Below are 144,179 nucleotides of genomic sequence, written 5' to 3'. Positions count from 1 at the left end.
CTGAAAGTTTGGACCAAAATAAAACTATATTGAGATGATGGCCTGGGAAAATTTAATTTAAAATGAAAATATGAAGCTGGGAGTAGTGGCACATGCCTATAGTCCCAGCTGCTCGGGAGGCTAAGTTGGGAAGAATGCTTGAGCCCAGGAGTGTGAGACTAGCCTGGGCGACTAAAGCAAGACCCTGTATCTACTTTTTAAAAGGGGAGGAAGAAGAAAATCTTTTTTAACGTTAAGAAAAACCAAAGTGAACAAATAATGCTAGTTTACTATTGACCTGAGATATAAAATCATTTATGTGTTTACAGCGTATGCTGAATATTGATTTAATGAAAAATTGTGGTTAAAATATATTTAGAGGCAGGACTTCCAACTATGGTGGAGTTAAGAGATTAGAAAATTCTGTTGGCAAAAAGCAAATATAAAACTAGACAAAATTGTGAAAACAACAATTACTTAAGGGCCCCGGAAATTAACCAGAGGCAAACAACATTTAAAGAAGCATTTATTCATGAAAACTGCTTGCACTTACTTTGGGGAAGAACAGTGTGAGTTTGCCACCTTTTTGTCTGGGGCTACTCCCATCGCCTTCAGCTCAGTTGGTGAGAAAGATAGTTTTTCCAGAGAAGAGCTGGCTGTGGAAACCAGTAGCTTCACAGCCAGAAGGAAATGACTTGGTTGGGAGCAGAGAGCAAAAATCCACAGACAGTATCATTGTCAGTATAAGTAGAAAACCCGTAAGGAAACAAACAGGAAAAACTCCTAACTCTGCTAGACTAAAGTGTGGTCTGGTTAGGGTGAGTGGCAACCAGCCAGAAATATGTAGGGAGGTACTTAAAATGAGAGCGCTATGAAGGGACGAGACAAACTCTCTGTATCTCCCTGGCTAACGGGGAAACCATGCGCCCACTCAGAGGAGATTCAAATCAGTCTCTTAGAAGTAAAAGTTGAAATATACTTGAAAATGTCTGGCTTTTGGATGTACTCTCCAACTTATGCACAGTTGGGTATCCTCACAGAGGGTGGAAAGCTTATGAAATTGAGACATTTAAACACAACCTTTGACCAACCATTGGCTGACCACTAAACTATGCACAGACAGGTGTGACCCCTGAGAAGCCAGGATGTTAAAAAACTAATGTAAAGATTTAAAAAAAACTGGGCAGAGACATCAGCATCTGCATGTTGTAGGGGAGAGAGGTTCCTCAGGTTAAGCCTAGGCAAGTTACTAAAACAACCACAACTTTCACAAGAAAGTGAAATCCAGAGTAGCTGTAATATATTATTTAAATTATCTCTGGTTTCCAACACAAAAGCCTGAGACATACAAAGAAACAAGAAATGTGACCCATAGTCCTGATAAAAATCAGTCAACAGAAATTGACTGTCATGTTGAACTTAGTAGCAAAAACTTCAAAGCTGCTATTATAAATATGTTCAAAGAATTAAGTGAAATCACATTTAAAAAATTAAATGAGTCATGTGCAGTGGCTCACACCTGTAATCCCAGTGCTTTGGGAGGCTGAGGCAGGAGGACTGCTTGAGCCCAGGAGTTTGAGACCAGCCTGGGCAACATCTCTACAATAAACATATAAATATTAATAAATGAAAATATGCTGACAATGACACACAAATAGGAAATCTCAACAAATATCCAGAATCTAGAAAAAGGAACAAAATGGAAATTCCAGAATCAAAATACAATAACCAATATGAAACAGTCACTAGGTGGTCTTAGAGATCAATGCCTATAACACATCATAGTCAAACTGCTTAAAGGCAGAGATAAAGAGAAAATCTTAAAAGCAGCACGAGAAAATGACTTATCATATATAGGGAAAAGACAAAGGGTTTTGGCTGACTTCTCATCATAAACAATGGGGAACCAAAGGCAATGAAATGACATTCAAAAAGCTAACAAACTGTCAGCAGACATTCTACATCAAGCAAAAATAGCCTTTATAAAGGAATTCAAAATAAAGACATTCCTAGATAAGTCTCTTAATTTCTTTTAAAAACATAGGTTTCATAAAACAAAACTTATAATACTGTATTATTGGTTTACAGCAGACAGAGATATAACATATATGGCAATAATTACAAAGAAGGAGGGAGGCAATGAATCTACATTGGGGCAAATTTTTATGAGAATCCTGTCAGTATTAACCTGACATATATGATGTTAGGATGCACATTATAATCCTGGCCGCTGAGAAAATAACTGAAAACATAGAGTCAAAAAGTCAACAAATGAATCAAAATAGTACATTAAAAAATATTTGTTTAGCACAAAAGGAGGCAGAAAAGAAGACATGAGACAGAAAAAAAATGGAAAATAACAGACATGTCAATAATTACACTAAATGTGAATGGACTTCAAAGGCAAAGATTGTTGGACTGGATTTTTTTTAAAAAAAAGCATGATCCAATACATTTTCTGTAAGAGACACACTTTAGATTTAAAGACAGAAATAGGTTCAAAGCATAAAGATGAGCAAAGATATATCATGCAAATAGTAGCCAGAAAGCCAGAGTAACTATACAAATATCAGCAAGGTAGACTTCAAAACAAAAAAATAGTAGGAATAAAGGGGGTGTTTCATGATAATAAAAGGATTAATACATCAGGAATATATAACAATATAAATATTTTCATATTCAACAACAGAGCTCCAAAATACAGGAATCAAAAAGGCCAAAAAATACCCTTCTCAATAATTCATGGGTCTATAAGGAAATATAATGGAAATTAGGGGAAAATTAAAACTAAATGATATCAAAAGAACACAAATACTGAAAATAAATGAGCTAAGCATTTATTTATGACACTAGAATAACCTTGATATCAAAACCAAACAGGATAAATGTAAGGATAGCAGAACAATAAAATGTGATAAAGAAGAAAAAGTACAGGTCAATCACACTTATGATTATGGATGCAAAAATCACAAATGAAATATGAATAAATCAACCCAAGTAATAGATAATCATAATCAAGATGTGATTATTCAAGAATACAATATTCCCTCAATGTGAGAGCACTTATTAATGCAATTTGGTACATTAACTGATTGAAGGAGAAACATTACATGATTATCTTGATAGATATTTATAAAAATCTAATATTCAACAGCTTTTCATGATTTAAAAAACTATCTAGTTTATTAAAACTAGAAATTGAAGAACATTCTCTTAATCTGAGAAAGGATATCTACAAAAAGCCTACAGCAAACACCATGTGTAATGGAGGAAATGTTGAGATTTTCTTCTAAAATCAGAAACAAATCGAGGGTACTTACTCTCCCCATTTCTATTCAACATTATACTGGAATGCCTAGGTACCAAATAAGACAACAAAAAAGTGGAACATATATGAGGATTAGAGATGAAGAAACAAAAGTTCCATTATTTTATTAACATGATTGTCTACAGAGAAAACCCTAATGAAACTATAGGAATATTAAGTAATTTGATCAGTCATCATCTCTAACATCCATCCACATAGTGCTCAGTATCCCTTCTAAGTAAATACATAAAGACTATAGATTTAAATATATATAAAGACTGTAGATTTAAATGTATTTAAAGAATATAGATTTTAAGAGACAACACTCTATTACCCTGTGCAGAGTGCCCGTAAGTGTTTGTCCAGCCCAGAAGTTAATATACTGTCTGATCCCTTTACATAAACATTACATCTGATAACATGTTGGATGCTGGAGGATACAACTGTTTCAATATGTCCTGCAGCCTAAACTGATGCTCATCAACTCTCCCCTCTACCACCCATTCTTAACTTTGGCAAGCACTTTTGCTAGTCTAGTTAGTATACCTGGTGGGCCTAGATCCTCATCCTTGAGGGGACTGGGTCCCTAGTTGCCATGTATTTGTCAAGTTGTGGTCCCTGTATTTGCTCATTTACCTTTTTTTATTTTTATTTTTAGAGACAAGGTCTCACTCTGTCACCCAGGCTTCAGTGTTCAGTGTCACCTAGGTGCAGTCACAGCTCACTGCAGCTTCAACCTCCTGAGCTCAAGTGATCCACCTGCCTCAGCCTCCTGAGTAGCTGGGACTACAGGCACAGGCCACCATGCCCAGATAGTTCATTTACAATTAGAACTAAGCATGGGAGTACCAAGAAATGATTCAATGGATTGTCTGAGCATCAAACATATTTTTCCCTTCTCTCATATGTATCCAGAGCCCCACTTTGCTGTAATGATCAGCGTCAATTATTCTTTTCAGTATGATAACTGCTGTTTATGAGTGCTGATATACTGGCATGAGAAACCTAAAGTGACCAGGTAGCTGCCATAACTAAATTTAGTGAGACAGTGCCTTTTGGTAGAAGCATCTGCCTCTGGAAACCAGGGAATTCAGACCTACAGAGGCTAACACTGTGGAATAGGAAGTACCAGTTTCCCAAGTGAGTCATTGGAAGTGATGATAAATATGGCCACTCCTACTTCCGTGCCTTGGTCTCAAATCCATGTATTCTACATTCTGGGGATATGGTACCATGTTATGGGTATTGGTTTAAGACATACCCAACGTCCTGAAAGATAGTGCCCCAGATAGTGGCATTTCCAAGCCAGTATTTCAATGTGCCTTCAGGAGACTGCCTCACTTCTTTATTAGGCTGGCTGGCAGCTTCTGGATAATGCAGAATGTGACAGGAAAAGTGCTCCCTGCATCACCTTCTTTGCTGAAAAAGGTTCTTGGTCCCAGATGGTATTATGTGGGTTCCCTTGCCAGCAGTTTAGAAACTATGAGCCACTAGCTAGCAATACTGGTTGAGGCACTGGAGGAGAGAAAGGCAAATGTATGCCACGGATTGATTGACATGTCAATCCCAGTTAGGAAGTGTTACCTTTTTCAGGCTAAAGGAGTTAGATGTAAAAAAAAAAAAAAAAAAAAAAAAAAAAATCTTGCCCCTAGGTGGCTGGTTGAACTTCTCAAGGGGTGGTGCCATATTGAGAGCTCAGCACTGGACCCTGCCACTGTCTGGTCAATACTGAGAAATAGTAATGGCCACACCAATCTCAGTGAACTAAAGCCAGTGCACTTGGGTGCACATATATTAATAGACACCAACTCTGCCACCATAGCTACTCCATTAATTAGCAAGCATGGAGATTGCCAAGGACCAAGGCTGGCTAACACCTACTGAATGAATCATCTTGCCCACTTGGTTGTTTAATTCTACTTCTGCAATAGATGCTATCTGGTGGGCATTAATATCTAATACAAAGATTCTCATAGGTCCATGCATAAGACTTTTCTCAATATCTCCTTATTTCAGTGTAGAACTTTAAATTGACAACTTTCTTCTGTCAGTACCTTACCGATAACCTCTGGCTTGTCTTAGGTTGGATTTCATAGCAGCAGAGCCCAAGATAAAGATTTTTCAGTGAAAGTGATTTATTGGCTTTTATTCTAAGTGATATGGTAGCTGGTCGTGAGTTTTGAGAAGGAAGGGCAATGAAATAACTTAGATTTTGAAAAAATTATTTTGCCTGCTGGTGTTGAAAAATGGAAGAGGGTCATGGGTGGACACAGAGAGACAAATTGGAAGCTCTTGCAGTAATCTAAGTGAAAGATAATTGTGGCTAGAACTAGGTGGCAGTGGTGGAGAAAGTAAGATATGGTTGGCTTCTGGATATATTTTGGAAATGTAACTGATAGAATTTTCTTATAGCATAGGAACTAGGCTGTAGTACATAAGAGAAAGAGAGGCTTACAGGAGGACACCACAGTTTTTGGCAAATCATTACAAAAAGTGGAAGTGCCATTACTAACACGGGGAAGCCTTGGGGCGTGGTAGATATTTTGCCGGAAGGAATAAGAAGTTCAGTTTTTGACATGTTAAATTTGAGATCCCCATTAAACATCTAGTTAGAGATATTGGAATAGGCAAGTAGGTATATAAGTCTCTACCATAGGTGAGAGGTTTAGGCTGGAGACATAACTTTGAAAGTCATTAGCAAGCATATGTTTGGTATTTAAAGCTGTGAGACCCAGTGAGATCATCAAGGATGTGAGTGTAGATAGAGGGGAAAAAAGGGCCAAAGTCTGATCCCTAGAGCACTGTAATAGTAAGAGGTCAGGAATAAATCAGGAAAGAAAAAGAAGGAAACAGGAAGAAAACCAACAGAGTATGGAGTCTTGGAAGCCAAAAAAAAGAAAGCTTATGAAGAAGTAGGGAGTGATGACTTCCATCAAATCCTATTGTTAGATCAAGGAAGTGAGGCCTGAGACTTGACTATTGTATCTAATTAGGTAAAGGTTATTGGTGAGCTTGACAAAAGCAGCTTTAGTACATTTGTTAGGCAAAGGTCTTATGAGAATGGATTTAAGAGAGAATGAGAGGAAAGGATTTGGAAAAAGCAAGTATAAACAACACTTTGTAGAAATTTTATCTAAAGAAAAAAGAGTTGAATATTAGCTGAAGGATCTGTGGTCACAAAAGGGTTAATTTGTTTTTAAATAAATGACAGCTTCTTAATATGCTAATGCAAACGTTCTAGTAAACAGGAAAAAAAATGGTGCTATAGGAGACAGAATATTTGCTCAAGTGTTGTCCTTGAATAAGTTAATGGGAATGGGATCTAGTTGATAGGTATGAGGTTGACTTTGCAAGGATCATTACATCCTCTTGATGAATTCACCTTTTTATCAATATGAAATAATCTAACAACTTTCCTTGTTGTGAAGTCTACTTTATGAGGATAATATAGCCACTCACTCCAGTTTTTTTTAAATTAATATTATGGTGGCATATCATTTTCTTTCCTTTTTATGTTTAACCTCTAAATGTCATTATGTTTAAAGTAGTGTTCCTGTAGACAGTATAAAGTTAGATCTTGTGTTTTTTTTCAGTCTGACAGATCTCTGCCTTTTCATTGAAATGTGTAGACAATTTACATTTAATGTGACTTTCAATCTAGTTGAATTTAAATCTACCATTTTGCTATTTTTTCCAATTATCTTATCTGTTCTTTGTTTCTCCCTTTCCCTTTTTGGATTGAATTGTTTTTTGAAAATATTCCATTTGTAGGCTTATTAACTATATTTCATTAGTTTGTTTTGCATAATTTCTTTAAGCTTTCAAATATATATCATTATCTTATCAAAGTTTACCTTCAAATATTGTATTATTTCACATACGACTCTTACCAAAGTATGTTTTATTTTCTCTCCCATCCATTATGCAACTGTTATCATACATTTTACTTCCACATATGAATGAACCTTTTACTATATTGTTATTGTTTTTACTTTAGACATCATTTTTAAGACTTTTTTAACTTAGAAAAAAACCCTCATATTTGTTTATATACTTATCATTTTTTTTTGTTTTCAATTCCTTTGTGTAGGTTCAAATTTCCATCTGGTGTTATTTTTCTTCTACCCCAAGAATTTTCTTGAATATTCCTTATAGCATAGTTCTGCTAGCAATAAATTATCCGTTTTTGCTTGTCTCAAAATTTTTTGTTTTGCTTTAATTTTTTAAACCACTTTTTTGAGATATAATTGATATACAATAAACTGCACAAATTTAAAGTGTATAATTTAACAAAATTTGATGTGTGTGTACACCTATGAAACCATTACCACAATCAAAATAATGAATATATCCATAACTCCCCAAAGTTCCTTCATTTCTCTTTGTAATCCCTCTTTCCACTTCTCCATGTTACCACTTCCTTGGGCAAGAACTGATCTACTAATCTATGATCACAGATTAGTTTGCACTTCCTAGAATTTTATGTAAATAGAATCATATCGTGTGCACTCATTTTTGTCTGGCCTTTTTTTTTTTTTTTGAGACCGAGTCTTGCTCTTTTACCCAGGCTGTACAGTGGCACCATCTTGGCTCATTGCAATCTCCACCTCCTAGACTTAAGGGATCCTCCTGCCTCAGCCCCCTAAGTACCTGGGATTACAGGCACCAGCCACCACACCTGGCTAATTTTTGTATTTTTTTGTAGAGATGGGGTTTCACCATGTTGCCCAAGCTGGTCTTGAACTCCTCAGCTTAAGTGATCCACTCACCTTGGCCTTCTGAAGTGTTAGGATGACAGATGAGCCACCATGCCCAGCTGTCTGGCTTCTTTCACTTAGAATAATTACTTTGAGTTTCATTCATTTTGCAGCATCAATATATCATATGACATAATTTGTATGTTTATTCATCTATTAATGGACATATAGGTCATTTCCAGGTTTTAGCTATTACAAACAAAAGTTCTGTGAACCTTTGTGTGCATGCTTTTATTTAGAAATATGCTTTAATTTCTCTTGGTTTTTGCCTAAGTTTTGAAAGATATTTTTGACCAGTGTAGAATTCTAGAATTGAGAGCATTTTTCTTTCAGTATCTTTGTGATATCATCTGGTTTGTAAGTCTGAGGCAAGTCTGCTGTAATTCTTATTTTTATTCCTTTATATATAAAGCATCTTTTTTCCTCTGGCTGATTTAAATTTTTTTTATCTTTTTCATTAAATTTCAGCAATTTGATTATGATGTGCCTTGTGTGGTTTTTCTTCATGTTTTGGATTTATTGAGCACTTTGGATCTGTAGGTTTACCATTTTTATCACATTTGGAAATTTTTTGACTATTCTTCAAATATTTTTTCTGTCTCCCCTAACCCTCCTCTCCGAGATTTCAATTATATACATATAAGACTGCTTGATACTGTTACAAAGGTCACTGATTCTCTGCTTAGTTTTTTTTCATTTATTTTCTTTGTGTATTCAATGTGGGTGGTTTCTAATGCCATGTCTTCAAGTCCACTTATTTTTTTCTGCAGCATTTAATCTGCCATTAATGCCATCCAGTGTATTTTCATTTCAGATACTGTATTATTTTTATTTCTACAAAGTTAATGTGGGACTTTTTAATCTCTCTTTTCTCTCATCATGTTCATGCTCTTCTTTTGTTTTTGAGGATATGGAGCATATTTATAATAGCTGTTTTTATTTCATTGTTTCCTAATTCTATTATCTATGTAATTTCTGAGTCGTTTCTATTGTATCTTTTTTCTCGGTTATAGGTCATGTTTTCCAGCTCCTTCGTATTCCCGCTATGTTTTTTTATTAGATACTAGACATTGTGAATTTTACATTATTGGATGTCAGATTTAATGTATTGCTTTTAATATCTTTGAGATTTGTTCTGAGACGTGTTGAGTGACTTGGAATTAGTTTGATCCTTTCAAAGCTTTAATTTAGGGCTAATTTAGTCTACTACTAAGGCAATACACTTCTGAGGACATTACCAAATGTTTCACATATTAGGAGACCTTTCTTCTCTGGCTGGTGCAAACACAAATTTTTCTAAATGCTGTGTGAGTCCCAGGGATTGTCCCATCTCTTCTTTTCCTGTGTTTTCTTTCCCAAACTTCGGCTGGTTTTCACATACAAATGTCTAAATTAGTGCTGAGTCCAAGACTTAAGGGACTTTTCTACAGATTCCCAGAGCTCTTTCTCTTTGCATCTCCAAATTTCAGTGTATGTTTCCTCAACCCAGCAAGACTGCTAGGCTCATTTGGTATTCTCCTCCTGGTACTGTGGCCTGGAAACTCCTCTGTACTGTAAGCGCAGACAACTGTAGGCTTCATCGTATTTAAATGTTTCCCTTCTTTCAGAGATCACTGTCCTGTGCTTCCTGTTATCAAATGCCTGCCTGAAACCTTTTAAAATATATTTTGTCTCATTTTCTAGTTGTTTACGGTAAAAGCTTAAGTCCAGTCCCATTAACCCATCATCTTGAATTAACCTAAGTAAGGAGGTAAATGAGGAAAACAGAGGCACAGGGCATTGGCAACAACGTGAAGGAAACTTGTCCTATCTCTAATCTAACCCATGGTCAGAAGCCTAAAGGTGAGTCCTTGATCTTTTCTGGGAGGACAGTTCATCCATAGTAATAGAAAAGAAAGTGAAATATATGAATACAGATGCAGATAGGTGGGTACACGTGGAGGTGGCAGTTTGTAGAATTTTTCTTCTGGCTTATATTCTTTCAGTGAAATAAGATGCAAAATCTTTGGCTTAGAGTAGAAATAGGAAAAGAAGTGTAGGAGGTTTGAGGGTAGAAAAAGTGCGACATAGTCATCTAGGAGAGTGGGAGGGCAAGTGGAATCAATGAATACATCATGGTTAATAAGGGTCTTCTTAAAACTAGTGATCATTTTGCACCCACTGAGGTACGGAAAAAACAAACCAAAAACTAGTGATCATGAATTTGAAGTGAGAACATTTGTTTTTCTCCAGGCACGTTTATTTGTGCAGTACAAGTGTAGCATAGTTTAGAACTTGAATTTAGCCAGGCTTGCAATTTTAAGGCTTTTATTTAAATAAGGCAAAAATATGAGTCCCGTATCCTTCTTTGTCATATGGGGATGAAGGCCACCCATGGCTTATCCTGTGGAATGTACTTACTTGAACTCACTGTTAACTATTGATTAAAGGCCCCAGGTAATATGTGAAGTTGCATATTAAGCTGTAGGTTTTTTTTGTCCAGTAGAGATGCAAATAATTTTTGCCTAGTGGAACACATGGTTTATGGCCCTATTGGATTTTAACCAGTTTTATATCTAACCTAGCAATTTTTATCCTAGCACTGCCTGTATATACCTAATTACTTAAATGTTCTTTGAACCAGTTATAACTTCTTACTAATTGCCTCATTAATTAATGAGTTGAATAAAATATTTAATCTACGCTTATTAATATTTGCATCAGAGTCAGGTTTAACTTTATTCAAATTATACTTTAACAGAAAGCAGCACAACAAAATGAGAGAGGGGCAAGAGAGCTGAGGTTGTAAGCAAGGGCAGAAATGTAATGATTGGCCATAGAATTAACCTGAGTAAGGAGGTAAATGAGGAGAAGAGAGGCACAGGGCATTAGCAACAATGTGGAGGAACCTTGTCCTATCTCTAATCTAACCCAAAGATTTTGCATCTTATTTCACTGAAAAAATATAAGCACTAAGAAGAAAACTTCTACAAAGCCACCACCATAGGTAGCCACCTATCTGCATGTGTACCCATATATTTTATTTTTTCTTCTATTACTGTAGGGAGATATTGGTTAAAGGGTACAAACTTTCAGTTATAAAATGAGTAAGTTTGGGAGATCTAGTGTACAGCATGATGATTACAGTTAACAATCCTGAATTTATACTTGAAATTTGCTTAAATGCTCTCGTAGCAAAACAAAACAAAAAAGAGTAATGAGGTGAAGTGATAGGTGTGTTAACTAACTGGATTTTGCAATAATCATTTCACAAAATACATGCATAACAAATTATCACATTGTATATCTTAAAATCATACAATTTTGTTTGTCAATTATACCTTTAAAAACTGGACATTTTAAAACGTAGGGCACAAGGGTCAGTAAAAAGTGATGAAAACTATAAATTATAGATTTTGGTGTCTTAGAGGATTCTTGGTGTCCAGGTGCTACAGAAAGTAAAAGAGCAAAATAGATAGTGATAATTGGAAGTGGATAATATCGCAGATTAAAGTTATTGCTCAGCACTTTGGGAGGCCAAGGTAGGCGGATCACCTGAGGTCAGGAGTTTGAGATCAGCCTGGCCAACATGGCAAAAACCCGTCTCTCCTAAAAATACAAAAATTAGCCAGGCGTGGTGGCATGCACCTGTAATCCCAGCTACTGGGGTGGCTGAGGCAGAAGAATCTCTTGAACCCAGGAGGCGGAGGTTGCAGTGAGCTGATATTGTGCCACTGCACTCCAGCCTGGCCAATAGAGTATGACTCTGTTCAGTAAGACTCTGTCTCAAAAAAAAAAGTTATTGCTAAAAATGAGAACGATGGTATGACCTTTGGAGCAAATGAGGTCAAGGAACTGAGGAGTCACTGTGTTGGGAGGATTAATTATATTGACATAATCAAGAATCATAACAGGAAAAAAATGGGGAATGAGACAATGAGTCAGGAGATAAAATTTTCAAGGAATGATGGAATGTAACCAGTGGGTTGATAGGTGACTGTCACAAGGAACAGTAGCAGGTAGTACAATATAATGACATAATATCACATGTGGATACTTTTAAAGAGGAAGGAGAGGGAATGGTCTAGAAGCAGCAAAGAAGAACAAGGAGGACACTAACCAGTTGACTAGAGGAATGTGGACGAGAAAGAAGCCACAATTTGAGAAAGCTGCAAGGGCAGCTGTATCCTCAGGGGAGAGTCAACTTTCAGGGAGAGAAAGAAGAGAAAGGAAACATTCAGAAGAGAAGCCAAGCATAAAGAAATTTTGCTGCTGATGAATAAAGAGTTCCTACAGGCACATTGAAGTTGTTTCAGGAAGTGAGGAAGTGGGAAATAGAATCAGAAAAAGGGGTGGGTAGGGTCCTATGGGTATTAGAATCTGGGAGATGAGGGGTGATATGATTTGCCTGTGTTCCCAACCAAATCTCATCTTGAATTCCCACGTGTTGTGGGAGGGACCCGGTGGGAGATAATTGAATCATGAGGGCAACTCTTTCCCATGCTATTCTTATGATAGTGAAGAATAAGTCTCATGAGATCTGATGGTTTTAAAATGAGGAGTTCCCCTGCACAAACTCTCTCTCTCTTTGCCTGCTGCCATCCATGTAAGACATGATTGCGAGGTTTCCTCAGCCACGTGGAACTGTAAGTCCAATTAAACCTCTTTGTTTTGTAAATTGCCCAGTCTGGGGTATGTCTTTATCAGCAGTGTGAAAACGGACTAACATAAAGGATAAACAAGGAAACCTGGGATTTTTGAGGGAAAATCCACAAACAATGCTAAAAGAAAGGATAAAAATAGTCTTGATGGTTGTGATGGTTAGTTTTAGGTACCAACTTAACAGGATCAAGGGATACCCAGATAGCTAATTGATCTGGTTTGACTGTGTCCCCACCCAAACCTCATATTGAATTTTAGCTCCCATAATTCCCATGTGTCATGAGAGAGACCCAGTGGGAGGTAATTGAATCATGGGGGCAGGTCTTTCCCATGCTGTTCTCGTGGTAGTGAATAAGTCTCACAAGATCTGATGGTTTTATAAATAAGAGTTCCCTTGCACAAGCTCTCTCATTGCCTGCCTCCATGTAAGACGTGCCTTTGCTTCTCCTTGCCTTCTGCCATGATTGTGAGGCCACCCCAGCCGTGTGGTACTGTGAGTCAGTTAAATCTCTTTTCTTTATAAATTACCCATCTCAGATATGCCTTTATTAGCAGCATGAGAACAGACTAATAAGCTAATAAAGCATATTTCTGGGGGTGTCTGTGAAGGTATTTCTGGAAGAGATTGGCATTTGAATCAATGGACTGAGTAAGGAAGATCCACCCTCACCCAATGTGGGCAAGCACCATCCAATTGGCTGAGGGCCTGGATAGAACAAAAAAGGCAAAGGAGAAGTGAATTGACTCTCTTCTGGAGCAGGGACACTCTTCTTCTCCTGTCCTTGGACATCAGAACTCCAGGTTCTCCAGCCTTCAGACTTCAGGATTTGCACCTGTGACCCTTTGGGTCTCAGGCCTTCAGACTTGGACTGCGCTATGCCACCAGCTTCCCTAGTTCTCCAGCTTGCAGACACATCATGGGATTTCTCAGCCTCAGTAATTACAGCAGCCAATTCCCATAATAAATCTCCTTTTGTCTACATATCTAGTTATCTCTCCCTATATATATTTCTATTGGTCTGTTTCTTTTTGAAATAATACAATGAATAATACAATGGTAGTGGTGAGGTGAGAATGGGGAAATGTTCCTAGAAACACCCAGAACTTTAGGGGTCTCCATTGACCCTCTGCTAGAGGCTAAGAGGAAAGCAAACCAAAAGGCCACTCAAGTACCTAACAAGGGACTCACTCTGGGTGAAAACATGATTTTTGGAGCACATGTGTACTGTTAGGAAATAGTCAGTGGTAACCTAAAAGGAAGAAATGCAAAATTAATATAAGTAGAGAGTTTATTTGGGCCAGGCTCAAGGATTGCAACCTGAAAGCACAGGTTCAAGTTGCCTTCAACGTAATCTCTGATTAGCAGCAGTTACAAGTGGATCGTTGAAGGGAAAGAAGAAGCAGTTCCTGAGTCGTTTACCAAGAATTTATATTAAAATAACATAAGCAATTGATTAGCTTCACACTGTTAAGGTATAGGGTGTGAGTTACAGTGTCTGGTGCAGGATTATGAGGTTAATTTAGAGCCACTTGTGGCAATAGCAAGCAGTTTCAAGAGATGAATACAGAGCTCAAAGGGCACAGGGACAGGAGTAGGACACGATTGCTGTCTCATTTGAATGACTCTCTGGGCCTGATCATTTAAAAGGACTTGCGTTCCTCAGATAAGAGTTCCTTCCTTTTCTCATTAGAAATAATGAAGATAGGAAATACAGTGGTCTATTATCAAGGGTTTGCATAACAGCCTAAGGAGTTTTAGGCTTTGTATGTCAGCTTGGGAATCCATGGGAGGTTATTGAGAGGGGTATTAGAAAGGGGAAAGTTGAGTTTTAGGACTATTGGTTTAGCAATGGAGGGAGTTGAAGTTGGAGGCTGTCAGATCAAGTGGCTGCAGTAATCTAAGAATGAAGCAATAAAGAGAGTTGATCTACAGACATTTTGAGAGGAGAATCTGTTGGACATTGATGCAGTTAGATGCCACAGATTAAGAAGAAAAGAACGTCAATGATGGCTCTGAGGTTTCAATTCGGGGTGACTAGGAGAATAGTGATAACATGCATAGGTAACAATAGACTATCCAAGTGCTTCCAAGTGTTTTGCCAACATTTGGAGATATGGGACAAGCTTTAATCAGGAATAGAAACCATGCTGTACTTGGGTAGATTTTAAAGGGAGGTAAGAACATTTAATCTGATTTAACCTTCCCAGAACTGCATGCACTGAAAGCACTCTTTCAGCTTCTAATATTTTTCTTTTCTGTTCCATAGGGTTGGGTGAAATGTCAACCTTCTGTTCTATTCTTGTGTTTTTGTTTGACATGCCAGGGAACATTTGGTGCCTGCAGAATCTAAAGTATTTGCAGGGGTTGGAAAATGATCACAAATTAGATTCAAATGGGGACAAATGGCTACTCAGCATGGAGAGGCACTCCTAAGTCACATGACTCCCCAGTTGCCTTTTCTGTCCTTGGTCTCAACTTGGCGGGTTGCCTGGGTTCAGGAGGGGTTTCCAGGCAGCCATTTTTATTTTCACCTCAATAGCACACTAGTCAATTTAAAAAAAAAGAAAGAGAGGTTGGGAGGATTATGAGAGAGACCACACTTAAGGGAAATGGCACTGGGGAAAATGAGGAATTAGCAAAAAGGAGAATTGTGTGAATTGGGCATAATTAAATAAAGTATTAAATTTTACTACAAGACCTTGAGAAATGAGTTTACTTCTCCATAACACAGGCTTCTTTTCTGGTTTCCTGTTTTGATCTCCTCTCAACCATTAACGCCTACACTGTGTTGGTGGCCCTGATGAAGAAATGTGCTTCTTCATTTAGACCCGGGATGGCTGATGGTTTTCTGATTGATTGGTAGCAAAACCTGGAAAGCTAGTTTGAGAGATTTAAAGCCCAGGCCAAATGCAGCAGGTGAGGATGTTGAAGTTGATGGGTGACATGTGCTGTAGGTATGGGAAGATGCAGCAGAGCCTCGACTGCCATGCTTTTGCCAATGTTGCTGTAAACAATTCTCTAAGCTGAGCACCCCTCTCCTTTCCAATTCTTCCAAATACCTTCATAACTCACGTCTTGTTATCCCATCCCTTTCCTTCCTTCAGAAGCCTTCTTGATGATTCCAGGTGATGGGTTCATGGAGGAATACTGTGTGTTAAATAGATTCTCAACAGACTTCTCAATCTCCAAAACATCTGAATGCCCTGAGGATTGAGAGGATGTTATCCTCCTACCAGGGGGGTGGCACAATTTTGATCTGGCTGCTTGAGCTCTGACCATTTGTCTTCAGTGTTGGGGCAACAGTGGACAGTGGGAAAGGAGAAGTGGCCAACAACTGGGATGTTCAGTCTCCAGAAAGTAACCTAGCCATAAGACTGGCACCAGTGGGAGAGGGCCAGTGGTGCAAGTCCCATTGTCCCCAAGGACTCTGTGACCTCAACTCTTTCCATGCTAGAATTGATACCACAGTTGTTCAAGGTGGTAAGCTGATGGTGAGATCCACCAGGGTGCAGGCCGGCCTTTAGCCAGCAGCCATGATAAGGGGTCACAGTCCAGCTCTAGGGAGGAGGGAGGCCCAGCACCGTTGGCTGGAAGGCTTAGCTTAGTTCTAGTTCCAGCAGGTAGAGGAATGAAACCCAAAATCTGAAAGTCAGGAGGCAGAAGGAAAGGTTACAGCTCTCTGAGAATGGGGCTGCCCGGGGTAGAATTGTGGGAAACAAAATTAATTCCAGCTTCCCCACCAGCCAATGAGAACTGAGCTCCTAATATAGCCCTGGGCCTGGTCAGAATTAGTGAAGTGCTACTGAAAGCTGAGCCTCCAAGTTAGAGTAGTTTTTTTCTATGGAGCTGAGGAAGGCAGGCCAATAGCTAGGTCTCATCTCCTCTTCTGAGGTCACATAGCCTTTCTACCTGCTCAGGGCTAGAAATCTCACAAGTATGTTTTCTACACTAGTGATTCACAACTGTCACTATACATTGAAATCACCTTAACAGCTCTAGAAGATAGGATGCCTGGGTCCCACTCTCAGAGTCAGATGAGGAATCTATGCATTAGGATTTTTCAAAGCTCCCCAAGTAATTCTCACATGCAGCTAAGGTGGAGAACTACTGTTCTACCACTTTTCAGGTCACCACCCAATTTTCACTTCATCTACATGGCTGAAAACAGAAGTTGTGTGACCTCCTCGCTCACCAGCACAATCCTTTCCCACAGCCCCCATCCTCCCTCTGAAAGAAGTGATTGGGTCATGTACTTATCTGGCGTCCTTCCCAAAGCTAAACCATGTGTTCCTTGGTTCTCTCTCCTGGGTATGCACTGTTCTTTCCCTCTATTTACTTGTGACAGCCCCACTTACCTTCATTCCTGCCTCCTGGACCCAACTCTAGCATCTGCCATCTTGGTTGGCCCTGCAGCCATGCCTGCTGCATCAGCTTCTCTTTCTGGAAGGATCCAAGAGTGATCACTTTTGTTTCCAAATGATTTGTGTAACACTCACTCTCCACATGATCCTGCATAGATTAGTTGGTTTCCTTTACCTTTTCATCAATTTGGATCAAAATCAAACTAGGTTTTCAGGACGTGAGTTGACTCAAATAGCAGCTGAGTATACTCAATTACCTTTCATTGTTCTTCTGGCTCTCACTTTCTTTGATACGTTGCTAATAAAATAAATGACAACAATAACAATAATAATAAAATCTGGACTGGGATAAGCCAGTATTTTAAATTAGTTTTAAAAAGTAGAAGCATACAATGTTTCAAAGACATTGCATTTCTTTCTTATGTGAAAGAGTCATTGAGACTTGTTGCTAACAGACTGTTACCAAGTAAATCCTATAAGAAATAGTTTTCTATTCAGAAAGAAGTTTACCTGCCAATTACTTAAGATACATAACAAATTCTAAGTATTACCATTAGAAAGGAGGACACTAAATTAACACTATGTACGAACAATATGTTTGGATCTAGAAAACAAAATGATTGACTTGTTTAAAGAATTAATGACAGTGGTGTAGTCAGAATTACAGAAATGAAAACTTAGGAAAATCATTACAGAAAGATACAGAAATGGAAACTTAGGGAAATCCATTAGTACCTAGATGGTTTAAATATTCTTTTAAAGTTGTATTTATGCTTTTAATTTGCTTTGCACACCGCTGCTTCACAAAAGAGCAAAAATAAATTCTGACCATGTCTTATGTTAATGATTTTGTACTCTAAGTATTGTACTAGGTGAATGTACCTATTAAAAGACATCTTCTTTAGACAGTCTTTCTGAGGGCCGGAATAGATTGAACTAAGAGCAACAGGCATCTGCACTTGTCTGGCTTTCTAGCGCCCCGCCGCCATCCTCCTCTGGGACTCCCCTCCCCACCTCCCTATTATTATCCAGCAACTAAAAGGTTAAAGGCCTGACCCAGCAGGTGACAGTCCAGCCCAGTGCTGGTCTTCTTACCCTCCTTGCTGCACTGCACTCCTGACTTAGGGACACATTTCAGGATGGCTTATTTGATCTGTGTAGAATCTAAGAAGTGATCTGATTCAAAGATCACCCATCTCTCACAAAAGCAGCCCTCTCAGTTTCTCAAGAAGATCAATTATTACATACAGGTTTATGACTCAGCCACAGAAAAGCAGTCCCATTAATCTGCTTGTGTTCATTTTTCATTTTAGCGTAATGGGTGTTTTGCTCAGTGTCCAGGTTTTATCTATATTTGCAAATTCACTTTATTATTTTAAGCAATATTTTAGAAGTTGAAATTAATCTTATAAAGCTGTTTAGCTTTTAGGACATTTTCTTTTCCCATTAAAATACAAGAACCATATTCTAGTTTTCATTTGGTGGAGTCAAAAACATACACGTGTATGAAGTGTCTATGAGTCAAGCACTTCCTCATTATTTTTTGGGTTTTTGGGAAATCACAAAGCACCCTTTGAATAGCAGGTAACAAGGGTATTATATAGTTAGAGGAAAGCACTCCTGTGCTGGCAGTCAGTAGTATGTCGATGTTTCTATTAAGTGAAAAAGTATTGACTTCTGCTTCTTCAATCCTCCCTCTCCAAGCTATGGAAATTGAAATTTCTCATTAGGCCACGAGGTGGCAGATCAATTGCAGAAAAAAAAAATTCTAGTATAAAAGCAATACAGAAATTTCTTCAGCTAAAGGGAAATAAAGAAATATCTTTTCTCCACCTAATACCCCTGTGTGGTACACCTGTCTGACCAGAAGTTACACTTGCTAAGAGACCCAATGGTTTAAGAGCATTTCTTACATGTTTTACTGTTTCTTTGAAAGAAAGAAAAAAATCTCTTTGACTACTTCCTAATGATCTTCCTGAACACGCAGCTTGCTTGAGTCCTACTGGAAAAGGCCTCATGTGGAAGCCCCAGGGACGACTTCCAGCACTGAGGAATTTTCAGTCTTCTGCGTCTGTCAATCAACTGAACCATTTATGGCTGGTATCTTCTTTTCTAGTGCCCATAAGCCCTGTCACTGTTGAGCTGGGCCCACCTTAAGGCTGATGTCCTTTGCAATTTCTGGGACTACTGCAAGTGCTCCTAACTGTCCTCCCTGCCTCCAGCCTTCCAACCTACAGCCACTCGAGTTGCCTTCCTACACGTCAGAGCCGGTCATGCCATTCTCCTGCTTAAAAGCCCATCTCACTGGCTATGGGACAAAATGAAACCTTCAATGCTTGACACACAAGCCTTTTCCAACCTGGCCCACAAACACACACTTGCACAAACACACCCATACACACATACTTATTAATTCAGTAACACAGACATTTACAGTTCGCCAAACATGCCTGATTTTTCACAACTCTACATACTGTTTTCTCTATCTAGAATGTTCTTCCCTGTCTGTATCTGGCAAACCCTAAATCCTGCATGATGCTTTGCCTAACCTCTCAGGTGGACCCGCAGTGTTGCTGCTGTGAAAGGAAAATAACTCTTGGGACCCCCAAATCACTACACTAAAGAAAAAAGTCAGGCTGGAAATTGCTTAAGGCAAAACTGCCTCCCATTCTATTCAGAGTCATCCCTCTGCTCACTGAAATAAATGCATATCTGATCGCCTCCTTCTGAAAGGCTAATCAGAAACTCAGTGCAACCATTTGTCTCTCACCTACTTATGACCTGGAAGCACCACCCCCAACTTCCTCACCTTACTGGACAGAACCAATGTACGTCTTACATATATTGATTGATGTCTCATGTCTCCCTAAAATGTATGAAACCAAGCTATGCCCTGACTACCTTGAGCATATATCGTCAGGACCTCCTGAGGCTGTGTTATGGGCATGCATCCTTAACTTTGGCAAACTAAACTTTCTAAATTGATGAAGACCTGTCTCATGTACTTTGAGTTAATAATTTAGTGACCAACATAAGTGACTCGGAATGGAGGTGGCTCTGGCCTTTGGAAAATCTTCTATGGCCACTTGGTACAAGCTTGAGTTATCTTTATGGCTCAAACTGTCAGAGGCATTTGAATCAGAGCAACTCCATTTTGAATATGGGCTAGGTGAGATAAGGCTAAAACCTACTGGGCTGCATTCCCAGGATGTTAGACATTCTAAGTCACAGGATAAGATAGGAGGTCAATACAAGATACGGGTCATAAAGACCTTGCTGATAAAACAGGATGTGGCAAAGAAGCTAGCCAAAACTCACCAAAACCAAGATGGCAATGAAAGTGACCTCTGGTCGTCCTCACTGCTTAGCATGCATTAGCATGCTAAGAGACACTCCCACCAGCACCATGACAGTTTACAGATGCCATGGCAACATCAGGAAGTTACCTGTATGGTCTAAAAAGGAGACAAACCCTCAGTTCTGGGAATTGCCTACCCCTTTCCTGGAAAACTCATGAATAATATACCCCTTGTTTAGCATATAATCAAGAAGTAGCAATAAGCATCATCAGTACAGCAGCCCATGCTTCTGCTCTGCCTATGGAGTAGCCATTCATTCTTCCTTTACTTTCCTAATAAACTTGTTTTCACTTTACTCTATGGACTCGTCCGAAATTCTTTCTTGTGTGAGATCCAAACCCTTTCTTGGGGTCTAGATTGGGACCCCTTTCTGGTAACATCTTCCTGGCGAACTTCGAAGGGGTGATACTGAGGAGACCCCCCCCCCCCCAGCAACAAAGGAAATAGGTTGCAACACCAATCAGCTGACTTTGGGTGAGTGGTGGGGTATCTGGGTAAAGGATGGGATTGGGTTAGAGGCCCAACTTAGGGGAGTTAGAGTTTCTCCCAAGACAGAGTGGGGTTAAAGGCCCCTCTTAATAAGGGCAAGGACACCTGACCAAACTTGGGTTGGAAGCCCAACTTAGGAAGGTTAGAGTCCTTCCTAAGAATTAAGGGGTTAGAAACTGCCCCCTCCCCCCAGTAAAATCCCTCCCTGCTAAGAATGGGTTCAGCACTACAGGGTGTTATACGCTATTCTCTGGATTAATCTGCCTTGCACTCTTTGCTGATGGCTGTGGGTGACAGGATTAGGCATGTACAGGATCATGGGACATTGGGAGCCTTTTCCTCCCTGATGGAGGAAACTTGAGAGCCGATGGGACTGCTGGAAAAGATCCCTTTCTGACTGACAAGCAGCCACCTGAACTTTTTGATTCAGTGCAATGGGGGGTCTTTCTCTGGCCTCCCTGAGTGCCTTGCCTTCCCTACCCTGCCGCAGGCAATGCTTTTCTCTCTCTTTCTCAACTTTCTCTTTGTTATCTTTTCTGTTACTCAGGGCAACCATCTTGCCCAGAGACCGCATGTTGAAACCCCTGGTAGAAGATCATTCCACCACACTTTGAATGGATCAAAGGTGATGAGTCCAACTGGGGACAAATTTGAGTCTTGCCAGTTCAATATTGGGTCCTAAGTGGAGTGGCTAGTGTCTGTGTTTTGTCACAGGTATTTTGCTCTGGCTGGAATAGAAAATGTTAATTCTGTTCCTCCAGGCAGCCAGTTGGGCAGCCACTTGCAAAATTGAGAGGATTTTGCTTATGGTTTCATGATTTTCCTTTGTGTTGTGGCTTAGCCCCCAGGGATATGGTGGGTGAGCCGGGTCACTAGGGCTGCTTAGGGATAGGGAACCCAGGAGCCTGACATGCTGGCAAAAGGGTAAGAGTTTCTTACCACTCACAATGCTGGCCTCTCTCTCTACACAAACTGCTGGAATGAATGGTAAAAATGACTGTTTATCTCCTCTGCAAAGTTTTGATTCACGGGAAAAAGGATTTATAAGGCCAGTCTTAAGCTGTATCAAATCTGTGCCTTGTGCTATGAATTTGTCTTTCTGTGTTCTGTCATGAAAGAGGGGTACCTTAGGATACAATGTGGGCCTAGGAACCCTATAAGCCTGCTGTTCAAGCCAGCCCAGCAAACTGGTCAGTTGCAAAGTTTGCTGCAGGTCTCTTTAAAAAAAAATTACTGAATGAGCTTTCTCTCTTGTCTTGTATGCCCTTGGGAGCTTGACCTTGTTACCACCCGGGCCATGCTTTCTCTTAGTATCTGCCTTCTGGAGGACAAGAATTTTGGGGTTCATGTCATGGTTAGCTCTAAAAATTATTTTGAGCACTTAAAAGACTTTGCAAGCTCAAAACTGGCTGCTCTAGGCTCCACACCTAGTTCATAATTAGAATTGCTTACTAACCAGGTTTTTCACCAAAAGTTACTGAGAGTTAACAGCATAACATGTACTTGAGAATACTGAAAAAACAGTTTTACATGCAAGGTGTACAAGAAAGTGAAATGTGTTTTTGGTAAAGATTATGAAAAGGCATGGGAATGGGAATGTGGATTTTTTTCCCTAGATTAAAGGGTTAAAGGATTGTTTCCAATTAGATAGGGAAAAGCTGAAGCTTTGAGCAAGTTGTAGAAGGTTTCTGAAAAATTAATTTTGTAAGAGAAATTAAGTGTGTGAACATATTGGCTAAAGTTAAAGGAGTATTCAGTTTTTTTGTAAATTGAACATTGGAATAAAAGTACAACAGGGTTTTCTTAGAGCACTGATCTGCACTTTCACAAATATTGTAAAGGGTTATGGAAGGCTTATAATAATCTTACCTTATGATTAAACTGCTTAAGATTGAATATATTTGTCTATAAGGTTTTATTTAAAATTGGGATTGACATTAATAGTATACTAATGCAATGGAGAAATTTGGCTTATTTTGTATAAAAATCATACAGGAAACATTATCAAATATGAAATAGTGTTTGGCTTTCTTTGGGCTGTATTTGTATAAATGTGTTATTGGTATGTGTTCCAAAATTATGAGATACTGCTATAATTCTATGATTTAATGTACATTATCAGTAATAATTATGATTGTTATGTTAAATTATTGTATGCCACAGAGGTAACCAAATTTCTTTGTCATATTTTTGACTGTGGCTGCTCTAAGACATTTTGTCATCCATAGACAATTGTTGTCTTGTTTTGATCCTCTTCAAAGGTGGTTTATAATCAGCTATAAAACTTTGACAGGTGTACTTGAATGCAGGTTTCTGATAACTTTGGCTATTGCAACATTAGAATACGGGAAAAAACTTTCAGGACTCTCATGGAGAGCTGGAATATTCATGAATATCAAGCAGAACAGGGGTTAACTGCCTGGACTGAACTAATAAAGGAATAAAGTAATATTTTTTTTACTTTTTGCCTAAAACATTGCTGATCTTTTGTTTTATTTTTCAAAGTCAAGAAAACATTTGAACTATTTACAACTTTTAACAATTGGGTAAAATAAATTCCTGTGAATAACATTTGGACCATATTTGTTTCTTTCTACCTGATTTATCCAGAATTTGGAAACTATTTGTAAGCATTCCTTTTTTTTTTTTTTTTTTTTTTTTTTTTGGAGATGGAGTCTCACTCTGGCGCCCAGGCTGGAGTGCAGTGGAACAATCTTGTCTCACTGCGACCTCCGTCTCAGAGGTTCAAGCGATTCTCCTGCCTCAGCCTCCTGAGTAGCTGAGATCACAGTCACCCACCACCACACTCAGCTAATTTTTGTATTTTTAGTAGAGACAGGATTTCACCACGTTGGCCAGACTGGTCTCAAACTCCTGACCTCAGGCGATCTGCCCGCCTTGGCCTCCCAAAATGCTGGGATTACAAGTATCAGGCACTGTGCCAACCCAAGTACTCTTAACTTATGGCAATATAGTTATTTGCTTAAGTGCAATAAGAACCTGTTTTCTTTTCTTTCTTTTTCTTTTTTTTTGAGATGGAATATCACTCTGTCACCCAGGCTGGAGTGCAGTGGCATGATCTTGGCTCACTGCAACCTCTGCCTCCTGGATTCAAGCTATTTTCCTGCCTCAGCCTCCCAAGTAGCTGGGATTACAGGCACACACCACCACACCTGGCTAATTTTTGTATTTTTAGTAGGGACAGGGTTTTGCCACGTTAGCCAGGCTGGTCTCAAACTCCTGACCTCAGGTGATCCACCTGCCTTGGCCTCCCAAAGTGGTGGGATTACAGGCGTGAGCCACCATGCCTAGCCAGAATCTGTTTTCTTTTGTAACAGGACACAACTGGAGAAACTGGTTATTTTACCAAGGCTTTGACTGGAATGGAGTGCTTTCCTTTAAGGCATCAAACTTGACTTGTAGAGCCAACAAAAGCCCCTTGGGAAAACTGGCCTCCTAAGCATCTACACAGTCCCTGTACAGGGTTGCTGATCTGTTGTAAATAAAGAATATCACTTTCTGACAGGCCCAGAAACCCCAAGTTACCTTGGGACCTCAAAGGAGAGGAATTTACCCAACTCATAGGTATTTGATGGTAAAAAGCCATGGCTGGTCTCGGCTTTTAAAAAGTCTTATCTGAGATTCCTTCTGTGGAACAGAGTTTCATCAAAGCCAATTTAAAAAGCCTATGTAAAACATAATTATTCTTGCTGTCCTTCATGCAAATAATCAGGCCAAGTATAATAAAGCAAACCAGTCTTACCATGATTTGTCTTTTGTAAAAATAGGAGACCAGAGAGAGAAAAATTACGTTTCAAAAACTATGGTACACCTGTTATTAGATTCTAGTCTCATCTGTTGTTTTTGAGATTTTTTTCTGCAATCTAAACTAACCCTGTTTATTCCTGTGACCCAAGCAGTGATCTCTGGCTGCTGCTCAGAATAAACGAGAAGGATGAGTAATGTAAAAATCTGGATCAATATTCAAATTCTGGGCCCATATTGAAATGTGTAACACATATAGCAACTTGGTTCCAACAGCTGCCCAGTTCATGGAATACCTTCTTATTTAGTTTACTTGGGATAATTTTGCTTATTTTGCTTTACTGTTGTGGAATGTATTTGCTGTTATACTCTTTGCAGGAATGCAAGATAAGTTTACTCAATGTTTTCTTAAATTGAACACTTATTAATCTTCCAGATATCACTTATCAGAACTCAGAGTCATGAATGGCCCTCATCATATTGACACTTTCTGACTGAGCTTCTCTCTACACCAAATATAAGAGACCCTAATAGTTAGGCAGGAATATCATTGCCCCTATTCAGCCTGGAGAATTTATGGAAGATGAATCTTCAGCTCTCAACAACCCTTAAGATTAAGGGTTCTCTTATTAAAGGGAGCGGGGAAATATGTCAGAGGCATTTGAACCAAAGTGATTCCATCTTGAATAAGGGCTGCATTCCCAGGAGGTTAGGCGTTCTAAATCACAGGATGAGATAGGAGGTTGGCACAGGATACATGTCATAAAGACCTTGCTAATAAAACAGGCTATGGTAAAGAAGCTGGCCAAAACCCACCAAAACTGAGATAGTGATGAGAGTGACCTGGTTGTCCTCACTGCTCATTATACAATAGTTATTATGTATTTGCATGCTGAAAGGCATTCCCCCCAGTGCCATGACAGTTTACAGATGCCATGGCAATATCAGGAAGTTACCCCATATGGTATAAAATGGGGAGGAACCCTCAGTTTCAGGAATTGCCCACCCCTTTTCCAGAAAACTCATGAATAATCCACCCCTTGTTTAGCATATAATCAAGAAATAACCATAAAAATGATCAACCAGCAGCCCTTGGGGCTGCTCTGCCTATGGAGTCGCCATTCATTCTTCCTTTACTTTCCTAAGAAACTTGATTTCACTTAACTCTATGGACTCACTCCAAATTCTTTCTTGTGCAAGATCCAAGAACCCTCTCTTAGGATTTGGATGGGGACCCTTTTCCAGTAACAGATCTGTAAGATCTACTTCTATCTATGGGTCTAACACGTCTATGTGTTCATCTGTCATGTACATGATGTTTCACCACTAAAAATGTATAAAATGCTCTAATGAATTGACTTTAGAAACGCTTAAATACTTTATCAGAAAAATAGATGTTAAGCCAAATGCTTTTTCAAGTTCATGTTACTTAAGTAAATCTTTAATAAATATGTTGGTTTAAAAATGTTGGTGGAGTAGAATTAGCAATGGCTTAAGGATTGTCAACTTATTTATTTCTATTAAATGTCAAAATTTGCCATGAGGGTTATAAAGCTATGAATGCAGCTCAAAAGAGAATTATCTTTGTTTATGTAAAATTTAATAAATAAGGCAGGTTTTTTGTTCAGTTAATGAAAACAGCTAAGTCCTGAGGTATTGGCAAAAACAAATAAACAAACAAAAAAAACCCAATTATCTAACCTTAAGGTCCTTACTTAGGAAAACCTGAAATTCATAGCTTATAAAAATGGTTAACAGGGAAATAACTTTAAGTGATAACTATCATAGTTTTCTTAAGTAATCTGAGTAAACTATTCTTATAAATTAATGTATTAGGTAAATGTAATAGAATAAATGCTTGTAGATAATCTTGTCATATAATTTAAAATCTAAAGTTATATTAAGCTAAATAATAGATATCCATTAAATCTCTGGGTCATTTCCATTTTTTTAATTATAGGAAAACATTTTTCCAAAAACAAGAAATGTGTTCTTATTTAAAGGAAAATAGTTTTTATTTAATTCAAAGGTTATTTAAGAGTTATTCATGAAATTAGGTAATGGTAATCCATGAATAAGAACAATATAAAGAAAGTTATAAATACAAAGAGGTATTTTTGACAGGAAATGTTAAAAGGATAATAATTCTAATGAGAAAGAATCTTGTAGGGAAATTTTGTCCTAGAATAAAATAATTATTTAGGAAAGAGAGATGTCTAGGATAAAACAGGAAGTCCAAGCATGTCACAATTGATTTCTATCAAGTTGTTTATAATTAAAGGGAAATTAGTTATAATAGTTTTTCTAGAGATTGGGTTTCAATGTTAACAAACACTTATACACTAAAGAACTGGTTAGAACAATGACATTTTCTTAAGGGATTGATTAACTCTTAATAAATTATAAGAGATTTTAATTTTTTTAACCCAAATTTCAACTTTTATTGTGTCACCATTTTCAGTTTTCTCTCCCCTTTTTTAAAAGACTCGAAATAATAATGATCACGTTCAACTCATTTTCAGCTCATGTAAGATTTTTCCCCCTCAAGTTCCAACTGTTTATTGTGGCTTGATGCTAAAAATGTTTTCTTAAAGGTCTAAGGAAATGTTTTCTTCCAAAATAATATTCTATGCACTGCAGAAGGTCTTTTCTATTGCCTTTTGGTAACTGGCCTAACAGATTTTATGTTTTATGGAAATAATTCCTATGTCATTATTATTCTGTTTTGGTTTGCTTAGAAAAAAACTGAGATTTAAAAAAAATGTTTTTTAAATTAATGTTATTACATCTATGTATCTTTCTGTATGTGATTTTACAGACCTTGTGCCATTGAGTTACAGGGCTCCGACTGCTGGGTCTAAAAAGGACACCAAATCCTGCTAAGTCTTAAACACTGACAGCAATTAAAGCCTCATCTTTAGGCCAGGTAGAAGACGGCAGTCAAAATAAACTGCCTTCAGGAGACACAGGGGCAGAAATTAAAACTATTCAATTCCTCAAGGCCCAAGCACCTTGCAGAAGAGGTGGGCACTTGAGATTGTAAGGGCTGATTTTGAGAGATAAAATAAGTTCAGTTTCTCTATAAATTAACCATTAATGTCAAAGGCACACTGACGCAAGACCAGCATATGAGTCCCTGTGTCAGATTAACAAGGTTTTCTTGGAGCATTAATCTACTCCTTAATGAAAATTATAAAGGTTATAAAAAGGCTTATGGAAATTATATCTTATGGTAAATGTGGTTAAAATTTTATAGGTTGTTTGTAAAATTTTGAAAAACATTTAATTGGCCTCATGTTGTTTTTATTAGGGCTTATTATTTGGGAAATTAAGTCTCTCCTCTCTCAGTGAATCAAGGTTTTAATCTTTTCTGGGACATTTTTGAGTTATCACTTTGGTGAAATTCATGACTTATTTTATAATGACCTGTGATCCTATTTTGTGATATAAAGCATTTTAAACTTTTTATATTTGACAAACTTTCCAAAGTCAAATTCTAACTTGGGTCCACATTAATTTTTTTTATATTAATGCCCTGAATTCCAAAAAAGACATATTTTGGTTATTTGGTATAAAAATCATATAGGAAGCATTGTTGAATATGAAATGGTATTTGGCTTTCTTTGGGTTGAATTTGTATAAATGTGTTATTGGTATGTGTTCCAAAATTATGAGAAACTCCTATAATTCTGATAAGACTTACTGTGTGTTATTAATAATTATAATTGTTACGTAAAATTATTGTATGCCACAGAAGTAACTAAAATTCCTAGTCAATTGTGGTTTTAATAATGGCTGTCCTAAGAGTTTTTGTCATCCACAGACAATTATTGTCTTGTTTTGATCCTTTTCAAAAGGTGGCTTATAATCAGCTTTAAGACTTTAATAGATGCTCTTGAATGCAGGTTTCTAATAACTTTGGAAATTGTGACATTAGAATAGAGAAAAAAACTTTCAGGATTCTCATGGAGAGCTGAAATGTTCATGAATATCAAACAGAACAGGAGTTAACTGCATGGACTGAACTAATAGAAAACTGAAGTAATCTTTTTTACTTTTTGCTTAAAACGTTGCTGATCCTTTGTTTTGTTTTTCAGAGTCAAGAAAAATTTTCTTTTGAGCTATTTACAGCTTTTAACAATTGAGTAACGTATACGCCTGTGAACAAAATTTGGAGCATATTTGTTTCTCTCTACCTGATTTCTCCAGAATTTGGAAACTACTTGTGAGTATTCCTAACTTATGGCAATATAGTTATTTGCTTAAATGCAGTAAGAATCTGTTTTCTTTTGTAACAGGACACAATTGGAGAAATTGGTTATTTTACCAAGGCTTTGACTGGAATGGTGTGCTTTCCTTTAAGAAATCAAACTTGACTTATAGAGCTAATAAAAACCCCTTGGGAAAGGTGACCTCATACCTTGTCTATACAGTCCCTGCATAGGGTTCCTGGTATGTGATAAGTAAAGAATGTCATGTTCTGACAGGCCCAGGAGCCCCAAGTTACCTTGGGACCTCAAGAGGAAAGGAATTTACTCAACTCATAGGTATTTGAGGGTACAAACCCATCACTATGCTCAGCTTTAAAAAAAAGTCTTATCTGACATTTCTTATGGAACAGAGTTCCATCCAAGCCAATTAAAAAGCCTATGTGAAAAATAATTATTCTTGCTGCCCTTTATGCAAATAATCAGGTCAAGTATAATAAGACTAAAGTTTATTTTGCATACAAATCAGTCGTATCATGATTTGCTTTTAATAAAAATGGAGACTGGAGAGAGAAAAGTTACTCCTCCAAAAAACTTTAGTACACCTGTTGTTAGCTGTTCTTGAGTTTTATTCTGCAGTTTGGACTAAATCCTAAATTCTTGGTGGGCTACAAGACCCCAGACTAATGCTTTCAAACCTTTACCTTTAAAACTGGGAATTGCACTCGTTATCCTAGTATTCATTACTTACCTTATAGTACACTGTTCACTTAAATGTGGTACTAAAACTGTAGATGACAATACTAATGTCTTTGTCATACAGGCCTGGAAATCCCAGCCTGCATTGGTACACTCAGATAGTTGCAAAGCAGTTCTACCCCTCACCTTGGGGTCAACACCTACCCCCACGATGCTCCTGGTCAGTGGGAAGAAGTTAGAGTGGTCTTCGACCTTTTTCCATCTTTATTAGCCAACACCTTAAGATTAAGGTGTTATAAAACCCAAAGGGAATGATTGAAACCGCCATCACAAAATTACAACTGAGACAGTAAAAGAGATCTGACCTAACCAACTCCGTCTTGCTTCAACCTCCAAGCTGTCCTTGTTTATTCCTGGGTGTAGGCTAAACTAACTTTGGGAGGAACTTAGTTTATAGTTTAAAACAAAGACGATGAAAGCCCTTTCCCAAAACGAACCCCCTTCTTTCCTGGGGACTAACAAATTAGCCAAAAGATTAGAAATTATCCTCCCCAAATTTCTCCTGGGGATAACATCACCATTGTAAAGCCTAAGATCAGTGCTTGAGATATTTTTTAGACCCTGCACTTGATGGATCAGCTGGCACCACCCAGAATGATAAACTGGCTCATCTGATCTTGTGGCCCCTACCCAGGAACTGACTCAGTGCAAGACAGCTTTCACTCCTTATGATTTCATCTCCCACCCAACCATTCAGCACTCTTGACTCACTGTCTCCCCATACCCCAACTCACCACCAAATTATCCATAAAAGTTATGAAACCCAAATGCCCAGGGAGACTTATTTGAGTCATAATAAACCTCCTGTTTCCTGCACAGTTGGCTCAGGGTGAATTACTCCTTCTCTACTGTAATTCTCCTGCCTTGATAAATTGGCTCTGTCTAGACAGTGGACAAGGTGAACCCACAGAACAGTTACAACATGTCTGTCCTTCCCATTAAATGTGATCTTTTTGAATGTTCAGGGAATGGAATGAGTGGTTGGTAGGATATTATTTTCCAAATAAATGATTAGAAAACATCAAGAGAGGAGCTATAGTGTCTCACTGGTGCACAGGCCAGTCACCCACAAGGCTGTAAGGGAATGCATGGGAAACAATGGCTTTGGGTGTGGAAAGTCATTGGTTGGACAAACAAAAATGGTTACTTACCATTGTGATTTTAATAGAAGTAAACATCAAAAACTAAAAGTGAACAAACTATTAACCTCTTTAGTGGGCTAATGATCTCACTGTGAATAATCCAGGCACTCAGTTTTTCATTTTTGTTGTTCATTTTAACAAAACATATCTGGAGCATGGAGTAAAACTATTTGAGACCTGACTCTGCCACTTTCAACTTGTGTGACTTTGGCTAAGAGATGCAACATCTCTGAACCTTGGTGTCATCATGTGAAAAATGGAGGTAATGCTTGCCTTGCTTACCACAGTGGGGATGCTGCAAGGCCCAACATGAGAAACACGTTTTCAAAAGTACTCTATTAAGTATTCAGTGTCATACCAATAGATGGTGGTTTTATTTTTATTATGTATTTTTAAGAGCATAATTTATTGGCTTGCTAGTACCACCACCAGGAGGAAATGGAAAATAAAATAAAATAAAGGAGATGGAATTAAAATATCTACTTGATAGTCCACCTTGATGAGAGAAGATTGAAATTATGGTCTCCAGTGAGATGCTAGGATTGTCAGTGGCTTTCATTGCCCTTCCAAATGTATTCTACATAAAGCAAAAACAGAAGATTAATTACTAAACTGCAGAAGCACAAAGACTTTGTGTTAAGTTACGTAAGATCAGCCACAGAGAGAGAAATGACTTGTAAAACTAGGCCACCATACTGTATCCTCAAGCTAACTTCACCCTCTCTAAATAGGTGTCACCACCTCTAAAAATTCATTTTTATTTTATGGAAAATGTAAGTAAGGTATTTATTTGTTCATTTGGTGTTGGGTAGTTATGTGTTTCCATGCCCATCATTTTATGAGTAGGTTTGTAGATGTCAAGTTAGTGATGCAACTCATTTCCTCTAGATAAAGAGCTTGCCCCACCCTTTCTCCTGAGCAGTGCCTGTAGTTAAGACTGAGATGAAAGATGGTTTGGATCAAGGTACTTTGGGATGGAGCCTTCATGCTCAGCTCCTCCAGAAGGCAATTCACAGGCAAAGAGCTCCAAGGACCTTGAGAGTTGGCCAAGTGGGGAGATGAGTCCCTGGCTCCCCAGGCATAACACAGAAGTGGCATGGGCGGTTCCTTCCACTTCAGTCTTTGGCAAAATTCTGCCGATTCATCCTCACACAGCAGAATTCTTACCTGATTCTGGGAACAGCCAGATTACTGAGGGAGAAGAAGCTGGGTAGAAGGCTGAGCAGAGCTCCTAGCCTCTGGGTGGCCAGTGGTCAGGGCTAGGGCCTGAATACAGGTGTTGTTCACCCTGCCCTCCCCCACCATATAACATGACAGGAGCATGGAGCCACTTGGCTGCAAAATAGTGTTAGATTAAGTTTAGCCTAAAGCTGCCTCCTTACATATTTTATGTTTGGCTTAAAGGTTTCTCTGTACATAGTGAACTGTAACCTAACTGGATGTGCAAACAGACTGTAACCTGCTCTTGTGCCAGTCACTAAGTTTCTGCCAATCACAGGCAGCCAACTGTTCAAACAGGTTCAAATAAGGCAAATGCTGAGCTGTAACCAATCTGGCTGTTTTTTCTGTATGTCAATTTCCTTTTTCTGTCCATAAATCTTCTTCCACCATGTGGCACCCCCAGAGCCTCTCTGAACTATTCTCATTTGGGGATTGCCCAATTTGTGAATTGTTCTTTGCTCAATTAAATGATGTTAAATTTAATTTGCCTAAGGTTTTTATTTTAACAATAGTGGTAGGGGACTGGGGGGGTAATCCACTGGTCTTGTAACATTTTTCAGTGTTAGTTCATCCCCACTGAGAAATATGTTTTGTCCAATAAGTTCTTCAGAGAGAAAGGGGCTCCCAGGGGTTAAATATAAATGTAGTTTACAGCTTCTTAGCAGGTTCCAGGAAAAAAACAACACCCAGCTATTCAAGGGAAAACTAGGATCTTGCCCCTTACCAAGGTGGCCAATTCCCTGGGGATTTCTGACATCAGAAGCTGCTTCCTGGGGGAACTCCTGGAGAGGGAGGTGCCTCTCACTATGGATGCAACATGACATCTATGCTAATGCTGTGTCATTTGTTTCTTGGTTTTATTTTTCTCCAGTAATAAAGCATGAATCCGAGCTATATAAAGAGAAGGGGGAGCTGCAGATTCCCAGCAGCTATAAGAGTTACTCAGCATGAACCTTACCCCTCCTGCAAGGCTTCTTGTCCACATCACAGTTGATCTACCTTGAGCTCTCCTATCCAGTGTTTCCTCTTTCCTGGACTATGATCCATAAGGACTGGGTCCATCTTGAGTAGTTGTGTCCCTCAATGGCCAACATAGTGGAAACTCAACATACATTTATGGTATGGGCAAATGAGTGAGTGAATACGTGCATGGATGAATTTCTACCACTTATAATGGTCTGTTGTAATTGCCCATTTTCTTGTCTGTTTTCCCCAACTCAACTGGGCATTCTGTTAGGCAGAAACTGTGTCTGCTTTCTTCACCAGTACTATGCATCCCAGTGCAAGGGGTAGTGCCAGATCAGTAAGTATTTAAAATATGGAAGGAAAGGAGGGACAGGGGGAATGTTGATCCTCTAAAAGCTTTTCATCTAGTTGGGGAGGCCAGAGTAGCACATATGAAATAATCTGAGAATGAGAAGCAACTAAACTGATAGCTGTAACATTCTGATATCTCAAGATACCCACAGAAGCTGAGTTGGTGTGAGCTGGAAATGGATTGCCTGGGGACTGAAAGGCCACAAAGCTCTGTCTAGGAAAGGCTGGCAAGGGGACCAACCATTCAGGCAGAATTTGGCTGGGACAGTATTGTGAGTTTGAAGGTTTCTGAGGGAAGAGAAGTGTTGATAACTGATCTAAGGTGATTGGGCTTAGATTATACACACGGAGTGCTTAGAGGTGAATCGGAATTCTAGGTCCCTTCTCCCCCAAACTCACTATTGGGCTATGATGAAAGTGTGGTGGGGAGTTTGGCCTCACAGACAAGCCTGTCTTACCAGGCAGGACAACCATGGCCACACCTTTCCTGGTAAACACTTCCAGCTCTCTAATCTTTGGGTACTTGACAAGTGCATTGCATGAAAGTTTCACTCAAAATAGATGTAACAGCCTTTTAGTGTCAGGAGAATATGTTAGACTTTTAGTTGAATCAGGAGACAGAACTCTCCGTTGAGTTATAAACTACAAACCCAAAGGGAGTCCTAGCCCAGGAATGTCCCTCACAAAGAGAGTTAGGCTACAGTGTTCACCAAATTCTTAAATTCTTAATTCATATGAGAGCAAGATTCTAACCAAAGCTTATGTACTCAAGTCAATGAAACAGTCTTCTTTTCTTTTCTTTTCCTTTTGAGACAGAGTCTTGGTCTTGTTGCCCAGGCTGAAGTACAATGGTGCAATCTCAGCTTACTGCAACCTCCACCTCCCGGGTTCAAGCGATTCTCCTGCCTCAGCCTCCCAAGTAGCTGGGATTACAGTCACCTGCCTAATTTTTGTATTTTTTTGGTAGAGGCAGGGTTTCACCATGTTGGCCAGGCTGGTCTTTAACTCCTGACCTCAGATGATCCGCCTGCCTTGGCCTCCCAGAGTGCTGGGATTACAGGCATGAGCCACTGCAGCCGCCTGAAACAGTATATCTAATTCCCTTTAGTTAGAATGCAGATTCACCAGGAGAGTATTGAGGTAGCCATTTCATTTGGAGAGTTCACTCTTGATTAAAATCTCTCAAATGCTAGCTAACCGCCTTGCAATGTTTATTTCTGATTAGGTTTCTTTAAATGATAACCAACTGTCCCTAGGATTTGAATTAAAAGCAGTGTACCCACCTATATGTGACACAGTGCGTATGCTAAAATATTTAAAAGAAAATTACAGACAACAGAGAATTATGAAAATTAGTGAGTTTTTGGAGAGTTGATATTATTGTGTACGTGTGGATGGGGTCCTCTTGGGTAATGAGGAGAGACTGGCAGCTGAGTGCAGAGACACCAAAACCAACTGATTCCACCTCAAATGTGTCAGGAATCTACTCCCAGCTTCCCATCCCTCATCCTCCTTAGTGCATGCCTTATCTTTTCTCCTGAATTATTTTAACAATGTCCCTAAATAATCTTCCTGTCTCAAACATTTTATTGTCACCCTCCTACCTTCTTCTAGGCAAATCTATTCTCTTCATAACCATCACTGTATTCTTTAAAACACAGTTTGATACAGAGCTTTATGGTTTAAAATGATTCAATAGTTTGCTCACCTTTTATAAAGTCCAAGCCTCTTAACTCCTTGGCATGACTTAAATGCCCCCCAGAATTTATCCCCAGCATTTTCTGTACCCTTGAGTGCTGCCACCTCCTGTTGTTACAGGAAAGGGGTCTTGATCCAGACCTCAAGACAGGGTTCTTGGATCTTCTGCAAAAATTCAGGGCGAGTACGTATAGTGAAAGCAAGTTTATTAAGAAAATAGAATAGGCTGGGCGCGGTGGCTCATGCCTGTAATCCCAGCACTTTGGGAGGCCGAGGCGGGCGGATCACAAAGTCAGGAGATCAAGACCGTCCTGGCTAACACGGCGAAACCCCGTCTCTACTAAAAATACAAAAAATTAGCCAGGCGTGGCGGCGTGCGCCTGTAGTCCCAGCTGCTGGGGAGGCTGAGGCAGGAGAATGGCATGAAACTGGGAGGCAGAGGTTGCAGTGAGCCGGGATCACACCACTGCACTCCAGCCTGGGCGACAGAGCGAGACTCCATCTCAAAAAAAAAAAAAAAAAAAGAAAAGAAAACAGAAGAATAAAAGAATGGCTACTCCACAGACAGAGTTGCCCTGAGGGCTGCTGGTTGCCCATTTTTATGGTTATTTCCTGATAATATGCTAAACAAGCGGTGGATTATTCATGCCTCCCCTTTTTTAGACCATGTAGGGTAACTTCCTGACGTTGCCATGGCATTTGTAAACTGTCATGGTGCTAGTGAGAGTGTAACCGTGAGGACAACCAGAGATCACTGTTGTGGCCATCTTGGTTTTGGTGGGTTTTAGCCGGCTTCTTTACTGCAACCTGTTTTATCAGCAAGGTCTTTATGACCTCTATCTTGTGCCGACCTTTTGTCTCATCCTGTGACTTAGAATGCCTTAATGGTCTGGGAATGCAGCCCAGTAGGTCTCAGCCTTATTTTACCCAGCTCTATTCAAGATGGGGTTGCTCTGGTTCACACGCCTCTGACACTGTCACATCCTGCCTTGCTATTGACACTTGGATCAGGATAGAAATGTTTAAGGTTGCAATCCTGCCCACCCCATCTTGTTCATGCCTCAATATCTTTGCATCAGATGTTTGCTCTTCCCCTCTTTTTCAACAGACCCATCCCACCCCATGTGACCATTCCCTACTTATCCTGTAAGACTCAGCCCTGGCATTCTGCCCTTTAGGAAGCCTCATACCCTGCCCTATGAGCTTAAGTGTCCTTCTCTGCTGACTTTATCATAGCACTGACCATGTGATAATTATATGATCTTTTTGCCCATATGCTTCTACTCTTGAGAGTATAGAAATAAAGGCAGAAACTTGTCTTTTCATCAGTGCATCCTGCAGACCAAACTTATGGCCTGAACAAGTAGATTCTCACTGAATGTTTATTATACTGGACCCAACGGAAGAACTTTATAATCTGGATGAAAAAAACTGTGTATCGCCATATGCCACATGTTCTGCATTTTATGGACTGATTCTAGAAACAGCCTCTAAACATCCCCCATTGTCCTTTCCTTCATTGTCTCAGTAAAACTAAAGTAGAATGGTGGAGCTTGAGACAGAGAAAGAGGGTACATTCTCTTCAGTGAAAGTTAGGTAGTAAAATAATTTATTGTAATCCAGGTAGGGTTACAGAATTTACTCAACACAAGTCAGACACTGAAAAGTTGTATGAAGAATCATGAAAAAAGGCATTTTTAATAAAAAGTTGTATGGTATTGAGATGTTTTTGTTTTCATTTTTTGTTCCTTTTAATAGCTTTATTGAGATATTAAATAAAATGAAGTGCACATATTTAAAGTATGTAATTTTATAAGTTTTGTGAATGCATCACCAAATCAAGACAATGAACATATCTGTCACTCCAAAAAGGTTTCTCATGCCCCTTGGTAATCCCTTTCTCCCACCTCTGCCCACATGCTCTACCCCCTCTCCAGCAGTCACTGATCTACTTTCTGTCACTACAGATTAGTTTGCATTTTCTATAATTTTATTTACAGAAATCATTATTTTGTCTCTCTTGTCTAGCTTATTTTGCTCAGCTTAATTATTTAGAGATTCATCCACTTTGTAGCATATATCAACAGTTCATTCTCTTTTATTGCTCAGTAATATTCCATTATATGGATGTACCACAGTTATTCATTCACCTGGTGAAGAACATTTGAGTTGTCTCAATTTATGACTACTTCATATAAAGCTGCTATGAACATTCATCTATAGTCTTTACATGGATATATGCTTTCACTTTCCTTGAGTCAATGCCTCTGAGTGAAATGGCTTGATCATATCTAGGTATGTGTTTAACTTTTAAAGAAATTGCCAAACTGTTTTCCAAAGTGGCTGTACCAATTTACATTCCCTACAGCAATGTCTGAGCATTCCAGCATTCGACATCCCCACCAACACTTGTTATGGTCAGCTTTTTAAATTTTGTACTTTGTAAATATTTTCTTCCAGTCTGTGGCTTGTCTTTTTATTTATTTGTGGATGATGTGATCGTCTATGTAGAAAAATCCAAACAATCTACCCAGTGACTAGAACTAATGTTTATTAAGCTCTCAGGATAAAAGGGTAATATGCAAAAATTAACTGCATTTTTTTTTTTTCTTTTTGGAGACGGAGTCTCGCTCTGTAGCCCAGGCTGGAGTGCAGTGGCGCGATCTCGGCTCACTGCAAGCTCCGCCTCCTGGGTTCACGCCATTCTCCCACCTCAGCCTCCCAAGTAGCTGGGACTACAGGCACTCGCCAACATGCCAGGCTGATATTGTTTTTGTATTTTTAGTAGAGATGGGATTTCACCGTGTTAGCCAGGATGGTCTTGATCTCCTGACCTCGTGATCCGCCTGCCTCGGCCTCCCAAAGTGTTGGGATTACAGGCATGAGCCACCACACCTGGCCAATTAATTGCATATTTCTATACAAGCAATGAACAACTGGAAATTGAATTAAAAATCACAACCATTTACAAGAGCATCGAATCTATATATTACCTTGAGCAGTATGGCCATTTTCACAATATTGATTCTTCCTACCCATGAGCATGGAATGTTCTTCCATTTGTTTGTATCCTCTTTTATTTCCTGGAGCAGTGGTTTGTAGTTCTCCTTGAAGAGGTCCTTCACGTCCCTTGTAAGTTGGATTCCTAGGTATTTTATTCTCTTTGAAGCAATTGTGAATGGGAGTTCACTCATGATTTGGCTCTCTGTTTGTCTGTTATTGGTGTATAAGATTGCTTGTGATTTTTGTACATTGATTTTGTATCCTGAAACTTTGCTGAAGTTGCTTATCAGCTTAAGGAGATTTTGGTCTGAGACAATGGGGTTTTCTAAATATACAATCATGTCATCTGCAAACCAGGACAATTTGACTTCCTCTTTTCCTAATTGAATACCCTTTATTTCTTTCTCCTCCCTAATTGCTCTGGCCAGAACTTCCAACACTATGTTGAATAGGAGTGGTGAGAGAGGGCATCCCTCTCTTGTGCCAGTTTTCAAAGGGAATGCTTCCAGTTTTTGCCCATTCAGTATGATATTGGCTGTGGGTTTGTCATAGATAGCTCTTATTATTTTGAGATACGTCCCATCAATACCTAATTTATTGAGCGTTTTTAGCATGAAGTATTGTTGAATTTTGTCAAAGGCCTTTTCTGCATCTATTGAGATAATCATGTGGCTTTTGTCTTTGGTTCTGTTTATATGCTGGATTACATTTATTGATTTGCATATATTGAACCAGCCTTGCATCCCAGGGATGAAGCCCACTTGATCATGGTGGATAAGCTTTTTGAAGTGCTGCTGGATTCAGTTTGCCAGTATTTTATTGAGGATTTTTGCATCAATGTTCATCAAGGATATTGGTCTAAAATTCTCTTTTTTGGTTGTGTCTCTGCCCGGCTTTGGTGTCAGGATGATGCTGGCCTCATAAAATGAGTTAGGGAGGATTCCCTCTTTTTCTGTTGATTGGAATAGTTTCAGAAGGAATGGTACCAATTCCTCCTTGTACCTCTGGTAGAATTCGGCTGTGAATCCATCTGGTCCTGGACTCTTTTTGATTGGTAAGCTATTGATTATTGCCACAATTTCAGAGCCTGTTATTGGTCTATTCAGAGATTCAACTTCTTCCTGGTTTAGTCTTGGGAGAGTGTATGTGTTGAGGAATTTATCCATTTCTTCTAGATTTTCTAGTTTATATGCGTGAGGTGTTTGTAGTATTCTCTGATGGTAGTTTGTCTTTCTGTGGGATCGGTGGTGATATCCCCTTTATCATTTTTTATTACATCTATTTGATTCTTCTCTCTTTTCTTCTTTATTAGTCTTGCTAGCAGTCTATCAATTTTGTTGATCCTTTCAAAAAACCAGCTCCTGGATTCATTGATTTTTTGAAGGGCTTTTTGTGTCTCTATTTCCTTCAGTTCTGCTCTGATCTTAGTTATTGCTTGCCTTCTGCTAGCTTTTGAATGTGTTTGCTCTTGCTTTTCTAGTTCTTTTAATTGTGATGTTAGGGTGTCAATTTTGGATCTTTCCTGCTTTCTCTTGTGGGCATTTAGTGCTATCAATTTCCCTCTACACACTGTTTTGAATGTGTCCCAGAGATTCTGGTATGTTGTGTCTTTGTTCTTGTTGGTTTCAAAGAACATCTTTATTTCTGCCTTCATTTCGTTCATAGAATTGGAAAAAACTACTTTAAAGTTCATATGGAACCAAAAAAGAGCCCACATAGCCAAGTCAATCCTAAGCCAAAAGAACAAAGCTGGAGGCATCACGCTACCTGACTTCAAACTATACTACAAGGCTACGGTAACCAAAACAGCATGGTACTGGTACCAAAACAGAGATATAGATCAATGGAACAGAACAGAGCCCTCAGAAATAATGCTGCATATCTACAACTATCTGATCTTTGACAAACCTGAGAAAAACAAGCAATGGGGAAAGGATTCCCTATTTAATAAATGGTGCTGGGAAAACTGGCTAGCCATATGTAGAAAGTTGAAACCGGATCCCTTCCTTACACCTTATACAAAAATTAATTCAAGATGGATTAAATACTTAAATGTTAGACCTAAAACCATAAAAACCCTACAAGAAAACCTAGGCAATACCATTCAGGACATAGGCATGGGCAAGGACTTCATGTCTAAAACACCAAAAGCAATAGCAACAAAAGCCAAAACTGACAAATGGGATCTAATTAAACTAAAGAGCTTCTGCACAGCAAAAGAAACTACCAGCAGAGTGAACAGGCAACCTAAAAAACGGGAGAAAATTTTCGCAACCTACTTATCTGACAAAGGGCTAATATCCAGAATCTACAATGAACTCAAACAAATTTACAAGAAAAAAACAAGAGCATCAAAAAAAAAGGGTTTAGCAATAAATTTAGTAAACTATATGCAAGTCTTATATGCATCATAACTACAAAACCTTGCTGAGAGGAAAAATAACTAAATAAATGGAGAGATATCCTGTGTTCATGGGATAGAGAACTGCTAAAATGCTGTTAAAAATGTTAATTTTTCCAAAATTGATTTATAGATACAATGCAATTCTAATAAAAATCCAAGCAGGCTTTCTTGTATATATTTATAGATTGATTATAAAATTTATACAGAAAGCCAGTAGTTCTAGAATAGACAAGCAGTTTTGAAAAAGAAGTGCAAAGTTGGTGGGCTCACAAAACCTGATTTCAAGACTTAACTATGAAGCTACAGTAATGAAGACAGTGAGGCGTTTGCTTCACAATAGACCAATAGTTCAATGGAGCAGAGTAGAAGGTCCAGAAACAGGCCTTTACATATATAGTCAATTAATTTTTGAGAAATGTGGCAAAGTAATTCAATGGAGAAGAAAGTATTTTCAACAAATTGTGCTGGAACAATTGGGCATCTATATGTCTAACTATATCTCCATCATATTGATTTTATTCATAATTATCACAAACTGAAAACAATCTAAGTCTCACATGGTAAATGGATAAACTATGAAATACTATTCTATAATAAAAAGGAATGAACTACTGATACAAGTAACAACATAACTGAATCCCAAATATATTATGGTTAAGTGAACAGAGCCAAACTCAAAAGGCTACTTGCTTTGTGACATTTTAGAAAAGGAAGAAAACAAATAGGTCAATGGTTACCATGGGTTGGTGGGTGGGAAAGGGGTTCACTATAAAAAGGCACAAGGAAATTTTAGGGGAAGATAGAGCCATTCTGTATCTTAATTGTGGTGATGGTTACACAACTGGATGCATGTGTCCAAATTCAGAACTATACACACACATTTAAGTGTCCATCAACAGATGAATGGATAAAGAAAATGCAATATATATGCACAATGGAATACTATTCAGCCATAAAAAATAATGAGATCCTGTCATTTGCAACAAAATGGGTGGAACTGGAGGTCATTGTGTTAAGTGAAATAAGCCAGGCACAGAAAGACAAACGTCTCATGTTCTCACTCTTTTGTGGGAGCTAAAATTTAAAACAATTGAACTGGAGATAGATGGTAGAAGGATGGTTACCAGGAGCTGGGAAGGGGAATAGGGAAGTGGGAGGAAGTGAGGATGGTTAATGGGAAGGGAATGTTGGTTACCAGAGTTTGGGAAGGGGAGTAGGGAAGTAGGATGGAAGTGAGGATGGTTAATACAAAAGGACAGTTAGAAAGAATGAATAAGAATTAGTATTTGACAGCACAACAGAAAGACTATAGCCAATACTTAATTGTACATTTTAAAATAACTAAAAGTATAATTGGATTGTTTTGTAACAAAAAGAATAAATGTTTGAGGTGACGTATTCCCCATTTGCCCTGATGTGATTACTATGCATTGCATGTGTGTATCAAAATATCTCATGTACCCCATAAATATATACACCTACCATGTACCCACAGAAATTAAAAATTTAAAAAACAACTGTACATGAAAAGAATGAGTTGTACTGTATCTAAATTACATCTCAATACATTTAAAAAGAATTTAAGAAAGCATTCTTTTAGTACTTTCATGATCTCAGCAACTATATAAGCACTGCACTTAAGCCCTTAATTAACTTTCACAATTCCTTTGAACTTGCTGGAGGTGTCCATTTGCTAATGATTAGGTTTGTTCATACTCATTTGACTCTGATCTGCAAGGAGAAAGTATGAAAAGTATTCTCTCCCTCTCTTACTTTTTTTTTCCTTCCCTCTGATTTCCTCTCTCCTTCTCGTTGTCTCTCCCTCTTTCTTTACCAGTAAAAGTATAGCTCTATATGTTGCTGGCAGTAAGGCATGGAGATGGATTTATGTCACCTTTGACAAAGGCGGTTTTTGTGAACTAGGTTCTATGGAGCTGCAAGGCCATACTGGCATTGAAAACTCTAGGATGAGCTTTAATTAATCAAGCATCTGCTCCTGTTAGCCCCATAATGCATATGGAGATTTCCAGATCTTTCTTAGAATGCTGGCAAAGGCTGCCCTATTTCCTCTGGCAAGCCACTTCTTGAATCTCTATTATACAAAATGTGGAAATTGGAGGCAGCCCTGGGCATCGAGGATGTGGCTATGGAACTGTGATCTTGGGGAGTAGCGTTTGAAATCAGAAAAACCTTATATTAGATGGATCAAGGAGGGAGCTAGGACATTGATATCCTCAGAAGGTGTTACATGTTTCTCTTGGAATTGCAGTTACTCAAATTTCTCTCTTTCTCAATTTTTTTGGCAATGAACATTTTTAAACTTTTACAAAACTAGACAGAATAGTTTGGTTGACCCCTGTAACCATCACCTATATTCAAAAACTATCAATTTATGACTAACTTTGTTTCAACAATACCCTCAGTAACCCCTTGCCTTAGTCATTTTGAAGCAAATTCCAGACATATCATTTCTTTTGCAAGTATTTCACTATTTATCTCAAAAATATAAATATTCTATTTTAAAAATAACTATAATTCTACCTTAGAAAGTAACAGTAAATTTCTTGATATCATTAAATATTAGTATTCATATTTCCAATTCTTTTATAAATGATTTTATTTTGTTATGTTTTGTTTGCATAAATGTGTTTAAAAGCAGTTTGCTTGAATCAGGGTCCAAACAAGGTCTACACATTTCAATTCGGTTGCTATCTCTTATGCCTTTTTAAATCTGTTTCCCCTCTATTTCTTTTTGAAAATAAACTTTATATTTTAGAATAGTTTTAGATCTATAGCAAAGAAAGTTAGTACAGCAATTTCTCATATATCCCAAACCCAGTTTCCCCACTATTAACATCTACATTGGTATGGTGCGTTTATTATAATGAATGAAGCAATATAAATACATTATTAACTGAAGTCCATACTTTATTCAGATTTCCTTAGTTTTTACTAACATCCTTTTTCTGTTCCAGGATCTCATCTGGGACACCACATTACATTTAGTCATCACGTCTCCTTTGGCTCCTCTTGCCTATGACAGTTTCTCAGAGTTTCTTTGTTTTTGATGAACTTGGAGGCTTTGAGAAGTACTGATCACGTATTTTGTAGAATGTCCCTAAATTGGGCTTTGTCTCATATTTTTCTCATGATTAGAGTAGGGATAGGGGTTTTGGAGAGGAATCTTGCAGAGGTGAAGTGCCGTTCCTATCACACTATATCAAGAATACATGCTATTGACATGACTTATGGTTGACATTGGCCCTGTTCGTCTGAGGTAGTTTGTCAGGTTTCTCCACCGTAAAGTTACTCCTCTCTCACCTTCCCCATACTGTAGTCTCTGGAACGAAGTCACTCTGTGCAGCCCACGTTTAGAGTGAAGAGCCACCTCCTTGAGGGTATAATATTTGCATAAGTTATTTGGATTTCTTTTGCACAGGAGATTTTTCTCTTCTCCCTCATTTATTTATTTATTCAATAGTCTATATATATGGGGACTCATGGATATTTATTCTTTGGGTTATAATCCACTATTACTTTATTTTGTTGCTCAAATTGTTTCTGATTATATGCTAACTCATGTATATATACATATCAATATTTTCATATGTAACCATCTGTATCTGTGTTAAGTTTAATATGAATTTATGCTACTATCACCAACTCTAATCAATTACCACAAAGATAATTTTAGCCTCCTCCCTTGCTTATCTCTAAATTTCTAATCTCAAATTTCTCAACAGTGAAAAACTTGGCTGCCACCATCCACCATCCAATTGCTTAATCGTCCAATTCCAGTATATATGCATGACAGTATCCAAATTGTTAACCCATGGCGATAACTTTATCAAGCAGAATACAGTGCTTATGTGCAATTCTTTTTGTTTTTAGTCTTATAGACTCCATTTATTTCCAAAATTACTTAGGTAAGTTGGCACTTAAGTTAAACATACACCTATCATATGACCCATCCCTTCCATTCCTAGCTACTTACCCAAAGGAAATGAAATCATATGTCTGTACAAAGACTTACAAACAAGTGCTTACAGAGACTTTATTTGTAGTAGCCCAAGCCAAAAACAACCCAAAATGTCTATCTACAGGTGAATGGATAAGCAAATTTGATTTTTCCAAACAAATACTAATTCGCAACAAAAAGAAATGAGCTACTAATATGTGCAACAATATGGATGAATCTGAAAATTATTATGCTGAGTAAAAGAAGCCAGATACAAAAGAGCAAATATTGAAAAAAAAAAGAGTACATACTGTATGAGTTCATTTATGTACAATTTTAGGAAATGTAAATGATAATGACAGAAAGCTGATCAGTGATTTCCTGGGAATGAAGAGGTTTGGAGGCGTGGCAGGAGGGAGCAACTATAAAGACACAAACTTTGGAGGATGATGGATATGTTCACTCGCTTGATTGTGAGGATGTTTTCATGGATAAAATCATATGCAAAAGTTATCCAATTGCATGGTTTAAATATGTACAGTTTATGTCCATTTTACCCCGATAAAAAAGTCTGTGCTTCCTATCCTTTACTGATTCACTCTAGAGCAGCTTCTCAAACTTTAATGTACACATGAAGAATGTACAATTCTCTCTCCCCTGAGAGCTGTGTTAAAATGCAGATTCTGATTGCTATGCCTAGGAAGTGACCTGAGATTCTGCATTTGTAACAAGCACCTAGATGGTGCCATTGCTGCTGGTCTGAGGGGTCACACTTTGGGTAGCAGGTGTGGTGGTTCATATACTTTATATATAAGAATCTCAGCTCCTCTACAAATAACATTTTAACTTTGGGAAATTTTCTTTCCCTCTTGAGCCTTTATTTATTTATCTGCTAAATGGATACAATAAATGGATTTTTTTCCAGTTTGTTCTTAAATTAGGAAATAATGCAAAGGAAGATCAATAATCAACCCCCCTTCAGTAATCAAAGTATAAGAATACATAGTTCTCCATTTGCTTGGTAGATCTTCCTCCATCCCTTTATTTTGAGCCTATGTGTGTCTCTGCAAGTGAGATGGGTTTCCTGAATACAGCACACTGGTGGGTCTTGACTCTTTATCCAATTTGCCAGTCTGTGTCTTTTAATTGGAGCACTTAGCCCATTTACATTTAAGATTAATATTGTTATGTGTGAATTTGATCCTGTCATTATGATGTTAGCTGGTTATTTTGCTCATTAGTTGATGCAGTTTCTTCCTAGCATCAATGGTCTTTACAATTTGGCATGTTTTTGCAGTGGCTTGTACTGGTTGTTCCTTTCCATGTCTAGTGCTTCCTTCAGGAAATCTTGTAGGGCAGGCCTGGTGGTGACAAAATCTCTCAGCATTTGCTTGTCTGTAAAGGATTTTATTTCTCCTTCACTTATGAAGCTTAGTTTGGCTGGATATGAAATTCTGGGTTGAAAATTCTTTTGTTTTAGAAAGTTGAATATTGGCCCCCACTCTCTTCTGGCTTCTAGAGTTTCTGCCGAAAGATCAGCTGTTAGTCTGTTGGGCTTCCCTTTGTGGGTAATCCAACCTTTCTCTCTGGCTGCCCTTAACATTTTTTCCTTCATTTCAACTTTGGTGAATCTGACAATTATGTGTCTTGGAGTTGCTCTTCTCGAGGAGTATCTTTGTGGCGTTGTCTGTATTTCCTGAATTTGAATGTTGGCCTGCCTTGCTAGGTTGGGGAAGTTCTCCTGGATAATATCCTGCAGAGTGTTTTCCGTCTTGGTTCCATTCTCCCTGTCACTTTCAGGTACACCAATCAGATGTAGATTTGGTCTTTTCACATAGTCCCATATTTCTTGGAGGCTTTGTTCGTTTCTTTCTATTCTTTTTTCTCTAAACTTCTCTTCTCACTTCATTTCATTCATTTGATCTTCAATCACTGATACCCTTTCTTCCAGCTGATCAAATCAGCTACGGAAGCTTGTGCATTCGTCACATAGTTCTCGTGCCATGGTTTTCAGTTCCATCAGGTCATTTAAGGCCCTCTCTACATTGGTTATTCTAGTTAGCCATTCGTCTAATCTTTTTTCAAGGTTTTTAACTTCTTTGCGATGGGTTCAAACTTCCTCCTTTAGCTCGGAGAAGTTTAATCATCTGAAGCCTTCTTCTCTCAACTCGTCAAAGTCATTCTCCATCCAGCTTTGTTCTGTTGCTGGTGAGGAGCTGCGTTCCTTTGGAGGAGGAGAGGCACTCTGGTTTTTGGAATTTTCCGTTTTTCTGCTCTGTTTTTTCCCCATCTTTGTGGTTTTATCTACCTTTGGTCTTTGATGATGGTGACATACAGATGGGGTTTTGGTGTGGATGTCCTTTCTGTTTGTTATTTTTCCTTCTAACAGTCAGGAACCTCAGCTGCAGGTCTGTTGGAGTTTGCTGGAGGTCCACTCCAGACCCTGTTTGCCTGGGTATCAGCAGCAGAGGCTGCAGAACAGCAAGTATTGCCGAACAGCAAATGTTGCTGTCTGATCATTCCTATGGAAATTTCATATGCACCCAATACAGGAGCACCCAGATTCATAAAGCAAGTCCTTAGACACCTACAAAGAGACTTAGACTCCCACACAATAGTAATGGGAGACTTTAACACCCCACTGTCAACATTAGACAGATCAACAAGACAGAAAGTTAACAAGGATATCAGGACTTGAACTCAGCTCTGCACCAAGCCGATGTAATACACATCTACAGAACTCTCCACCCCAAATCAGCAGAGTATACATTCTTCTCAGCACCACATCGTACTTATTCCAAAATTGACCACATAGTTAGAAGTAAAGCACTCCTCAGCAAATGTAAAAGAACAGAAATTATAACAAACTGTCTCTCAGACCACAGGGCAATCAAACTAGAACTCAGTCTTAAGAAACTCATTCAAAACCACTCAACTATATGGAAACCAAACAACCTGCTCCTGAATGACTACTGGGTACATAACGAAATGAAGGCAGAAATAACAATGTTCTTTGAAACCAACAAGAACAAAGACACAACATACAAGAATCTCTGGGACACATTTAAAGCAGTGTGTAGAGGGAAATTGATAGCACTAAATGCCCACAAGAGAAAGCAGGAAAGATCTAAAATTGACACCCTAACATCACAATTAAAAGAACTAGAGAAGCAAGAGCAAACAAATTCAAAAGCTAGCAGAAGGCAAGAAATAACTAAGATCAGAGCAGGACTGAAGGAGATAGAGACACAAAAAAACCTTCAAAAAATCAATGAATCCAGGAGCTGGTTTTTTGAAAAGATCAACAAAATTGATAGACTGCTAGCAAGACTAATACAGAAGAAAAGAGAGAAGAATCAAACAGATGCAATAAAAAATGATAAAGGAGAAATCACCAACAACCCCACAGAAATATAAACTATCATCAGAGAATACTATAAACACCTCTATGCAAATAAACTAGAAAATCTAGAAGAAATGGATAAATTCCTAGACACATACACTCTCCCAAGACTAAACCAGGAAGAAGTCGAATCCCTGAATAGACCAATAACAGGCTCTGAAATTGAGGCAATAATTAACAGCCTACCAACCAAAAAAAGTCCAGGACCGGACGGATTCACAGCAAAATTCTACCAGAGGTACAAGGAGGAGCTGGTACCATTCCTTCTGAACTATTCCAATCAATAGAAAAAGAGGGAATCCTCCCTAACTCATTTTATGAGGCCACCATCATCCTCCTACCAAAGCCTGGCAGAGACACAACAAAAAAAGAGAATTTTAGACCAATATCCCTGATGAACATCGATGCAAAAATCCTCAATAAAATACTGGCAAACCGAATCCAGCAGCACTTCAAAAACTTATCCACCATGATCAAGTGGGCTTCATCCCTGGGATGCAAGGCTGGTTCAACATACACAAATCAATAAATGTAATCCATCATATAAACAGAACCAAAGACAAAAACCACATGATTATCTCAATAGATGCAGAAAAGGCCTTTGACAAAATTCAACAACTCTTCATGCTAAAAACTCTCAATAAATTAGGTATTGATGGGACGTATCTCAAAATACTAAGAGCTATTTATGACAAACCCACAGCCAATATCATACTGAATGGGCAAAAACTGGAAGCATTCCCTTTGAAAACTGGCACAAGACAGGGATGCCCTCTCTCACCACTCCTATTTGACATAGTGTTGGAAGTTCTGGCCAGGGCAATCAGGCAGGAGAAAGAAATAAAGAGTATTCAATTAGGAAAAGAGGAAGTCAAATTGTGCCTATTTGCAGATGACATGATTGTATATCTAGAAAACCCCACTGTCTCAGACCAAAATCTCCTTAAGCTGATAAGCAACTTCAGCAATGTCTCAGGATAAAAAATTAATGTATAAAAATCACAAGCATTCTTATACACCAATAACAGACAAACAGAGAGCCAAATCAAGAGTGAACTCCCATTCACAATTGCTTCAAAGAGAATAAAATACTTAGGAATCCAACTTACAAGGGATGTGAAGGACCTCTTCCTCTTCAAGGATAACTACAAACCACTGCTCAATGAAATAAAACAGGATACAAACAAATGGAAGAACATTCCATGCTCATGGATAGGAAGAATCAATATTGTGAAAATGGCCATACTGCTCAAGGTAATTTATAGATTCAATGCCATCCCCATCAAGCTACCAATGACTTTCTTCACAGAATTGGAAAAAACTACTTTAAACTTCATATGGAACCAAAAAAGAGCCCACATTGCCAAGTCAATCCTAAGCCAAAAGAAGAAAGCTGGAGGTATCACGCTACCTGACTTCAAACTATACTACAAGGCTGTAGTAACCAAAACAGCATGGTACTGGTAGCAAAACAGAGATACAGACGAATGGAACAGAACAGAGCCCTCAGAAATAATACCACACATCTACAACCATCTGATCTTTGATAAACCTGACAAAAACAAGAAATGGGGAAAGGATTCCCTATTTAACAAGTGGTGCTGGGAAAACTGGTTAGCCATATGTAGAAAGCTGAAACTGGATCCCTTCCTTATACCTTATACAAAAATTAATTCAAGATGGATTAAAGACTTAAATGTTAGACCTAAAACCATAAAAACCCTACAAGAAAACCTAGGCAATACCATTCAGGACATAGGCATGGGCAAGGACTTCATGTCTAAAACACCAAAAGCAATGGCAACAAAAGCCAAAATTGACAAATGGGATCTAATTAAACTAAACAGCTTCTGCACAGCAAAAGGAACTGCCATCAGAGTGAACAGGCAACCTACAGAATGGGAGAAAATTTTTGCAAACTACTCATCTGACAAAGGGTTAATATCCAGAATCTACAAAGAACCCAAACAGATTTACAAGAAAAAAACAACCCCATCAACAAGTGGGCGAAGGATATGAACAGACACTTCTCAAGAGAAGACATTTGTGCAGACAACAGACACATGAAAAGATGCTCATCATCACTGGCCACCAGAGAAATGCAAATCAAAACCACAATGACATACCATCTCACACCAGTTAGAATGGCGATCATTAAAAAGTCAGGAAACAACAGGTGCTGGAGAAGATGTGGAGAAATAGGAACACTTTTACACTGTTGGTGGGACTGTAAACTAGTTCAACTATTGTGGAAGACAGTGTGGTGATTCTTCAAGGATTTAGAACTAGAAATACGATTTGACCCAGCCATCCCATTACTGGGTATATATCCAAAGGATTATAAATCATGCTGCTATAAAGACACATGCACACGTATGTTTATTGTGGCACTATTCACAATAGCAAAGACTTAGAACCAATCCAAATGTCCAACAATGGTAGACTGGATTAAGAAAATGTGGCACATATACACCATGGAATACTATGCAGTCATAAAAAAGGATGAATTCATGTCCTTTGTAGGGACATGGATGAAGCTGGAAACCATCATTCTCAGCAAACTGTCTCAAGGACAGAAAACCAAACACCACGTGTTCTCACTCATAGGTGGGAATTGAACAATGAGAACACTTGGATACAGGAAGGGGAACATCACACACCGGGGCCTGTTGTGGGGTGGGGGGAACGGGGAGGGATAGCATTAGGAGATACACCTAATGTAAATAATGAGTTAATGGGTGCAGCACACCAACATGGCACATGTATACATATGTAACAAACCTGCACGTTGTGCACATGTACCCTAGAACTTAAAGTATAATAAAAAATATATATATAGAAAAGAATACACAGTTCACAGAAAAGCAGACACAAATGGAGTTTACATATGTGAAATAAGCCTTAACTTGATTCACAATAAGAGAAATGCATATAAAAACTACAAGATATGTTTTGCACCCATCATATTGGCAAAGATCATTTTATGCGCTGTGTTAATAACAGCATGAAGAAAAGCACTCTCCTACACTGGCAGCAGGAATATGAATTGGTACATCACCCATGGAGACCAACTGGCCTTGTCAACAAAAATTAAAATTTTTATACACTTTGAATCAGAAATTCCACTTCTGGAAGTTTGTACTACAACTGCAAATACTGTTCATATAGGAAATGAAGCATTCATTGCAGTATTTTTATAATAGCAAAATATTAGAAACATCATAAGTATTGCTAATTAAATTAATATGTGTAATATAGAGAATCTATATAATACAGCAATTAAAAACGAGATACACTTTTATGGGAGGATCTCTAATATATATATGTATAAACACATATGATGAACATACATGTATTTATATAGAAAACCTTCGAAAGAATGTATGAGAAACTGTTGAGTAGCTATTTGTTGGAAAGAAAACTCAATTCCTGGAGAATATGTTGGTGGGAATATTGTAAACCTTTTTTTCCTTTAAAAAGGAATACATTTTTTTACTTTTTAACTTTGCAGTTTGAAACATTTTCAAACTTAGAGAAAAGTTGCAAAAAATGTCACAGAGTTTTTTTTTTAAATTTTAGAGATGGGGTCTTGCTATGTTGCTCAGGCTGGACTTGAACTCCTCAGCTCAAGCAGTCCTCCCCCCTCAGTCTCTCAAGTAGCTGACACTACAGGCACACACCACTGCACCAGGCTCAAAGAATTCTTATAGCTCCCTTTTCTAATGTTAACACCTTTCATAACCACGTTATAGGGAATTAACCTTAATAGTATTAACTATTTACAGACCTTCTTCAGATTTCTCCACTTGAATCACTAATGTCCTTTTCTGTTCCAGAATCAAGTTTTCATATCGCCTTAGTATCCTCCCATCTAGGATAATTCCTCAGTTTTTCTTTGTCTTTCATAACCTTGATGAATACTATTTAGTTATTGTATAGAATGTATTTGATTTGGGTTTGTCTGATGTTTTCTTCTGATGAAATTCAGGTTATATGTATTTGGCAAGAATACCACAAAAGCAGCATTGTATCTTCTCAGAGCATCATACCGGGAGGTATGTGATGTCAATATATATTGTTATTCATGATCTTATCTTTGATCACATAGTTAAGGTACGGTTTCTCCCCTACGAAGTTATTACTTTCTCTCTTTCATGGGGATATACTTTGAGGCTATGCAAATATTTTTTTTCTCAGAATATTAACCCCAGTAATTTTAGGATCTATTGATGATTCTTGCCTACAATTAACACTGTGGTGTTTGTCAACTAGTAATTTCTATTTTCATCTTTCCTTCTACAGTTATAAATTAAAATTCAACTGTGAGTGCTGAGCTTGGTGGCTCACGCCTGTAATCCCAGCACTTTGGGAGGCCAAGGCGGGTGGATCACTTGAGGTCAGGAGTTCAAGACCAGCCTGGCCAACATGATGAAACCCCATCTGTACCAAAAATACAAAAATTAGCTGGGCATAGTATCCCCATTTGCTTTATCTACTCATTAGTTGATGGGCACTTGCCTGTAGTCCCAGCTACTCAGGAGGCTGAGGCAGGAGAATTACTTGAACCCAGGAGGCAGAAGTTGTAATGAGCCAAGATCGTGCCACTGGACTGCACTCCAGCCTGCACTGCAGCCTGGCTGACAGAGCGAGACTCTGGCTCAAAAAAAAAAAAAAAAAAAAAAAAAAAAAAGAATTCAATTGTGAGAAAGAGATTTTCCTCCCAACTTTAATTACCTATTCAATTATTTATATCAGTATGGATTCAGGGATAGTTATTTTATTCTGTTTGTTACAATCTCTTACTACTGACATTTATTTTGTTACCCAGATTATCTCATATTTGACCATTGGGAGCCCCTTGAATTTGGCCAGTGTATCCTTTTGACATGTCCTTATTATATTTTGAGTACTTCCTTACCTTGTTTTCTGGCACTACAAGATATTCCAGGCTCATCTTCCCTACTCAGACCTGGAATTAGCTATTTCTCCAAGGATCATTGTTTCTTTTTACAGGAGAATGATGTTTAGAAACCAATATATGGTTACTGAATGTGCTAGCTGGTACTGGAGTGTCATTACTCCTAGTCCTTAGAACATAGATAAAGCTAAGAATATAGATGCATACAAACACACATACACACACACACACACACACAGATTTGAGTTCATATTGATCTCAAGTTCAAATTGATATCTCTACTTCTAATCTCACAATAGTTTATTCTCTTATTCCCCCTAGCCTTATTCCATTCTGTAACAGTGAGAAAATTGGCTTTTGTTATTCATACTATTTTATTTATTTGCTCAATCTTAGAATACTCAAAATAGCTTCAGAATTGCTAATCCAGAGTTCTGTGAAAAGCAGACTTACAAACTAGAATATATAATGTTTGTGTACAGTTCTTTTGTAATTTACCTTTTTAAAATACAGCCAAATACCATTTTCCAGAGTTACTTAAGTTAGTTTTTTTCTTTCCCACCTCTTTGTTTGATTATTTTATTCATTTGTAATTCAATTAGGTTTATTTGTTGATGTATTTCATTTGGGATTTCCTCTACAATATTTTTTACTGTATTTTCATTTTGATTTTTATTGTTTATTAATTTTTTTATTTTTAGTATGTGAAACATTATTATGATTCTGAAAGTCAGAACTTGGCAGAAAAGCATACTCAGATGTGGAACCCCTTTATCCCTTACACTGTATTGCCGTTTCTTGTTTTTATCCACTATGTTCCCATCTACCCTCTGTAGGTGACTAATCTTAGTTTCAAATGTATTCTTCCTGTATTGATTTTTGCATACCTGGGCAAATACATATATACGTTCTTATTTCTTCTGCTTTCTTACATAAACGGTAGCACACTAGTAAAACCAGTCTTTTCCACTTAGCAATGTATTCTGGCACTCTCTCCATATCGGATCATTGAGATCTCCTATATTTACTTATACAGCTGCATGGTACTCCCTTGTGTGAATTTTTCTTAGTGTATTCTACTAATCTGCTATATATGGGCATCTAGGTTGTTTTCAATATTTTATAATTTAAAGTAATACTGAGATGAAAAAACTTGTGCAAATGTGTTTTTCTTCTCTTAGAAATGTATCTTCAGCATAGATTCCTAGAAGTGAGATTTCTGGGTCAAAGATAAGTGCATATGTAGTTTTATTCGATCTTGCCATCTTCTCCTTCATATGGGCTCTACCAATTTGCCATCCCAATGCATGAAAATATCTGTTTCCCCACAGTCTCACCAAAAGCTCTTGTTCATGCTTTTTAAATTTTCACAGATAGTTATGAAATGGTAACATTCAAAGGTAGCATTTTTTAAAGGTGGTATTACAAATTGCATTTATCTAATAATGACAGAGTTTGAACATCTTGTAATGTTTAAAGATATATTTATATCTGTTGAATTGTTTATGTCTTTTGCCTATTTTTTTAAACCAAGTTTTCCTCCTTTGTCCTTCAGTGTTAAAGAGTTGTTTTAAAACTTTTTATTTCCATAGCTGTTGGAGTACAAGTGGTTTTTGTTACATGAATGAATTATATAGTGGTGAATTCTGAGATTTCAGTGCACCTGACACCCGAGTAGTGTACACTGCACCTAATATGTAGTTTTTTTATCCCTAGTCCCCTTTCCACCATCCCACTTCTGAACCTCTAAACTCCATTATATCACTCTGTATGCCTTTGCATACTCATAGCTTAACTCCCACTAGTAAATGAGAACATACAGTTTTTGGTTTTCCACTTCTGTGTTACTTCACTTAGAATAATGGCCTCCAGCTCCATCCAAGTTGCTGAAAAAGACATTATTTCATTTCTTTTTATGGCTGAGTAGTATTCCGTGGTATATGTATATACCACATTTGCTTTATCCACTCATTAGTTGATGGGCACTTAGGCTGGTCTCACATCTTTGCAATTGTAAATTGTGCTGCTATAAACATTAGTGTGCAGGTATTTTTTTCATATAATGATCTCTTTTCCTTTGGGTGGATACCCAGTAGTGGAATTGCTGAATTGATTGGTAGATCTACTTTTAGCTTTTGTTAAAGAGTTTTTAAACACAAGTTGAACACCCCTAATCTGAAAATCCAAAATCTGAAATGCCCCAAAATTTGGAAACTTTTTGAGTGCCAACATGACCGCACAAGTAGAAAATTCTACACCTGACTTAGTTGCTGGGTGCACAGAATTACTAAAAATATTATATAAAATTACCTTCAGGCTATGCATAGAAAGAGTATATAAAGCATAAATAAATTTTGTATTTAGACTTGGGTTCCATTCCCAAGATATCTCATTATGTATATGCAAATATTCAAAAATCCAAAATATGAAACACTTCTGGTCCCAAGTATTTTGGATAAGATTTACTCAAACTGTAATCAAAATGTTAGCCCTTTGCCTATGTTATATGCTACAAATTCTTCCATTTGCATTTTTTTTAATTTTTTGAGACAGAGTCTCGCTCTGTCACCCAGGCTGGAGTGCAATGGTGCAGTCTCAGCTCACTGCAACTTCTGCCTCCTGGGTTCAAGTGATTCTCCTGCCTTAGCCTCCCAAGTAGCTGGGATTACAGGCATGTGCCACCATACCCACCTAAGTTTGTATTTTTAGTAGAGATGAGGTTTCACCATGTTGGTCAGGCTGGTCTCATTCCTGACCTCAGGTGATCCACCCACCTCAGCCTCCCGAAGTGCTGGGATTACAGGCGTGAGCCGCCATGCCTAGCTTCCCTTTGCATTTTATACTACATGCATGTATTGCTTATTTTTAAAAGTGTTAAGTGCATGTAGACACAAAATATTTATCTACATGTTTTGTAGAAACTGGAAAAAAATGTGTCAGGTTTTAGGGTGGGAGTAATTTTACTTCAGTTTTCAGTGAACATCTCTGTCCTTGCAGTTTTCTACTTGCCCTTTCTCTTAGGAACCCTTAAATCGAGGAGCAGACATGTGCCAACTAGGAGGCCTTGGTGGATGGCCAGGTCTAAACAACTGAAGGCCAACCCTGATTCTCACTCTGTCCTTGTATCCTGTGGTACATGCACTTGTGTAGTGTCACCAGTTCCAGGAAATAAATAAGGAGTTACACACATGGCTCATTTTCCCGCCTCGTGGCCCCGACACGATCCAGTAAACATTGCAGGAATGATGCTCCTGCAGACATGGCAGTTCCTTCCTTCTAAATATAAATGCAGAGACACTAAAAATAAAGTGTTAAAGGTGAGTTTTTTTGGTTCCTGAAATGTCAGTACACCAAGTGTATAAACTTATTTCTCAGGGAGCCAAGAAGGAACAGGTGGCTATGTACTTATAACTGGACTTTTGCAAATGCAAAGAGAAACTGTCAGCAGCTTGCTGGAGAGCAATCATATCTTGATTTTTTTAAGTTGTGCTAAAAGCAGGACAGCAGGGAAATAGTTCTTCCATTGTCTAATAGATTTCTTTCTGGGTCTTTAAGCACATATAGTCCACAGGAATGGAATTGAGGCTTCATGAGCCCACTTCAGCAAACCAGGGCTGAGAGAATGCAATGATGAATTGGTCAATCATCAGCCAATGAGCAAAGCATGTGAACAGTGCAGAGTTCCTAGAATCACAAGTCAACCAAGAGAGATTTGTGCCTGGCATAGCACCTGGTCCATAATATACCATTAATATATGCATGATCAAATGAATAAAAAAGTATCCCATACTGGCTTGTATTGTTATGAAGGCTCTGAAGGGTGATGTTAAATGCCTAAGAGTTCAGATGAGAAAGGCAAGGCAGAAAGTGAAGGGCAGCAAGGCTCCTAAACTGATACTTGGATGTTGGCAGAATTAGAAATATGGCCAGTGTGACAGGACAGGATCTGCCAATATTCAACCTCACAAGATGCAACAGGTGACAATAGCAGTTCATAATCCAAGCTTAGGTCGCATCAAGATGAACCTGGAATTCAAGGTCCCACACTGTAAACAAGGTCAGGCCTTGCCAACACCCATCCCAACTCCCTAGTGGAGAAGAAAGCACACTTAATACAGGCATGGCAGATACTTGAGAACTCACGTTATATAACCAATTACCACACAGAAGCCATGTTATCTCCCAATACAAAGAATGTGGCTAGGTTATTTCTACGACCTCAATATTACTGTAAGATGCATTTTCTACAGCCACTCCATGTCTCGTCACCCTTCTAAACAAATAACCAAAAGAAAACCAAAATAACCAACCACTGACATTCTCTGAAGGTTGCCATATTTTCATATTCTTTTATGACTTTGTTTAGGCTGTTTGTAATGCCTTTTGTTCATTTATTCATTTATTCAGGAACAAATTTCTTATTTGTTAATTATGATTCATTTTTTGACTTGTTGATCTATTGATTGCCACTTATGTCCTTAGTGCTGCACTAGGTGCCGTGGATATCGTGTTCACGTGTCTGTGAACAAAACAGACATGCTCCCTGCCCTCACAGGAAAGACAGACAATAAACAAATAGAAATAAATATCTACTTACACATTGTCATAAGTGCTAAGAAGAAAATGACTCTGAGAGGAAATAACAGACGGCATTGGCTGTAGAGACTATGATTCCGAGAAGCCTCCTAGTTACCTGCCTACTCTGTAGAACATTTTCTGACCAGCCCACACACCCACCCCAACTGAATCAATACTATTCTTTGTGCTCCAAAGTTATAGCTTCTAGTTTTGACTTGACACTTCTCTTTTGTAGTTGTTTATATATCTATTGTTTATATATGCACACAGACTATTAATTCTCTCAATGCAAGGAGGATAAAGAGAAAAGCATGTGGAATTTGGAGTCAGAAAAATCTTAAAATGAATGCCAGTGTTCCACTTAAACTCTGGGATATTTGGCAGATATTTCAATCTGAGTTACCTGGAAGTAGAGCCTGAGGTGTTAAGGCTTGTATGCAAGTAGTTTACTTGGGAAGAGATCCCAAGGAGTAGGAGTGAGGGGTGGGAAGTGAAACACGGAAGGGGGAGGAGGCAATGCAAGGATGCGCCGTGGAGTTGGCCGCCGCTATAGGCAGAGGGGCCACTGGCCTTGGAAGGAACCATGTGAAATGGGCCTCAGATAACAGAGGAAAACATTTATATATTGGCCCATCCTCCACTGATTAAAGAAGCCCACATGGGCACGACTCCTCTCCATTTCTAAGTTGTACAGGATATGAGTGTCCAGTGGATGCAACAAGTGCCTACATGAAGTATCAGGGACACCTCAGGGCAAGAAGCAGGAGTGTGGACCAGGTCCACACACTGTCCAGCTGGCCCTGTGTGAAGGTCGGCAATCCTGTGTGGAACAAGTTGATGAGGCCATGACTGGAGTAAGAGGTGAGATGAGAGTGTTTGAAATTGAAGTGTCTAAAACCCACATCTACAAAACAGAGACAATAACAATATCTGCCTCGTAGGCATTTGAGAGTTACGTGAGATGCTTTATGTGGAAGTGTTCTATAAACTGCTAATTCTAATTGTTATTGCTGTTAAAGTGACCTTTGGCTTATATAACTAGAAAAGTGCCTAACACACTATTAAACAAAAAATAAATGTGATTTATGGGAGTTCCTAAGTAAGAAGAGTGAAGGAGCAAATACAGAGGTATCCCAAGCTCTTTACCCGAGGTTCCTACCAATGTAACATTTACCTAATACATTTCACATGTTCCTATTCTGTTCCAGATTCAGATAGATTCAAATGAGGTAAATAGTGGCAGAAGAGATATTTTTAAACTAGCTTACTTGAAGAATTTATTGAGGCCATGCCTTTGAAAGGAGAGAGCTAGGGGAAGATTTATTTGCCTATGTAACGTAACCCCATTCATGAACTTAATCGCCTTTGGCTTTTTCCATTGTTTGACAAAATATTTGAACAGAAGTTGGGTGGGAAATCTTTTTTATTATTATTATTATACTTTAAGTTTTAGGGTACATGTGCACAATGTGCAGATTAGTTATATATGTATACATGGGCCATGCTGGTGTGCTGCACCCATTAACTCGCCATTTAGCATTAGGTATATCTCCCAATGCTATCCCTCCCCCCTCCCCCCACCCCACAACAGTCCCCAGAGTGTGATGTTCCCCTTCCTGTGTCCATGTGTTCTCATTGTTCAATTCCCACCTATGAGTGAGAACATGCGGTGTTTGGTTTTTTGTTCTTGCGATAGTTTACTGAGAATGATGATTTCCAATTTCATCCATGTCCCTACAAAGGACATGAACTCATCATTTGTGTGGCAATTCCTCAGGGATCTAGAACTAGAAATACCATTTGACCCAGCCATCCCATTACTGGATATATACCCAAAGGACTATAAATCATGCTGCTATAAAGACACATGCACACGTATGTTTATTGCGGCACTATTCACAATAGCAAAGACTTGGAACCAACCCAAATGTCCAACAATGATAGACTGGATTAAGAAAATGTGGCACATATACACCATGGAAATCTTTAGAAATAAGAAAATGGGGTTCTCTTGCCTTAAAAGCATGTAAACTGTGATGAAAATAGAGCAAGGCAAATTACATTCTGTCATAAAGAATCAAACAGGCGTAGCATGCCACAGAATCAACAGCCACCCTGATCATAGATTAACTGGATAGAGGTCAGGCAGCACCAACCTAGGAAGCTTTCATTTCATTATAACTTACTTCACTTCAGTAAGCCCTTACAGATCCTGTGATAGGCAGAGCCAGGCATGTGCTAGGCCATGGGGCTACAGGGATGGTGAGGGTGACAGACAAGGAGATTAACAGTAAGAACACAGTGGCATCAAGAGAGGCACACAAGAGTGTTCGTAGAGTGTAGAGAATGGGTGCAAATGAAAAGTGCCTGAGTCCGCTTGCAGGGGAAGAGAAAGAGGGTCAATGCAGTTTTCAAAACAACAAAAACAACAGATGCATCATCAAAAGTCTGGTGGATAAGCAGACATTAGTTGGATGGAGTGGAGGGGCGGGGGTATTTCAGGCTTGAGAGAACAGCCTGGGCATTTGTCTAGAGGTGGGAGGAGGCCTGATACTTTGGAGGAATTGCAAGAAGGTCAGTGTTAGGGAGCAAGGGGAGTGAAGGGGGCAGGGATATGGTGGGAGAGGGGGTTGCAGCTGCGAGACCTAATGGGGCAGGACCATAAAGAGCCTTCCATTTGGATGCATGCATTTGAACTTGCCTATGGGAAAAGGCAAGCCACAGAAGGATGTTAAGCAGTGGAGTGATGAGATTATATCAATGTTCTCTGTCTAGAAGATACCTCTGGCCACGGGATGTGAGAGAGTGGAAGACCGAGTGGGGCTGGATACATGCAGAAGCTGGAGCTCAGCTTGGAAATGATCATAGTGTTGAATCCAGGAAGATCAATAAGGGCCTGTGGCAATGCAGTAGGGATAAACAGGTGGTGATGGACTTCCAGCAGGGACCCAACATGCTGGTGACCATTCATTTGGATGTGGAAGATAAAGGAGGAGATAGTCAAAGCAATAGCAGGTTTCTGCCTCAGGTGACCAGGTGGAAGGTTGTGCCATTTGCTGAAGAGAAGAAAAGGCTGGTGGAGAAAGTGGAGCCAAATTGGAAGAATAGAAACATGGTTGTTGGAGATATCTGCTTGCAATGTTTTGTTTTTATCTATTTACTTTGGGACATGGGATCCTTTTGTAATATTTGTACACATGAAAAGGGGTATAGTCCTCAAAGGCTGTTAGGACTGTCACATATGATTGTGCAAGTCTTGCCCTGCAAAAGGGCTTCTGGCCCGTGGGGGAGCGAGGCTGACCTGCAGCCTGTGAGAGGCTCCTTAGTAGTGTATGGACAGGGTTGCATCTGCCTGGGAAAGGGGTGCCCATGAGGATGCTTCCCATCACCTCTCTGGATCCACTTCCCACCCTCCTCTGTGCCCTGGCTGGCTGGCCTGTGTGGATGACATTGCCCCCCACCTCCAGCACCTGGCTCAGTTCCACCGTGGGGGGTGCTGTCAGGAGAGCAAAGGGAAGAGTGTTCCTCTTGGCTCCTCTCCTTACTGAGGGCCATTGATTGTCTCTCTCCCTTTCTGAAGGTCACAGCTTCCACAGCTACAGTTCTTGCTTCGTCTGAGTACAGGGCTCTCTCTCTCCTTGTCTCTCAGGGCTCCCCACTGTTGCTAGCCCCAGGATACCATACCATTCCTTGCAGGTTTGCCTAAATCCCACCCACATCTTTGTAAATGGTGCCTTCCCCTCATACTTTCCTTCATTACCCACTTTGACTGTGTCATCTGTTTCCTGCCAGCACCAGGACTGATGTTGAATATTTTTCTAATTAATACAAGGCAATATCTTCATTCAATTCCCCATGCACCTGTGAAGCTGTGACTACCATAGGGATGCCTGTTTCTAGTTCTCAGGAAGGTGCTGTGTTAAGCAAAGGGCCCTCTGGGTTCTGAAACTCCGGGGGCCTTGATTCCTCTGCAAGTGGGAGCCAGATTGGCTTTTCAGTCTCGCCCAAATTTTGAGCTAGAAGGGAAGAGGGAGGAGAGTGGTGAAGAGAAAGGTGCTCAGAGTCAGCAGACCCTGAGGAGAGGCACTGTGGATTATCAGTATCAGGTATTAGCATCACCCCTCCAGCCTTCACTGGGAATTGGGAGTCGACACTTGGGAATGTTTGAGTGCAGGTAAGGCAGGTGTCCCCACTCCACCAGAATGATCTGCTCCCCTTCTTCAAGTTTCTTGGTTTCTTACCCAACCATCCCCTTCCCCTACCCTGGCTATATATAGCTCTTTCTAATTTTCTTTAATTTAACAAGGACTCGGTAAAAGAGAATATTTTCTTTAAACTTTCAGGTTTAACAAGATATTGTGAAAGCCATTGATCTCCACTCTATCATGCTGGAGAAGTAGGGAAATATCTATTTGTAAAATGTGCATGTCTGCCTGTTGACACCCAGTTGTTGGCTCATTTGTTCATTCATTTATTTATGCATCTATTATTTATTCATTCATCAAATAGCTGACAAATGCTATCTAAGACTTGACTGTTGTATTTATCCTCAGCTGGACCCTTCTATCCCCTCCTAAAGGAAGAGGAAGGAGGCATGCAAGGCACACAGCAAGATGGGCTGATGCCAAGCTAGAACAAGGAAAGCGCAGTTGGAGGAGAGGTGTGGTGGGACCTGTAGCTGACCTTTCCCCTCCTTGCAGCCAGGCCTGGGCCACACGGGTAGGAAGACCCTGGCAGTTCACATTCTCACTCAGTCTCACACTCACTTTGTACTCTGATGCTGACATGGAGTGGCTCTGCTGGCAGCACACGTGTTTCCAGATACTTGACCCAGCTGCAGGTATGAGGGCCTTACCTCCTGGCAAATGTGAAACAAAAGTCAAAGGAGACAAAGAGCCTGTGAACTTGTTCCCCATTCCTTTCCACACTCAGCTGATGACTCGATTCACCACCAAGGGTGAGCATGAGGGATCTGTCTGTTCATATTCATCTTCCACCCTTTCCAGGCTTTGGATGTGTGGAGCTGTGCTAATTTGGAGTTGCTGAGCTACAGGACAGTGTTAAGAGAGGCTCTGGCATCTCAGATTTATTGCTTGAATACTTGAAATCCTTATTACAGGAAGTTACACAGCTTCCAAGCAGCATATGTAAAATTGCAGTTTGACATTCTGGGGAAATCCCAAGCGTCACGCTCTTTCACCAGAGTGATGAATTGACAAGGGGCCAGTGTTCTGATGAAATCTTGCTTCTGTTTGCCTGCCTTCCCCATGAGTTCTCTAGTTTCCTAAGAGCCAAGAGTGAGCAAATAGGCTCTTACTCATTTTAGAACATTAGTCTTCTAATTTGCATAGTTTCTTTCTACACCTAGTTATTGGTACTTGTACGGAAGTGGAGGAGTCTTTCCTAACATATTCCTCTGCCCTCCCCAACGCATCATGATTGAGAAAGAGAGAGAGAGAGAGATTGGAACTTGGGTTAGGAACTACTTTCCAGAATCTTTTATTTTCTTCTTTCTACTTATCTACTTTCCTTCCCTTTTTCTTTTCATTCCACTTCTCTCTCCCTCTTTTATTCAGTAATTTATCCAATTATCCATTCATTACTTTGTACCTGGATCCTGAGCTTAAGATAGCTGTGTCCTCTTCCTCTCCCTGATTAGGATTTAGATGTAAGTCTGTGAATGCCAGGATGATGTGTGGCTCAACCTACCTGTGGGTCTGCATACCTGAGTGATGGAGTCTCCTAGGAAAGACTCTCTCCACAGGAGGGGGAAATAGAAGCACCTACTAGGTTCAGTTGCACTGGACCAGGACTGGAATGGAGACTGGGGTGGTCCTGGTAGGGTTTGAGGAACAGCACAGTGCCTGTCACTCTGATGTCTTCTGGCGCAGCTCCCAGGGCCAGAAGTCCTGGGAAGTCCTGTGCCTGGGTCCTGAGATGAGGATATTGGAATTAAAAAAACAAGTATAAACAAAAATAGTTCATCACAAAAGCATCCCTAGGTTACAGGAAGCAGCAAGCAACAGCAGCACCAGCCAGCCCCAAAAGCCAGGCTGATGTCAGTGTCCTTGACCCTGTGCAGATGCAGCTGTGGCATGGGTGGTGGCGGTGGGCACCTCCACTGGGCTCCAGCATAGAGGTGCTGCTCTCTAAGGCTGCCTTGGTTGTCTGCAGTGATGGAGACCTCAGTCCCGTAAGCAGAGGCAGGTGAGGAAGAAGGTAGCAGGTGCCACACGTAGCAGTGGGCAGTCGTGCTCAGTATCTGTAAGATAATCCCTGGAGAATCCCAGACTTTAGGGGATGAGTTTGATGTGAGGATGTGTGTTGTTGGAGCAGCTGCAGAATGGATTTTGGTAAATCCAGAGAATGCTGTTTTGTGTCTCTCACTAAGATTCTGTTTCACTCTAGGCAGAGGAATTTGAGAGACACAGGCTTTTACACGTGTCTTAAATCCAACTTACTTCCAAAAAGCATTCGTAGAAGCTTTATAGAAAGCCTCAATATAAAAGGGATAATTTTTTAAAAAAGAAGATGAATCACAGTCAAGAAATAAAGACTGGAAGGAAGGAAGGAAGGAAAGAAGAGAGGTGTTTTACTAGAAAGCCTAGTCAAACAAATGTTTTTGCGTGGTTTGGAACTGCTATCTCTTCTGGGCTTAATTCCTAAGAAGACAAACTCTATGCCTAATCAAGACCTGAAAAAAAAAATGAAATTCAGTTATTTAGATGGCGATTCTATTTTGTTTTCTTAATGTATTACTGTACCAAACAGGAAAGTTCTATAATTCTTCATGGTTAGAGAGCTGCCAGAAGTCATCAGACTTTATTTGAATACATTGTTGGAAAATTCTGATTATTAGTTCTGTGTCGCCAAGGCCACAAATGACCCCAAAATGCAGCTGCCTACATGTCAAGCTGGGGATTACACAGACAGCTGAGGGAGCTGGAAGTGTCCTGTACTCATGATCAGCACCTGCACCTGTCCTTCTCGTTTTACCCTCACAATGATGCAGGGAGATAGGAGGGCCCGTACCATTATCTCCACTCCACAGGTGAAGAAACCACAAGTCAGAGAGTTGTCCAAGACCATACTTAGGTGCAGGGCTGGTGTCAGAATAGAGGCTCTGATTCTCAAATCCCAACTGCATGGGCCCTTGCCCGAACATAGGTCTGGAATAGTAACTTACCCTGACTTTCTTACAAGCACCAGGAAATTCTGATGCTCACCGAAATGTGGGACTCTTAACCCCAACACCATCTGTCTCCACTTCCACTGAAGACTCAATGGATCATGGGGGCAGTTTTCCCCATGCTGTTCTCATCATAGTGAGGGAGTGCTCACGAGATCTGATGCTTTTAAAAGTGGCAGTTTTTCCTGAGCTTTCATTCTCTCTCCTGCCACCTTGTAAAGAAGGTGACTGCTTCCCCTTCTGCCATAATTGTAAGTTTCCTGAGGCCTCTCTAGCCCTGCAGAACTATGAGTCAATTAAACCTCTTTCCTTTATAAATTACCCAGTCTCAGGCATTTTTTTATAGCAGTACGAAAACGGGCTAATACATTGAGTAAATTGCCCAGGATGGTACAGCAAGGAAACAGGTTAGATGAGGTTGATGAATATTGGGCATTTGATGGCTAAAGGTGATTGGAGGACAAGAAGAAGAAGAAAAGGACATGGTCTCTGAACAGGGAGCACACAGCCTGAAGATGAATTGGGGCACGTATCACAGAACAGTAGTTCTTTCTGCTTCATCCCTTTAGTTGTTTTATAAGCCCAAAGTAAAATGGTTCCATCCGACTGTACTGAGAGAGGAACTGGCACTAGATGGATCCTATTGACAACTGCAGCCAGAATTTGGACATCCAGAGTGGACACAGCACATCACAGTCCATGCCTGTGTGAGAGAGCCACCTCCTCAACACCTACCCATGCCCACATTCACACCCACCCACAGGCACAAATAAAGTGCTAACCTCCTCCAGTGGGGACAGTACTGGGAAAATGCCAGCTGACCTGTGGTCTCCTTTGGCTCCTTAGAAATTCAAAACTGCTGTAATTAAACATTTCCAAGAATTTCTAAGACCCTCAGAGTATTAGAGAAAGCATTAGAAGTTTCCTGAGGTAACAAAACAGAGAATAGTGAGGGGAAGAAGACAAAACAGAGCGTTGTAGGCAAGACAGTAGCACCGATTTGAGGGAAGAAATTGGCTTATGCCTTTGTGAGACTACTGGGAAGAGGCCTACAAGGGAATAGAGAAGAAATAACATTTGTTAAGTACCACATATGTGCCTGATTCTGTGCTTTCATATATACCTGCTTTCATTCTTAAATAACTCTAGGTAGGTATTTTGGTTCTATTTTACAGGTAAGGAAACAGGCTTGGACAGGGCAGGTAATTCATCCAAAGTGACCCAGACAGTAAAAGAGAACCAGGACTTGAAACCCAGGTCTTTAAAGGCACAAATGTCCATGCCCTCCCTATTGCATCCATATGCATGTATATCAGTATGTATCTTAACAAATGCGGCATCTAATAAGTTCCAGGTTCTGTTCTAAGTGATTACAAATATTAACTCATTTAATACCCACAACAACCCTAGGAAATAAGTACTAGTATTATTTTCAGTTAGCATAAGAGGAAATTGAAGGACAAAGAAATTGTGTCATCTGCCCAGATCACATGTCTGCTGGCAAGCTGGCTGCTTGGCTGAGAGCTCATTCTTCCCACTTTTACTCTGTGGGGCCTCTATGTGAGTGGAAGTGCTTATTCCTTGGGTTAGAGCCAATCCATCTCTCCAGCTTACAATAAACTAAAAAGGGGAAAGCAGTAACTTGGAGGCTAGAAGATGCCAGAGGAAACGTGTCCACCCAAGATCAGAGCACTCATCCTTGATAAGTAGCTCAGACTCAGCCATCCTTGAAACAGCGTTGGCTGCCTGGCAATGCATCAACACTATCTGACATGGCAAGAAATAATAACTCTCGGCACCAAGATGACTGGTCAGCCTCAGGGCCTGAGGACTATGTTTGAAGGATCATTCCAGGCCCCCTGGAGGCTGGAGGCATGAGGCGGATAAGCAGTGGGCTGATGGCCAGGCCTTCCACTCACCGCCCCACACTCTCTCCTCAGGGAGAGCGCTTAGCAGCCTGGGCCACCGCTTATGTCTGAGAAATGCTGAGGCCTGGTCCAGGGCAGGGGCTTCCCCGTGGCTTCCCAAGGGAGACAAAGCAGAACCGGGGATTTATAATAAAAACCCAGGGGTTCAGAACATGTGGGCCAGAGATGTTCCATGTGAGCTGGGTCCTCAGCCCCGGGAGGAATGGCTGCTCCACTCTGAGTGTGTGCTGAGATGAGGAACCACATAGAGCTGAAGAAAGAGCCTGAAGAAGCCCCATTACCACAATTAGCCACATCCTCAGTGTTCCTCTTTTCCCTGTGCTGCTTCTGTCTCACAGACATGCTGAGCTTGTGCACACATTATCTCCTTTGCTGATAGGCATTATTATCCCCATCGTATAGGTGAAGGAGTTGTGGCCAGGAAACGTTGAGTGGTATGGTTTGGCTGTGTCCCTACCCAAATCTCATCTTGAATTGTAATCCAAATTGTAATCCCCAGGTGTTGAGGGAGGAGCCAGTTGGGAGGTGATGCGATCACAGGGGCAGTTTTCCCCATGCTGTTCTCGTGATATGGAGGGAGTTCTCATGAGATCTGATGCCTTTAAAAGTGGCAGTTTTTCCTGCACTTTCATTCTCTCTCCTGCCACCTTGTGAGGAAGGTGACTGCTTCCCCTTCCACCATGATTGTAAGTTTCCTGAGGCCTCTCCAACCATGCAGAACTGTAAGTCAATTAAACCACTAGATGGATCCCATTGACAACTGCAGCCAGAATTCAGATGTCCAGAGTGGACAGAGCACATCACAGCCCACGCCTGTGTGAGAGGGCCACCCCCTCAACACCTGTCCGTGCCCACACTCACACCCACCCACAGGCACAAATGAAGTGCTAACCTCCTCCAGTGGGGACAGTACTGGGAAAATGCCAGCTCACCTGTGGTCTCCTTTGGCTCTTTAGAAATTCAAAACTGCTGTAATTAAACATTTCCAAGAATTTCTAAGATCCTCAGAGTATTAGAAAAAGCACTAGAAGTTTCCTGAGGTAACAGAACAGAGAATGGAGAGGTGGGGAGGGCCAGAGCATGCAGGATTTGATCAGTTTTGTCTTTTTCATAGAGCAAATGAGAGCTGTTGAGGGATTTTAAGCACGGGCAGGGCAAAGTCAGACTTGCCTTTTAAAGAGGACACTCTAGCTGTTAAGTGGAGAATGAATTACATAAAGGGAAATGAGTTTTGAGTCTAATGCTGTGGTCCAGGTGAGAGGACATGGTGACTCAGGTGGTGGTGATGGAATGAAGTGGGTGGATTCTAGAGATGTTTAAAAGGCAAGCATCTGTTTCCATTTAACGGGGTCTTGACAAATAAGTGCATCTCCTTTTCAACTTTTCGAGGAGACGTGGTGAAAAGTCACACAGCCAAGACAAAGGAAGAAACCCCATGGCCTGCATTTGACCAAAGAACAAATCTTGGTCTTTGATTCTTGGGGAAACTCCCTAAGAATTATCGGAAAAGGGTTTGTGCTTTTGCAAACTTTTCAGAAATATCTAGGCAGTGAGCAACTGAAGACTACTGCACAACCTGAAACCCTTGGAATTAGACTGGAAGCTCTGAGACCCGCCCCCCCCGCCCCGCCCCAATGGCTTCCTGGCCTCTTTTCTGTCCGGCATCCTTATAGGAGAGCATTGGGGGCCTTGATCACAGAAACTGTATGCCTCACGAAGGACAATACCAACTCCTGCCCCCCGAGTCAGGTCTGTGCTTTAATCCCTTCTATTCCCAGCGTTTAACATAATCTATGTCAAAATTAACTGGCAGCAATAATAGATTTATGAAGAAAGAGTGAGAAATTTAAGTGCAGAGCTTGGTTGAGGGTATAGCAAGTGGAAAACCCAAAAACCAACTGGTGCCAGGTGTTGAAATGCATAAACACAGAGCCCTTCTTGGAAGGTAAGAGGGTTGCAGAGTTCTCATGCCAGACCCCTATTGACCCCAGTAGGGATGGCATCCCCAGTAGGATGTTTGAGAGGCTGAAGAAGAGACCCAGAGCCTGCAAATGAGACACAGAGCTTATTGAGGGGACTTACATACAGGACACTGTCCTGGTAGCAGTGGTCTGGACAGAAGAACCACTAACTTCTTGTAAAAAGCATGCAGTTTATATAGTATTTTTAGTTAGCACCCTCCCCCCAGTATTCTCCACCTGGCAACCTTCATTTAACCCAAAACAAAGGGCCTTGATTCCCCGTATGGTCTGCATTCCATGGGCTGGCCTGTAGGTTTAGATGTTTCTCATAGATAAGGAATGAATCTTTGGGCTGGCTATTTCTGGATTTCTTTGCTTGGAAATCCAAACACACATTCTTTTTAGACCATAGGGTCATTCTCAGGGTATGCTTAAGTTATTGCTCTCGGTGTATATGTTTTTATTATTCAAGAATTTTTCTAATTTTCATTGTGATTTTTGTCTGATTCATGAGTTATTTATGAGAGTGTTGTTTCATTTCCAAATATGTGGGGAATGAACAAAGGAAGCCCTAATTATGTAGTGATTTCTCATTGAGGAGCTGGAAGAACCCAGTTGGAGAAGTGGGTGTGACCACAGGCATTTTGTGGCTGAAGGCTGTGGGGTTAGAAGAGAGTGACTCCCTAAATTTCTAAACAGAAGGGTCAGGCTCCAGGACAGGTGCTTAGTTCTCTTTGTTCTATTTGATTAAATGAATATGAATAAACAAATTAGGCCAGTAGACTTCCATTGGAGGCTTGGTTCAACCACATGCACTCCTGCCTCAAAAACATCACTTTCCCTTTTCACTCGTCTGGAATTCTGCTCCCACAGATCTTCACATGGCTGAATTCCTGAAAAGTCCACCAGGAACTCTCCACCCCATCACCTTCATTTTCCCTGAACCATTTATCATTATTCAAAATATTTATTTTTAATTTACTTATCATTGATCTTATTTATGTTCCTGAGAGCAGAGACTATTCTGTTTGTGTGAAGCAATGTTGTAGAGCCTATCAGTGTCTGGCCTAGCAGTTTTGTTAAATGAACGTCATAAGTGAATAAACCAGGAAACTGAAGTTTTGTAACTATGATGCAAGTGTTACCACTTGGAACACAGGAAATTCAGCAAACAGTTTATTCATTGTTTGTGGTGTGAACTAACTAGTTAGACTGCTTTTTGGGGTCACTTAATTATCTTAGAATTTCTCAGGGACTGAAGCATGTCTATATATTTATAAAACAAATGTAAGACATGATATATTAATGAATTAATGTGTGCACATAAGTTAACTGGAGAATAAGCTGTATTAGAATAGTTTCTCAGTAATATGTTTACAAAAAACAGCTTAATATGAATGTTCAACCAAAAGTGTGAAATAAATCAACGAATTTGTTACTTCATTTTTAGAAATATAAATTTCTGCTTTTCCCTGGTTCTTCTAAGTTTCCAAATAACCACTTGTTTTGCAGCAACCCGAACAATTTAAATGGGGCCTTTTGTAGCACACATCATTGTGAGATGTCAGTTATAGCTGAGATTCAGATACAGCCTCCAAAACACAAACCAAAAACACATACATATACCCAGCAAGAGGAGTATTCCAATAAGTCACAACCAGGGGATAAGCCAAACAATGAGTGTCATAAAGGGATTAGGATCCAAGATATCTTAGGTCCTTTTTCCTTCTCTATTCATGAGCCTGTTATACAGACACAGCCCCAGAGATAGACACTCCAGAGACTTCAAGCTGTAGGTTATCAGGGCCAGTGTGAGCTTAACCTCATCTCAACTGTCCTCAGCAGAAGCCCAAGTGTATGTGGTGTTTATTAAATGCTGTTTGATCAAGACGCTGAAGGGACGGGCAGGTGCTTTGTGTTGGCCAGGCTGTGATTCATCCAAATTCGACTCATCAGGAAGAGCTTGACAAAACTGATAGCAACATCCCATCCCCCACCCTTTGCAACTGTACCAAGGTCTTTAAGTTATTTTGCACAAAGCAAGACCCAGTGAGGGGATCACATTTGAAAAACAGAGTTGCACTGGGTAGGTCTGTGAGTTTGCTGCTTTTTTGATTGAGTGCCTTCCCCAACGCACTTCTAATATTAGAGGATAGAGCTCTGGACTAACAGAACAGCAAGGAAACTGCAAAATCTGATTCAAACCTTACCCAAATCCTTGGCTGACTGCTAAGCTACACAAGTTGAAGGGTGACCTTGGGAAGCAGGCTAAAAATAAATGGCTTAAAGCTGAAAGAACTGAACAGAGATATCAGCTGTTGTACAGTATAGGGTGAGATAGTTTGAGTCCAAGCAACTCCAGGCAGCAAATACAACAACAAAAAAATTGGTCCTCAGAAGAACATAACAGTGTAGAGTTGCTACAAAGTATCATCAAATTTTTGTTTTCATCCAAAACTCTTCAGGCCTGCCAATAACAGGAGGGTTTGACCCATACTCAGGAAGAAAGTAATACGTAGAAACTCAGAGTGGACTCAGATATTGGATTTACTAGAAAAAATTTCAAAGCAGCTATCATAAATATGTGCAGAGAATTAAAAGCATAATCTTAATGAGTGAACAGATAGGGAATCTCAACATAGAAATGGAAACTAGATAAAAGTAAAGGGGAAATCTAAAGTTGAAAAATATAATAACTGTAATGAAAAATTTACTAGATAAGCTCATTAGCACAGTAACTGGCAAAAGAATTGGTGCTCTTTGAGATAGAGCAATAAAAATTATCCAATCTAAATGACATAGTAAAAAGAATGAAGAAGAATAATAGAGTCTTGGAGACTTACAGAATATTACCACATAGTCCAACATAGATGAAATTGGGATCTTAGATCAAGAAAAGGAAGAAAAAAATATTTAAAGAAATAGATAAAACTCCCCAAATTTGGTGGAAAACATTAACTTCCAGATCCAAGAATGTTAGCAAAACCCAACCAGGATAAATATAAAGTCCACACCTAAGTCAAGTTTCTGAAAGCCGAAGACAGAGATAATCTTGGGGGGAAAAAATCCCATCCAACCCTTATATACAGAGAAACAATATAATTAAAATGTGACATATCAGAAGTAGTAGAAGCCAGAAGTCACTGGAAAACATATTCAAAGTGCTGGGGGAAAAAAGTGTCAACCCAGAATTTTATATTCAAAGAAGCTATGCTTTACAAATAAAGACAAAATTAGACAAATATTTTGAACAAAATTAAAATACAACCTACCAAGTTTAGTAAAATGCAGTAAAAGCAGTGCTTAGAGGGAAATTCATAGCATTAAATGCTATTATAAAAGAGATCTAAAACCAATAAACTATATATGTATCTTAACATAAAAAAAGTCTAAGGCAGAAGAAAAGAAATAAAAATTAGAGCAGAAATCAACGAAACTAAAAACTAATTATAGAAAAAATCAGATTGACTGTACAGAAAGAGCAATAAAATTGATAAATATCTAAGTGAGATAACCAAAGACACTAATTACCAGTATCACAAATAAAATACATGAAGCTAAAATTAACACATCTAAAGAAAGAGATACAAAAATCCAAAAGCAGGAGTTGGAAGCTGCAGTTTTTTCCAAATTACAATTTCCTAAATGAGTCACATAAGGACAGCTAGCTGCTTATCCAAGAATACTTACTGGACACACCATCTCACAAGCCCAGTCCAAAACTGCAAGAACCCAACCATAAATCCAAGTTTATAAGTCCTATCTAATAGCTACTGACACTTGCCAATCAGAACCCACCAGCCCTTATAACATGCTGCCAGTGCCAATAAGCTTTCTTTCAAAACAGCTTGCATAACCACTTCTTTCCCTGATAAACCCTGACCTTTCCTTTGTTCTCTGGACATAACATCTGATCTGTATGTATATCCTGGACTGCAATCCTACTTTTTGTATATTTCCAAAAAACTCTTTTTAGAGATTCATTTCTCTGTATTTTTTATGTTGACAAAACCAGTAACAGTAAGATATCTACAAAAACCCCACATATTTGGAAATGAAACAGCAGTCTCATAAATAACTCATGAATCAGACAAAAATCACAATGAAAATTAGAAAAATTATTGAATAATAAAAACATATATAAAAATCTATGGTCTGTAGCTAAAGCAGTGATTTGGGGGAAATTTATAGCTCTAACTACATATATTAGGGAAGAAGTTATCAAAATGAATAAGCTTCCATCTTGAGAAGCTAAAAAGGAGAGCAAATTAAACCCAAAGTACAGTGAATGATAAAGATAAGAATGAAAATCAACACAACAGAAAAAAAAAACTATAGAAGAAAAAACAAACTAAAAGCTGGGGTTTTTTTTAAAGATAAATACAGTTTATAAACATCTTCCTAGACTTAATAAGAAAAAAACAAGGGAAGATATAAATTACCAATATTAGGAATAAAAGAGGGAACATCTTTATAATTTCTATAGATATTAAAAGGATGATGGGAGATAGTATAAAAATTGTATGCCAAAAAAGTCAACAAGTTTAATAAAATAAAGCCCGGGAAAGAAATTTCCAAAACAGATTCAAGAAGAAACGTAAAACCTGAACAGCCTTAAGGTCTAGAGCAGGGCTGGCAAACTTTGTAAAAGGCCAAATAAATATTTTAAGCTTTGCAAGTAATGTAATCTATCAACTCTGCTATTACAGCATGAAAACAACCATAGACAATACCTGCAGAAATTGACATGACTGTATTCTAGTAACACTTTATTTACAAAAACAAGTGCAATTTGGATTTAGCCCATGGGCCATATTTTGCCAACTTCTGGTCTAAAGTAACCAATAGTTTTTCCTCAAACTGTTAGCAGCTGGTAGATAAGACACAGTGCTAGACAGACCCCCAGATGAACTTCAAGCCCTGTTACTAAGTGTGGGGTGAGAAAATAATCTTTCCTATCACTTACTTCAGTGAATGAAGGCTTTTAAAATCTACCCTGCTAGAAGCATATGAGTTTGGGCTGTGTTGGCCATTTACTTTTTGAATTGAAAGTGATTCTCTTGATCTCTGGCAAAATTCCTGCTCTCTCTGTTAGGCTGGAAATTTCTCTTTGCTTTACAAAACAAATAACTCTTTAGTTTATCTCATATTAATTTGTATGTTCATATGTTGGCTTTGTCCAATGTGGTATCCCCCTTTACTGGTAGTTAATCATCTTAATCTTGGAATAAAAACATATAAAAATATTAGCTTTGTAATTAGCAACCAAGAGGTGGGAGCAAAGTTACATAAAGGCTAGTAAATATTTAAAATATGTTGTCTCACCAGAAAACAAAGAAATATATGTCAAACCATCTGGTTTTTTCTATAAAACTGGTAAATATTTTTTAAAAATTATAATCACTGTGTTAAGGAAGACAGGCATGTACCTCTCATTTTGGTGGGATGGAAAGTAGTAGAATCTTTTCTGGAAATTATTTCACTGTATTTGTTAAGAACCTTGTCTAGGGTAGGTAACAAAATGATCCTCAAATGGATAATGTAGAGTTTATTTCTTGCACACATAATAAATACTAGATGGGAGACCAGCTGCTGCTGGCTCTGTCATCTTTAATATGTGACTTCCAATTTTGCACAAGGCATATTTCCATTCTGACCAGCTGGAAAGGATAGGAACATGGGAGGCTTTCTAGGGCCAGTCTAGGAAGCAGCACACATCACTTCTGCTCAAATCCCATTAGCCAAAATTCAGTAACTGACCATGCCAGATTGTAAGGGAGACAGGGAACAGCGTGTAACTGTGTGCCCAGAAAGAAGAATGTCAGTTTTGATGAGTGGCTAGCCATTTCAGCTGTAAGCTCTTAAAATACATGCATTTTAACTCAGTAATCTAGGGATTTGTTTTAAGGAAATATTCAGTTCAGTCTGTGGCTGACCTAGTAGTTGTCCCCCAAAATTCATTTTCCCTTCTTCCTTAGCAATGGAAAGTTACATTTTTGGTAGTGCATGGCCATTCAGGGGAAAAAAAAACACCTTTCTCAGCACTTCTTACAATTAGGCATGGCATATGGCTAAGTTCTGGCTAGCAAAATTCACGTGACAGCTTCCAAGAGCTTTTCCGTGTGTTATGTGTACTTTCCTTTTATTTTAGACTCTTCCTCCATCCTTCTGTCAAGGACATGGGTTTGAAAGCTGGAGCTCTAGATGTCATTTTGGACCATGAGGATGAAAGTCACAGCCTAGATCTGGGAGAGTAATGAGCTGTACGAAGTCAAGGTCTCTGTAGAAATCAAAGAGCAGAGGCCCCATGCTAGCCCTGGAATGCTCACTCAAACTTGTAGGTAAGAGAAAAATAAGTTTCCTTCATGCTCAAGCCAGTTCTCTCAGGTCTCTGCTAAATCTAATCCTAATTCATATAGGCCAGATATTTTCCTTCCATGGCTTTAATCTTTTCTCTTCTTTCCTATATGTAGTATAATAATTTGTTAAAATATACTCATGGGCAAATATTTTTATATAATGAAATGGGAGATTGGAAATGGGAGCTGTCTTCTAAAAGTTGCAAGCAATGTCTCTCTTTAAAGAGCATGATTTCAATTCACTTTTGTGAAAGATGACTACCTTGTTTTACAAAAAAAAAAGATCACCCTTGGCCAGGCACAGTGGCTCACACCTGTAATCTCAGCATTTTGGGAGACCTAGATGGGCAGATCGGGAGTTCGAGAACAGCCTGGCCAACATGGTGAAACCCCATCTCTACTAAAAATACAAAAATTAGCCAGGCGTGGTGGCACACACCTGTAGTCCCAGCTACTGCAGAAGCTGAAGCAGGAGAATCACTTGAACATGGGCTGTGGAGGTTGCAATGAGCCAAGATGGCAATACTGCACTCCAGCCTGGATAACAGAGTAAGACTGTATTTCAAACAAAATAAAACATAAAAAAAAAATCACCATAAAGAATTCTTAAGGTGCACAAAAGTAAAAAATTAGAACCCTCCCATTGTTTGAAATGTTCTAGTTTGGAAATGGAATTTGTTGTATACAGTTGAACCAATGTCTCTGGGCTTCTGTTTGTTGTTTGAGACTGTTATTGCCATGGTTTTAAGTGATAGGGGGGTTGGAAAAGGAAGGAGAGAGAGATGCTTTCATGGAGAAATGAATGAAGACAAGGTTGTGTCTGTATCATGGCTTGTCTTGTGCAAGTCAGTGTTTGTAGGTGGCCCATTTTACTTGGTGTGCTAAAAGGAGATGAAAAGAGAAAAGTGGAGAGTGATGATTTTGTAAGGATTTTGGAGATGTGCATGAGCTATGGATGCCTCTGAAGTGTTGGAAAAGAATATAATGTGATCATGAAGCATAAGGAAGAGTAGAGGAACATGTTATAGGGTGGGTTCCAGTGATGTGAGCTCAGGGAAAAAACTTCAGGCAAAGGAAATAAAATGATCAATTTTCCATCGGAAGGAAGATTTGGACCTTTGCAGTCCGCTGCCCATTAGTGCCTCTATGTGATGCCCTAGAGGTCTGCCACCCATGTGGCTGCCCAGATCACTTGTCTGTGTGTGCAACCCTCATTCCTGTCCTTTTTCCTCCCAAGCAATCACGTCCTGATGTTCTTTCCACCTACATGTCTTCAAGTCACTCACTCCTTTCCATTTCACTGACACTTGCTAATGTCTCCCGTTTCGACTACCATAATCTCTTCTATGAATTTAAACAACTTCCTACTTGATTTCCCCAACTGTGTCCATTTTTTTCCTGCTTTGATCCATTCTCTACATTTCAGCCAGAATCATCATCATCTTTAAAAATCTGATTGACCAATGGGAGAAGATTCATGCATTTTATTTTCCAGGAAGAAAAAAAAAACCTCAAATTATGAGAAAATATTGCCAGCATATGTTTAAATTCTTAGATTGATGGATGCACCATTAGTCCTAATTACCCTTGTATTGAGTTACAATTAATGCTCTACTCTCTACTGTACCAAATCACTATTATAAAAATGGTTTTTAGGCTTAATTTTTAGTCCCTTTGTGTTTTGTGCCAGCCCTTAAAGGTTACTGCCTTCTTCTCTTTCATCTTAATTTTTTCACTCACATTGAAATGCATTACTCAGATCAGCCCTTGAAAGTCTTTAAAATATATGGCATAAAGCGCACATATTTTAGACACATTTCATAGAATTGATTGTAGTTCCCACTGGCCGGGCTTTAATAAAACTGTCACTGTGGCTACTGTTCATCACACCAACTATCCAAAGGGTGTTTATTTACACGAAATTAAGCACATCCTTCATCTTCCTAGAATTCGTCTGTAACATGGGTCCAGCTGGCTTATTCTTGTGCCATAAAACCATCTTTAAACAAAACCCCAAACTTCTAAAACCTTTGCCTTATTCACCTGAATAAAGTAATTAGGAATAATGGTACCTCCATCAATCTGAGAATTTAAACATATTCTGGCAATATTTTCTGATAATTTGAATATTTTGTGCACTGAATTGTTTCATTCCAGTCTACCTAGCACTTCCTTTCTCTTTATTTTCTGAACTACCGATTTCTTGACTCATTCCTATTTACAACTTCTTAGACTTGATGCATCAACATTTTATTGATGTGGCTTTCTCCACAAATGCACCTCGCACTCACATTCTTAGAATTTGTCTGTCCGTGGCCCAGTGGCTCTTCCCAGCATGGACCCTATGAAGCCTGTGTTCCTGACAAGTTTTCTTTGGCTCTCACATCTATGATCCAGGATTAGTTTACACCTAAGATCTTTTTCTGCTTTAAAATTCTTTAATGCCATTATTTTTAACAAGTTGTATGAATATGTCTATTATGTTGACCACTGACTTCTAAGTTCTTAAAGAAGATCCTAATTTATTCAATAAATATTTATCAATTGCCAAACCATGCCTTGCATCTTGGTGTGATGGCTGTCCCAGCTTTCCCTGGGTCTGTCTTCTTTCCTTTCATGCACGAGTTTCCCTGCATGAATCCCCGCAAAAAATCCTTGCCTCTCTACCATGTTCCATTGATCTTTATACCAATAACATATTGCCTTGGTTACTGGAGCTTTATAGTAAGGTTTAAAACCTGGTAGCGTAAGTCCTCCTACTTTATTCTTTTTCAAAATTATTTTGGCTAATCTAGGTTCTTTGCTTTTGCATACAATTTTTTAGCATCTGTGAGTTTATTCTTTAAAACTTATATTTTGATTCAGACTGCATAAAACCTATAGATCAATTTAAAGGAAATTAGCTTAACAATATCAAATCTTCTAATCCATGAACATGATATATTCATTTAGGTTTCTTGATTACTCTTTGTAATTTTTTATAGTTTTCAATGTTCATGTCTTACACATTTTTTGATAACTTTATTCTCAAATACATTTTATGCTATTGTAGATAAAATTTTGAAATTTCATTTTCTAATTGTTAATTGCTGGTGTACAGAAATACAATAGATTCCTAGATATTTGCCTTGTATTCTGTGATCTTGCTAAATTCACTTATTAGTTCTAGGAGTTTGTTAGTAAATTCCTTAGAATTTTCAACATATATTATCATATTATCTGCAAATAGAAACTTAGTTTTGCTAATCTTTATGTGTTTTATTTCCTTTTCTTGGTATATTACACCACTAGAACGTCCAATACAATGTTGACTAGAAGCAGTCAGAGTGGACATCCTTGCCTTACTACTAACTTTAATTAGAAAATAACGAGATACTCAACGCTGAGTAGGAATTCAGCTTTAGGTTTTTTATTTTTGTTTTTGTAGGTATTCCTAATCAGGTTGAGGAATTTGCCTACCATTCTAAGATAGGAGTTTTTCATAAATTAGTATATTAAGGCTTTATTACACCACGTATAGTCTATTTTGGTGAAATTACCATGTAAACTTGAAAAATCATGTGTATTTTTCCTTTTTTGTACAGACAAGGTCTCACTCTGCCACCTAGGCTGGAGTGCAGTGGCATGATCACAGCTCACTGCAGCCTTAACCTCTCAGTCTCAAGTGATCCTCCTGTCTCAGCCTTCCAAGTAGCTGGGACTATAGGTGCGCGCCACCATGCTTGGCTAATTTTTTATTTTTTTGTAGAGATGGGGGTCTCTCTATGTTGCCTAGGCAGGTCTCAAACTCCTGGGCTCAAACAATCCTCCCACCTTGCCCTCCCAAAGTGCTGGGATTACAGGCATGAGCCACCACGCCCAGCCTCTTTTTCCATTGTTTTGTGTACTATTCAGTAAATACCAATTAAGCTAAAAGACGAATAGTGCTGTTCAGGCCTTTGCTGAGGGAGGAGTACTAAAATTTCCAACTGATTGTGGAGTTTGTCTATTTCTCCTTTTAATTTTGTCAATTTTTCTTTCATGTATTTTGAAGTTCGTATATCAGGTGCACACATATTTATGATTATGTTTTCTTCCTAACAAATTAACAGTTTTATCATTAAAAAATATTTGGTAATTCTTTGTAACATAGAAATCTATTTTATCTGCTTTTTATGTTTACTGTTCCGTCTTTCTATGTTTATTGTTCACATGGTTTGTCTTTTCCCAATCATTTAGCTTCAGCCTATCTGGGTCTTTGTATTTAAAGTACATCTGTTATATACTGCACATAACTATAAGGTGGAAATTGTCAAAATGGATAAAAACACATATGTCACGTGTGGGTTTTTGTTTGTTTGGTTGGTTGGTTTTTTTGAGACGGAGTTTTGCTCGTGTTGCCCAAGCGTGCAATGGCGTGATCTTGGCTCACTGCAACTTCCACCTCCCAGGTTCAAGTGATTCTCCTGCCTCAGCCTCCCAAGTAGCTGAGATTACAGGCACCCACCTCCATGCCCAGCTAATTTTTGTATTATTAGTAGAGACACGGTTTCACCATGTTGGTCAGGCTAGTCTCGAACCCCTGACCTCAGGTGACCCACCCACCTCAGCCTCCCAAAGTGCTGGAATTACAGGCATGAGCCACCACGCCCAGCCTCATGTGTTTTTATGTGACACATATGTATGTTTTTATCCATTTTGACAATTTCTACCTTATAGTTAAAGTGCTTAGTTCATTATCATTTAACACAATTATTGATATGGTTAAAGTTGGGTCTGACATTTTATTTGTTTTTTACTCGTCTCTGTTCTGTTCCCTCTTTCCTGTCTCTTTGGATTTTTAGAATGATGTTCTAATTCATTTTAATTTTCCTACTGGCTTTTTGCCATAAGTCTCTGCATTATATTTTTTAATGACTGCTCTAGAAATTACAATATATATCTTTATTTTTTCATAGTCCCCAGTAGTTAATATTATACCATTTCATATAATACACATATATGAATCTTGAAATCATATAGGTCCACCTATTCCCCACCTCCAATCCTTTATGTCACAGCTATTATAGGTACTACATCTGTATACTTCAAAGTCCACAGCATGCTTTTTTGCTTTAAACAGTTATGTGTGTAATAAAGAAATTAAGAGGAAGAAAGTAAAAACCAACTAGTCTTTAGTATTTACCCAGATAGTTACTATTCTGATGTTCTTCATTCCTTTCTTAGAATCTGTTTTTATCTGACATCAATTTCCTCCAGCCTGAAGTACTTCCTTTAGGATTTCATGTAATATAGACCTTACTTACAATAAATTCTCTTATTTTAGTTTTATTTGAAAATATCTTTACATGATCCGCCATCTTGGATGCTGTTTTCGCTGGATGTAGAATTCTGGCTGTACAGGGATTTTGTTGGTTTTATTATTTTCTTTCAGACTTTAAAGATGTTCCACCTTCTTCTGGTCTCCATAATTTCTCATGAATATCAGCTTTGAAACACTCTCAACCACCTGATTTCTTCCACAGAAACTAATATTTATTGCACTCCTTTTACAGAAAAACTAATTGGCTTAACTTTCTTTTGCCAAAGAGTTGGTAGAGAAGTGAGAAGAATTTTTAGTTCTTTCCTCTTTCCCTCTGCATAGCTCTGGTAAATAAAGGGTTATTGGGGGTGGCGAGGGAAGGTATCTATTAAACCCAAATGTTTTCAACTTGACCTTGAATTAATAATCAATGCTCCCCCCCACCCCGCCCCGGGAAAAAAGGAAAGAGCGAGCATCCTTTTCTAGCCTCAGGATGTGTATTCTCCAAATGACTCTTGGAACTGAGATGAGAGAGAACTGTTTACTTTGATGGCAAGCTTTTTCTCCCAGGTGTATGGGAAAGTTGGCATTGTGTATGGCTGACCTGGGGCTGGAATTAAGCCTTTAATTATATGAAGAGTAAAACTTCAAGGGCCTATGCACTCTTTCTGGAAGCAATCTCCTCTCTATGCCTGGATGAAAATGGAAAGAGATAGCAAGCCCACAGGTCTAAGTGGTGTATGCATACAGGAGGAGATGAACTTCTGACAAAACAAAATTAAATTAAAATTAAGAAAACAAAACAGACTGTCATTCTGCTCTTTCAAACTTGTCCCTCCCAACCCGCTGTAAAAAACACTGTTTTTCAACTAAATTTGTCTTTGGTCTTCTTTAATAGGCTTTTGAAAGGAAAATATCCTGTTCCAGCATGCAAAACATGCTCCAGGCTATTAAGTATCTAAAAAGGCATACTACCCAGTTCCCCTTGGGTGCAATGCTGCTTGAGAAGCTAGTGGTACCAATGCAGATAGGCTTTGGAGCCAGGGGAACATGAGTTCAAATCCTTGTGCCACTTAACAGCCGTGTGACTTTGGGCATGTGCCTTAAATGCACTGCCTGAGATCTTTTGGAAAGGAGGCAGAAAATCCATAATAAATCTTTAACCTCTTTCTTGTCAGTTGCTGTGGCAGAAACTTCAAATACTCACCAGCATCCAGCTTTCCTCTCCCTCTAGACACATAGTTAATGTGCATTTCCAACACACTCTTGAATCTGCATGGGTGCATGAAACTGCTCTATCCGATTGATGGTGGGTACAAACAATAGACAGGCATTCCTTGTTTTATTTTGTTTCACTTTATTGTACTTCATAGATAGTACCTTTTTTACAAATTGAAGTTTTGTGGCAGCCCTGCATTGAGCAAATTTCATGTCTCTTACATTTTGCTAATTCTCCATATTCCAAACTTGTTCATTATTAGTATATCTGTTAGGGTAATTTACGATCAGTGACCTTTGGTTTTACTATTGAAATTATCTTGGGGCACCAAGAACCATGACCATATGGAACGGTGAACTTAACAACTGCTGTGTGTGCTCTGACTGCTCCACTGACAGACAGTTCCCTCATCTCTCTCCCACTCCTTGGGCCTTTACTGCCTGAGACACAAGAGTATTGAAACTGGCCAAGTAATAATCCTGTAACAGCCTCTAAGTGTTCAAGTGAAAGGAATAGTCACACATCTCTCACTTTGAATCAAAAACTAGAAATGATTCAGCTTAGTGAGGAGGGCATATCAAAAGCCAAAAAAGGCCAAAAGCTAGGCCTTTTGTACCCAGCAGCCAAGTTGTGAATGCAAAGGAAAAGTTCTTGAAGGAAATGAAAAGTGCTTATTCCAGTGAACACACAAATGATATGAAAGTGAAACACACTTATTGCTGATATGGAGAAAATGTGAGTGGTCTGGATAGAAAATCAAACCAGCCGCAATATTGAAATGACAATAAAGAATTTAGAATATCATATAAGCTTAGTTGATAAAGCAGTGGCAGGATTTGAGAGGATTGATTCTAACTTAGAAGCTCTACCATGGGTAAAAGGCTATCAAACAACATCACATGATATAGAGAAATCTTTTGTAAAAGGAATTAATGTGGCAAACTTTATTGTTGTCTTATTTTCAGAAATTGTCACAACCACCCCAATCTTTAGCAACCACCATGCTGATTAGTCAGCAGCCATCAACATCAAGGCAAGACCCTCCAGCAGCAAAAATACTCCTTTCATAATATTATTTCTCATTGACAATGTACCTTGTCACCCAAGAGTGCTGATGCAGGTGAAGTCTCTCTGAAGGCTCAGATGATTGTTAGCATTTTTTAAGCAATACAGTATTTTAAATTAAGGTGGTATACACATTGTTTTTAGACATAATGCTATTGCATACTATATCGACTACAGTATAGTCCAAATATTTTTATATGCACTGGGAAACAAAATTGTGTGACTCCTTTTATTGCAACATTTACTTTATTGTGGTGGTCAGGAATGGAACCTGCAACATCTCTGAGGCATGCCTGTACATCAGTTGCAGGCCTGGCCATATCATGCCACATGATTCTCCTTGCTCCCTCTCTTCACTGTCCCTACACCTGCAGATGGTGCCTTGTAATGGAAGCAGCTTGGATTCCTGAGTTACAGATTGGAGGAGGGCCCCCAAGACACCTACCCAATCAGAAACATCCACATTGGAATTTTTTCTGAGCAAGAAAAAAACTTATGCTGTATTAAAACTCTGAGATTTGGGGGGTGCTTGTTACAGCAGTTAGCCTTGCCAATTAATATTATTTCCTAGATAATCAATGGGAAAGATAATACTGCCTGGTTGGATTATGGTGAGGATTAAATGAAGTGAAGTGGGTAAAGTACCCAAGGGCTTGGAACCCATCTGAAGAAAATTCTTTAGCACACTACTGACAACTTGGACTGCAGTTTTCCCTTCCTTGCAAGAAAAATACAAAATTGCATGGCATTCTTATAAATTATTAGGCAAATTAATCCTCACCTCTTTTCTGTCTGGTCTAGGTGACTGCATTCCAAACAATCTAAAGATTTCTAATAGCTCCAGAACTTTATACACCTTTTCCCAAATCCATGCCTACTCAATCCTTCTTCTGATGGTTTAAGAACTTCAGATTTTATAAATGAAGTAGAAACTTTAAATCCAAGGAGTTTCAAACCCAATTCATACTCCTAAGCACACCAGTTTCTGCAGGCTCGAAGTTGGTAAAACCCATTTTCCATATTCAGGCTGGATGATAACATGCCATCTAGCCACATGACTTGGGCATTTTTCTGAGTCCCACCAGTCACTGGAATCACCACTCTGTCTCTGGTAAAAGAACACCCCAGAGCTGCATGCCTCCTTATTTTCTCTGTTCTTCAAATCTGTGACCAGTTCAGAGATTCCTTGTGTTAAGCAAATGGTTGTTTCCTGAACATATCCCATCCCTCCCAAAGATCGTGAAAACAGGAAAAAAGATCGTGAAACAGGAAAAGTCAGAGCAAGTTGCAAAATTGGAAAATATTTTCATTTTTTTGACAAAATATAAAAAACAATCACTTATAACGTACAACCCCAGATATTGTAAGGTAGAGAGAGATACAGTTCAGGTACTTGTCCCCATCTAAATCTCATGTTGAAATGTAAACTGCAATGTTGGAGGTGGGGACAGGTGGGAGGTGTTTGGATCATGGGGGTGGATCCCTCATGAATGGCTTGGGCCATCCTCTGTTAAGTGAGCTCTGAGTTCACAGGAGATCTGTTTAAAAGTATGTGGTACCTCCTTGCTCACCCCCACCCTCTTGCTCTTCCTCTGGCCATGTGACATGCCTGTTCCTCCTTTACCTTCTGCCATAATTGTAAGCTTCCTGAGGTCTCCCTGGGAGCTGAGCAGATGCCAGCACCATGCTTCCTGGAAAGCCTGTATAACTGAGCCAATTAAGCTTTCTTTTAAATAAATTACCCAGTCTCAGGTATTTCTCTATAGCAATACAACAATGGCCAATACAGAGAGGCTTGGAGGAACATCCTCTCTCATTTAAATCCTCACATTCGACAACTCACATTTTCCTTGATTCAGGTGTGCTGTGAAGATGAATTGAAGTATAAATGTTATGTGCAGTTATTAAAAAGTAGAAAGCAATTTGCATTGTTAATCCTTCCAAGTCATCCATTACTCTTTCAAGTTTTCTGGACACCATCTAACTTGATGGCAGATAAGGAGATACCTTTAAATGTTAAGTACAAGGTGGGGACGAAGAAAATACCCAGAATAAAATTCTGTGATACCGAACGAAGACCATCTATCAAAGAAGGGGAATACAGAGAAGATGGATAGGGTAGCCCCTTAGGTATATGGGACAGATAGAAATCATCTCCCACCATATCCCTCCAGCCCAGCTGAGGATGTGAGATAGTGCAAACTTACAGATGTTCCAGTTATGTCGTGATTAGGCCTAAGGGACTGGACAAAGGTGTCTAGCAAGCTATCCCAAGATGACACAACCTAGTGGACAGCTTTCAATTTGAAAATCTGTGAGGAGTGCCCATGTTCCCAAGAACACTGACCTCTAATGGAAAGTCCTACCATATATGGAGATGTTGGAGTCTGTTTCCTTCCCTGAAGCTAAGTGGGCCCCTGGAGAGTGAAATGGTCAACCACACACATCCTATCCCTTGACTTTTGTTGTCAAGTCTGGAAGGATGGTAGTAAAAGGGAATGTCAATTAAGCCACTCCTTGGAAAAGCCAATGCATTTGCCATCATCTTTTGCTTCTCTCCAGCCTTGAGGTAAATTTTTCACTACTCAGGAAAATTATTTGGTTTGACTAAGATTTTAGAATTCAAATCTGATGCAGAATTCCAATTGTAGCTGCCTTTTCTTACTATCCCACCTCCACTGCTGTAGTGTTATTTTTTTATTTGTTTCTACTTATTTTATTTCTACTTTTCTATATATCTCAGGTCCACCCCCTTTTTTCCAGCACACACACTTTGTTGCAATGGTCAGACCAAAAAGAGGTCTCTTGATATATGAACCTCCAGCTATTATGACTTAGATGTTAACAGATCCCTTAAAAGTTAACAGGTAATTTAAAAATTAAAGTTAAAAAACAGAGGCAAACTAGTAGAACATTTACCATGATGAATCACCTACTCTAATGAAAAAGCCAAAGTCATCCCCATTCTCTCTTTCTTCTCCTATACTTTTGTTTTTTAATATTTTTTTTGGCTCAACTCTTTTTAATCTTAAACTATTCTGATTCTTAACTAAGGTACTTGGGGTTGGTATTGATACCAAGTATTTTTTTTCTACCCAGCTTCAAGAATTCTGCCCCTGGGCTTAGACCTTTAGGTGTCATTACACCCCAACCTATCCGAGCTTTAGGGTCCTAAAAGGATCTCCCTCCTCTTGGTAAAAAATTTGCCTCTTCTGCAAAACTCAGCCCTTCAACTCTGATTCTAAGCTATGTGCTAAACATTTAGAGTAGAATTTTAGCTCATTTTAGACTTTCTTGTTGTTAGTTTAAAATTTTCAAATTAAATGATTGGAAATGATTTAAGTTACATTGATTTGTTTTATGTAATAGATGCATATGATGTAAAATTCACAGGGTACAAAGGGGCTTGTAGTCAAAAGTAAGTCTCCCTTTTACCCCTACCTCCTAGCCACTGAGTTTTCCTTCCCAGAGTCAAAAACTCTTAACTTCTTGAGCTTTCAGAGATATTCTATGCATGTATTAATATATGACTTATACATACACATGTGCATGTATATGATTGAAATTGATTATATAAGCAATGCATGGACATTACTTCTCCACACAAATTAAAGCAATACAAGGTAGGCTCAGGTCCCTTGATCATCTCTCTAATCCCAGTTTCTTTCCAAATGTAACCACTTGGCAATCTAGCATCAACTTAGAATAAATCCTTCCAAATGTTCCTTTGTATTTACAAAAATATATGCACCTACAAAAACTGTGTAGTATTATTTTGTGGGTTTATTTTTTAAGAGATATACGCAAAAATAATTCTGCAGCTTGTAAGTCTTTGGGTCAAGACTTTAAAGCACCTCCAACTCTGATAATAAAACAGTTCTTCTCTATTGTACCTGGTTTTTGTAAAAGCCAAATGACGCCTTTATTTCCCCCTGATCCCAGGTTCCTGCTTCCCATTTGTCCACCCACAAAGTTCCTGTTTCTTCTCCAGGTGGGAGCTGAGATGAGGAAGAGAGGGTCTGGGTTCAATAATTCTATCACAGAACAAAACTTGACATAGACACTAACAAGATGATTGTCCTCTCACCTGGTCATTAGCTGGAGTGTTCAAAACCAGGAAAATCTGTCATGTGGGGCTGCCTTTTACCATGAACCAAAGGGCAGGGGTCACAATCCCACCACTGTAATAGGAACTCTTGACACATTGTCTAAAGACAAAAGGCAAAATCTGACGCATTTAAATGATTAGATCCTGTGCAGAGCCAGCTACTTGACAATAACAGCCATGTCGCTTTGACAACGTATCTTGCACTAATGATCACACAATCCTCTGGAGGAAAGATGCTACTTCTGAGAAATGATCAAAGCTTTACTACAGATTTGTATGACCAAAAGACACACATTTTATATAGAGTTCCTGAAGATTTCAAGGAACAAGGAGCTCACTACATTTAAAAGCTACCTATTGCATTGTAAAGCCATTTAATCGGCTCAGTTCTTTTGTTATTGAAACTTTGGATTCTATTCTGACCTCTGGGCTGACATTGAATAAATTTAATCCCTCTTACATATGATCAGAGTCAATTTTAGATTTTAGAAAATCTATTTAATCTGAGAAAGCTTGTACCTATCTAAAATATGACCGGGTCTCCAGCACAGCTTATTTTTACCTAATACTGTCCATCCAAATTTAAAAGTGTCTCTATATCATTAGCAAACTTCTTAACAATGCTAGTATTATTACTTATTATAAAGTTATCTGTTTGAAAGGACATTCTTAGAATAAATCTTCTTTTCTTCTGTTATACTTCCTTCAGAAATGAGGATCAAGGTTCTCCTTGGGTTATATATGTTTCCCAAAGCGAGAATCCAAGAAATGGCCAATCCTGACTTAGCCCTTTCTTCTCCGTGACATTTAATGTTATCATTGCTTATTCTCACTTCACTTACTTTAATCCCATCAGATTTGTGGTTGGTGAAATGGAGTTTTGAAATATTAGCCTATATTCTTTGTGAATGTAGCCCACCCATATAGCAAAAAGGTTGGCTGTCTCACATTTCTGCCTGATTATATATATATGGGATGCTAATATTTGCCAGGCCTAAAAATAGACTTATCACACTCTGTACTTATCATATAAGCTGAAGAACATGTTTTTCTAAGAAACCACAAATATTGGGTTCTATCCTTATAGTGAAATGCACATTTTCCTTTAAGAGGAAAAATCTTCAATTTAGAATTTGAGTAAAATAGTGCTGTACAAAAGTCTATCATCTGGTTAAGTTTAGAGAGCTAAAAACTCATTTAGGATTATTCTTTGACTCTCTTTCCATGTCATTTTTCACCTGATTGTGAATTAAGTGAATCTTTACTTATTTTGAGCTGCTTTTTGCTGATGATTTATTTCTCTTAGCTGTGCAAACAGTTCTAATAAGCTACTTGACTTCAGCAGGCTGACTTGCAAACTTGAGGCTTGATTATTGCCAACGCAAAGATGGCTTAGGGCTTCTCAACATTTCTTCAGGGAAGAGATGAGCAAGGAAGGTTTCCTTTATTCTTTTGTGTCTTAGAGTTAACGATGTGCTTTCCTTTCTCCTCCACAGCCCATCCTAAAGGCCCACTAAGATCCAGGGGACTTCAGAGAGAGGGATGGAGGGACTCCTTAGTCTGATTTAGTTCGAATCTTTTTTCTTTTTCAGAGCCATCAAAAGGCTGGTCCTTAGCATCTAGAATATCTATCTCCTCCTGACACTCAGTTGAGATTTGTAAAGGTATTTATGAAGGCCTTTTGCAAAAGGTAGAGGGGACAGGAAAAGGAAGATACTTCTGCTGACATAGTCCTGCCTCACTCTTCCCTATTCCCTCGACCTTGTCTTCCCTTGCAATCTCCTTGCCAAAGTACCGTGTGCAGGGAAGGTGTACAATAGATACATACTGAAAGCCTACACTGTCACTCGGTGTCCCACAACCACCACCCCAGACCAGTCCCTCTCTCAAGGATGAGAGAAAGATCGTTCTGGATTGATTTACTGGGTTATGGCAAGGTCTAAATGCATGCTCTACAACCTAAATGTGAGAAATAATGTACCTGTCTTTATTTCCTCAAACTGATCTTGGATTCTGAATGCTCCTAGTAGCCAATCAACACACACGAGTTAAAAGAATGAAGGAATCTCACCTTGCCCTGGAGCCCTGCTCAGTGCTGGCAGACAGTAGTGGTGGGATGATTGAGTCTTGCCCATTCAAGGCAAGCTGATCTTTTCTAGCTTTAGAGTCCATTTCAGGTCAATGTAATCCCATATCTTTGACTTGCAGGTATACCTGCCTCTGTCTTCATGTAGTGTTCTCCATAAGTGTCTCTGTGTCTAAATTTCCCTCTTATAAAAACACCAGTAACTGGACTAGGGCTCACCCTGATCCAGTATCACCTCACTTTAACTTGATTACATCTGCAAATACCCTATTTCCAAATATGACCACATTAACAATCATCAGGGGATATTTTGCGGGGGAAACACAATTTCACCCATAACAAAGAGGAAGGAACTGGATCACAAGTCTATATATTCTAGGATGTTCTCTCAACCAGCCTGAAGTTGACATTGGAGTTTCTGTCATCTAGTATCACCCACCTCCGGGAGATGGGGTACAAAGTTCCTTCTACCTCAGTCTTATCCCCCAGAATATCTTTAATTCCTTGTATCCTCTCTTTCATGATGGAAGAACTCTAGTCTCCTTCATGTCTGGTAGAAACTTCTCCTCCATCATGTCTTCTTCACAGACACTCACCATAGAGCTCTGTGCTCAAACCTCCCAGCTTTGCTCTTGATATGTCAACAATGAAGACAGTCAGAGAGATTTCCCAGTGCCCTTTGCTGGGGCTCAGCCATGGCTTCCCATTTATGAAAGTGCCACCTGCTGCTTAGGATCATAGGAATTCTTCAAAGCCTCCATGGGGGTCACCACCACTGCTTATTCCTAAATACTCTTTCTCCTCTCCTCCTCTCCTTAAAGATCAGGGCACCTGGGTTTTTTTTTCTCCCCCCACCCACCATGTAGATGGTTTTACCAAACCTTTGAAAGACTTAGGAATAAAGAAGTTGTAGACTGGTAGAGTCAGAAGATCACAGACTCCATGGAAGAGGAGGAGGGATCTAGTACATCTTCCTTTCTTCAGAAGTAGGAGAGTTTAGAGATGAGATTAGCAGGTCCGTCATGCTTCCTCTGCGGCACCACTCCACCTGCCACTGGCCTGCTCAGAGTGACTCAAAGCTGCCTTGGATGAGGTTGTGAGTACTCTTTCTGTGGCCCAAGTGCCTTGAGGAAATAATACTAGTTTTATCTAAGTCTCAGTCTTCTTATACATAAAATGGGATGGCAGTATCCTCTTTGTAAGGTGGTTGTCATTATTAGACAAAATATATGCAAAGCAACTGATCCAGTGACTGGCACTTAGGGGGTGCTTAATAAGAAGTAATTCCTGAATAGGTGCAGCACACCAAAATGGCACATGTAAACATATGTAACAAACCTGCACGTTGTGCACGTGTACCCTAAAACTTAAAGTATAATTTTAAAAAAAAAGAAGTAATTCCTTTATCATTCATCTACTCCCTCTTCTTTCTCTAGATCACAGCCCTTCTCTGAAATTACTCCTCCTTTCCCTCCTTGGAAAAAAAATAGAAAAAGGATTATGTTCTCTAGAGCTCCTCTTTTCCTAAGATTCCACTGGACATATCTCAGACCTCAGGCCAGAACTGATTGGATACTTGCTCAGCCTGACTGTTTGCAATCCTAATAACAAAAATTTATTGCAGGTATGCCAATCTAGTGTTTTGCATAAGAATTATGCATAGCACAAAATATGTCTGAATTTTGGGAGAGGTGTCATTGGATCATTGGATTGATCTCAGCTTACATTATGGTCATTCTTCACCATTTGTTGCTTGCAATGTTTTGGTAAAAATGAAATCCTAGTCAGTCACTGCATTGGGTTATCTAGGAAGAGGAAGCAGAACAGGCCCACAGTCCCTCAGTCCTCCTACTCAGAGAGATGTCTTCTCTTTGCCCAGTTCTGGCCAGCTCAGTCACTTAACTCTCACTGCAGAGGGTAAGGCGCTAGCATCTCATCTGGGCTGGAAGATGTGGGAAACTGTATTAGAAGGAAATAGTAAAGATTCACTGGTAGTGGCTAGGGAGCAGCACTTTGTTTTTGTCTTGTTTTATTTTTTCTCATCACAGATAAAGTGAGGGCTTCCAGTTGCAGTAATGTTAGGGAGTCCTATCTTAATCTTCAATGCCATCCTTTAACCTGTAGCTGAGGTCAAAATCTAGAAGCCGTATGTGACGTTCATCTTTCCCTCATATCCCAAATCCAATATATAAGCAATTTCTATCAGCTCGACCTTGAAGATATCTCCCAAACCTATCTACTTCTCCCAACTCCACTGTCATCTCTCACCACAGCCTCTACTTAGCTTCCCCATCCCTGCTGTAGTATCTCTAATGACCAAATTTTCACCCAGGTTCCAGAGCAGTCTTTAAAATGTGTATTGGACAACTTTCTTCCCCATTCAAAACCTTCTAATAGTTTTCCATCATACATGTAATAAAAATCAAATTCCTTATATCAGCTCACAGGGCCCTGCAATGACATCTCTGAAAAAGTTTCTGCCATTCTCTGCTTCCTTCTCACTCTACCCCAGGCATGCAAAATTTGAATTTATCTCCTTACTAACAGTGTTAACTGTGGTCTGTTGGTTAAGGGGGTGTCTTCTAGCACAATTCTTCCCTTTGTGATTAAATATGTTGTGGGGAGATGTTTTGAGACTATAGATATCCTGCTTCTTGTTACATTTTCACCCACTAAGTCTAGCATCCATTGATGGTTCTTACCTGAAACACTTACTGTTGTGGTGCTTGGTCAATGGTGATTTTCAATCTCCATCATTTCTTCTACATTTATTAGTTGGAATTCTCCTATAAGGAAGGGCTTTCCCATTTCTGCCTCTTATTTTTTAAATTTTATTATATAGGTATGGCTTTGTGGATTCTTATTTTTATTTTATGCTATGGGTTATAATCAATTACTCCCTTTTTGTTTTGCTTTTTTGTCCAATTTGCCCTCAGTTTAGCCAATGGAAGCCCATTTGAACTGGCTTCTACATCATCTGACATATTCCGTTATTTTTCTTTTTTTAGCACTTTCTTACTATTTGGAACCACAAGATGTCCTAGACTCATCTTGCAGTTTCCCTGACCTAGCTCAGAATCAACCATCTTTCAAAAAAGTGCTGGTTCCTTTTATTGGAAAGTGGTATTTAGATATCAAGATTTGGCATGAGGTGTGCTCATCGGTATTGGGGCATCATTGATTCTAAATATAGGAATTTATAAACACATATCTGTATCTACTTCTATATCTTAAATCTATATTAAAAGTCATGAGTTCATATTGGTAATTTGTTTCTGTTTGTATTGCATCTTGGAATTCCCCCACCTTTTTTATTATAATGTTCTCTCTCTCTCTCACCTGCTTGCCTGCCTGCCTTCCCCTTCTTCTCTCTCCTTCCTTCTTTCTATCCTCCTCCTCTGCCTCCTTTCCACCTCATTCCAGAAGTCCTTGCCTCTTCAGAGGTCATGGTTCACTATGTAACCTTCTGGTATAATTTAGCCCTGGTGGCTAAAGGACCTCAGTTCAATTCCTGGCTCTACCACTTTCCAGCTATGTGACTGTGGGCAAGCAGCCTCTCACAATAACAGATTCTCAAGACAACCAAATTCTTACCAGACTCAATCCTTGGAATCAGGCTGACCTGATTTCCTTTGAAATTCTCGGACCTATAGGCTGGTTTATCTCTCTCAATGACTTCAGGTCTTTATCAAGACATCCAGGCGATTATTTTCCCTCGATGTTCTTCCCAGCATTTCTAATTGAGCAATTTAACTATTGTTTCTCTCTTTAATTCTTCCCCATCACAGAAGTGCATAACCTTCAGTTAACTACTCACTATGGTAATGAGTGATATCAATTTCTGCTCCATTTTTTTTAAGTAGAGATGGAGGTCTCACTTTGTTGCCCAGGCTGGTCTCAAACCCCTGGCCTCAAGCAATCCTCTTGCCTCAGCCTTCCAAAGTGCTGGGACTATAGGCGTGAGCCACCGCACTTGGCTCTCTGCTCCGTTTTTATTTATCCCTGATAATATTCATGATGTAACTCTATCTATATCTGTGTATCTATTTTTAAGAGGACAAAAGGATTGCAACTCCAAACCACCTATTTGAAAGGGGCACTTTCCACCAGGATCGGCACTATTTTTCTCTTGGAAACTATAATGACAGCATCACAGACAAAATCAGTTTGATTACACAAGCATTAAATGTTTTTATCGCAAGAGTATCTATAACTTCCAAAGGGCAGTTATATTTAAGATCGCTTGAGAACAAAGACTTTGGGAAAACCTGCAGTGTCAGAAAGCTGTGTTCTTTTGGGGGACTTTTGCATTTTAACAGCCTAAGAAATAAATCTGCTTTTTAAAGGGAGAGTATTTACCATCTGCAGTTCATGAGTGTTTGAGGCAGGGAAAATCTATCATTTACACACATTTGTGATGAAGTTGGCAGATTATCCTCTTCTGAAGGGTTTCATCAGCAGTGACTAAGATGGAAACACACTGGTTGATGTGATCTGGTGAGCTAGAAACCTGCTTGTGATCTGGTGAGCCAGCTACTCTGCTTCTGCTGGTAACAATCACAGTATTTTGGGAGTGGCATCTTTTCATTTTTTTTTTCTTGTGGCAAAAATTTGAGTAGTATTGATGGAGGAGTTGGTATAGTCTTAGGTAAAATAGAGAGTAATGAATATATTCACCTGATTTCCAGGCATGGTTAAAGCAGTGCAAGTGGGATCAGGATATATTTTCCAAGGTGCCTTGTACAGCAGGGAGGGACAGTTGCAGAGGGAGGAGGGGGCAAGGCAGAGAAAGAATATGGAATTAAAAGTCCACCTCATAGAAAGTAGACTGTGTGGGCACAGAAAGAGAGAAAGAAGAAATATTGGCCATTGCCATGAGCGATGAAGCCTACATGGGGAAAAGATGCTGCCAGAGGACGTACAGAAAGGTTTGGGTAATACGCTAGGCGAGCCTTCTGAGCTGTGTTTTCCAGGAAACCTAACATAAATATTGCCATTATTTTTCAGGATGTTTGGTTTAGACTGGAGTTGCTTTAAAAACAAAACACTAAGCAGCAGCACGATCTAGCAGTCATTTGTTGGACAGTCACGCATTGCTTAACAATGGGGATACATTCTGAGAAACGCGTCATTAGTGATTTCATTGCTGTGTAAAAATCCTAGAGTGTATTGTGCTTGCACAAACCTAGACGATAGAGCCCACTACACAACTGGGCTCCATGGAATAGCCTATTGCTCCCAGGCTACAAACCTGTATAGCTCGCCACTGTACCGAATACTGCAGGCAATTGTAACAGAACCGTAAGTTTTTGTGTATCTAAACATGTCTAAATACAGAAAAGGTACAGTAAAAATATAATATACAAGATAAAAAGTGGTACATTTGTATAGGGCACTTACCATGAATGGAGCTTGCAGGACTGGAAGTCACTCTGGGTGGGTCAGTGAGTGAGCAGTGAGTGAATGTGAATGCTTAAGACATTGCTGTCCACTGCTGTTGACTTTATAAACACTGCACACTTAGGCTACATGACATTTATTTTAAAATATTTTTCTTTCTTCAATAATAAATTAACCTTAGTTTACTATAAATTTTTACTTTATAATTTTTAAAATTTTGACTATTTGTAATAACACTTAGGTTAAAACACGCATTGTACAGCTGTACAAAAGTATTCTTTCTATCTTTATTCTATAAGCTTTTATTTAAAAAATTGTTTTTTATTTAAAAATTTTTTTGCTAAAAACTAAGACACAAACACACACACCAGCCTAGACCTGCATAGGGTCAGGATCATCAATGTCACTGTCTTCCACCTCCACATCTTTTCTCACTGGAAGGTCTTCGGGGCAATAACAGGCATGGAGCTCTCACCTCCTATGATAACAATGCCTTTCTCTGGGATACTTCCTGAAGGACCTACCTGAAGCTGTTTTACAGTTAACTTTCTTTTTAATAAGTAGAAGAAGTATACTCTAAAATAATAAAAAAACATAATACAATAAATACATAAACCAGTAACAGCCATTTCTTATCAAGTATGTACTGTACATAATTGCATGTGCTAGACTTTCATACGACTGAAAGCACAGTAGGTTTGTTTCCCCCAGCATCTCCACAGACACGTGAGTAACACGTTGCACTGCAACGTTACAAGGACTACAGTGTCATTAGGTGACAGAGATTCTTTAGCTTCATTATAATCTTATGGGACCAACGTTGTGTATGTGGTCTGTTGTTGACCAAAACATCACGATGTGGTATATGACTATATTTAAATTATAAGCAGAGGTGATAGTCAACACAATTGATCATTATTAGGCCTGGGCACTGATTCATCAGAATGGATATATGGCTATAAATAACAGTGCACCACAGTGGTGTGTGCCAGCCTAATGTCACCTTTGGTTGTGGTGCTTTCCAGGTCTGAAAGTGATTTATAGTGATTCATAAACATGGAGGTGCTGAATGAGCTGGAATATCCTCCCGTGTTAATTCTATCAGAGCCTCCCGGGTACCTGTGGGGGAAGGGAAGGGCAAGAGCCAGTGAGGAGTCTCTGGTAGCCTGACTCCCACCTGTGCATTACTAGACAATGCTGCCACCTGAAATGTATTTGCTACCTCTATTTCAAAAATACCAACAAGAGAAAATGCAATCTTATTCCTTTTTGGCCATATATTGGAATGACAGATACAGGGTAACAGTGAGACTGTTCAAATGTCCATTTTTTCCCCTATATTCCTAGCATCCTTGCATTTAGGCTGGGGCCATGTGAGTAGTTTTGGCCAATGGGCTGTGAGCAGAAGTAACATGGCCACCTCTAAACTAAGGTGGTTAAAAGTCAATGTGCTTCTTCCATCCTTCTCTTGTCATTTTACCTGACCGAGCAACTTTTGAGGCCATGTGTCCCAAATGGTGCAGCTATGGAGAAGAGGTACTCAAACTGCACCAAACTTTATGTACGAGACAAACTTTCTTGGTCAATCCATTAAGATTTCCATAGCATAGCAAAATTTATCCTGACCACAAGACAGTCCCTTTTGGATACTGCGTGACAAACATCTGAGGCATTTTCATGGCATTTTCTTCATTGGAAGGCAGTGAAGACATACATATTGGAGACTGAAATGCTACAGATTCATGCTATGTAGTAGCAAAACATTTTCTAAAGTTTCCACCTGTGGGAGCTCAAGAAGGTAGAGTATAAGGATAGTATCCCAGCAGTTCTGGAGGAAGATGTTAGAAACAAAAAGGAAACGGTGTGCGTTAGCTACCTTTTAGTAGATAATACAGAAAAAAACATGAGCTCAGGAAAGAAATGGTGGGCAAAAGCAAAAAGAAATAGACTCTATTTAGAAATTCAGAGTCTTATAAAATTGGAAAAGCCAGTTTCTTCTAGATCCCAACTGTAAGAGACAGAATTAAAAGGATTTTGGTTCTGCTTGCTCATAGGATGTAGAAAGCTACAAGAGAAGCTTGCTCTCACGCTAATGAGAAAAGGTCAGGCAATTTACAAAATCATAAATTTTCTTGAATTCATCATGAGATCACAAGACAACCAAGTAAATCAAATGCCATAGAGTAACAATCTTTCCTAAGAGGGATGGGGCATATGAACTGTTTCGCCTTTGGCAGAGCAAGATAGGAGGAGATGGCCAGCATAGAAACAAGCGAGAAGAAATCAACCAAAAATGTAATAAGTTCTCAGAGCCCTGGTGTCAGCTAGTGTAACAGTTTAAAATAGCCCCGGGAGCCCCAGTCACCAGTGGAGGTGGCACTCACTGGCAAGCTTTTTTCCAGGGGCCTCCACCAGAAAATCTACCTTGCTTTACAGAAAAGCAGACTTAAAAGAAACTGGGATGAAACATGACTTGCTTGTGTTCACAGGGATGAAAAACAATGTTAAGAACAGCAAATCATACCTTCTAACTCATAAGACAAGTGCTATAAAAAAATTCTTTCAGGTCACAACGATTTTCTCAGTTAATTAATAAAACAAATCATTAATCTGTTGCTACAAACATTTATATATATTTATGTGGTACATATGTGATAATCATGCATAGACTGTGTAATGATCAAGTCAGGGTGGGGTATCCATCACCACAATATTTATCATTTCTATCTGTTGGGAACATTTCAAGTCCTCTTTTCTAGCTATTTTGAAACATACATGTTGTTAACTATACCACTCCACTACTGAACATTAGAACTTATTTTTTCTATCTAACTGTATGTTTGTACCCATTAACCAATCTCTCTTTATTCCCCCAATACACACCGTTCCCAGCCTCTGGTATCTATTACTCTAATCACTATCTCCATGAGATCAACTTTTTTAGCTCCCACATATGAGAAAGAACATGCAGTGTTTGATTTTCTGTTTCTGAGTTGTTTCACTTAAGATAATGGCCTCCAGTTCCATATTGCTGGAAATGACATAATTTCATTCATTTTTACAGTTGAATAATATTCTATTGTGTATATATGCCGTGATTTCTTTATCCATTTGTCCATTGATGGACACTTAGGTTGAGTTCATGACTTTGCTGTTGTGAATTATGCTGCAATAAACATGGCAGTGCAGGTATCCCTTGGATATACTGATCAAATCATTCATCTTTTAAGATTGCATCTTAGGCTTCAGTGTTTATTTTATCTACAGTAAATATCTACTAATATCTAATTATGCCTAAACATAAGTACCTCCACCTAGGTGTTGGCTGTGAGTTTTTGGTAAATTTTCAAACTTTTAAGTTTGGAAAGGTCTCATGCAAAGTTTGGGACTTGAGCTATTTAGTGACTTTAAGCTCTATATCTGTTTTTTTGTTTGTTTTTTTTTTTGAGACGGAGTCTTGCTCTGTCACCCAGGCTGGAGTACAGTGGTGCGATCTGGGCTCACTGCAAGCTCTGCCTGTCAGGTTCACGCCATTCTCCTGCCTCAGCCTCCCAAGTAGCTGGGACTACAGGTGCCTGCCACAGGGGTCTACGGGGTTTCACCGTGGTCTCGATCTCCTGACCTCATGATCTGCCCGGCTCAGCCTCCCAAAGTGCTGGGATTACAGGTATATCTGTTATTTTTAAAAGTATTAAAGCTTCATGAATGAAATGCAAAGTGGGATTATTACATTGTTGATTTAAAATTCGTTGTTTTTTTAAGCCTCTACTAGGCCTATTTGAATTCAATAACTCCTAAAAGCCAGGGAAGTCACAAGGCCTCAAAAGTACTTCCTTCCCCACTTCAAATTTTTTCCTTTCTCTGTTTCAAAAGTATTGTTTTTGCTTATAAACACGACTATATTATCAAAATTTTGAAAAGAACAAAAAATAAAATCCATAATCTCATCACTGAGGTATAACCATTATTGATAACTTAGTGTATCTCCTTCCAGACCTTTCTTTCTCATGCATTTAGATAAGCATATTTTTTATATTGGCTTCATATATTACATACTGTATTGTACCTTCTCAAATTTCTGATCGTTTACATAAATTTACACTCTATCATCATCTTTGGTAATGTTTCAAATGCACTGTATACTATGAGAATACCTTAAGCTTTGAGGAGAAATCAGATCCAATAGGCACCAAATCCTTCCAAACACAATCTAACCCAAAAAATCAAGTGGAGGCTATTATTAAATATTGAGATTTTTAAATTTTTGCTTTTGTGTCTTCAAAATTCAAATAAGATATATCTCTATATGAAAGAGCTTTACTTTGATATCTCTAAACATTTAGTCACAAACTAGAGATTATAACTTCAAAATAAAAACTATTTAAGAAAATATATTTAGGCCAGGTACGGTGGCTCATGCCTGTAATCTCAGCACTTTGGGAGTCAGAGAAGGGAGGATGGCTTGAGATTAGGAGTTCGAGACCAGCCTGGTCAACATAGTGAGTCCCCATCTCTATTTAAAAAAAATAAAGAAAGAAAAGAAAATATATTTAGAAATCTTTATTTCTAGAACCGTTTTAAAAAAATAGGTCATTACAAGCTACTGAGCACAATGCTTTCAAAGCTCCACTGTGAAATATTTGAGAAAAGTAAAAACAGCTCTATTGGCAAAGAAATCTATGTTTTATCCACTTAGAAGATAAACTGAGCATTTTTTTTTTTAAGTTTTGATGTTGTTTGAACCTGAGACTCCAGGGAAGGACAAGCTATCACGATGGGGGTAGGACCTCTCTCTATTGTTCCTGTAAAGATTAAACAACATATCCTAGATCTTTAGTTTCTTCAAAATAAAGTGGTCAGTTTACTTGAATCATAATAACAACATACCAAGCACATAGTCAGATCCATAACTATCAGTAGCTTGGGAGTATTATTTGTGTGTCACCTGTTAAATATCTCCAGGTAGCAGTCCCCAGCCTGAAAGCCAGGAATCAAGTGACTTACCTTGATGCTGAAGGGCACACTTCTGCTTCATTTATGTTTAGAAATGTACAAAAAAGACTCAACATTTGCATTGTATAAAAGAACATCCTTTTTCAAAAGAACACCACAGCGTTCTTAATGAGAGAGATAGATCGTCCCCCAGTAATTCGTATATAAAGTCCCTTACATTTGTATATAATGAATTCCTGAAAACATATTTGAAAGTCTGAAAGTCAGTTGGCATATAGAGGGTTTTGCTTCCAGAGGGCTCAGAATGTTATGAAATCCATAATTGTGATTAAACACATAATGTTTTGCTTGGGTATACAATGTGTACATGGTAAATGAATATGTTAAAAATAATAAGCATTAAGCATAGAAAATAAAAATGCATGTTTTGAAATAATTTGTTACCTCAACTGCCGGTTGTCTCAGCCTAGAGAAGGAACTTATCTAAAGCTGGGGGGAGGATGAGCTGATAGAGATTCTATTTAGTGGTGTCAGATCAGCTTTCTTAAATTTGTTGTCAAGAGAAAGTTGAACACCAGCCACCTTCTTCTATGAGAAGGGGTCTGTGAGAAGTCGTTTCCAAAGACTTATGCACGTCTCCATGCATTGGACTGCTAATTCTCAATTTATACTTATGCAGGCTCCTTAATTCCTCCATCAACACTCCTTGTCTTCGATGATATTTCCTAATGTCATCTGTAGTCTCTTGTGGTTCCTTTCCTCTGAAACCAAACTCATAGTCAAGCATTTGATATCCACTGAACATCTCACTAAAGGTAGACATGACCTGCCTTCAGCAGACCTAACTGCATTATCACTGGTATTGGCACTTTCATTTTGCTACCTTCCATTCATTTTTTTAACAAACTAAAATCTATTATTTATCCATATTTATTTAGTTTAATTTTTTAAAATAGTAGGTGTGTTTATGGGGTACATGAGATATTTTGACACAAGCCTACAATGTGTGATATTCACATCAGGGTAAATGGGGTATCCATCACCTCAGGCATTTATCATTTCTTTGTTACAAACACTCCAATAACTCTTTTTATTATTTTACAATGTATGATAAGTTATTGTTGACTGTAATCACCCTGTTGTGCTATCAAATACTAGATCTTATTTATTATATCTATATTCTACTCATTTTTATAAGATGATAAAAGCAAAATGTTGTAGTTATTCAAATAATTGGATAATAAATCACAAATGATGATTGCCAAAAATAGAATGTTGTGAGGCAGACAGAAAGACCACCACAAAATAGCTTAACATTTGTTTGTCTGTGGGAACGCAAATGTCCTGATCGGGAGACTGTAGGGGACCCAGTCTGGGAGTAGGGAGATTGTGTAAAGGTTGTGTGGAAGTCAAGGTCTGCTGAAGTCTCTTTGAGGAATAGCCACTGCTGATACCAACATTAACTGAAAAATAAAATATTATGTTATGGGATCTTTGGGGTGTCGCTTTTCTGGCCCGAAACCTGTGGCCCGTGGCGCCTTTGCCTAAGTTTTGCCCAGGCCCTCTGGCCTCATTCTGCCCACTTGGCCTGGCAGGCTGCACTCAGCTCAAACTGCCAGCCTGGATTCCACGCCTCCAAGGAAGACTGTGAGTCAGGCATGGAGCTGCAAGAGGTGTGTGAGTGGGCACGGGGTCCAGCCACTGCATAGTCAGACACACCAGCTGCTGCTGTGGGATGGGCAGCTCCAGGTGCCAGCATAGGCACCAGCTCTCTGTGAGGCTACAGCTGAACCAGGTGCACTGCAAGTCCCTGGCTGGCACTGGGGTATGCGGTGGCTCCCAGAAGCTTTGAGATGCCAGGAACTACAGGGGCCCAAAGAGGGGGTCACAGCCCTGGCTCAGGGAGCTCCCAGGTCTGGGCTCCCTGAAGGGCTGCAGGTCTTCTTTCCTACTCTTCACCCACAATATGGAGAAAAAGGGCCATGTCTCAGCCCTGTTTGTAATAACTCTTTTAGCCTCACCATTTGGCGGGTCCTGAGTTCTTGTCCTGCGACCAGTAAGAATGAGGTACACAGACAAATGAAGGGTGAGCAAGAAGAGGAGCTTTGTTGTAGCATTAGTTCATGGGGAAATATTTATATTTAAAAAATTAATTTTTCACAAAACTTTCCAAGTATACTTTCTTCCCCTAAAAGTATACACTTTGACTCTGCTCAGGTAGCAAGAACAATTGGAGTGGAGTAAAAGTGGGAGAGGAGCAAAATACAGATGGTCCCAAGTTACTATGGCTCAACTTAATTTTTCTACTTTACAATGGTGCAGAAGTGATACACATTCAGTATGAACTTTACTTCAAGTACACAGGCAACCATTCTGTTTTTCACTTTCAGTACAGTATTTAATAAAATACATGAGATATTCAACTCTTCGTTGTAAAATAGGCATTGTGTTAGGTGATTTTGCCCAACAGTAGGCTAATGTAAATGTTCTGAGCACATTCAAGCTAAGCTAGGGTAAGCTATGATTTTTTTGTAGGTTAGGGGTGTTAAGTGCATTTCTGACTTAGGATATTTTCAAACTTATGATGGGTTTATTGGGTTGGAGCCCCATGGTAAGTCAAAGAGCATCTGTTCAAGCAAACAGGCCATGAAGTTGCCCCATATTTTCCAAAGCAGGGGAGCCGCTCACCAGTTGGTATAATTTGGATTTTTGTCCCCTCTTAATTTCCTGTGGTAATGGATCCCACTGTGGAGGTGGGGCCTAACAAGAGGTGTTTGGATCATGGGTGTGGATCCTTCATGAAGGGCTTTGTACTCTCTGCAGTAATGAGTGAGTTCTCACTCTGTTAGTTCACATGAGAGCTGGTTGTTTAAGCCCAGTTGGCATCTCTCTTGCTCCGTCTCTTGCCACGTGCCATGCCTGCTCCTCCTTTGCTTTCCATCATGAGTAAAAGCTTCCTGAGGCCTCACTGGAAGCCAAGCAGATGCTGGAGCCAGGCTTGCACAGCCTGCAGAACCATGAGCCAAATAAACCTTATAAATTACCCTGCCTCAGGTGTTCCTTTATAACAACGCAAAATGGATTAATACACCAGTACAGAGGATGGTCAGGGAGAGCCTTCTGGTGTTTTGGGATTAATCACTTCAGAAATAAAATAATTTTCAGTGAATCACTGTGGTTTATCATTGATTTTTTATTTTTATTATGTTATTAACTATATCCATGTATTATTATATTAAAAAGCTGGGCAGCTCTTTCCTGCCCAGAGCTCATTCCTTTGGTGTTTTTTAATTTATTTGGTTTTTTTTGTTTGTTTGTTTGCTTTTAGAGACAGCGTCTTGCTCTGTCACCCAGGCTGGAGTGCAGTGGTGGTGATCATAGCTCATTCCTTTGTTGTATACAGTATAAAAACCATACTGCAAGTACTTCTAGTATATGATATAGCTTTTTCTAACTGCTTGCTCCCTGCAACAGTTACTCACAATAAGCTTGAGCCTAATAAAATTGCTTTTCACAAGTCTCAAGTCTAAATACAATCAGGGTCTCGTTCCTTGACAAGACTCAGCTCTATAATTTATCCAACAACTATGACAATCAGTCACTTGTCTCCCCTATAAGGGCTATCCTTTCTGATTTCCAGTCCTTTCACCTGTGCTGCTTCCTCTTCTCACTCCCCTTCCTGCTAGCCTAGCTTCCTCCTCATCCTTCAGCTTCTCCTTAAGGCAGCCCTGACACCCCACACATAAGTTATGTTTCCCTTTCTGCAGCTCCAGGAATCGTGTACTCCTCTCATCACAGGATTCTTCACATTGTATTGTTACTGCTTCTCCTCCTCCACTATGAGACTGTACTGTGAGGGCAGAGATCAGATGTGACTATTCACAGTTGTGAGCAGATAGTAGGTGAACAACAAAAATTTGTTAAATGAGACAAATGAATAAGTGATTTTTCTCATCAGTGAAGACAGAATTCAATTAATCATGTCTAAATCAGTCCACTTTTAAATGATACAATTTTGCTTACTGTATCACTCCATAGGGTTGGGATGAGGATTTAATAGCTGAAAACAACATGTGGATCTGTTGAGGGCCACCAGATGTAGCCTGTTCATTTGAGGATATCTGCCTATTTTTAAAGTCATCTGATCATTTATTGTTTGTTTAATCTGAGGTGTGGAAAGTGGCAGGTTGTGGAATGAACAGGTTAGAGACATGATGTTTTGCCTTTTGTTTGCTCTGGGTGTCTTTTGGAAAAATAGGAACTTCTTCATTGCAGTAAGCTCTTTTACTTCTCTCTGGCTCCAGCTTTTGCAGGCGTGGACATTCATCCTCTCTAATAACCCTCTGCCACTACTGGTGGTTGGACTGGCTCTGCATGCTGTAGCCATGATCATGTGGTCACAGGTGCCCCCATGCTGCTCCTTTGAAGGCTCATATGCCTGTACTATGCTGCCTGATTTTTCTAGCATTCTTTTTCCTTTTAACTTGATCTCAAGCATTTTGATATATCCAGCTTTGTTTAACCAAAGGCATACTTTTTTTTTTTTTTTTTTTTTTTTTGAGACAGAGTCTCTCTCTGTCACCCAGGTTGGAGCGCAGTGGCGCAATCTTGGCTCACTGCAAGCTCTGCCTCCCAGGTTCACGCCATTCTCCTGCCTCAGCCTCCTGAGTAGCTAGGACTATAGGCGCCTGCCACCACGCCTGACTAATTTTTTGTATTTTTAGTACAGATGGGGTTTCACTGTGTTAGCCAGGATGGTCTCGATCTCCTGACATCGTGATCTGCCTGCCTTGGCTTCCCAAAGTGCTGGGATTATAGGCATGAGCCACCGCACCTGGCTGGCATTCTTGATAACTATTATTAGACAACTGATTTAATAATGCTCTGACTTTCACATTAAAAATGAACCTAATATGAAATTTTGCCTTTTACTTTCGGCAATTCCTATTGCTGCTCTTTCCCTTGCCAAGATAATGGAATAAGCCTCCTAAAACAAGATACTGACTTAGAACTGCTAAGTGAATGATCTAATCATTATTTGAAGGAAATTGCTTTTTAATCTCTACATATGTGAGACTAGAAAGAATTTCAGCTCAAGTTCTTGATAGCTCATTTCCATCTGATGTCCAGCTTATAAGAACGGAGTTATTTTCTGTGAACTTCAGGGGCTTTGGAGGGCATATGACATTAAAACAATTGGGTGTCTTTAGTAACTTTGTTCATTACCACCTCCCCAGGTTAGGAGAAGCATCCATCAAGCTGCACGCACCGGCTCACCTGTTTAAGATCAGGGCACTGCAAAGGCTTGTAGGCTTTTTACTAGAGCAAGAACGCTTGGGCCTGGAGTAATTTCTGTCTCCAGTAATAATGGTAGCCACTCAAATATGGGACCCTCATGGGAATGGAGAATGTTGGATTAAGGGGTGACAATAGAGCCCATCATGTACCAGGCTCCTTGGTCCCACCCTGCATCACCTTGGATGACACTTCTCTGGCTGAACTCCTTGATGAAGCACAAATGGTTTTAAGAACTAGAACTTAGGTATCCAGAAAATAGCAATCAATTTCCTTGGCTCCCCATAAGCCTTAAGGCATCGACTGGGAACCACTGGGAGATTTTGTGTCCCAGGACCATGTGAATATCCTAGAAAAGCATAGACCCAAGGATTGCCCAGGACAATAATAACAGTCACTTATATATCACACTCAAGAACTATTTTAAGTCTTTTCTGCTATAGTAACTCCTCAAAATAGCTCTATGAAGTAGTTATTTTATAGATGAGGAAACCAAGGGTTAGGAAGGGTGAGTATCCTGAAGAGCACCCCACTTTTGTGTGCCTTGGCCAGAATTCACAACCAGGCTGTCAATTTCAAGTCCCCTCTCTTTATTAGGACCCCTGATCTGCCTCCCTAACTCTCATCCCACCAGGCCTGCTTACATTTACCTGAAAATCCTGCTGCAGAATGTCAACTAATCTATGTAAGGTTGTAATGGAAGGTGAGATGCAAAATTTTTATCAGAGTGAAAAAAAAATTTAGGCCCTGTTTACCAGGGCCCAAACATTTGCCACAGCAGTGCTCCAGCCCCCAAACCCATGAATACTCTTTTAAAGCCCATGTTACTAGATACTGGTAACTAGATACATGTTTTAAAGCCCATGTTACTAGATACTGATTACTAATACATGGTACTAGATACTGGAAACAAACATTTGTCTTCAGCAGATTCTCTGGGCTTCCCTAGAAAGAGGCATACATCCCATAAAATACTGAAGACAGAGACAAAATAAGCTTGGACTCAATGCTAGGTCAGAGCACATGGTTAGGTTTCTGGCTGCAGTAGAATATTTCACTGTTGAAGGTCCCCAAAGAACATTTGTAGGACTCCAAATTGGAGTGATGGGACATAGGAAACCTTTCCCTCCGCTGCCTCTTTCTCCTCCTCCTCCTCTTCTTCCTCCTCCTCCTCCTCTTCTTCCTCCTCCTCCTCCTCTTCTTCCTCCTCCTCCTCCTCTTCTTCCTCCTCTTCCTCCTCCTCCTCCTCTTCTTCCTCCTCCTCTTCCTCTTCCTTCTCCTCCTCTTCCTCCTCCCTCTCTTCCTTCTCTTCTTCCTCCTCCTCCTCCTCTTCCTCCTCCTCCTCCTCCCAGGCCTGGGCCAGTGCCAGGAAAGTAGAGTGACCAGCAGACAGGTCCTGCATGGCCCAAGGGAGAACAGTCACCAATATCTAGGGACAGGATTCAAGAGGACAACAGAGAATATAAAGGATAATTTTTACTTGTTAAGGCTTTTTCAGGCTTGGAGTCTGGCTTTGAAGATGGCAGTTAAGATGTTACGGGCAGGAAGAACCTTAAAGTACTATGTGATGATTACACATCTCTTTTTTTAAAGGATGCTCTTGATTTGTAAAATTCTGCAGAACTTCAGAAATCTCCAAATGTCTCCAAATTCCAATTTTTCAGCATCTAAATGATATCTCCCACACTGCCTCTGACATCTGGAAATAGCACAAAACCCTTTGTGGACAATATGACTGGCTGATTGTCTTTGAAAATGATTCCTGTAGCTATTCATAGATGTCATGAACTCATTTGTCCAACATGTGTTTAAGCACCTATGTGTGCCAGTCTAATACTATCACTGAAGACACAAGGAAAACAGGGCCCAGGAGTTATAGACGAGTAGTTACAGATATGTCTGTAGGATCTGAGTTCCTAATACACAAAATTGGAAAAGGTATCTGCAGCGGAGAAGCCCACCATTCCCACTGCTGTACCTGTTGAGATACATCATTGTAGTGAAGCTCCCTGAGCACATTTTCCTCTACGCCATCAAATCCAGATTTGAGTCATTAGACCAAAGAATGCAGCTCCACAGAAGCACTTGACTATTTTGACCATCAGATGCTGTGATCAGAGTTGCCAAAAGTAGAGTCCCTGGAGAGATCTGATAAGAAAGCAAAGACTGGAGAGAAGGGATGTCAAACTGCTGCATCATGGTGGCAGATTTGCACATGGAGGGAACACAGAGGGACACACCAGAAACATCCTCAAAAAACAAACTGCTCACTGTGGGAACTTAAAGTCTATGGAAAGCTAAGTGACTGCACCCCATGTGTGGTAAGTTAGGACAAGTTGCTTGTCTCTGATGCTCTCTCTCCTACACATTGCTGTTTGCTACCCCACCCCCCAAAAAAAGGCATTTTTATTATCCCTCTCCATACACTCATTATTTCCTTCCTACAGTGTACTTAGCCCTCTGAGTCCCCTTCTTCCTTTGAAGAACAGGGCCCTCCCTGCAAGCCTTTGCCCTTTTTCGTTCTATGCAAAGGATAAACCTTACTAAATGTAACCTATGTTTGCAAACTTGGTGTCCCCCACTAACTTACATATAGTATGTCCTGGCTTCCCTCTTTGAAGACCCTATCCCCTCTAGTATATCTGGGGACAAGGGTTATCTCACGAAGCTACCCCATTAATCTGCAGCCACAGTTGTGCCTGCAACATTCCTTCCATCCATATCTTTAGCTTCTGCTCCTCCTCAGATCTCATTTATTTTGCTGCCAGTCCCTCCCAGAGTTGTCGTGTGAGCTGTTCTTGTGATCACTGAGGCCTTTAATTCCCTCAATAGCATGGCTAAACCTAAGCTTGAATGAGTAACAAGACTTTAGTAAAGATTTGGAAATGGCACACAGGAATGATCACTCTGAGAAAGTCAAAACTGATACTAGAAATGTGGAATCATAAAGTTTACAAGCCAATCCTCTCCACGTACAACCTTTATTGGGCACCTCCACAGAAGCACTTGCCTATTTTGACCATCAGATACTGTGATCAGAGTTGCCGAAAGTAGAGTCCCTGGAGAGATCTGATAAGAAAGCAAAGACTGTCTTGGGAGAGTGTATGTTTCGAGGAATTTATCCATTTCTTCTAGATTTTCTAGTTTATTTGCATAGAGGTGTTTGTAGTATTCTCCGATGGTAGTTTGTATTTCTGTGGGATCGGTGGTGATATCCCCTTTATCATTTTTTATTGCGTCTATTTGATTCTTCTCTCTTTTTTTCTTTATTAGTCTTGCTAGCAGTCTATCAATTTTGTTGATCCTTTCAAAAAACCAGCTCCTGGATTCATTAATTTTTTGAAGGGTTTTTTTGGTCTCTATTTCCTTCAGTTCTGCTCTGATTTTAGTTATTTCTTGTCTTCTGCTAGCTTTTGAATGTGTTTGTTCTTGCTTTTCTAGTTCTTTTAATTGTGATGTTAGGGTGTCAATTTTGGATCTTTCCTGCTTTCTCTTGTGGGCATTTAGTGCTATCACTTTCCCTCTACACACTGCTTTGAATGTGCCCCAGAGATTCTGGTATGTTGTGTCTTTGTTCTCTTTGGTTTCAAAGAACATTTTTATTTCTGCCTTCATTTCGTTATGTACCCAGTAGTCATTCAGGAGCAGGTTCTTCAGTTTCCATGTAGTTGAGTGGTTTTGAGTGAGTTTCTTAATCCTGAGTTCTAGTTTGATCGCACTGTGGTCTGAGAGACAGTTTGTTATAATTTCTGTTCTTTTACATTTGCTGAGGAGAGCTTTACTTCCAAGTATGTGGTCAATTTTGCAATAGGTGTGGTGTGGTGCAGAAAAAAATGTATATTCTGTTGATTTGGGGTGGAGAGTTCTGTAGATGTCTACTAGGTCCACTTGGTGCAGAGCTGAGTTCAATTCCGGGATATCCTTGTTAACTTTCTGTCTTGTTGATCTGTCTAATGTTGACAGTGGGGTGTTAAAGTCTCCCACTATTATTGTGTGGGAGTCTAAGTCTCTTTGTAGGTCACTTAGGACTTGCTTTATGAATCTGGGTGCTCCTGTATTGGGTGCATATATATTTAGGATAGTTAGCTCTTCTTGTAGAATTGATCCCTTTACCATTATGTAATGGCCTTCTTTGTCTCTTTTGATATTCGTTGGTTTAAAGTCTATTTTATCAGAGACTAGGATTGCAACCCCTGCCTTTTTTTGTTTTCCATTTGCTTGGTAGATCTTCCTCCATCCTTTTATTCTGAGCCTATGTGTGTCTCTGCACGTGAGATGGGTTTCCTGAATACAGCACACTGATGGGTCTTGACTCCTTACCCAATTTGCCAGTCTGTGTCTTTTAATTGGAGAATAGACCAATAACAGGATCTGAACTTGTGACAATAATCAATAGCTTACCAAACAAAAAGAGTCCAGGACCAGATGGATTCACAGCCAAATTCTACCAGAGGTACAAGGAGGAACTGGTACCATTCCATCTGAAACTATTCCAATCAATAGAAAAACAGGGAATCCTCCCTAACTCATTTTATGAGGCCAGCATCATCCTGATACCAAAGCTCGGCAGAGACACAACCAAAAAAGAGAATTTTAGACCAATATCCTTGATTAACATTGATGCAAAAATCCTCAATAAAATACTGGCAAACAGAATCCAGCAGCACATCAAAAAGCTTATCCACCATGATCAAGTGGGCTTCATCCCTGGGATGCAAGGCTGGTTCAATATACGCAAATCAATAAATGTAATCCAGCATATAAACAGAACCAAAGACAAAAACCACATGATTATCTCAATAGACGCAGAAAAGGCCTTTGACAAAATTCAACAACACTTCTTGCTAAAAACTCTCAATAAATTAGGTATTGATGGGACGTATCTCAAAATAATAAGAGCTATCTATGACAAACCCACAGCCAATATCATACTGAATGGGCAAAAACTAGAAGCATTCCCTTTGAAAACTGGCACAGGACAGGGATGCCCTCTCTCACCACTCCTGTTCAACATAGTGTTGGAAGTTCTGGCCAGGGCAATTAGGCAGGAGAAGGGAAATAAAGGGTATTCAATTAGGAAAAGAGGAAGTCAAATTGTCCCTGTTTGCAGATGACATGATTGTATATCTAGAAAACCCCATTGTCTCAGCCCAAAATCTCCTTAAGCTGATAAGCAACTTCAGCAAAATCTCAGGATACAAAATCAATGTACAAAAATCACAAGCATTCTTATACACCAATAACAGACAGAGAGCCAAATCATGAGTGAACTCCCATTCACAATTGCTTCAAAGAGAATAAAATACCTAGGAATCCAACTTACAAGGGATGTGAAGGACCTCTTCAAGGAGAACTACAAACCACTGCTCAAGGAAATAAAAGAGGATACAAACAAATGGAAGAACATTCCATGCTCATGGGTAGGAAGAATCAATATCGTGAAAATGGCCATACTGCCCAAGGTAATTTATAGATTCAATGCCATCCCCATCAAGCTACCAATGACTTTCTTCACAGAATTGGAAAGAACTACTTTAAAGTTCATACGGAAGCAAAAAAGAGCCCGCATCGCCAAGTCAATCCTAAGCCAAAAGAACAAAGCTGGAAGCATCACGCTACCTGACTTCAAACTATACTACAAGGCTACAGTAACCAAAACAGCATGGTACTGGTACCAAAACAGAGATATAGATCAATGGAACAGAACAGAGCCCTCAGAAATAATGCCGCATATCTACAACTATCTGATCTTTGACAAACCTGAGAAAAACAAGAAATGGGGAAAGGATTCCCTATTTAATAAATGGTGCTGGGAAAACTGGCTAGCCATACGTAGAAAGCTGAAACTGGATCCCTTCCTTACACCTTATACAAAAATTAATTCAAGATGGATTAAAGACTTAAACATTAGACCTAAAACCATAAAAACCCTAGAAGAAAACCTAGGCATTACGATTCAGGACATAGGCATGGGCAAGGACTTCATGTCTAAAACACCAAAAGCAATGGCAACAAAAGCCAAAATTGACAAATGAGATCTAATTAAACTAAAGAGCTTCTGCACAGCAAAAGAAACTACCATCAGAGTGAACAGGCAACCTACAAAATGGGAGAAAATTTTCGCAACCTACTCATCTGACAAAGGGCTAATATCCAGAATCTACAATGAACTCAAACAAATTTACAAGAAAAAATCAAACCCCATCAAAAAGTGGGCAAAGGATATGAACAGACACTTCTCAAAAGAAGACATTTATGCAGTCAAAAGACACATGAAAAAATGCTCATCATCACTGGCCATCAGAGAAATGCAAATCGAAACCACAGTGAGATACCATCTCACACCAGTTAGAATGGCGATAATTAAAAAGTCAGGAAACAACAGGTGCTGGAGAGGATGTGGAGAAATAGGAACATTTTTACACTGTTGGTGGGACTGTAAACTAGTTCAACCATTGTGGAATTCAGTGTGGCAATTCCTCAGGGATCTAGAACTAGAAATACCATTTGACCCAGCCATCCCATTACTGGGTATATACCCAAAGGACTATAAATCATGCTGCTATAAAGACACATGTACACGTATGTTTATTGTGGCACTATTCACAATAGCAAAGACTTGGAACCAACCCAAATGTCCAACAATGATAGACTGGATTAAGAAAGTGTGGCATATATACACCATGGAATACTATGCAGCCATAAAAAATGATGAGTTCATGTCCTTTGTAGGGACATGGATGAAATTGGAAATCATCATTCTCAGTAAACTATCGCAAGGACAAAAAACCAAACACCACATGTTTTCACTCATCGGTGGGAATTGAACAATGAGAACACATGGACACAGGAAGGGGAACATCACACTCTGGTGACTGTTGTGGGGTGGGGGGAGGGGGGAGGGATAGCATTAGGACATATACCTAATGCTAAATGACGAGTTAATGGGTGCAGCACACCAGCATGGCATATGTATACATATGTACCTAAGCTGCACATTGTGCACATGTACCCTAAAACTTAAAGTATAATAATAATAAAAAAAAGAAAAAAAAAAGAAAGCAAAGACTGGAGACAAGGGATGTCAAACTGCTGCATCGTGGTGGCAGATTTGCACATGGAGAGAACATAGAGGGACACACCAGAAACATCCTCAAAAAACAAACTGCTCACTGTGGGAACTTAAAGTCTATGGAAAGCTAAGTGACTGCACCCCATGTGTGGTAAGTTAGGACAAGTTGCTTGTCTCTGATGCTCTCTCTCCTACACATTGCTGTTTGCTCCCCCACCCCCCAAAAAAAGGCATTTTTATTACCCCTCTCCATACACTCATTATTTCCTTCCTACAGTGTACTTAGCCCTCTGAATCCCCTTCTTCCTTTGAAGAACAGGGCCCTGCAAGCCTTTGCCCTTTTTCGTTCTATGCAAAGGATAAACCTTACTAAATGTAACCTATGTTTGCAAACTTGGTGTCCCCCACTAACTTACGTATAGTAGGTCCTGGCTTCCCTCTTTGAAGACCCTATCCCCTCTAGTATATCTGGGGACAAGGGTTATCTCACGAAGCTACCCCACTAATCTGCAGCCACAGTTGTGCCTGCAACATTCCTTCCATCCATATCTTTAGCTTCTGCTCCTCCTCAGATCTCATTTATTTTGCTGCCAGTCCCTCCCAGAGTTGTCATGTGAGCTGTTTTTGTGATCACTGAGGTCTTTAATTCCCTCAATAGCATGGCTAAACCTAAGCTTGAATGAGTAACAAGACTTTAATAAAGATTTGGAAATGGCACACAGGAATGATCACTCTGAGAAAGTCAAAACTGATACTAGAAATGTGGAATCATAAAGTTTACAGTCCAAGCCTCTCCACGTACGACCTTTATTGGGCACCTCTCAGCCCAGCTCCCAGCAAGCTTCACCAGTCCTAGACTCTGCATTTCCTCCCACCAGAGACAGGGGAAGAGGCTTCCAGTTTTCCTCTTGCCCATAGGGTTCTTGTCTGCAATCCTGGTCTCAATATTCCCCATGTTCTCTCTGTTTTCTCCCATTTGTGCATGATTAACAGCTGAAGTGTCCTTCCCATTCAGGGAGGGTTGGTCTTACCTTGGACAATGAACTAGAAGGCAGTAAATTAAACATCAGTCCTTTTCCAAAGTCTGAGTTAGTATAGCATGTCGCAAATAGTGCTGCTTCAAACAAGCCCCACTTTAAATCTGGGCCCCCTGGTGATCCCTTCACCAGCCTGAGTGAGGATAGGTCTCCAGTGCCTCACATTCACCCCCAAGAGCTTCCAGCCTCCACTCCAAAAAGGACATCCACATATTTTTCAAGAAAGCAAAACAATTTTCATAGACTCTGCAGAATAAATCTTTAAAGATTAAACATTTTCCTGTAGAAAACAATTTGCAGAACTGCAACACCATCTACGATGAAAACAGCCTTTTATGTTTTTGTACATAACACCGGAACCCCTCGGAAAGGCAGGGTCTAAATTTCTGTATTGGAGAATATTTACTTTTCCTTTTAATAACTAAATATCCATTTTAGTGTCTTTCCAGAACAAAGGAATATTTGCCCCAGAGGACAATATTTGTCCCCCTGTTTTATAATACATCAAACAAGAAAAGCTTTGAAAGTACAGGGTTTTGTTTTTTTTTTCCAAGATTTCAAAGATCCCAAGATAAATTCTTTGTTAGGGATCAAGATCAAAGAGTTATGCCTTTCCTTTCCCCCAGGAGTCTCTGCCAGAAGGATGTTTTTCCCAAGCATATGGCCTAAAGTGGGGAGCCTGCATCATGTTTTGTCAGCAGGGTTACACAGATTCGTGATGGAGGAGGCATGGGGAACTCCCAGAAAGGTCTTTAACATCTGCGCCCTGGCAGCAGGGCCTTGGTGCAAAGGCAGATGCTAATGACCATAAGCCAGGTGCCCTGATTATAGTTTCACATCTGCCAGGGCTTGGAAAGCTATTAACTCCTAATCCCCAGCCCCTTTTCAGTCATCCCTTATAGAGGCTAGCTCCAGAGCTGGTGGAACCCATGTCAGTGTGTCCACATCTGTGTATTCGCTTTTAGGTTTGTAAATTCAGATATGGCAGGAACCAAATTCCTATAACCCCCTCTCTACACAGATCATGTCACCATGCACAGTCCTAGAATGCTAAACTTAGATGGAACCTTAGAGTTTCTCTAATCCATCCTCATCATTCATTCAGATAAATAAATCACGGTCCAGAAGTAAACTTGTATTGGCAAAGTTGCAGAGCTGGTTCACCCCAGAGCGGGGACATACCCACAAGCCTCCTGTGTTCTTCCAGGTATTCTTCCCATATAGCAAGGCTTTTTTGATGATGGCAATATGATGATATACCGAGTGAAAGTCCTACAGGTTTTATCATTCACAAACAGTTCCTAAGAGACTTCTACATTCCAGGCCCTGTAGTAGGAGCTGGTTCTGCCCTTAAAGAGCTCACAGTCTAGCCTTCGAGAAAGTTAATGACTTCCTAAGAAAGGTTCTATGACAGGACATATAGTACTTTACAGGCACCAAGTAGAGGCACCTTCCCAAGCTGAAAACTATACTCTCATTCTGAATTTGACTACATCTAGATAGCTGAGGACTTTCTGAAGGTAGTAATTTTGCTTTAGGGGCATTTAAACATGGCTTGCTAGATCTCTCATGGTTGCAGTGAAAAAAAATTTAAAAATAGGCCGGGCATGGTGGCTCACACCTGTAATCCTAGCACTCTGGGAGGCCGAGGCGGGTGGATTGCCTTGCCTGAGCTCAGGAGTTCGAGACCAGCCTAGGCAACACGGTGAAACCCCATCTCTACTAAAATACAAAAAATTAGCCAGGCATGGTGGCATGTGTCTGTAATCCCAGCCACTCTGAAGACTGAGACAGAAGAATCACTTGAACCTGGGAGGCGGAGGTTGCAGTGAGCCGAGATCGCACCACTGCGCTCCAGCCTGGGCAACAGAGGGAGACTCCATCCCAAAAAATAAAAATGTAAAAAAGTAAATATTGCCTACCTGTGCAGGTAAGATGGAGGTAAGTGTGCTGGAGGAGGGCAATGGGTCCCTCTGCTCCGACTCCCTGGGGTACTAAGTTAGCAAGTTATGTCCCAGCAGCTCCAGAGAGGACTAGGTATGACCAAGCCTGGCAACCCACCCCCAGGCACCATACCCAGCCTCTGGATGAGGCTGCAGATATCCCCTTATGCAAAGAACATTTGTACAGCTCTGGTGGGGCAGTGTCTCATGCTGGCAGAAGCCAGTCAGTGCTTAGTAAGGTGACATTGCATTTTTGATGCCCAGCCTTGGCACCAGGAATTGGGCAAGTGAGGACAGTCTGAGTGCCTCCAGAGGGAGAGTCTCTGGGAACTGTTAATTCTGGCTTCCCAGGAGGTGCAGGAGTCTGAGCAGAGGAGTTCCAGAGAGCAGTGTAGGCCAAACCACAAACCAGGTGCACCCTGAAGAAGGGACTACACCCCACACAGTCAGCCAACCTCCAAGCCATTCCACCTCCCAAGGAGCTCTTGATCTCTGAAACCACCCACTTAGATGGGTACTGAGAATGGGGGGGAAAGATACAAGAAGTGCAACAAAGTGAAAGTAAAAAACATAATGGTTAAGACAGGTTCTGGGGAGAGGGGGAACAGAGCAAGATAGCGGGATAGAAGGCTCCACCAATTATGCCGGCTGCAAGGACACCCATTTAACAACTACACCAAAATATCACCTTCATAAGAACCAAAAATTAGATGGAGTTCTTTGATTGCCCTAAGCACATCTGCAATAGGATGGAAATGAAATTGTGGATTTGTACTTCAAAGAAACTAAAGAACTAGTTTTAAACTACTGGAAAAAAACAGAGCATACACTCATATGGTATTTTTAAAAAAAATAGAGCACAAGTTCTGGGGCCAAATCATCTTGTTTCAAACCCTGGCTCCACTTACTGCCCCTGTAACTTCGTGCAAGTTGATCAGTATCTGGGCTGTAGTAAAACGGGGATAACAAAGTAGCTACCTTATAGTATTATTGTAAGAATTACATGGACAAATGCATGTAAAATGCATGGTCCATTGTAAGTATTTAATAATATTAGCTATTATTAAAGCATAAGACATAGTCCTTGTTTCTAAATTTCTTACAATCTAATGAGAGGGAGGAGAAAAATCATATAGGAAACAGTAGCAGAAACATGAGATAATACGTAACTCAGTTTCAAACTGTGTAGTTCAAACTCTAAGATCTGTGAAAATTAGCATAGAATTCTTCTTAGATTGTCTCTGGATAATGCCCAAACAAGGGAGATATAGGGGTGTTAAGTGGGGAGCACTGTGGCAGAGTGGTCAAGAGCTTGGACTTCAGAGTTAGACAGCACAGTGTTTGAATTCTGGCTCCACCAATTACTAGCTATATCTTGGGGAAAATGCTACTATAATGGTTAATTTTATGTGTCAACTTGACTGGGGCCCAGGTCAACTTGACTGGGCCCCGGGCTGTGCAGATATCTGGTTTATCATCATTCTGGGTGAGTCTATGAGGGGATTTTCAGATAAGATTGACATTTAAGGCCAGGCACGGTGACTCATGCCTGTAATCCCAACACCTTGGGAGGCGGAGGCACACAGATCACTTGAGGCCAGGAGCTCGAGACTAGCATGGGCAACATGGTGAAACCCTGTCTCTACTAAAAATACAAAAATTAGCCAGGCATGATAGCACATGCCTGTAATCCCAGCTACTCAGGAGGCTGAGGCAGGAGAATCACTTGAACCCAGGATGCAGAGGTTACAGTGAGCCAAGATCTTGCCACTGCAAAGTGGAATCTCACTTTATCCAGCATGGGTGACAAAGCAAGACTCCGTCTCAAAAAGAAAAAAGATAAGCATTTAAATTGGTGAACTGAGTAAAGCACATTGCCCTCTCTGGTGAAGGTGGGCCTCATCCAATCAGTCAAAGGCCTGAGTAGAATAAAAGAGCTAATTAAGGGAGAATTTGCTCTGTGCCTGATCGTCTTCTAGCTGGGATGTTGGCTTTCTTCCTGACTTCAGACTCAAACTGAAACATCAGCATTCGCTGAGTCCCAAGCCTGTCAGACTTCAGAGACAAGAACTGCACCATCGGCTCTCGTGGTTCTCAGGCCTTCAGATTCAGAACAGAACTAAACCCATTGGCTTTCCTGGGTCTCCAGCTGGCCAACTAACCCTGAAGATCTTAGGACTTGCCAGATTCCATAATCACGTTAACTATATTTTATCTGTGTTCAGATGTGATTACAATGTGGTTGTTTCTCTCTTGATCCATTTTGCAGTCACAGAGTGGCCTTGTCTGATGTTGATGTTATGTTATATAAGATTGTTTACATTCCATGAAAGAACGCCAGGCCCAGTGGGGAGGGTCAGGCCAGCTCCTGGATGTCAAGGGTTACCTTGTTCTTTTTCAGGAGCTTCTAAAAGAAATCAACTGAAGGCCATTAATAGACCCAAATTGCCTTCTGAGGGGCTAGAAGTGGACAACTTTCCATTTTAGTCTTTTTTTTTTTTTTTTTTGTGCTGCTTATTGAGAAGTTGCTATTATTTATCAGATTAGAAAATTTGTTTCCTTCATTCCAAGAAATACATCAGGATTTGGTTCAGAGCACACAAGCAACACATATAGCCTGTGACGAATTAGAATGTGTGCAGTTCCAAGTGTCAAGAGGATTTTCATCACTCTGGGAATTGTCAGAGGAGCTGATGGCAGTGCATGTTTCAGTCACAAGCCAGGCTGTTGGTGTGTGCCCAGGAGGCCTGTGGCATGTGACAAGTCTCTGGGACAGCCAGTTGGACACAGCTCTCTCTGCCATCCAGAGCTGTTTTGCAAAGAGTTTCCTTTACTGTCTCATAGGTGAACTGCTGTAAAGGTACATTCACTTTGTGTCATGACTATGCACTACAGAAATCGCAACCCTACTTTCCTCATTTATTGCATCCTTGTCTAGGCTCACACATGTGTCTTCTTCATAGGTGCTATGACAACCTCACGTAGGGTTTCAGATCTTTCAGACTGCCTGCATTTTCCTTGTGGACTAATGAAGCCTTGGAGAAATGCTGTATAACAGTGTCTTTTTGCTCTTGACCACTTCATTTTGAGCTTTGCTTTTTTTGGGGGGGGGATGGAATCTCGCTCTGTCACCCAGGCTGGAGTGCAGTGGCACGATCTCTGATCACCGCCAGCTCCACCTCCCTCCCGGGTTCATGATATTCTCCTGCCTCAGCCTCCTGAGCAGCTGGGACTACAGGTGCCTGCCACCACACCCGGCTAATTTTTTGTATTTTTAGTAGAGACGGGATTTCATCGTATTAGCCAGGATGGTCTTGATCTCCTGACCTCATGGTCCGCCCGCCTCGGTCTCCCAAAGTGCTGGGATTACAGGCGTGAGCCACAGCGCCCGACCAAGCTTTTCAAAACTGAGATCAGTTCAGGTGTTCCCAGGGGTCTTCCTTTGCTTTCCAATCAATATGGACCTCCCCAAAGATAATTCATAACCCGATATGTGTTCCTGTAGCCTCACCTATCCAAAAACATGAGATACTTTGTCTCCCCAATGCTGAAGGTAGTTTTTCCTTCTACTATACACATTATCATTGATTTCTTATTTATAATTACTGACTCAGGATGCTATCAGCTAAAAAACTGAAAACCCAACCAAGTGTGGCTTAAACAAGGAGAAAATGTATTCCTTCACATAACAAGAAGTCCTAAGTTAGGACAGTTTCAAATAGGTCAATTCAGCAGCTCTATAATACAATTAAGAACACAGGTTTTTTTTTTCCCTCTTTCCATCTCTCCAATCTAGTCAGCACACTGACCTTTCCTCTTGGGCTGGCTTCCCTCATGGTGGCCAAGGTAGTGGCTCCAGACCTCATACTCTCACATAGTAACCAAATGACAAGATGGGAGCCAACACTATCCCTTACTTGGGTACCTACTTAAAAGATAAGAGAACTTTACCTAAAGTCCCACAGCTGACTGTGCATCATGTTTCATGGGCTGGAATTGTGTCCCATGTCCATTCCTGAACTAAACACTGACAAAAGGGATGGAACTTAGATCATTGACTTAATCAATTCACTTCCTTGGGCTAAGGAATGACCTGGCCTCCCCCATAAAGGAGATAACTACCAGATATATTTTAAAAATCAGGGTCTGTTAACAAAGAAGTAAATTGGAGAATGACTCCTGAGTAGACAACAGACAAAACCTACCATTCTCTATCTCCTGAAGAAAACTCAGGTCCAATAGTGCCTGCACATGCCACAAAGCAGTGCAACACAGACCCCTTTGCAGATCATCCACTTCCAGGTTAACTCAGAGGCAGTCATATTTCACCTGGAAGCTGCTACCAAAGCCAACACAAAGGAGGCCAGAGACGAGACAAAATAAAACAATCTTTTGTTTTAAGTACAGGCTACAGAATGTGTCTCTGAGAGAAACGGAAGTAGGACATAAAGGACATAAGATTATTTGAATTGTTGAATTGTGCTTTCCTAAGGATCTAACATATAATGCTGTAGTATTTTAACCTTCTTGTATCACATGCATCATAATGCATGGGCTTATTATAAGCGATGTTTGATTGTAGTCTGACTTTCCCAAGTTTGCAATAAATGCAATTTTGGATTGGAGTAAAAATTTAGGGCAAAATCTCCTTGGTTACCGCAGAGCCAAGAAGTAGAAGGATTCTGAGAATTGATTCCATTAGGTGTAGCTGTGCCTCTCGAGATGAAGAAGGGCTTTTGTTTTGTTAATGATCCTGGATCTTGTTTCTCCATGCCAGACCCCACCTACTGATGCTAGAAATCACTAACATCTGACTGTGAGATTATTTTCAATTTTGAATAACTACAAGTTTCCTTTTATTTGACAGCTGCTTTTCCAAAGGGTACTGAGTACACTCAGGTGACTGGAGTATCTACTCTGATGTTCTTATCACCCAAAACTCTTTCCACACTTACATAAAGCACTCTACATGGCCTCAGCCAGGTGCCTAGAAGCATTCTGTATATATGAGTCCTTGTCCTTTGATCCAGTTAATCCATTGCCTCATAACAATCACCATCCCACAATGCAGTGGCTTAAAACCGTGGGTCAGGAATTTAGGAAGGGTTCAGCTAGGTGCTTGGTCTGTGGTCCACATGGCATTAGCTAGGGAAGGCAGGGCTGGGAGACCACCTTATATATGGCTTCCTTACTCGTGAGTCTGGCATCTTGACCTCTCTCTCTACACAGTACCTCCTCCTCCAGGGCCACTCCACATGGGGATTGGGCTTCTCACAGCACATTGTTCTCAATGTGCCCTATTTCTTACACAGTGACTGGCTTCCAAGATGCAGGAAGCAGATGTTATCAAACCAGTTAAGGGCTGTGCCTGGAGCTGCTGCAGCATTACTTACATTCTATTGGTCTAAGTAGTCACAGGGCTTTCCCAGGTTCAAGAGAGTGCAGAGAAAGAGTCTCAGCCTTGATGGGATTTGGCAAGGTAACTATGTCACTCTATCTTGCTATAAAGCCATACCTGAGGCTGGGTAATGTATAAAGAAAAGAGACTTATTTGGCTCCCAGTTCTGTAGGCTGTACAAGCATGACTCCAGCATCTGCTTCTGGCTAGGACTTTAGGATGTTATTTGTCATGGTGGAATGTGAAGGGGAAGCAGGCATGTCATGTGGCAAGAGAGGGAACAGGAGAGAGGTGTGAGGTGCCATACTTTTCTACAACCAGCTCTCATGTGAACTAATAGGGCAAGAACTCACTCATTACTGTTGGGAGGGCACAAAGCTATTCATGAAAGATCCACCCCCCACCCATGACCCAAACATCTCCCATCAGGCCCCCCATCCAACACTGAGGGTCAAATTTAACATGAGATTTGGAGAAGACAAACATCCAAACTCTATTAGTGACATTTCAGAAAGGCATATAGAAGGTATTATTGTGGCCATCTTTGGGAAGCACCATCTACCATATCCTTTTATTTATTTTAATTGTGTAGCAATTCTCTCTTCCTTTCTATTAGACAGGTTTCTTGAGGATGAACCATGTGTGATGCTCTTATAAGGAGCCACAAATACCCTGTATGGGATGTCACAAATATTCATCAGTAAGTGCTGACCAACTCAAAGGCTTAAAATTTAACTCATTGATGAATCACAGAAGATCCAATGACTGACTCGGATCCACCCACTGTTCTTCAGTCTGTCCTACCCTTACTGGTAGAGCAAAACTATACCAGAGAGACCCTCATTCATTTTAAACCAAGGCTGACTGCCAAGACTCATGGGAGCCACTGATGAGTATCACATCTAGGGAGAAGGACATAAAGATGACTTCAAGGACTTGGAAAGTTCAAAGGGAGTGATAAAAGATGAGGAAGGCAAGAGAAGGGAAAAGACAAGAGAATTTCCAGCACCAGAAACTGCTCTGAGTTAAGCAGACAGGACTTTATAAAAAGGCTATCTGAAAGCTTGCAGAGTCACTGAGAGGCTGGGGACTGGACTCAGAAGAGGGCAGGAGTGTGGGAAATCTGGTACAACCAGAACAAAGCCAAAGTCATACCACAGAATCAGTCCAGGGAGGACACTGTGCCACTGCCTCTGTTCACCGGATGCCATGGCTTGCATGGTTGCTGCCTGGATCACTGCTATTGCTACCCTGGAAACCAGAAGTGCTGTTGCAGTCACCTCCACCCATGACGGTGATCATCTGCTCCCTAGTGCTGTTCCCAGAAAGATGCATCTGACTGGCTGAGCGGGTCACATGTCCACACATACCGCAAAGGGAAGCTAAGAGAGTGAGTACCATTGTCAGCTTCTTTCTCCCACCAAGGCTCATAAAGTGGTGTTCCCTAAAATAGACAGGAAGTTCAGATGATGGACAGCCAAATCATGGACAAATGTCCACTTCATAACCGTTATGGATAGTTTATTCCCTAACCATTTGTGGAGACCCTGCCATATGCCAGGCACTATTCTAGGTACTAAGAATACAAAAATAAATAGGAAAGACATGGGGCTTATCTTTTTGTGGGGCAGGGGAGGGAAGACAATAAATAAGGTATTTCAGATAGTGATAAATGCAATGAAGAAAATAAAGTTGTGTACTAGGATACAGGGTCACCGGGGAATGTATGGATATGTGTGGAGCATGCGAAAGTGGGCAGGGATTACTTTAATGGGATGGTCAAGGAAGGCCTCTCTGAGGAGGTAGGGGGAATTGGTCAGAGATCTGAAAGATGGGATGGAGTCAGCCAATGAAAAGGCCTGGGGAAGAACCTTCCAGGAAGAGGGAGAACAGAAGCAAATGTCTTGAGGTGGGCATACATGAGCACCTCTGAAGGAAGAAACAGGAGCCACTGTGCCTAGAGCAAAAGGAGCAGCAGGGAGTTCTGAGACGGTGTTGGAATGGCAGCCTAGCAGTATCAAGGTCTCCCTAGTTGGTGTGAGAGCAGGTGTAACAAAGGACACTTTACACCTGGAGGCATGGTCCCCTTTCTTATGATGGTGGCAGTGCTGGCTTAGAAGTAGAATTCAGAATGGTTTTGTGGACTTTCAGAAGTTTTCAATCTTCTTGGCCACAATATGCTATAAGAATATATTTTATTCCACTACCCAGCACACACACATGCACATACGTGTGGCTGCTGCCCGGATCACTGCTATTGCTACCCTGGAAACCAGGAGTGCTTCTGTAGCCACCTCCACCCATGACAGTGATTATCTGCTGTGCCTGCTCCCTAGTGCTGTTCCCAGAAAGGTGCATCTGACTGGCTGAGCGTCAGTCATCTTCTATCTTATCACTCCCTTTGAACATATGTGCGTGTGTGTGCTGGGTACTCTCACGTGTGTGTGTGTGCTGGGTACTCTCATATGTAAGATGGTTTATTTCATGTGTCAACTTGGCTAGGCTACAGTACCAATATTTGGTCAAATATCAGTCTGGATGTTGCTGTAAAGGCATTTTTTAGATGAGATTAACACTTAAATCAGTAGACTTTGAGTAAAGCAGATTACCCTCCATAATGTGAGTGGGCCTCATCCAATTAGTTGAAGGCTTTAAGAAAAAACAGACTGAGGTCCCCCAAGTAAGAGAGAAGTCTGCCTCCAGACTGTCATCAAACAGAAGCTGCAACACCAAGTCTTCCCTGAGTCTTCAGTCTGCCAACCTAAATATACACATAGGTTCTATTTCCATGGAGAACTCCAACAAATACAATATGTGTATATCATATATCTACATATTTATCTGTATCTATACCTAACATCTATATGTACAACAAAAGCTTCACAAAACACAATACTTACTCTTATGGCATACAACATAATGGGGCATTCCCTATTCTCTTCTATTACAGAAAATAAATACTAATAACTTATTTCAGGCCTGTGAGGCCTTCTCCTCCCTTTCCCCTGAGTTTCCAGTGCCTTCATGCTGTTTCAATTCTGGGAGTGATAATGAGTCATAAAGTGGGAACATAACTTAGAACTTTCTTATTTCATCCCTTATTTTACAAACAAAGAAACTGAGGAATAAGACAAAATGATTTGTCTTTTGTTCCTTTCATCCCAAAATGTTGCCATTTGATAACAGCCATGAGAAGACTGTAGCATTAAAATTACATCCTCCTCCCCTTAAGTATTTGCTTTTAAAAAAAGATGACTTTCAGAGAAAAACTGCTTGAGAAAAAAAAAATGCCTGCCTGAGGGTGGATTTCAGGCCCAGTTGCATCTGAGTGAGGGCCAAGCAGGAGAAGAGCTGGGGCAGCATCTTCTCAGTTCTCTCAGGTTGCACTAAACTGCCTGCCTGAGTATAAAAATCACTTTTCTTGGTAATTCACGGGCTGGTGACTCATTGCCAGTTTTTGGTTCCTTCTGGATGCTTGTGCCCGGAGCCAAGGCAGCTGTCTTTTGTTTTCTTGTATTGTTCATCATTAGAAGCTGGAGGCATGTTCTGAAAGGATGAATCCTTTAGCCAGGAAAGGAAAGGCTCTGTCCAAAAGGCAGACAAGAGGCTGACAGGTGGATGGTACCACAGATCCCGCATCACTTCTCCACAAAGCCCTAACACTTGCCGAAAACAAGATTTTGGTTGGGTGAGTCCACCCAGCCCTTTATTTCCTGCCTGCTGATGCTGTCCACCGAGACCCCTGGAAACTCTGTGAGGAGGTGTTGCAATGGGCACAGATCGGTGAACAAGATGGTAGGTCGTGGGCAGCGTTGTACAGACTGATGTTCTGCCAAGAAACCTGATCTACAAGACTTTTTCACTCTTGAAACCAACTTGGCACCTCAGTGAAATATGGAAAGTAAACAGCTTTCATTTAAAAAAATTATTTTCTGTTTTGGTTCTCTAGTTTAATTTGATTCATCTTTTGTAAATAGTAGAAATATTAAGGGAGGCTTTCTTTGAAGTCTCCAGAACTAGTTATTTCTGTGCATGTCTGTCTTACTTTCCATACCAGACTGTAAATTCTAAAAGCTACCATGTCTTAAACACTTAGTATCCCCCATCAGACCTATCACACTGTCAGGCACCTAATGGAGACTTAGTAAGTATCTGTGGATGAATGAACATAGATAGGACTAATTATGTCAACTAGCCCACAAAGAAGCAGCAACCTCAGGCAAGGAGAAGGTATTCAGAAAAACTGTAAGGCAGCATTCCCCAATTCTGAGGAAGATGGTTTTATGAAACACTCTTCCCCAAAAGAACTTCATGGTCAAATCCATTTAGGAAACAATGCAATCGATTGTCCCATAAAGTGTAATTAAATACATATTGATATAATAAAGGCACTGAAAAGAGCTGCTGTAAAGACACCTCTATTTCTCAAAGCTCCTTGAACATGGGCCCCTGCTGCTCTTGAACTCTAACCTTGTGTAGAACTCTACGGATAAACTCATGTTTTGCAGAACATACTGCAGGAAAGTGCTGCTTTCAAGTGCAGCAAAAAAGGAGTCTGGGAGTCATCACTCTGGTACCCAAAACAACAAAAAAGCTGAACAAACTAAAACTCAACAAGTTTTCTTAGATCCAACAGAGAACTGAGGTCACAGGGCAAACCGATGCTCCCAAAATTAGGGAGAGGCAGACAGGTGAATACAGAAAGTCACAGTTTACCAAAGAAACCTCTGTGGGAGCCAGCTACCAATACTAAACCATATTGACGTATTGCTGAAGGCTCAGTGTGGACAAGTTTGGGAGGTGAAAACTCCAGTAGGAGCCAATCTTAAGGGGGTGCCCCACAACTCTGCGAGTGCTACCTCCAGGAACGCCACTGGATTATCAGTGAAGATCTGAGCAAAACTCCCTGTACATCAGGAGAAAGTCACCATTTTGAAATATGCCAGAGCATTCTGTTCTTCTAATGGGGTCTCCCTCAAGGGAAGCTACTTTCCAGAACCTAACCACCTGGGGTTCTGGTAGAGCCTAACTGACCTAGGAGAATGGAAATATCCAACTCCAGCCCCCTGTAGCTATTGTGTCTAACCTAACAGGAAAAACAGAAGCACCTGGGAAGGCCACAGCCCTGACTCACAGTGTCACTAGCAGACTGAGACCTAGTCACGGGACTACAGGCTGCTTCCCCTCCACATCATTAGGGCTCCTGTACAAAGACAGGAAAATACAATGGAAACTTGTGGAAGGGCCCAACATGAATGGTTGTGACTGAAGAGGGCTGGTGGAAAGAAAGCACCAGTAATGCTGAGAGAGATGCTATTTCCTCCACCTACCATAATTTCCTCTGCCCTCTACTTCCTGTGTTTGCTCCCCTCATCCACCATGCCTCCCACCTACCCCAATCCTATCCATTCTCCAAGTTTCTCCTCTTGCATGAGGTGTCCTGAGGACCCTGGCACACATACAAGTTAACACTTATATCCCCAGATTCAAACATTAGCTGTTTTTTTTTTTTCTGATGGTTTTATATTACCTCTTTAGAGTATCAGTTTCTTGAGAACAGGAATGTATGAATTACTTGGTGACTTCACCTCCTTCTGGTGTGTAGCATCACTTGTTGGAGCAAAAGAGCCCCAGAAGCCAGCAGAGCTCAGGCAAGTGTTGCATGGGAGAGGCAAAGATAAATCAAATCTAGATCCTGCCCTCCAGGAGTTTACCTGTTGATAGACTGAACAGGAAGAGAATGGTTGCTGGTTAGCCCATGAGTTGGCTCTTTTTGCACAAAAGGAAAGACTGTGTAAATACAGGAACTATCCCTGAAGAGGGCAGTAGACTCTCTGTGGAGCTTCTCTCGACTAGATCCTTCAGCTCAAAGCCTGGGTGGGCTGGGCACTGCTCTCAACAACATGCGTTTAAGACCTGCTCACAAATTGCAGATAATTTCACGCCTGACCTGCTGTGATTTATTGCACTGAAGCAAGAGGGGAAAAAAAAAACCCAAAAATGTATAAAACATGAAACTTTGACCCTTAAAGGTAGTGTGATTTAATCTCCAAAATACCTACCATTTGGCAAGGGGTTGGGTTAAGTTTCTAAGGAAGGGTTGGGTCTAATCTGAATTACCTAAACCAGAAGATGCTTTCAGTTTACACTTATTTCTTTCCTTTAGGGAAAAACGTCATGGTGTAATGAAAAGAGTTAAAGAATTGGTGCTTTGAGGTAGCAGGCCTGTCCCCAGTCCACCTCTCCCTTCCTAGCCAAAGTTACCTTTCTGAACCCAGGTTTCCTCATCTCTGCAATGGACAATAATGACTAGCTTGCAGATTTGTTGTGAAAGTTAGAGATAATGTGTTCAAAATGCCAAGGATAATATTGGATATGAGTAGTACCCGTTCTCATTATTTATATAGAAATCCACCTGTTCAGTAACACTCCTTCCACTAAAACTGCAAAAGCAAACTCTTGTAAAATGGAGTTATTTGCCTTCTTGATTTGTCTTAAATTCTGTCTCTTTCAATGCAATGTCAAAAATAACATCCTGATTAATTTTCCTAACATAAAAACACTCATCATTTTAGATCATATATCAGAAGTGATCCGTCCAGACCAAGAGCCAGTTTCATTTGAATAAGAAGACTCAGGAAAGTAGAGAGATGATGTATATTTGTCACCCAGGCTGATGCAATCATGGCTTATTGCAGCCTTAACCTCCCCAGGCTCAGGTGATCTTCCCACTTCAGCCTCCCAAGTAGCTAGAACTACAGGTGCATGCCACCACAGCTAATTTTTTTTTTTTTTTTTTTTTTGGAGGTAGGGTTTCACCATGTTGCCCAGGCTGGTTTTGAACTCCTGGGCTCAAGTGATCCACCTGCCTTGGCCTCCCAAATTGTTGGGATTACGGGCATGAGCCACTGTACCTGGAGAGAGATCATATATTTTATAGAACTGATAAGCTCTTTTCACCCAGACCTCATGTGTAATATGAGTGCCCTGTGATTATCCTAGCAGTTCAGAATGAAAAATGAATGAAATATTTCTGTGGAAAGGTTTGGGTAAATTTTTAGTTTGTTTTTGCCTTAGTCTGGCATAGAAGGATATTTCTTTTCCAGCTGGAAAACTTATCTGTATCTTTCTTGGCCCTTGGTTCTTCCTTCCTTCAGGAAATTTAGACCTGCCCTGTTATGCAAGTTGTTTATTGTGGATGAAAGCTCTACATGCAGCTTCTCTTAGTTCCGGGCATTGGGAAAGTCCTTAGGGAGAAGCTCCAACCCTTATGACCTGATAGAGAGCTGAAGACAGTTCAGAAAATTCCAGATTAGTGAGTTCTGCAGTTCCACAGGATCCAGATAGGTCTAGACCCAGAACTTCCCCAAGTACACTCTGATGGAGTTGGAACTAGGGGTCTCTAAGCATTTCCTCTCCTTTGTATCCGACATATTCCAGGGCCTCTAAGCCACGGTAAAGTTGGCCTCCCATTTCCTTGACCTGAACATTGCCCTATGCCCTAAGCTTGGGTCACACCCAGCTGTCCAAATATCTCAGTGTTTTTTTCTGGGGGTGGAGGGGCTGGCAAGGAGTCAAGCCCTGGGTGAGATGGCAAAGCTTTTATTATGTAAGAAACCTGTTTGACTTGCTCATGCTACGGTGGAGGTTTCATAATGTTGTGTCATTTCCCTAGTAGATGTGGCTTGTGATTTGGCAGTTTCTGAAAGTGAAATTGGAATATGCAGAAGACATGGTCTCAGGTCTGCAGAAATCATGCTTTTGATATCTGATTGACTTGCCCTGGAACACTGTCTTCAACTTAGGACTGCGCTGTCTCACCAGATGTGAGAGGCTGTAAATAATTGAACTCAGGCTGGTTTACATTTCTTTTTTTTTTAGAATTTAAAATTTTAATTATTACCAAACAAAAATATCCACTCAAAATACAATTCAACAATGCAACAGTCATCTTACAGCAGAGACATGCAGAGAAAAGCAAAACTGTAAGCGACTATGAATAAAGGGTAAATGTAGTCTCAAATTCTCAAAGAGCTGTGTTTATTTCACTGACGAAAAGATTATTCGTATTGAATTCTGATGTGCTTTAAGGATTAAGATGCTCATTTTATAGTTAGCACACGTGTATATTGTCACCTGTTCCCCTTACAGAAATGTTCTTCCAAATGGTTAATGTTTCCCTTTGGCACCAGTTTTGCCGGTTCACATAAAGTATTTCATTTTCAAAACTCAGCATAAAATATAGACTGAGTCTGAAAAGATAATAAATAAACAAAGCAGAATACACAAGTTCCACATTTCAAAAGCCTCGATAACAAAAAAGATCAAATCCCTATTAGTCTCTGTAAAGTCACTTATAAAGCTACTGCTGATCCTGTTAAACATGATATAACTGACCTTCTTTATTAATTTTTTATTATACTTTAAGTTCTGGGGTACATGTGCAGAATGTACAGTTTTGTTACATAGGTATACATGTGCCATGGTGGTTTGCTGCACTCAACAACCCATCACCTACATTAGGTATTTCTCCTAATGCTATCCTTCCTCTATCCCCTCACCCCCTGACAGGCCCCCGGTGTGTGATGGTCCCCTCCCTGTGTCCACGTGTTCTCATTATTCAACTCCCACTTATGAGTGAGAACGTGCGATGTTTGGTTTTCTGTTCGTGTGTTAGTTTGCTGAGAATGATGGTTTCCAGCTTCATCCATGTCCCTGCAAAGGACATGAACTCATCCTCCCTTATGGCTGCATAGTATTCCATGGTGTATATGTGCCACATTTTCTTTATCCAGTCTATCACTGATGGACATTTGGGTTGGTTCCAAGTCTTTGCTATTGTGAATAGTGCCGCAATAAACATACATGTTCATGTGTTTTTATAGTAGAATGATTTATAACCCTTTGGGAAATGGGATTGCTGGGTCAAACGGTATTTCTAGTTCTCGATCCTTGAGGAAACACCACACTGTCTTCCACAATGGTTGAACTAATTTATGCTCCCACCAACAGAGTAAAGCATTCCTAATTCTCCACATCCTCTCCAGCATCTGTTGTTTCCTGACTTTTTAATGATTGCCATTGTAACTGGAGTGAGATGGTATCTCATTGTGGTTTTGATTTGCATTTCTCTAATGACCAGTGATGATGAGCTTTTTTTCATGTTTGTTGGCTGCATAAATGTCTTCTTTTGAGAGGTGTCTGTTCATATCCTTTGCTCACTTTTTGATGGGGTTGTTTGTTTTTTTCTTGTAAATTTGTTTAAGTTCTTTATAGATTCTGGATATTAGCTCTTTGTCAGATGGATAGATTGCAAAAAATTTCTCCCATTCTGTAGGTTGCCTCTTCACTCTTATGATAGTTTCTTTTGCTGTGCAGAAGCTCTTTAATTTAATTAAATCCCATTTTGGCTTTTGTTGCCATTGCTATTGGTGTTTTAGACATGAAGTCTTTGCCCATGCCAATGTCCTGAATGGTATTGCCTAGGTTTTGTTCTAGGGTTTTTATGGTTTTAGGTCTTAGGTTTAAGTCTTTAATCCATCTTGAGTTAATTTTCGTATAATGTGTAAGGAAGGGGTCCAGTTTCAGTTTTCTGCATATGGCTAGCCAGTTTTCCCAACACCATTTATTAAATAGGGAATCCTTTCCCTATTGCTTGTATGTGTCAGGTTTGTCAAAGATCAGATGGTTGTAGATGTGTGGTATTATTTCTGAGGGCTCTGTTCTGTTCCATTGGTCTATATCTCTGTTTTGGTACCAGTATCATGCTGTTTTGGTTACTGTAGCCTTGCAGTATAGTTTGAAGTCAGGTAGTGTGATGCCTCCAGCTTTGTTATTTTGGCGTAGGATTGTCTTGGCAATGCAGGCTCTTTTTTGGTTCCATATGAACTTTAAAGTAGTTTTTTCCAATTCTGTGAAGAAAGTCATTGGTAGCTTGATGGGGATGGCATTGAATCTGTAAATTACCTTTTCACGATATTGATTCTTCCTATCCATGAGCATGGAATGTTCTTCCATTTGTTTGCATCCTCTTTTATTTAGTTGAGCAGTGGTTTGTAGTTCTCCTTGAAGAGGTCCTTCACATCCCTTGTAAGTTGTTTTCCTAGGTATCTTATTCTCTCAGTAGCAATTGTGAATGGGAGTTCACTCATGATTTGGCTCTCTGTTTGTCTGTTATTGGTGTATAGGAATGCTTGCGATTTTTGCACATTGATTTTGTATCCTGAAACTTTGCTGAAGTTGCTTATCACCTTAAGGAGATTTTGGGCTAGACGATGGGGTTTTCTAAATATAAAATCAAGTCATCTGCAAACAGAGACAATTTGACTTCCTCTTTTCCAAATTGAATAACCTTTATTTCTTTCACTTGCCTAATTGCACTGGCCAGAACTTACAATACTATGTTGAATAGCAGTGGTGAGAGAGGGCATCCTTGCTTTGTGCCGGTTTTCAAAGGGAATGCTTCCAGTTTTTGCCCAGTCAGTATAATATTGGCTGTGGGTTTGTCCTAAATAACTCTTATTATTTTGAGATACATTCCATCGATACCCATTATTGAGAGTTTTTAGCATGAAGGGCTGTTGAATTTTGTCTAATGCCTTTTCTGCATCTATTGAGATAATCACGTGGTTTTTGTCATTGGTTCAGTTTATGTGATGGATTACATTTATTGATTTGTGTATGTTGAACCAGCCTTGCATCCAAAGATGAAGCTGACTTGATCATGGTGGATAAGCTTTTTGATGTGCTGCTGGATTGAGTTTGCCAGTATTTTATTGAGGATTTTCGCATTGATATTCATCAGGGATATTGGCCAGAAATTTTCTTTTTTTGTTGTGTCTCTGCCAGGTTTTGGTGTCAGGATGATGCTGGCCTCATAAAATGAGTTAGGGAGGATTCCCTCTTTTTCTATTGTTTGGAATAGTTTCAGAAGGAATGGTACCAGTTCCTCTTGTACCTCTGGTAGAATTCGGCTGTGAATCCATCTGGTCCTGGGCTTTTTTGGTGGGTAGGCTATTAATTACTGCCTCAATTTCAGGACTTGTTATTGGTCTATTCAGAGATTCAACTTCTTCCTAGTTTAGAATTAGGAGGGTGTATGTGTCCAGGAATTTATCCATTTCTTCTAGATTTTGTAGTTCATTTGTGTAGAGGTGTTTATAGTATTCTCTGATGGTAGTTGGTATTTCGGTGTGATCAGTAGTGATATTTCCTTTAACAATTTTGATTGCCTCTATTTGATTCTTCTCTCTTTTCTTCTTTATTAGTCTGGCTAGTGGTCTATTTTGTTGATCTTTCCTAAAAACCAGCTCCTGGATTCATTGATTTTTTGAAGGGTTTTTCGCATCTCTATCTCCTTCAGTTCTGCTCTGATTTTAGTTATTTCTTGTCTTCTGCTAGCTTTTGAATTTGTTTTCTCTTGCTTCTCTAGTTCTTTTAACTGTGATGTTAGGGTGTCAATTTTAGACCTTTCCTGCTTCTCCTGTGGGCATTTAGTGCTATAAATTTCCCTCTACACACTGCTTTAAATGTGTCTCAGAGATTCTGGTATATTTTTTCTTTGTTCTCATTGATTTTAAAGAACATCATTATTTCTGCCTTCATTTTGTCATTTACCCAGTAGTCACTCAGGAACAGGTGGTTCACTTTCCATGTAGTTGTGCAGTTTTCAGGATTTTCTTAATCCTGAGTTCTATTTCTCTGTGGTCTGTTTGTTATGATTTCCATTCTTTTGCATTTGCTGAGGAGTGTTTTTTAATTCCAATTATGTGGTCAATTTTAGAATAAGTGTGATGAGATGCTGAGAAGAATGTATATTCTGTTGATTTGGGGTACAGAGTTCTGCAGATGTCTATTAGGTCCGCTTGGTCCAGAGCTGAGTTCAAGTCCTGAATATCCTTGTTAATTTTCTGTCTCATTGATCTATCTAATATAGACAGTGGGGTGTTAAAGTCACCTACTATTATTGTGCGGGAATCGAAGTCTCTAATGGAGGTCCCTAAGAACTTGCTTTGTTAATCTGGGTGCTCCCGTATTGGGTGCATATATATTTAGGATAGTTAGCTCTTGTTGTTGCATTGATCCCTTTACCATTATGTAATGCCCTTCTTTGTCTCTTTTTATCTTGTTGGTTTAAAGTCTGTTTTAACAGAGATTAGGATTCCAACTCCAGCTTTTTTTTTTTTTGCTTTCCATTTTCTTGGTAAATATTTCTCCATCCCTTTATTTTGAGCTTATGTGTGTCTTTGCACATGAGATGGGTCTCCTGAATACAGCACACTGATGGGTCTTGACTCTTAATCCAATTTGCCAGTCTGTGTCTTTTAATTGGGGCATTTAGCCCATTTAACTTTAAAGTTAATGTTGTTATTGTGAACTTGTTCCTGTCCTTATAATACTAGCTAGTTATTTTGCCCATTAGTTGATGCTGTTTCTTCATAGTGTTGACGTTCTTTACAATCTGGTATGTTTTTGCAGTGGCTGGTACCAGTTGTTCCTTTCCATATTTAGTGCTTCCTTCAGGAGCTCTTGTAAGGCAGACCTGGTGGTGATAAAATCTCTCAGCATTTGCTTGTCTCAAAAGGATTTTATTTCTCCTTCACTTATGAAGCTTAGTTTGGCTGGATATGAAATTCTGGGTTGAAAATTCTTTAAGCAAGTTGAATATTGGCCTCCACTCTCTTCTGGCTTGTAGGGTTTCTGCAGAGAGATCCAATGTTAGTCTGATGGGCTTCCCTTGGTGGGTAACCCAACCTTTCTCTCTGGCTGCCATTAACGTTTTTTCCTTCATTTCAACCTTCGTGAATCTGACATTATGTGTCTTAGGGTTAATCTTCTTGAGGAGTAACTTTGAGGTGTTCTCTGTATTTCCTGAATTTGAATGTTGGCCTGTATTGCTAGGTTGGGGAAGTTCTCCTGTATAATATCCTGAAGAATGTTTTCCAACTTGGTTCCATTCTCCCTGTCACTTTCAGGTATGCCAGTCAAACGCAGATTTGGTCTTTTCACATAGTCCCATATTTCTTGGAGGGTTTGTTCATTCCTTTTTATTCTTTTTTCTCTAATCTTGTCTTCTGACTTTATTTCATTAAGTTGATCTTCAGTCTCTGATATCCTTTCTTCCACTTGATCAATTCAGCTATTGATACTTGTATATTCTTCACGAAATTCTCATGGCTGATTTACATTTCTAAATGCTAAAGACCACTCCAGTGTTTTAGATCCACCTTTTTTATAGAAGCCTGCCAAACTCACTGTACTAATTGGAATGGTAATAGCTAACAATTTTAACAGTTTTTGAGAACTTAATAGTATCAGGCATCTTTCTAAGTGCTTTACATATATATGCTCATTCAACATGATGACCACCTTTTGTGATACATATTATTACTACTCCCATTTTACAAATGGGGGAAACTGAAACATGGAGTGGTTAAGTCACACATCCAAAGTCATACAGCTGGAAAGCGGTCAGCTAGGAGCTGAACCCAAGAAGACTGTATCTGGAGTCTCTTACACCATACTGCTGGTCCTGGAGTTGGAAGACCTAGGCTCCTGCCTTACTCCTCCCACTGACTTGCAGAACAAGCTAAGAGAGATGTTACCAGGCTTCACCCACTGAATGGTATTTTTGTGAGGATCAACAGCAGAGCCAATCACCTAGTCACTCTAGCCAGAAATCTGAGAGTGGTCCAAGATTCTACCCCCATCTCTCTCATATGCACACCTCACATCCAATACAACATCAAGTTTCACCCTTCTGGGTCCAAAAGAGACTTCCACTCAGTTCCCACCTAGTCTCACATCGTTAGAATTCATCAACCAAGCTGCTTTCTAAGATCATGTTACTTCCGGTCTTAACTCTAAAGGACATTTCTCAGGAGGCTGAGGCAGGAGGACTGCTTGAGCCAGGTAGTTTGAGATCAGCCTGGGCAACATAGCAAAACTCCATCTAAAAATTATTTTAATTTATTACATTTTTAAAATATAGAGGATATTTGTGATTTTTTGGCTGTATCTGAGCACTCTTCTATTTTGAGTGTGTGAAGTTTCCATTGTGTGAATCCGGGTGAGGGTCCATTCATTTGTTTTCTTGGCCCCCTGGAAGCTAGAGCACTTGGTCTGAATTTAACCACTCAGCTGCCCTTCTCTGAGATTTTGAGTATGAATAATATGAAGAGGCAAGAAAGGTTTAGGATTTGTACCGGTGGTGTCAATGGTAGCCAGGAACCAAGAGGGGTGGTGGTTGTTGGTTGTACCTATGTGAGCATTATAAACAGATTCCACTTCTCTAAGTTGCCCAGCCTTCATTCCTATCCATTTTCTAAACCTAGTTCTCTAGTCTTCTCAGGAGCTCTAGGAGCTGCCAAATATCTAAGACTGGTTATCTATCTTAGTTACTGAAGACAACTGCAAATTCCATCACTAATCAGAGATGGGCAACTGACATCCTATGGCATATAGGACAGGAGCCACTAGTTGAATTATTACCTGTGGACACAAGGCATAAAAGGTCCATTGAAGATACGGCTTTGGGGAAACTGAATTGCTGCCACCATAAAATGGTTTGAAGGATATGAGAAATTGGAGGATAATAGAATTCTTTCTTTAAGGACTGAACAGCTAAAAGAAAGGGAATGATTAACTTAAATGACTAAACTGTGGGCTCATGACTTGGACTGAAACTAGGGACTTTCTATAACTGTCCAAAAGGAAATTCTTATCTCTTATAACCACAGCACAGAGGGAGCTGAAAACTAAAAGCACAACTTAATCCTGTGGATTGCCAAATCACCCTACCAGTTGAATTCACAGGCTTGCCATATCTTTTGGGTGAAATTTTTAGGGCACCAAGTCTCATTTCTGTACTTGCAACCCTTAGCCAGGAGCCTGGCCCTCACTCAATAAATCTGTGTGAAATGAACAATAAAACATCAAATTAAAAGTAAAATAACTTATGTTAACATTGTTCTTTCTTCTAAATTAGCAAAGCAGCAATAAGGCAATGACTGTTATGATCACACACTATGCAATTTTACCTTCAGTGGCATTAAAAATTAGTGACTCTTCTAATCCTATCACAGGCATCTCCAAGACAGATGAAAATTAGGAAGCATGCATTTCACTGTAGCTTGAAAACAGCTCCATTTTGCTGCAATTATTTCCTCTTTGGAAATTGTCTTTGGGGATTGTTTCCTCTTTGAGACTTGTAAGTGTTTAGTAAAGTATCTCAATTATTTGGCATAGCCATGGCTTTTAAGAAATGAACAACGGGGGCTGCAACATTTCAATAGGCAATGCTGTCTTCTTTTGGCTACACACAGAGGGATTGCCCAAGAATCCCCAGACAGAGTGGTAGTCTAGGGATGAGCCCTTCAGAGTGTATGCCCTCCATGACCTAGGTGGGCAGGGCTGCAGAGGGAAAGTCAACCAAGGGCCAAACCCTCTTTTTTCATTGATAGTAGAATAAGCCCAATATCTTCACTGGATCCTCAGTTCCTGGCTGCTGACATGTGATGTACAGTTTATGTGGTAGCTTTTCAGACTTCAAGTATCTGGACAGGTGTGACACAGACACCTGTTCTTGCTCTGTGAATACTGAGTAAGGATCTCAGACTTCCTGCCCCTACCAAGTTGCTGTTGTGTATCCAAACCCCTCACTCTGTCAAAGTCACTGCTCTTTCCTAATCCAAAAGCCTCAGCATCTCATTTCGGAATGAACTTATTAGCTGCCTTCTAAGTGCCAGGTCTGAATGCAAGTCCCAGTTTTCCCATTTCCTATCTGTGTGACTGCGGGCAAGCTACTTCACTTTTCTGTTCCGCTGGTTCTTCATCTATAAAATAAGCATAATACCTCCTGCCAGAGGTATGAAGAGAGTTAAGTATTACAGAAAGTATATATCACACTATGTGGCCATGGTCAGACTTCATTATTATTTTTGCAACCAGTCCATCAGGTTGCATGCCTCCTGTGACCACCTTTGACGCGGTGGTTGGACTAACTTCCATGTTTGTTCTCCTACCTCTACACTTTCAGACCTTCTATATTAAAAAGGGTCTGTGTAATTCTAAAGTCTTTCAACAGAATGCAGGCTATTAGGCTGGCACAAAACAGAAATATCCTGTACTTCAGCACTTGGCTCAGGATCTTTTCAGAAAACTGCAACTGATATTCCCGAAAGATAGGAAAGGAGTCAGGTCTCTTCTCACAGGCTGACTCTCACCTGAACTGACTGAGCGCTGCTTCTCTTTGGTGCTTATTCCACTGGTTCTGCTCAAAGGTCGCTTTTGCTTTCATCGTCTCTCCTTCAGGACACAGTGAATCACGTAAACAATCATGGTTTCTTCTTTGCTGTGGCTGCTAAGAAAAACAGGGTCCTCTCCGGAAAATAGTCAGAACACAGGGATTCTCTGCCTCATGTTTAAGGATCTTACCCTTAATATCTCTGTAACTGAACCAGCAATTTCACTTCTAATATTTATTCTACATAAATACCCACAAAACTATAAAAATATATATGTGTAAGAATGTTTCATTGGAGCACAGTTAATAATAGAAAAAAATAAGAAAACTACCCACATGCACACCAACAGGGATAGTTTAAGTAAATTATGGACCATTTATACAATGGATTAGTAACCAGCCATTAAAATAAAGCATTCGATCTACATAAACTACCATGGAAAGGCTAGGATACATTCCAAGCCAGTAACAGTGATTTCTCAAGGGAGCCGACTTAAACAGGGAAAAGGGAGCTTTTCACAGATTACTTGATATAGTTCTATGACATTTGAATTCTTACAAGTATTACTGTTGCAATAATTTCAAAAAAATCTTAAGACATCACAACCTTTCACCTTTTACTTGGTGTAGTTTTATTATTATGTTTGAACTCTTAGAATAAATGTGTATTGCTTTTGGAATAATTTTCAGAGATAATCTTCAGCCCTCCCAATTGTATTTCAACAAAATTTCCTGTTCCCCACTTCCACCGGGTCTACCTCCAGATCAGAGGTGAGCTGTGAAAATCCTTCTTGTAGCAGTAGGATTTATCCTGTGACACTCATGTGGAACAATAAAAAGACAAGTTTTGGATGAATGGCTGAAGGTCAACAAATCTTCATCTTATCAACTTAGAGGGCAATCACTCATTTATTCACTTGAAAAATAATTTCTGGAGGCCCAACTCAAGGTGCTGTTCTAGGAACCAGAAATACATATACAAGACTGGCAACGCCATGCTTCAGTGGAGCATTCTTTCCAGTGAAAATCACTCTAATTAAAGAAAATTATTTCTTTTGCTCTGCATTTCTTAAGTAGTACACCAGGCATGTTTTGAACCTGATCTTCTTAGATCAGCCTTCTGGAGGTGATCAGATATTGGAGATGCCCTTGGCCATAATATCTTGTCAGTAACTTTCAATGACAGAGGTAATGAAAGTATTTTGTAATATCCCCGATACAGGAACATGAAAATCATCCCAATTTAAAGTGTTCTAAAATAAGGTCACTGATCTTTTTAAAGAATTTTAACAATATTTCTGTGGAGAGTCCATGTTGTTATATTTATATATTCATTCATTCATTCATTCAACAAATATTTAATGAGTGTTTGCTGTGTTCAAGGCACTAGGCTTGCTTTGGTGAAAGAAATAAAGACAAAGACAAGCTCCCTGATCATGAAGAATTTATCCCATGTAAGAGCAATAAGCTGAGACATATAAATGTTACCTAGATGTGTTCAAGTTCTTCTTCAGGTCCGACTTACACTTTTCTTTAACACTCAGTTAATGACAGCCTGAATCCCTATCCTCTTGACCACATGAAGTCCTGGTAGTTAGCAATTTCCCCTCCCAAATCTAATTTTCTCTGGGAAACTTAGAGGAGAGATCACATGTTCCTCAATTCCACTCCCACTGTGGTTGTAGCCTCCGCCCACAATATGGTGTTCGGTTCTCTCCAGCCACTGTTGCGACCTTGTGGCCTGATCTAGAACTTCCAGTACAATGCTGAATAGCAGTGGTGACAGTAGATATCCTTGCCTTGTCCCTGATTTTAGGGAGAAGATACCCAGTCTTTCACCATTAAGTATTATGCTAGCTGTGATTTTTCCTATGCCCTTTATCAGGTTGGAAAGCCCCTTATAATGCTTTTCTGAGAGTTTATCAGGAATAGATTTTTAATTTAATTTTGTCAAATACTTATTCTCTATTATGATGATCATGAGTTTTTCTTTTTAGTCTGTTACTATCGTGAATTACATTCACTGACTTTTAAAAGTTAAACCAACTTTGCATTCCTAGGATAAACTCCACCGTTCATGATGTATTACCCTGTTTAATAGATTATTCAATTTATAAAATTTAGTTTAGATTTTTTGCACATATTCTCATTAGAGATGTTGGTCTATAGTTTTTTTTTTCCCTTGTGATGTCTTTATCTGACTTTATTATAAGGTAATTCTAGTCTCATAGAATGAGTTGGGAATAAGTCCCTTCATTTTTTTGGAAGTTTTTGTATAATTGATTTCTTTCTTTCTTAAATGTTTGGTAAAATTCACTAGTGATGCTATATGGCCCTGGAATTTTCTTTGTTGGAATATTCTGGTTACAAATTCTATCTATTTAATAGATATGGGACAGTCAAGTATGTTTCTTCTTAAGTGAGTTTTGGTAATTTGCATCTATTAAAGAATTTATTTCATCTCAGTTGTCAAATGTATTGACATAATGGATAATATTTCCTTGTGTTCTTTTTAATAATTCTAAAATCTATAGTTACATCACCACTTCCACTCCTGATATTGGTAATTTGTGTGTCCTTTATTTCTTTTCTGATTGATCTAGCTAGAGATGTATCAATTTTATTGATCTTCTCTAAGAACACACTTTTGGTTTTATTGATTATCTTTATTGGTTTTCTGTTTTATCAGTCACTGATTTACACTCTAATTTTTATTATTTCCTTTCTTCTGTTTACTTTAGGTTTAATTTGCTCCTCTTTTTCTAGTTGTTTTATAGGGTAAACTGAGATTATTAATTTGATCCCTTTTTTCTTTTCTAAGGTAGGTATTTAAGCCCATAACTTTCACTTTAAGTCCTGCTCTAAATGCAACACATTTTTATACGTTGCATTTTCATATTTATTCATTCAAAATACTTTGTAATTTCCCTTTTTGTTTCTCCTTTGTCTCATGAGTTATTTAGAAGTGTGTTGTTTTGTTTTCAAATATTTTGGGATTTTCCTGAGAGATTTCTATTAATTTCTAATTTAATTCCAGTATGATAGGAATATATATTTAGTATAATTTTAGTCGTTTTAAATATATGAAGACTTTTTATGGTCTAGAATATGTTCTGTCTTGGTAGGTCTCCTATGTGCACTCGAAAATAACGTGTAATCTGTGCTGGTGGGAATGTAAATTAGTACAAACTCTATGGAAAACAGTATGAAGATTTCTCAAAGAACTCAAAGTAGATCTACTATACAATCCAGCAATCCCACTACTGAGCACTCAAAGGAAAATAAGTCATTATATAAAAAAGACACCTGCACCTATACGTTTATCTCAGCATAATTCACAATTACAAAGATATGGAACCAGCCTAAGTGCCCATCAACCACTGAGTGAATAAAGAAAATGTAGTGTATATACACCATAGAATACTACTCAGCCATGAATAAAGAATGAAATATTTTTTTGCAGCAACTTGGATGGAGCTGGAGGTCATTATTCTAAGTAAAGTAACTCAGGGATGGAAAATCATATACTGTATGTTCTCACTTATAAGTGGAAGCTAAGCTATGGGTACACAAAGGCATAGGGTAGTATAATGGATACTGGAGACTCAGAAGTGGGGAGGTTGGGAGGGGTGAGGGATAAAAAGTCCATATTGGGTACAATGTACACTATTCAGGTAACTCTCAGACTTCATCACTAGACAATTCTTCTGTGTAACCAAAAACCACCTGTACCCCAAAAGCTATATATATATTTGTGCGTATATATAAATTAATGTGTAATATGTTGTTGCTGTTAGGTGACTTGTTGTGTAAAGTCAACTAGGTCGCTGGATGTTAGTGTTTTATCAATTTCTTGGGCAGGGATTTTCAAATCACTTACCATGTTTGTAAGTCTGTCTACTGCACTTGCAAGTCTATCAGTTTTTACATTTTGCATTTTCAAGCTTAATATTTGGATACATAAGCATTTGCGATTGTTAGGCTTTCTTGATGAACTGACACCTTTATCATTATGAAATGACCCTCTTTATCCCTAGTACTATTTTTCTTTAGAAATCTACTTTTTCTTATATTAATATAGCCATTCCAGCTCAAATTTAATTAATGTTAGCATTAATTAATGGCATTTCTAATCCAGTCATATACTTATAACCTATTTTTGTTTCATACTTAAAGTGGATTTCCTCTAGGCAACATATAAAGAGATCTTTTTAAAAATAAATCCAATTTGACTATCTCAGGCTTTTAATTAGAATGTTTAGACCATTTACATTCATTTGAATGTTAATATGATTGATTTTAAATCTATCATCTTGGTATTTTCTAATTCAACTAAAAATTCTACTTCTAAAATTAATACTACAGAAATACACACAAAACTAGAAATTTTTACCATCTGTCATTTGTTACATTTTCCCAATTTTTCTATATTCTGTTAGACTGAGAATTTTATGAATCCATTTGTTTTCTTCTTTGGGTGACTATAATTATTTGCTGCATTAATTTTTGTTGTTGTTTAAGAGAATCAGGGCCAGGCACAGTGGGTCACGCCTGTAATCCCAGCATTTTGGGAGGCCGAGGCAGGCATATCACAAGGTCAGGAGATCGAGACCATCCTGGCTAACACGGTGAAACCCTGTCTCTACTAAAAATATAAAAAATTAGCCGGGTGTGGTGGCGGGTGCCTGTAGTCCCAGCTACTTGGGAGGCTGAGGCAGGAGAATGGCGTCAACCTAGGAGGTGGAACTTGCAGTGAGCTGAGATCGCGCCACTGCACTCCAGCCTGGGTGATAGAGCGAGACTCTGTCTCAAAAATGAAAACAAAAACAAAAGAAAAAAAAAAAGAAAATCAGGTAACATACGCAGAAAATGCTTGACTCAGTAGTCAGGGAAAAATCCATCCTTATAGTATTGGTATGGTTTTCCAGTGCTTAAGATTTCTTGGTGTAAATGCAGATTTCCAGTTGGTATTATTTTCTTTCTGCCTAAAGGACTTCCTTTAAAATATCTTTTGTGAAACAGTGCTAAAGATAAATTCTTTATTTTTTGCCTGCATTTGTGAAAGATTTTTGCTGAATATAGAAGTCTAGCTTGTCAGATGTTTTTCTTTCAGTACTTTAAAAATACTGCTTCACTGTCTTCTCCCATGCATTATTTCCCACAAGAAGCCTGATGTCTTTCTTATCCTGTTTCCCCTACACATGTCATTGTTCTAGATGCTTTTAAGATTTTCTCTTTATCACCAGGTTTAACAGTTTGATTTTGAAGTGACTTGGTGTAATTTTCTTCATGTTTCTTATGCTTGAGGGTCACGGTGGTTTGGGGACTCATAGGTTTATAGTTTTTATGAAATTTTGAAAATGTTTAGCCTTATTTTCTTGAATATTTTTTCTATTCTACCCACCTCCAAATTTGAGACTTCAGTTATCCAAGGTTTAAGCCTCCTACAGGTTCCCATTTCTCTGTTTAATATTTTTTCTCTGTATGTTTTATTTTGGATCATATATATATATATATATATATATATAAAATCTTCAAGTTTACTAGTCTTTCCTTCTGCAGCGCCTAACCAGTGCACTTTTAATCTCAAACATTGTAATTTCCATCCCTAAAAGCTACATTTGTGTCTTTTTATGTCTTCCCTGTTGCTGCTTAGCATCCTCAATCTTCCCTCTAGCTTCTTAAAGTTAGAACATAGCTATAATGATGGTTTAATGTCCCTATCTATCAATTCTGTCATCTGTGTCATTTCTAGGTTGATTTCTACCCATTGATTTTTCTCATCATGACCCCAAAATGTGGGTCATATTTTTCTGCCTCTTTACTTGTCTAGTGTGGCTGGCAAAACTCTAACATGACCTCAGTGACAGATGCTTTTTTGTAACCCCCTAGCCTTGATGAAGCAATATCACTTTTATAATTATATTACATGTGCAAAGACAAGATAACATTTCAAAGATGAAAATACCAAATCAACTGGATTAATCAAGAGAGAAATTGACTTTGGTAGACCTGACACAATCAGATGATCTCTTAACAAGGAAGCTAGAGAGAAGAAACAGAGAAAGCCAGAGAAATGTGTCCCTCATGGTCTTGAGGACGATGCCAACTCTATGAGTTCTACAGCTGTAAGGAAATGAATTCTGCCCATAATCACATGACCTCGGAAGAGGACGCTGTGGCTCAGATGAAACTATAGCCCCAACTGTCATCTTGATCACAGCCTCGTGAGACCTTGAGCAGAGAAGTTAATTGAGCCTTGTCTGGACTAAGGTAATAAATGCGTATGTTATCTTAAGCCATTTCATTTGTGGTTCCCTTAGTCAGTTTGGGCACTTGTAACAAAGTACTTCAAACTAGGTGGCAGAAATTTATTTTTCACAGTTCTGGAAGCTGCAAGTCCAAGATCAGGATGCCAACATGATTGGGTTTTAGTGAGGGTATTCTTCTGAGTTACAGACTATCAGCTTTTTGTTGTATCCTTACATGGTGGAAAGAGGGCAAGAGAGCTTTCTGGGTTCCTTTATAAGGGCACTAATCCTATTTATAAGAGCTCCACCCTCATGACCTAATTACTGCCCAAATTTTCACCTTCTAATGCCATCACATTGAGGTTAGAATTTCAGCATATGAATTTGGGGGGGAAACACACATTTAGTCCCTAACAGTGGTAATTTGTTAGGCAGCAACAGAAAATGAACACACCTGGTAATAGTCGATTGTATGCCAGGTATTGTCAATTTTAACTTGTTCAATTTGTATTCCTAAAAATACTCTTGATCTTTGTCCTTAACACAGTTAGGTTACTTGGCAACAGTTAAATCCTCTCAGGAGTTGCTGTTAGGCTTTCTTCTGTAGAACCAGAGCAGTGTTTCATCTAGAATGACTTTTCCCTGACTACTGAGTCAAACATCTTCTGTATATGTTACCTGATTCTCCATAAATCATGAGCTTTTCCACTCTGGCTGTTGGGAACAGAAACTTCTCCAGGCCCTGGGTGAGCTCTGAGTATTATTCTCTCTAATTCTTTGAGTAGTTCTTTCCCCAGCCCTGGCTAATTTGCTCAGACACAGGCTTTGATCAGTACCCAGCTGAAGAATCAGGGGACCCTTTGCTGATCTCCAGAGTTCTCTTTGCTGCTCTGCCCTGAAAACCCTAGCTGCCTTGGCCTCTCCTCTCTCCCAGCTCTGAGTCCTCCACTCAGGGAGGCACCTAGGTTCAGCTTGGCTTCTCCTCCCTACACCAATGCCTGAAAACTCTGTCAAGGCAGTAAGCTGGGGCAATGATAGGCTATTTCATTTGTTTACCATCTCACTGTATTTTATTGCCTGATACCCAATGCCTTAATATTCATATTTTTTTCTTATTTTTTAGTTGTTTCAGGCAAGAGGATATATTCAGTCCTTGTTGCTCCATCTTGAAATAATTGGCTATCCTTATTTGTATTATTATTTTAGTAATTAACTTATGAGTGCAATATAATCCTCAACTTTACCATTTACATTTAATAATGTACTACTCAAGTAAATTAGAAAAACCTTGAAGCCATTGGTTCCATAAGCCCTTCATGATTCATGTTATAATTATTATATGTATTACATCTACGTTTGTTATAAATCATAGAAGATACTGTTATAGTTTTTCTTTAAAGAGTTATGTGAGTCACATAAAGAAGTTAAGAGGAAAAATCAAAGACAAAAATTATTTTGTACTTATAATTTTTTATGTTATTTCTTCTTTTTATGGAGATACTAATATCATCTAGTATCATTTATCTTTAGCCTGAGGAACTTCCTTGACCATTTCTTGTAGTGCAGGTCTGCTTGTAATGAATACTTTTAGGCTTCTTCCATCAGAAAATATCTTTATTTTGCCTTTGTTCTTGAAGAATATTTTCTCTGGATATAGAATCTGGGTTGATGTTTTTTTTTTTTCTTTCAGCACCTTAAAGATATTTTACCACTCAGTTCTCCGTGGTTTATGATGAAAACTCAGCTGTTAATTAAATAATTGTTCTATTATATATGGTGTTTTCTGTTGATAGTCTGAAGACTTTCCTCAATCTTTGTCTTTAAACTGTTGGACTATGATGTACCTTGATGTGGGATTGCTTATGTTTCTTTTACTTGATGTCCTTTGAGCATGTTTATTTGTAAATTTCTGTCTTATCAAATTTGAGAGATTTGGGGGGCCATTTTTAATCATCTTTTTTCTATTTTTTTAATCTCTTCTCCTAGGACTCCAATTACACATATATTGGAACATTTAATATTTATGTACCAAGTCCCTGCACTATGTGGTTTTTTTTCCAATTTTTTTCTCCCTGTTTGTCACATGGAACAATTACTACTTATCTATTTTTCACTTCACTTAC

Source organism: Pongo pygmaeus, chromosome 6 (assembly GCF_028885625.2).
Source record: "Pongo pygmaeus isolate AG05252 chromosome 6, NHGRI_mPonPyg2-v2.0_pri, whole genome shotgun sequence".
In the NCBI taxonomy this organism is placed as follows: domain Eukaryota; kingdom Metazoa; phylum Chordata; class Mammalia; order Primates; family Hominidae; genus Pongo; species Pongo pygmaeus.
This window is presented reverse-complemented; position numbering follows the sequence as displayed.